This window comes from Astatotilapia calliptera, chromosome 17 (assembly GCF_900246225.1).
Source record: "Astatotilapia calliptera chromosome 17, fAstCal1.2, whole genome shotgun sequence".
Taxonomy (NCBI): domain Eukaryota; kingdom Metazoa; phylum Chordata; class Actinopteri; order Cichliformes; family Cichlidae; genus Astatotilapia; species Astatotilapia calliptera.
The window spans coordinates 3984579-4127597 of NC_039318.1; the positions used below are offsets into that span (position 1 = coordinate 3984579).

The 143019-nt window shown below is 41.1% G+C and overlaps 7 protein-coding genes and 1 long non-coding RNA gene across 14 annotated transcripts in view; 4 read left to right on the forward strand and 4 right to left on the reverse strand.

Moving 5' to 3' along the window:
* The first annotated feature begins 16068 nt into the window (after positions 1–16068).
* On the forward strand, positions 16069–28180 carry slc30a7 (solute carrier family 30 member 7). Of its 3 annotated transcripts, XM_026146808.1 has the most exons (12): positions 16069–16268; positions 16546–16647; positions 18196–18309; positions 18395–18482; positions 19783–19912; positions 20677–20808; positions 20854–20895; positions 21391–21441; positions 22754–22889; positions 26572–26662; positions 27101–27250; positions 27431–28180. In XM_026146808.1, the coding sequence occupies exons 1-12, from the start codon at positions 16189–16191 to the stop codon at positions 27476–27478; spliced, it is 1164 nt and encodes a 387-aa protein (XP_026002593.1). In that variant the 5' UTR covers positions 16069–16188; the 3' UTR covers positions 27479–28180. The 3 variants fall into 3 exon arrangements, with proteins under 3 accessions (XP_026002593.1, XP_026002592.1, XP_026002594.1); XM_026146807.1 differs by having other exon boundaries at positions 20677–20895; XM_026146809.1 differs by lacking the exon at positions 16069–16268 and having other exon boundaries at positions 16562–16647; positions 18201–18309; positions 20677–20895.
* Positions 28181–28304: 124 nt separating this feature from the next.
* Positions 28305–41659, reverse strand: dph5 (diphthamide biosynthesis 5). The gene is made up of 7 exons (XM_026146810.1): positions 41350–41659; positions 39279–39403; positions 38591–38699; positions 32750–32870; positions 30686–30725; positions 29010–29113; positions 28305–28718 (listed from the first exon to the last, which is right to left on the reverse strand). The coding sequence occupies exons 1-7, from the start codon at positions 41482–41484 to the stop codon at positions 28486–28488; spliced, it is 867 nt and encodes a 288-aa protein (XP_026002595.1). The 5' UTR covers positions 41485–41659; the 3' UTR covers positions 28305–28485.
* A 3214-nt stretch (positions 41660–44873) lies between these two features.
* LOC113009504 (uncharacterized) lies at positions 44874–49211 on the reverse strand. The gene is made up of 4 exons (XR_003270188.1): positions 48975–49211; positions 48794–48889; positions 47490–47531; positions 44874–45297 (listed from the first exon to the last, which is right to left on the reverse strand). It is a non-coding gene; the product is annotated as an uncharacterized LOC113009504 (long non-coding RNA).
* Positions 49212–63110: 13899 nt separating this feature from the next.
* s1pr1 (sphingosine-1-phosphate receptor 1) lies at positions 63111–67469 on the forward strand. Its single transcript, XM_026148329.1, has 2 exons — positions 63111–63410; positions 64941–67469. Exon 2 carries the CDS (start codon positions 65051–65053, stop codon positions 66179–66181), a length of 1131 nt encoding a protein of 376 aa, XP_026004114.1. The 5' UTR covers positions 63111–63410; positions 64941–65050; the 3' UTR covers positions 66182–67469.
* A 9947-nt stretch (positions 67470–77416) lies between these two features.
* Positions 77417–92429, forward strand: zbtb37 (zinc finger and BTB domain containing 37). 2 transcript variants are annotated; one of them, XM_026147471.1, is made up of 4 exons: positions 77417–78139; positions 85496–86434; positions 86557–86656; positions 88804–92429. In XM_026147471.1, exons 2-4 carry the CDS (start codon positions 85515–85517, stop codon positions 89323–89325), a joined length of 1542 nt encoding a protein of 513 aa, XP_026003256.1. In that variant the 5' UTR covers positions 77417–78139; positions 85496–85514; the 3' UTR covers positions 89326–92429. The 2 variants fall into 2 exon arrangements, with proteins under 2 accessions (XP_026003256.1, XP_026003257.1); XM_026147472.1 differs by lacking the exon at positions 77417–78139 and adding an exon at positions 79901–79917.
* A 4299-nt stretch (positions 92430–96728) lies between these two features.
* Positions 96729–108044, reverse strand: serpinc1 (serpin peptidase inhibitor, clade C (antithrombin), member 1). Its single transcript, XM_026146417.1, has 8 exons — positions 107920–108044; positions 105156–105516; positions 101666–101881; positions 100861–100998; positions 99772–99990; positions 99017–99191; positions 98360–98424; positions 96729–97773 (listed from the first exon to the last, which is right to left on the reverse strand). The coding sequence occupies exons 1-8, from the start codon at positions 108027–108029 to the stop codon at positions 97597–97599; spliced, it is 1461 nt and encodes a 486-aa protein (XP_026002202.1). The 5' UTR covers positions 108030–108044; the 3' UTR covers positions 96729–97596.
* A 1864-nt stretch (positions 108045–109908) lies between these two features.
* Positions 109909–120362, reverse strand: stil (STIL centriolar assembly protein). Of its 3 annotated transcripts, none has more exons than XM_026146416.1 (16): positions 119691–120362; positions 118756–118863; positions 118296–118411; positions 118005–118180; positions 117443–117690; positions 117284–117367; positions 116873–116959; positions 116660–116801; positions 116477–116580; positions 116273–116381; positions 114889–115623; positions 114564–114666; positions 114259–114478; positions 113917–113989; positions 112801–113078; positions 109909–111022 (listed from the first exon to the last, which is right to left on the reverse strand). In XM_026146416.1, the coding sequence occupies exons 1-16, from the start codon at positions 119753–119755 to the stop codon at positions 110446–110448; spliced, it is 3225 nt and encodes a 1074-aa protein (XP_026002201.1). In that variant the 5' UTR covers positions 119756–120362; the 3' UTR covers positions 109909–110445. The 3 variants fall into 3 exon arrangements, with proteins under 3 accessions (XP_026002201.1, XP_026002200.1, XP_026002199.1); XM_026146415.1 differs by having other exon boundaries at positions 113917–113992; positions 116477–116577; positions 119691–120359; XM_026146414.1 differs by having other exon boundaries at positions 113917–113992; positions 119691–120359.
* A 1240-nt stretch (positions 120363–121602) lies between these two features.
* The window catches only part of LOC113008808 (polypyrimidine tract-binding protein 1-like), a 27211-nt gene continuing 5794 nt past the window's right edge, over positions 121603–143019 (forward strand). Inside the window, exons 1-11 of one of the 2 annotated variants that reach the window (XM_026146606.1) lie at positions 121603–121709; positions 125471–125504; positions 135053–135113; positions 135615–135787; positions 136029–136175; positions 136273–136401; positions 136934–137044; positions 137125–137299; positions 137820–137897; positions 138335–138477; positions 140001–140034. In XM_026146606.1, the coding sequence (XP_026002391.1) occupies positions 121702–121709; positions 125471–125504; positions 135053–135113; positions 135615–135787; positions 136029–136175; positions 136273–136401; positions 136934–137044; positions 137125–137299; positions 137820–137897; positions 138335–138477; positions 140001–140034 (1093 nt within the window). In that variant the 5' untranslated portion in view covers positions 121603–121701. The remainder of the gene's footprint in view (positions 121710–125470; positions 125505–135052; positions 135114–135614; positions 135788–136028; positions 136176–136272; positions 136402–136933; positions 137045–137124; positions 137300–137819; positions 137898–138334; positions 138478–140000; positions 140035–143019) is intronic. The other variant, XM_026146607.1, reaches the window with a different exon arrangement.

Consider the following 143019-nt stretch of genomic DNA (forward strand, 5'->3'; position numbering starts at 1 on the left):
GGTGGGACAAAATGGCCCCAGCCAGGGAAAAATTAGGAGGTTCCCCACAGAGAGCCTTCTAAACCAGCAGGAAGGCTGTCTGGTGCGGCTCTGTCCACTGGGCCAGATCTGGGGCACCCTTACAGGTGAAAAGTTTGGCATATACCGCCGGTAATAGCCAGCCACCACATATACTCCACCCAGGTGTCACTATGGATGATAACGCCATCCAAGTAGGTGGCAGCATATGCAGCATGCGGACACAGTACCAGGTCCATGAGGAACTGGAAAGTGGCTTGGGCTCCAAACAAGCCAAATAGAAGTATGACGAATTGGTACAAATCGTATGCAGTGGAGAAAGTCGCTTTCTCTGTAGACTCTAGGGACAAGGGAATCTGCTAGTAGCCCTTGGTTAAATCCAGTGTCATGAAAAAACAAGCCGTGCCTGGCGCATGGGATAAGTGTCAAACTGTGACCCTCATTCACCTTGTGGTAGTCAACACAGAACCGTATAGACCACATCTATCTTTACCACGAGAACTATGGGGCTACACCACGCACTGCACTCTTATATTACTCACATTTTCAGCATCCCAGCCAGTTCCTTCCACACAATTTGTCTTTTATTTTCAAGCAATTTATAGGGGCATGAATGCAACGTCACCCAAGGCTCTATTAGAGTGGTACAACCGGGCAAGGGGGAGAACACATCTGCAATGCAAATGCAGGAACATTGAAGGATTATGTTATTTGTTATTTTCACAGTAGAGGACGTGCAAAATGATGCTGCTGGAGCGTTGGCGTTTTCTTTTCTATCCAGATGAGGGCAGTGAGTCTAATGGTTACTATGGAAACTGATCAGCAGTCCTCTCACAGCACATACTGATTTCATAACCAGCTGACTAATGTTTTATGTTTTACATTTACATGACAATTCTATCAACATAAGTGGTTTGACATGTGGTGAGCATCTTGATCTCATCTCATCTCTCAAATTTAAGAAGATAAGGTGAGAGAGACACGTTAGAGAGATTAGAGATGTGGTAACAAAGCTATCCGACACCAGGTTGGGCTTTGACCTGAAAGACTCTGCACTGGCCTGGAGTGTCTGAACTTCAGCTGTATATCAGCACCATCTGCTGCTCATAGCTGAGGCAGGGCAAGGCTTTTATTTTTAAATATCATGCTATTTTTAATTATTTCCCATAGAAATCCCATACAGCTTGTGTTGCTGAAACTTTAATATTAAGCTTCATTAAGTGGTTTTAGTAAGGTGCAACTTATGGCTTAAGTTGGTTGTATAAAAAATACTCCCCTAGTATAGAAGGTATATCACACTTATAACTTACTGTAAATAAAAGAGTTAAAACAAATAAAAGGAAATATTACTACTCTACTTAAGTACTCAAAGCGCTTTATACAACATGCCTAATTCACCCATTCACACAAGCGCATTTTTCTACACCTAAGTATCCAACATTCACACTCCAGTGAATGCATCGGAGACCAGCTTACGCTTCTGTACCTTGTCAAAGGATCCTTAGGCATGCAGACTGTCATAGCAGGGATTTTACCACAAACCTTCTGATTAGTAGATGACCTCTAACTCCTGAGCTACAGCCACTACAAATCTACATCTTCACTTGATTTTTGCAACGCCCCCCCACCCCCAACAAAAAACAAAAACCCCCCAAATCATTTGGTTGTAGTTTCTTGTAAAGATCCATCTTAATCAATGTACTCTTGAAGCCTCTATTATAATAAATGTCTCAAGCCTGAAAAGGGTTGGAGCTGGGCCTCTAGTCAAAGTAGGTCAAACTGGTGTTGAAAGGCCTTTAATCTTTGGTCTTGCCATGCTGTTTCTTTTTCTCCAGTGGAGCCTTAAGCCTTCCATTGTCCTAGGCCTGAAGAATATTGTCTGATATTGTGAACTCTGTCTTTTTTTACTATTATTGCCTGCTGCTCCTGAACTAGCTCCATACTCCTCATCTGCATTAACTGCTTGTTCCTACGTGTTTGAATGGACTGAGAGAGCAGTGAACGGTGGGCAGGCATATTGCAGGTGAGTATATCTTAGGTAATTGGTTGCTGTTTTGTGATAATGCGTTGAAGTGGGTTTGTACTCAGACCTGTCCACAGCAAAGCAACAATGACAAAAAAGAAGAGTCAAGCATTGTTTCACTGAATGAATCACTGAAGACAGATAAGAGAGCAAGGTTAAACAGGGCACAAAACAAAAACCTTCCTCTAATCTCAGAATTTAGTGAAACATCTAACAGATCATCTGCAGTTCCAGTGGTTTATTTAAAGAGTTTCAATCAGGTTTCAGAGCTCATCTCAGCACACAAACAGAATTAATGAAAGTTGAAAACAATGTTCTTTGGCCTCTAACAATGGACTTATCTCTGTGCTTATCCTGCTAGACATCAGGGCTGCGTTCAATACTGTTGATTGAGCGATTAGAGCATGCTGTAGGGATTAAAAGTACTGTGCTGCAGTGGTTTGAATTATACCTATTTAATTTTTATTGCTATGCACATGATACCCACCTTTATCTGTCCATGAAGCTAGATAAAAGACAAAGACCTGGATGGCCTCTAATCTCCTGCTTCTAAATTCAGATAAAACTGAGGTCATTGTACTCACCAATAAAAATCAGAGAAACATGGTGTCTAACTGCATACTTACTGGATGGCATTACTGATGTCCAGTAACGCTGTGAGGAATAATTTTTGACCAGGATATTGCCTTCAATGTACATATTAAACAAATATGTAGGACTGCTTTTCTCCAATTGCACAATATCAGTGATGCTGAAAAACTAGTTCATGCATTTATTACCTCTGTCCTGGACTACTGTAATTCATTATTATCAGGATGTCTTAAAAACTGCCTGAAAATTCTTCAGTTGATCCAAATTGCTGCAGTGAGAGTACTCACTGGGACCACAAAGAGAGAGCATATTTCTCCTGTATTGGCGTATCTTTGTTGGCTCCCTGTTAAATCCAGGATCAAATTTAAAATCCTTCTCCTCACATACAAGGTCTTGAATAATCAGGCCCCATCTTATCTTAAAGAGCACATAAACCCAATTAGAGCACTTCACCCACAGACTGTTGGCTTACTTACGGATCCTGGAGTATTTAAAAGTAGAGTGGGAGTAACAAACCTTCAGCTTATAGGGCCTTCTGGAAGCAGCTCCCAGTTTGAGTTGTGTCTATACACGTCTCTAAATTGAAGTTTTGCTAAGCTGGTCTTTTAGCCTTCCCGATCATGTACCCATGTTTGTCTGTTTTTCTCTCCAGTCCTTGTGTCAAGCCAATGAGTCTTAGTCTCAGTATTTGTACTTCCTGTTTCCTTTTGATCTTGTGTTTTTGGGTCCACATCTCTGCCTGCCACCCACCTACACCTGTGGATATTACAACTGCTTTACGGAAAATTTATTTTAGACCCCTGCTCTAAAATAATGCGTAGTGTCATTTTGTAGCATCGTAGCTCGTGACGTGTATACTTTTGGATGGTTATAATGTGGCTTTTAATCAAAATCTCTAAAATATGATGGGATTTTACCTCAGAAATCTCAAAGACTTCTACACAAATGTCTTTTGTCACAGGCTTAACTTAAGCCTCCTTCGCCCTTTATATGCTTCATGCTTATGTTCATGTCTTATGTTGTCAAGTTTGTATTGCCATGTCTGCGCCTCATGTTTCCTGTTTTATTCTGAAGGTCTGTGTCCTATGTCAGTGTAGTTGGCTTTGCTTCCTTTGTCTCATGTCAGATTAGTGTCAGCTGTTTCTCCATGTATTTCCACTTCCCCTAACCACCCTTGTGTGTATTTAGTCTGCAGGGGTGTCCAAATTCATAGACTGCATCCTCCTGAGGACCCATCCTTCGAGGTCTATGTGGGCCGGGTCCTTAGAAGGTCGGGTAGGCCAGAAGTAAATGGCTGTGAAATTGGACGGTCTAGCATTTAGATTTGCGTCACCGTTGTCTCGATGGAGTTTAATAAACTCAGCTGTCTCCTCCTTGCTATCGAAAATATAACAGGACACTGGTGTAAATTCTAAACCATCTTACACTTCTGTTTGTTAGGAGACCTGAGTCGTTGTCCCAGAGCTTTGAGTTTTCTTTACTATTGTACTTTGATTCTGCCATTATTTATTGTTTCTTCTGGTTTCTTTGTTGATGTTCTGGTTTCTGTCTGTGTCTCTTAGTTGCTCTGTCTCCCCTGTCTGAGGTGTCCCCTTGTCAAGTCCATGTCTCTATGTTATGTTTCCTGTTTTACTTTGAAAGTCCATGTCTCATGTTAACGTATCTGGTTTTGCTTCCCCTTATTGCTCCCTCTGTGTAGTTAAGCCTTGTGTTTCTGTGTCAGTGTCGCAATCTACCCTCATTCATGCTGTGTGTTATGCCTGCCTGCCTGAGTTATTTTTGTATTTTGAAATTTGTTACTTTGAGTTCAGCATTAAAACTGTTTTTTGAGTCCACATTTTGTCTCCAGAGACTGCACTGTGGGTCCTCCATACCTGCACACGGCCTAAAGATGACACTGTTTAATCAGTTTTCTGTTTGACATTTATTCAGCTGTGTGAAAACCAAGGAGGAACCCACCCGAGGGATTAATAAAGTTTTATTTTATATAATCTAATCTAATCTAATCTAATCTAATCTAATCTAATCTAATCTAATGACTTTAATCGCAGCCAAACTGATTTACTCTCGAACAAATAAAACACTTATTTAAGTGACTTATAAATCACGTTTAACCTGAGTAGCGAAAGACCGCGGTGATCTGAAAATGATGTGCCGGACGTTTGCCGTTCTCGTCGGCTCTAGTGACCCTCAAGCTCCTGGCTAGCTATCGAGTGGGTAACAGACGTCTGCGAAAATGTCGAAGCACTTTTGCAAATATGTGATGTCTTGATAAACTGAAATATGTTAAAAGTTTATTTTGTGACTCAGAAAGAGTAATAAGAGTAATATTAAAACTTAGTAGCGACTGCCATTGTTGGAAACTGGAATTGGCTGAGGCACGCTGTGAATTCTGGGATATGGTGGGCCAGGAAGGCAAGGCAAGGCAAGGCAAGTTTATTTGTATAGCACAATTCAACAACAAGGTGATTCAAAGTGCTTTACAGAGACATTAGAAACAAGAACAAATAAAAAGCATGATTTAAAATTGATTAAAACAAGCAAATAAACTAACTAACTAATTAACAAACAAACAAACAAACAAAACAGTATATAAAATCAAAACAGATAAAATCAGAACAGTAGATAAAATCAGTAGTTAAATGTAAGTTTTGAAATTTAAGCTTAAAGTGTGGATTTGGTGCTTTATTCAAATGCAGCTGAGAACAGGTGAGTCTTCAACCTGGATTTAAATAAACTGAGTGTTTCAGCTGATCTGAGGCTTTCTGGGAGTTTGTTCCAGATATATGGAGCATAAAAGCTGAATGCAGCTTCTCCGTGTCTGGTTCTGACTCTGGGAACTGATAAAAGACCGGATCCAGATGACCTGAGGGATCTGGAAGGTTCATACTGGGTCAGGAGGTCATTGATGTATTTTGGTCCTAAACCATTCAGAGCTTTATAGGCCAGCATCAGAACTTTAAAGTCTATCCTCTGACGGACAGGCAGCCAGTGTAAGGACCTCAGAGCTGGACTGATGTGGTCCACTTTTTTGGTCTTAGTGAGGACTCGAGCAGCAGAGTTCTGAATGAGCTGTAGTTGTCTGACTGATTTTTTAGGTAGACCTGTAAAGATGCTGTTACAGTAATCAAGCCTACTAAAGATGAATGCATGGACTAGTTTTTCCAGGTCCTGTTGAGACATCAGATCTTTTATCCTTGATATATTCTTGAGGTGATAGTAAGCTGACTTTGCTATTGTCTTAATGTGTTTTTCTAAGTTTAGGTCTGCATCCATCACTACACCCAAATTTCTCTTCTGGTTTGTGGTTTTTAGGTGTATAGATTGAAGTTCTCTGGTGACCTGTAATCGTTTTTCTTTGGCGCCAAAGACTATTACCTCAGTTTTGTTTTTGTTTAGCTGGAGAATATTGTGGCACAACCAGTCATTAATTTCCTCAATGCATTTACCAAGAGCCTGTACAGGGCCTCGGTCTCCTGGTGACATTGTGATATATATTTGTGTGTCATCTGCATAGCTGTGATAGTTTATTTTGTTGTTGTTTATAATCTGTGCCAGTGGGAGCATGTAGATGTTAAACAGAAGGGGTCCCAAGATGGAACCTTGGGGAACTCCACATGTGATACTTGTCTGCTCAGATGTGAAGTTACCTATTGATACAAAGTATTTCCTGTTTTCTACGTATGTTTTGAACCAGTTTAGTACAGTTCCTGAAAGACCTGTCCAGTTCTCCAGTCGTTTGAGTAATATGTTGTGGTCAACTGTATCAAATGCTGCACTGAGATCCAGTAAAACTAAGACTGACATTTTTCCACTGTCTGTATTCAGACATATGTCATTAAACACTTTGGTCAGAGCGGTTTCAGTGCTGTGGTTCTGTCTAAAACCTGACTGGAAGGCATCGTAGCAATTATTCTGTTTTAAGAAGTAACTGAGCTGTTGAACTGCTTTTTCAATGATCTTACTTAAAAACGGGAGATTTGAGATCGGCCTGTAGTTGTTCATTTGTGTCTTGTCAAGATTGTCCTTTTTCAGTATAGGTTTGATTACAGCAGTTTTTAGTGATTCTGGAAACACACCTGACATTAAGGAAAAGTTGACGATCTGTAACAGGTCTAACTCTAAAGTCTTTGAGACCTTTTTGAAAAAACTTGTTGGCAGGACATCTAAACAGCAGGAGGAGGAGTTCAGTTTACCTAAGATGTCCTCCAGGTCTTTGCTGTTAATAGGTTGAAACTGTTTCATGGTGTTTAAACAGTTTTTTGGTGGTACATATCCTGGATCTGCTGTTGATGTACCAATTGCTTGTCTAATTTTTTGGATTTTTTCAGTGAAGAATTTGGCAAAGTCATTGCAGGCCATGGTCGAATGAAGTTCAGCTGCCACTGACACAGGAGGGTTTGTTAGCCTGTCAACTGTAGAAAATAAGACCCGAGCATTATGGCTGTTTTTAGTGATGATGTCAGAGAAGTAGGACCTCCTTGCATTCCTCAGTTGTAAATTATAATTGTGAAGTTTCTCTTTATAAATGTCATAATGAACCTGGAGGTTTGTTTTTCTCCATCTGCGCTCAGCTTTCCTACACTCTCTTTTTTCATTTTTCACCAGTGTGGAGTTTCTCCATGGAGACTTTTTCCTTCCAGAGATAACCTTCACCTTAATGGGAGCAATAGTGTCCATTACATTTAACATGTTAGCATTGAAGCTATTGACGAGCTCATTGACTGACCCTCTGGGCAGGTCAGGTGTTAATGGGAAGACCTGGTTAAAAATTGCACTACTGTGTTCAGTTATACACCGTTTTGTGATCACTGTTGTTGATATATTTGTGTGGGCTGAGATTTTACTTTCAAAGAAAACACAGTAATGATCAGACAGGCCCACATCAGACACAGTAACCTTTGAAATGCTCAGGCCTTTGGAGATCAGTAGGTCAAGAGTGTGTCCTCTATTATGTGTGGCCTCTGTTACATGCTGAGTCAGCCCAAAGTTGCCCAGAGTGTTACTCAGGTCTTTAGTCCCTTTGTCCTGAGGGTTGTCCACATGAATGTTAAAATCCCCAGCAATAATTACACAGTCAAAATCAACACAGATCACAGACAGCAGTTCACTGAGGTCATTAAAAAAGTCTGTGCAGTATTTGGGAGGCCTGTAAACATTAAGAAACACAACTTTGGATGGGGCCTTCAGCTGTAAAGCCACATATTCAAAAGACTGAAAACTTCCAGGAGATAGCTGCTTACATTGAAATGATTCATTAAATAAGACAGCAACCCCTCCTCCTCTCCTGCTCGCCCTGACCTCACTGATAAAACTGTAGTTAGGAGGGGTCGTCTCGATGAGAACAGCTCCACTGTTACTTTGGTCCAACCAAGTTTCAGTTAAAAACATAAAATCAAGGCTGTGCTCAGTGATTAAATCATTAATTAAAAATGTTTTCCCAGCTAGAGATCTAATGTTTAATAAAGCCAACTTAAGTGTTTTAGAGGTATTACTTGTCCCCTCGTGTTTGGGAGCAGTCTGTGGCACACAAGGTATGTTTACTATGTTTAAAGATCTTTTAGAGTGCAGCTCTCTGTGTTTTGACCAGGCCACATGTCTCCTGTCACCTAAAAGTACAGAAATTTTAAAACCTTCTAGTAAACAGGGTCCCAGCTTCTCCTGGGAAAAGTCATCACTGCCATAATCCTCACAGCCCAGACCCTTCACACATCACGCATCAGACTGCGGAGACAGGGCATGAAGAGGAACTAAGGGGGGCGAGGCTGGGCAATGTGACTTCGATTGCTCTGTTGAGGGTGGGGCTCGATGGCGAACCTTTGGCCGCTCTGGTGGGGGGTTTATGGGGGACAAAAAGGGATTGGGACGGGGGGTAGATCTGAGCCCAGCATTGACCCGCTCCATCATCTCCTCAGTGAATTTCAGGTGTGGGGAGGAGGGAGAAAGGGAGGGGGAGGAGGGTGATGGCCTGTCAGGGGTTTGGGGGACTGGGGAAGGTCGTGGTCCCTTGTCCTGGTCGTTGGTGTTGTTGAGAGAGTTGGAGGCAAATAGGGACCCCTCTTCTTGCCTTAGATGTCTCTCCTTTCTGAGGCTCTTCCCGGGTGGGGGCAAATGGAGCTCCTCCTCAAGGTTTCTGCTGGGCTTTGTCTGTTCTTGGAGTACTGTTTGTTCCTCTTTATGAGATAACTCCTCGTTTATCTCAGCCTTGGCACCAAGCACGGATGGATGACGTATGGAATAAAACAAGTTGGAGGTGAACAGTTTCACCCCTGACTTGTTAAAATTAAATCCATTTGCTTTGAACAGATGCCTGCGTTCCCAAAAAATATTAAAGTTGTCGATAAAGTGCACTGAGTGGTCAGCACATGCTGACCACTCAGTGGACACACCCGACCCATCCTACAAATTCAGGGCAAAGGAGGACGCATTTGTTGGCTGCAAATGCGTCCTCAGGAGGATGCAGCCCATGAATTTGGACACCCCCTGTGTGTTTCTGTTCATTCATTGTCAGGTCATCTGTTGCCTTTTGTGCCACGTTTCCATGTTCTATTCTCCAGGTTTCAGGTATCCTTGTATCCACGTCGAGTTTTATGTTTTGGTTTTATATATTTATCTCTTGTTTCCCCAGTTTAGGTTATCGTTTAGCTTCATCTCTGCCTTTTGTTTTGTCCAGTTTTTACCAGCCTTAATAAACGGCTCGCTTTCTGTTAAAATTCAAGTTTTGTCCACGTTCCTTGGTGTCTGTGTTTTGGGTCCTCTTTGCAAATTCATACAGTGTGCTGCCGCATACTGGGACATTATTCTGGTATCTTCTGAATATAATCAGCAATAAAGCTAAAGTGATTTCCAGAGGTGTGGACTCGAGTCACATGACTTGGACTCGAGTCAGACTCGAGTCATTAATTTTATGACTTTAGACTTGACTTGAAAAAATGTTCTAAGACTTGTGACTTGACTTTTACACCAATGACTTGGGACTTGAATTGGACTTGAACCTGTTTACTTGAAAAGACTTGATATTTTACCCCAAATATAAAATTTAACATGCATATTATATCCGGTTGTTCAGTGATGACGCGACGAATCCTACTTCCGGGTCTAAAGTAGTCTGCGTTTAATATGGCTTTTGTGTTGTTAACATGTTTAATGTTATGTATTTTCTTCTATTTGATCTCAAAAAGCTCCTAAAACAGTCAGCGACCACTGTTGACCTCCCTCGGCTTTTATTACCGCTAATCATTTATTTAAGCTCAGTTTTTAAAACCTTAGGAAGTAACTACAGCCCAGCCCATGCAGCAGTATATGAATGACTAACCTCGTATTGTGGATGGATTATCTCAGTTGTTCTCCTGGCTGAAGTTTGGTCCTTTTACAGCATCCTGCCATGCGATTACATTTGTTCCTGACCACCGAGAACACTCACATTAACTTTTATCAAGTGGAAAAAAAGTTAGCTTGTTTATATTATGCTAACATAGCTGTGTCGCTAGCGGTCACGTAGCAAATCATTATATACCAGCTAGCCCAACTTCAGTAACCCTACAAACGTCACTGCTGTTTAGTTTTCTGTCTTCATTTATGCTGGAAGTGATAGCAGAGCTGTACGTTTTAATTTGTTTCCAAAACCCCGCAGTCAGGACATGCTATATTGTATTTAGATAGAAGCTAGCGAGCTAACTCCCTGCTAACTTCTAACTCCGTTAAATGTCATAAATTCCGTTTTCATGGATGCCTGGATGTTAAACTCAATTGTTACACCTGGTAGAGCAGAACGCTGATCATTTTATTAAAGATGAAAGACTTTAGACAGTTTTTCAACTCTCAGTAATGCCATAGTGATCGTTTGATATATGGACCTGCAGCGGAGTTTAGACCCAGACACGGCTAGTGACGTCAGACTGAATAACCGGATAGAGATTGAAAATGTGACGTCATTCACGGGTAGAACCGCAAAGGATTCTGGGAACTCGTGGCAAGCGGTACTAGCGCACGCAGGCTTTCAATTGAAATCAGTCACACAGCGATAAAAAGAAACACAAAAATGTCAACAAGCTGTTGTATTATTAACTGCAATAGCCGGTCGCATGACAGCCACGGGAAGCCGACGGGTAAAGAGATCGGTTGTTATCGGATTACGTCGTTGAAGAGAAATTGTTCGAGCCATGTTTCCGAAGTAACAAAGAGGCGACGGATGGCCTGGATTGCAGCCATTCAAAGACCAAATATAACGTCCCAGAACACTCCAGCTCACAGGTTAGTCTGCTCCAAGCATTTACACGAAGGTCAGTGTTTTTTAGTAGTTAATACGTCATTTTCATAACATAATTGGTGATATAGGTTACAAGCAAGTCTGGTGCTGAACAGAAATTGTCGCGCTATGCTCCTTTATTTATTGTGCATAAATAGTGAATTGTCCTGACACAATATTGCGTTTCGCTTCTGTTATTATGGTACATTAACAAAAACATATACTTTTATTCACAGGATAAAACAGTTGTTTTTCTATCACTAATTGCCCAGTACGATTACAGCATACAGTATTATTGTCACTGCTACATTTCTGTGACGCGTACCAGAAATTATTTCCACTACTAATTAATTATTGTTGAGCTCAAAGGTCCTATTAATAAACGGTTAACGAATGTGTATTTATGAGACGATTTGTGAGACTGGTAAACTTATGATACGTACGATGGTCTTTCGTTCTACACGGTGCATTTCAAGGTCCTGCACCCATCCGTCGGTAAACTGTACCTGGACTTGTTGCAGTGACCTGAAGTTACTAAACTTCATGAGTGTATGCACTCACTCCAAGAACCGTATGATTATAAATATGCATATAAATATGCTACGATGAGATAGCTGACTTCATCTAACTAGCAAATGTTTTCCAGGCTACGTTGGTGATGCAGTTTTTTTTTTTTAAATGATATTTTTAAAAAATATATCATTTATTTATGTATGATATTTTTGTCATGCGATTTTAAGGCCGGTCCTACAACCGCATCCAAGAATAACATGCAGCTTATCTCAGAAATGTCGGTGAAAATTATTCTTGGAGCTAGGTTTAATTGAGCTGCATTTTAAAGAGGTGCAATTTCACAATTTGTGTATATTTTCTAAGTTCACTATTTTGTCATGTGTTGAGAAAAACACAGATTTAAAAATTACATGGTCTAATATTTACATTTAGCATATAACTGCAACATGCTTTTTTTCGGGTTTTTTTTAAAGACTCGAAAGGACTTGAAATTCAAAATTTCAGACTTGTGACTTGACTCGGACTTTTACACCAGTGACTTGAGACTCGACTCTGACTTGCCTGACATTACTTGAGACTTGACTTGAGACTTGAGGATAAAGATTTGAGACTTACTTGAGACTTGCAAAACAATGACTTGGTCCCACCTCTGGTGATTTCATTCCCTGAGTCCAGTATATCTCTGCTCCAGTCCTGGGCACCCAGAACCAGTGCCCAAGTCTTCCACACTGCTGGAGTCCAAGACTCTCCACCATCAATGCTGGCCTCATGCTGGCCTTGGCGGCCACTTCAAGCCAATCTGTGTTATTGGTCATTTGTGAATCTGTTCCGCTGCTGCCCTCACTGCTGGCCCCCTGCAAAGCCACCAGAGGTAAAATGTCGTCTCTGGCATTGTCCTCCAGGGGACTTCCTTTGTTGCCAGCCTCTGGCCATGACACCGGAGCTGGCCACTCAGTCAGCCCCCAGGCCCTGCTGTCTCTACTGCTGGTCACCGGGGAGACCCCAGAATTCTTTTGTCACAGCTGTTTGCCTTTTGAGAAGCCCTGAGCACTTTATAGGTGTCTGTCCCTGCACCTCTCCAATGGCGTACTAGCCTCATGAACCTGTTTTTATCTCCCTGGACAGCCTGGGGCAATTTGTGTGATTTTTTTTTCTGCTTAGTTTGATTTTACTTATGTGTTTGGTTCAGGCCCTCCTTTCAAACCCATTTGTCTGCCCGCTGCAGGTTAGGTTTTGTCTTTGTTTAAGGACGTCAAGAAGCTGTATAGGATAAGGGGGGCTCTGTCATGGTTCCTTGGTCATCAACTCAGTGGTTTGTGTTTTGTGGGTTCATGGTCCTGGGTTTTATCTCAGTATTTTGTGTTTAGAGTCTTGTTGTGTAAAATTTTGACCTTGGAGTCCTCCTTGTATTCTTGCCTCCCTATGTTGCCATGTCTGTCTTTGTCGCTTGTCCGAAGTGTCCTGAGTGAAGTTGGTCTCGTCTCTGTGTCTGTTATTGTTTGTCTCCTCACTTGTGTCCTTATATCCATCTGGTCCCTCAGTGCCCTGAAGGTTGTCTCCCCCCCCCCCCCCAGACAGTCATGTCTCCATGTTTGCTTCCCATTTTGTCTATGTCAAGTTCATGTATTATAGTCTCCATCACTATTTCCTGTTTTATTGTGATAGTCTCTTGTTCTGTGTGCATCATGGTTAGTTTTGAGTCCCCTTGTGTCATTAAGCGTATTCAGCTCAGCTGTTTCCTCCCAGGTGTCTCCACTTCACCCTGTTTGTCCCTCCTTCTCTGACTTCATCAACTGGAGTAAACCAACAGTTTTGCCTCTAAACACATCCACTACAGCCAGATAACATTAGATATTTAGGCATACATTTTTCCACCAGGCTTTCAGTATAGTTGAATCACATTCCTTTTACTAAAATGGTAGAGGTTGATCTAACATATTTGTATCACTCATGGAGAGAGTTGCTGCAATTAAAATGATGATTCTGCCTAAAATCATTTCTCACAAATTCCTAATAAACACTCAAACATCTCATTATTGTTATGGAAAAACAAACCATTATGAATAATTTTAAAAACACTGATCTGCCTTTTATTGGAACTAAGCATTATAACTTTAAAAACCTTACCATGAACACCTCCCTGACACCGTGGTGGGATTTGTTTGTTGTTTTCTTCACTTATGTCATGTAAACTAATACCCATTTGGAACAATCCAGATATCTCTAAACAGGACAAAGGAGTTCCCAAATGGGTTACACGCTCAAACATAAGAATCCACTGTACAGGAAACTCTGCTGAGAACGATATGTGAAGACTCATCCAAATAGTTTTGTTGCTCTATCTCAACCTCACCCAAACTATGCATTTAGGCAACGTACGGTAAGTGAATTATCTATGGAAGCAAACAATCACATGTAGTTCTACAGTCTTATGCATCACTAAGAAAACTATCCTCATAAATTGATATAAAAAATGTATTACTTAATATCAGTGGTGTATGGTGGCTTTTAAAGGAATTATTAACAACTTATTCACACTCCATCTTCTCTACATCATACATGTTAGGCAAGGTAGGTAGCAAGATGAGACTCATCTGTTACGATCACAAGTCACTAAGGTTATCTTTCTTGATCATGCTTGTTGTGTCCGTACAAAGTGCAGATTGTACTAACTGAGCAGTGAAAGCAGACCAGCAGCAACTTGCCTCTCATTCTGGTCTCTCTTTAGTTTACAGTCAGGCCAGAGGTTAACCTACAATGCGCATGCACAAACCAACAGAAGATAGCTGCTGGCCCTTCAGCTTGGCCAACTCCAGTCAGTGTCAACTATAGTTGGACACAACCTCAGAGACAGAGACGACTACGCTTTTCAGTGAAATGAAATATGCACAATAGTGGCAACAATAGCTAACTGCAAGCACAAGATGGCAGTAATGTAAAGGCTGGATTCAAATATTCATTGACAGGCTAGGAGCTTTATGACAGTGCAGTGCTGCCCTCTCTTCCCTTTAGCTGTTAGTGATCTGTCTGCAGCCTCACTTCTTCTCCTGTTGTGGGGTGTGTGTGGCCTCAGGCCTTTAGTATTCTGGGTTGCTGCGCATTGCTCATATTCTTCTTTTCCTTTTTCTTTATTTTCTTTATTTTTAAGTGCTGTATGTTTTTCTGTTTTTTTTCCTTACAGGTGCAGGTTAAAGACCGATTGGGTTTTTCCACTTGTGATCTGTCCTCTTATTCTTATCTTTTCATGTATTGTCTCTCTTTTCACTCTTCTTCCTGCCCGTCAACTCTGGCTTCGTCATATTACATAGTAGTAAATAGTAGGAAATGAATACATAAAAGAAAAGAAAATCACAAACAATAGGATCCTATAAACTTATCTTGGAAAAGCAAATATGTTTGACACAACAGTGTATTCAGATGATGAATCTGATTGCAAGAGCTGCCAGACATGACAGTTATTTAAAAAGAAAATATAAACTCCATACGTGATGTCTGCCTTGTCTAATAATCAACACACACGTGTATACACAGACTGAACATCTGTGATTTTGAATATAGACATGTGAAAACACAAATATTTTTGATTAATTTATTTAATTCCTATTCATGCCTCAATGAATTCTAAAGGAAAATCATCACAGCTTCAAGTATGTGAGGTGCCATTCACAGTTTAAAATACTGTGAGTTTACACATACTGGTGTGTAACAGGAAGGACTGGTTGGTTGTAAAGATATTACCTTCCAGGTAATTTCTTGATTCTTGATTTGAATTTTCATTCATCCTAAAGATGGATGAAAAAAGTTGTGTTTTAATTTTTCAATAAGTTAATTTTAGATAAACAACAGTAACATCTCTGTTTTAGCGTAAAAATCACCAGGGATTTGAGGCCATAGATTTTTGGAAGGAAGAAAATTTAAATTCTCATCTATAAAATGTTACAAAGGTAATTCTTTTACTGCTTCAGTATTGGTCAGTAGTGTGGATATGTGGAGATGGGAGTGGTACAGCTAACCCTGAGCCAAAGGTTTGATCTGTTAGATAAGTAATTTAGTATACATATGTACAAAAGTCTGCCTGCACCAAATACATGCTAAAACAACTCAAACACATTGTTTTCTATTAGAAATGAAACTAAATAATAACAGGAAAGTTAAGCAATTTCTTTCGTATGGACTTCGCTATGAGTTTAATTTCCACTTGTCCCTCTTTTCTTTTTTGAAATCCAGTCTTCCCTTTTAACTGAGCCACCAGTACGCGTGCACCTGGACCAAAATAAGAAAGGGGGAAGTGGGGTCAGACCCTGGCTGTATGCTATTCTTTGTTGCCAAACCCTTAGAATCACTTTTCTCCACTTTATAGCGCCCCTGCTCACTACTCACCTGCTCACACATTAACTGCTCTATACTATCCATTGTCTCCCACTCGTTTTAGCCAAACTATATATCACCAAATTTGTTTATTTTTAGCAACAAGCAACAAAGCAATAACAGAAATCCCATTGTGATTGTTGTGATCTCTCCAAAACTGCAGTGTAGTTGATTTATTATTATTATTATTATTATTATTATTATTACTATTCATAATGACAATAATTATAATAGTACTCTTCATCTTCATCATCATCATCATCATCATCTTCATCATCATCATTTCAACATTACTTATGGCAGGCGAGCACAAACTGTGACAGCAATGACGCCTTATTGTGAAATCTCACAAACCGGAAATTGACAGTTAGCATTCCGTAGCTAAACTATCAAGTGAGTGTGTGAGTGTGTGTCTCCAGTTGTGAAAATGTTACCATTATCTATTAAAGACGACGAGTATAAGCCGACCAAGTATAACCTGCTGCTGAAACTCTCCGGATGGTTCAGGTAATCTTCGCACTGCTAATAGCGGCTAAAAGGGAGCCATCTAATGATAAGCTGCTAGCCTATTGCTGGCCGGCTAGCCTAAATGAATCTGTGCCACTGTTAGCTTCCTCTGCATTAAATGTTTTTTATAAGATTGTCAGCCTTCAGGGTTTGTTCTTGAACGACAGTTATACGTATATATAATTTCTAGGAGTTGATGACATGGATTTGTCTGCGGTCTGTGGCTCATGCTATGATCTGTGCTGCTGGTTTTCATACTGTTGTGTGCTTTTTGTAGGTCTATCCTCGCCGATAAAACTTCCAGAAATCTGTTCTTCTTCCTATGTCTGAACCTGTCCTTCGCCTTTGTGGAGTTAACGTATGGTATCTGGAGTAACAGGTAGGCTAACATAGCGTTAGCATCAGGCAGTGTACGTGTGTGTGTAATCTGCTGTTTTCAGGATGTGCCACGTATGTGTTCGTGTTAGCATGGAGGAAGCCAGAGTGTGTTAGTGTCGGACGTCTTTAACCTGAAAGCAGAAGTTGCCATTAGCCAGCAGATACACAACCCACACTACACAAACTTTCCAAATCTTCCCAATATTTCTAAAAGTGCATCCTGAAAAATACCCCCAAAATGAATAGCAAATCATTATTATTATTATTATTATTATTATTATTATTATTATTATCATCATCGTTGTTGTTGTTATTACTGTTAACAGAAGAAGAAAAGGGGAATAAATATTTGTCTGTCTATACCTAAGAATGATTCGTTTTGACTATTTCAGGATTTACAGAGAGAAAATACTGTGACCTGATGGAAAATGAACAATATTAACTAGTAATAGAGTGAAAAAGTAAGGGATTAAATCATCAGTCAGCCTTTCCAAACTCAAAATATTCCAGCGCTGAAGCACAGCTGCATGGGAAAGGCTCAGATGGTTTGGACATGTGCAGGGAACAGAGCTCCCTGTTCTTGCAAAGAATATTTCCGCATGTCTTAAATATATTTTTTAAGTGGAGCTATTCTGCTCATTTCCAGCTCCATTTTATTGATTCTTGAATTTAACAAAAGCCACATTTCAAAATAGTCCTGTTTGACTTACATTGGGACTTCATCCATTGTCTGAAAAAAGCTGCTTCATTCCTCCTGCTGCTCTCCCTTTTAAACTTTTGATTGGCAAACAGAAGTTTTGAGCAGCATGTGGGTGGATCTGTGCTCACAGCCAAACCTGTGTGCCAGAAATGACCATATTAGGGGGTATCCACTAGAGGTGGGAATCACCATACATCCCTCGATACGATATTATCACAATACTTAACGTACGATACGATATTATTGCAATTTTTTAAAAATATTTTGCGATATTCAGATTCTACACATAAAGGTAAACTTTATCAATATTCATTTTATCTAATATCAAAGTCTCACATCAGGGCTTTATGGTCAAATAGCTACTAAGAAACCACTACTAAGGAAACGTAACAAGGAGAAGAGATCTCAGCCTCTCTGTGAACTCCTTCAAGACTGTTGGAAAACCATTTCAGGTGACAGGCTCATGAAACTCATCGAGGGAATGCCAAGAGTGTGCAAAGCCGTAATCAAAGAAAACTGTGGCTATTTTGAATCTAAAATGTAAAACATGTTTAGAGTTATTTCACATTTTCTTTGTTTGCTACATAATTCCAAATGTGTTCATTCATAGTTTTGATGTCTTCAGTGAGAATCTACAATTTAAAAGTCATGAAAATAAACAAAAACAATTAAATGAGAAGGTTTGTCCAAACTTTTGACTGGTAGTGTATGTGTGACAGAAAAAAAGAGGAAAAGGGTGATGGGTGTCGTAACCATTTAAAAACGTCGTTTTATCTGCGGCAGCATTAAAATCTTTTCAGATGCTCCTGTTCCTTAATGAATCTCTTTACATGTTTGTCATGTGTTCAGTTTAGGTCTGATCTCAGATTCTTTCCACATGTTTTTTGACTGCACTGCCCTGCTGGCAGGTCTGGCAGCCTCCGTCATCTCCAGGTGGAGATCCAACGATAGCTTCTCCTACGGGTGAGAACATCCACTCTGAGCTCTGTTCTGGTCTCTCACTGACAGTCAGTGTGTTTAATCCGTCTGTGTCCTGTCTGTGTCTCAGCTATGTGAGAGCAGAGGTTCTGGCAGGCTTTGTCAATGGGCTCTTCCTCATCTTCACTGCTTTCTTCATTTTCTCGGAAGGAGTTGAGGTAACACATTTGCCACTTTACCTAAGTTTAACCATCAGATCTACAAGGTGTGTCTGCTTATTATGCAGTGCCTGTTATAGCATTACAAGTAGGCCAACATAATGGATTAAAAGAACTGGTTCTTGTGGTTCTTCTTTTGTTTTTCTGTACTCGAGCACTCAAAATGCTTTATACAACATGCCTCATTCACCCATTGACACAAATGCTTTTTTCTACACCTAAGTGCTTTGTATCTAACATTCACACTACATTGAATGCATCAGAGAGCAACTTGGGATCAGTCTACTGATATGAAAATCATAAAGCTTTAACATCAGCATCAATAGTTTCATGCGGATGGAAGCCTATAGGGAGAAAGCCTTCGATTTGATGAGATTGTTTGATTGGTTGCTGTGAGAACCAGTCGAACAATCTTTCTTTGACTCTGAGTCAAATCTTTTCTGGATTAGGTTTATTCACTGTAAACGAGGTTAAATAATGGCTTAAATGACATTGACCAGCTATGGCTGCGACATCTGCACACCCTGATTCATTACTGTCAGAGAGGTACTACTTCAGTCTAGAAATAATTCTTATGTGCAATTTATTAGCACCCATGTAAGGAAAAAAGAATTTCCTGTCACTGTCCATAAAAACTGATCAAATCAATGAAATAACAAAATTTCACTACACGGTTTTTCATATTACACACATAATGGCAGGAATGATGATGGAGCTTAGTTAACCTGAAGTAAAGTCGCATCCGTCAGTCTTCAGCAGAAGAAATCCTTTTATCAGATGAGCCAAATAATATATTCAGTACCAGTACTCAAGAACAGTTATCCCCTACCCATTTCTACTAAAAGGACCATAGTCCAAAGACATGCAATTAGTTGGGTTAGTTTAATTGGTGATTCTAAATTGCCAGGGTGTACCCTTCGTCTCACTCTGTGGCAGCTGAGATGAGGCTTCATCCCCCTGTGATGCTGAATTGGATAAGTGGAAGAGAATAGATGGATTTATTATAACAACAACAACAAATCGGACAGCACAGTCAGACTTGCCTTTTGTTGAGTATATAACAAGAGTATATACAGTAGATCACCCAGTTGATTAAACAAGGTAAGAACAATGAGTCCCTTGTGTAGGTTTTTGCATCTGATCATGTGTGCTGTATCAGTTCTCCTAATACTGCAAAAGTTGGGGTAGAAACAAATCATTTTTACTCTTGTAGTTACATAACCTTAAGCTTTAACAGGGCATGCTGAAATTTAGTGAAAATACGCCTGCCAGCATGTGACCATCTGTCTCTGTTTGTCAGAGAGCTCTAGAGCCTCCAGATGTTCACCATGAGCGGCTGCTTCCTGTCTCTGTAGCCGGTCTGCTGGTGAACCTGGTCGGGATCTTTGCGTTCCAGCATGGAGGACATGGGCACTCACATGGAGAGGGAGGTAATACACCTGAAGGATTGAGCCTAGAGTGTCTCTGCCGCTCTTGAAGTGCTTTGAGTCGATTCCGCAGTTTGGATCCAGTGAAAATGATGTTGTTTTCAGCATTCATAGCTGTGCGGGCTGCACTGATGCCAGTGTGTAGTTACATTTCTAGAGCGCAGATACGACATGGGGTGTTAGAAAGGTTTGCGGTTACGCTGTACCTTCACCAGCCATTTTCCACAGAAAGTTTTAGTCATACCTCAGCCAAATTAGAATATGGCATCTTTAGTGTCAACTACCCAGCATTATATCCTACATTTTTCATGGATTCCTGGGCTTTACACATAAAAGCCTCATTGTAATGGAGTTGGGAATAAATAAATGACATTATTGGAGTGGAACCCTCATAGCTTCTTTTGTTCAATCAAGTAGAGCCTGTACAGATCAGGCATCTGAGTGCAACTATACAACATGTAACCACACGTCTCATTTTTACATTATTGTTGCAACTCTCTAAAATGTGTTCTGCAGACCCAAACACTAAAGCAGGTCTCTGAAACTTTGATATTGTAAACCTGGTAGATGTTCGAAGCTTTTTATAGGGACTCTGCAACTCTGTAGACCCTCTGTAAATCAAGTGAACTAAACTCAGGCTCAGTTAAACGTTGCTGCATGCCACTAGAACATTGATACATCTGTGCAGAACCTCACAGGTCGAGTGCAGCCTTGTACAACTTCACTGCAGATCTTTGCTTGTCTGACGTCTTCTTCTCCATCCTCAGACCACGGACACAGTCACTCTCTGTTTAATGGTAGCACAAGTCACGGTCACGGTCATGGAGGACATCACCATCACGACAAACATGCAGATTGCCACAGTCATGGAGGACATCACCACCACGACAAACACGCAGATTGCCACAGTCATGGAGGACATCACCACCACGACAAACACGCAGATTGGCACAGTCATGGAGGACACGAGGAACCACACTATAATGGTGAGAGTCTGACAAAGGAAAATGCTGCATGAGAATGCCACAAACACAATTTAGACACTTCTAGCCCTTTTCCCTTAGTACCTACTTAGATTGGCTTGGCTCAGTTCGACTCAGCTAATTTTCTATTACAATTGAGGACCACCTCGTGAGGGTCATTATAGCAATGTGGCCGCACGTCCCGTGATGTCATTTTTATACAACATGAACATGATTGTTGGTTTGATCTCTGGCTGCCTCGGCCTGCATGCCAAAGGTGCTGCCCGTGTCGTCATCAGTGTGTGAATGTTAGAAAGCTTTCTATCTAGCACAGGCATGGTATGTGAATTTGTGAATACGGTATATTGTAAAAAAATGTTTGAATGCTCATGTAGATTTAATAAACTGCCATCAGAATCTCACGGTTTTTCATTTAGTAGTAAAACAAACCTGCGTGGTACAGACTTCCTCCAACCTCACTTTTTGCGTTTATTTATTTATTTATTTTTTGCTTTTTAGACGAACTGCAACACCTGCCGGGAAAAGGCTCCAGCAAACAGATCCTGCAGGGTGAGAAATGAACACACACACACACACAGTGCTACACTAAACTACTGGGGTGGAGGGGTGTTCCCAAAGTGCTCCCAAAGCGCTGTGTCTTCTGAGCATGCAGTACATAGCATCCTCATCATCTTAGCATTTGGTACCCTGTACATTTGTCCTCTGATCCCCGAGAAAATTATGTGGTCACATGTGCTCCAAGACAGTAAGAACACTAATACATATAATAGCAATAGTACCAATATTAAATAATACAATATATTATAGAATATCTCTAATAAATTAAAATGGCTCTAATATATAACTATCACAGTATGTTACACAAAGTTGAAATTATGGTGCCCCCTTTCATACCGACTTTATTTTCTCTGTAGAGGATGTGATAGGAAGTGTGTGCTATTGCAGTGTTTATTTGTACTTTAGATGTAGGAATTGTACAGCAAGAGGATCACAAGCAGGAATGATTTCCTGTGTCGTTTAGTGGTGCATTTTGGGTAATCTCAGTTTCTTACCGAACGTGCTCCTGTGACTGGCCAGCATGTCATAAAGTGGGTGGGAGATATTGTCCAGCATTGTCCTTATCTTGGACAACATCCACCTCGCCGACACCATCTTAAGAGAGCCCACCTCCACCCCACAACACTACTGGTCTTGTGGATCGGTTTGTTGAGTCCGTTGGCATCTGCAAGTGTCAGCCTGCTGCCCCAGCATGCAACAGAATAGAGGATGGCACTGGTCACAGCACAATTCTGGAAACTGCTTAGCATTGTCCGACAGATGTTAAGACCTCAGCTGCCTCAGAAAAGACTGCTCTGGCCCTTCTTGTGGAAATAAATAGTGATCAGGACTTAAACCAGAGTGCTTTCAAACTTTTGCACTGCTCCTTTTACTTAAGTAAAGAGCTAAAGTACCTCCTCCTCCTGAGCAGTCACATTTGTGAAAGTAATTCTGTCAGATTTAACAGTGGTGTACAGTAACTACAGTTATTACTAGCTAGCTCTGAAGGAGTATAATTATAAATTTCCTCCAGTGTAAGTCTTTGAGAACTTCACGCTACATGTTAGATTCCATAACTGTACATGCAGCAGTTTGTTCTATTTTTTATTTAGCTTAATTTCGTAACTATACTTACAGTTGGATTTGTAGTATTTTAGAAGAATTTAATTTATGCCAACCATTTAGAATTATTAGTTTCTGCACTTATTTTTTAACCTATTTTAGTATCTTTTTCATTGTCTTACATAAACTAGTCTGAACTTGTTGTATTCTGATGACTATGTATCAAAACTGTATCGATGTGTGTTGTATCTTTGTGTTCCAGGAGTCCTGTTGCATATTATTGCAGACACTTTGGGCAGTGTCGGTGTGATCATCTCCGCTCTGCTGATGCAGAAATATGATCTAATGATTGCCGATCCCATCTGCTCCATGCTGATCGCCATCCTCATTGGAGTCAGGTGATACTTCCTTATCACTTCTTACTGTTTAATGTCTGATTTAGCCTTGGCCAGGGAATTTACGTAGAGCTATGATGTAACCTACAGAAATGGCTGCCGTCGTTGCTGCCATTTCTGCGTGTGCTAGTGCATATGGGTTAAGTATGTGCTGGTGTTTTACACATGCTGCCAGCTGATAGAAACAAATAAAATGCTGGACTTTTTTCAACTTCTATGTGCATGCCCCTCACGTCATTGTGGTCAGCGATTTGCTGACATATGTGAGTCCTTATATTGATGCTATTATTATTATTTCTTATACTGAAGTGATGATTTTTTTGTGTTACTGAGAATAAAAAAACTGTGGCCTAGACTTAACGCTACAGCAGAAATTGCCAGTAATTCGTAAAGTGATTTGATCAGCCAGTATTGGTCTGGACAGTAATACTGTGCCTTTTTTTTACTCTGGTATTTTATATTCAGTTTCATTTACATAGTGTCACAACAGTTGCCTCAAAGTGCTTTATATTGCAAGTTAAAGACCCTACAGTAGTAGAGGGAAAACCAGAACAATCAGATGACAGTGAGAAGGATAAGCTCCCTTTTAACAGGAAAGACCTCTGGCAGAAATGGACTCAGGGAGAGGCAGCGACCTGCTGCGACCACTTGGGGACAGTAACAGGGCAAAATACGCACAGTAGAAGACACCCGAATACATGTGTGTACATGCCCATGATCGGATGATTTAGTGCACAGTGCAGTGAAATAAACATTTTAATTCTAGTTAATTATTTTATCACGGAGTTTTCTCTCAGTGCTGCTGTTGATTTCTAAGATGATGGCTGCACATTTGAGCTGTGAAACTTACTGTCCCAGTATCATCCCAGTAGTATCCCAGCCTGATAAATTAGATGTGAAAATTCCCTCAGTTTGATGCATATCAAAGTGAAATTAATTTTGAACAATTTAATTTGATTAACTTGATGTGTGTCCTGTGTTTCAGCAGATTAGAATCACATATAACAACATTTATACATTTTCAAATTCACCAAATGAATAAACAGACCTTCCTTTAACAGTGCGGCACACAGTTTGAGCTTCACCCAACGGTTTTAGAAAGGAACAGCTTAAGAAGCTGCACATATAAAACATATTCCCCTAGCAGAGAATCTATAATAAGCTTAAAACCTGCCGTAAATAAAAGAAACAGTGAAAATGTGGCACTCCCAGCTGATTTTTAAACTAAAACTCTGAACACAACCTGCTCCTGACAATTTCAGTTTAGATCCTTTGCTGCAGACTCAGAGCTGTTTTGAGATTAAATATCAAACAAATATCAAACAAAAGCTTTATTCTACGTGCAAATTTGATGTGGGGTCAGGAAGCACAGTGTAGGTGTTCCGTTTTAAGATCAGTACATGGACTGTAAAGTTTATTTGTCAAGAAATTCATGAAGTCATTGCTAGTCAACGTCAAGGGACTGGCTGACTCAACAGAGCTCTGACTTTTTGTCAGCCTGACTTCAGTGCTGAGGAGAAACCTAGGGTCGTTCTTATTTTCTTCAATCAATCAATCAAGCTGTTCTAGCTTTACGGAGGGTTTTTTATAAAGCGGCAAACTATTCCTCCAGGCTAAATGATCATCTTCTAAATTTGTGATATGCCATTTTCTCTCCAGCTTTTGAGTTGTCTACTTTAAGGTGCGCTTTTGAGGGTTATACCAGGGAGTCAAATACTAGTCAGGCTGTCTTTTTCACAGGAGCTACAGCATCCAGAGTCATACGTAGTGAAGGGGTAAAATTATTAACGAGATAATCGACCTCTGTTGGAGTAGTGTTAGTGCAGCTGCTCTGCTCTGTGTTGGTACAAGGAATTGAAGAAGATAACTGTGGATGATTATATCCTTAAACTTAGTTACAGCACTTTAAGAAAGACATCTACTGTGACTAAAACTACTCTGCACTGCTGTGTAATTATTTATTGTAAATTTAAATGTTATCATGAAGTGATAAGACGAGGGTTTTCAGGAAACACTGTTAAATGCTCAGTTTCTATGAACATTTAACAGCAAGTAATATTCCCTTCCATGAGTTTTATATAGTGCTTTTGAGCCTTTATAAAGGACTCTTCTAGTCTTGCTGACCACTCGGAGTGCTTTAAATTAAAGTTATTAACCATTGTATTCTCTATATCATAAGCACTTGACCTCATATCCATGACCAATTTAAAATCACAAATTAAGCTAACATTACTCATAGGAAAGCCTAAGCAAAGATTCAAGCCAGGAACCTTCTTCCTGTGAAACAGCAACGCTAACCACTGTTCCACCTTACCACCCAGTAATCTATATTACTTAATTTCCATCAGTTAAAGGCAAATACTTGGTCTTTAAAACTTTTAGGCAGTAACTGTATCCACCCGAAGATCTAAGGGAGCTGATGGGTCAGTAGGTGATTACTTCACATTTTCCTATCTGGAACATGAACTGTTCTTGGGTCGGATCTGGTCTGTGGCATAACAGTGATGTACGCCAAAAAGAAGTGAACCACTCTCTAATAATGAAAACCCAGATTCAGGCCTGAAGTCACTGCAGGACTGTGAGAACCTTTTTTTTTTGGTTTCTCTTTTAATGATCTCTTGAGTATTTTACATTCTTTAGTAGTGCTCATGATGTGTAACTTTGTCTTATCAGAAACATATGTTAGAGAAGCTCATTTCCTTCAGATGATAGCAGACATTCCTTAACATCTTACAGATCCTCCTCATTGACTACTAGAGCTTATGGATTATCAATCAGGTTTCAGCTCTAAAGTCGAATTCCAGAGAAAAACAAGCTGGAAACAACATCTGCCTGGAAGAAAGAAAATCAATCAAAAACTGACAGACTCTTTGGAAAATGGTTTCCACTAATGTAAAGAATGTCCAATTAGTATTTAATGGAAGCCAACATGCCAAACCACTGGTATTGTCCTTTATACAGTCCTGGAGTCTGTTCTCGAATCGCTGGTCTTCTGAATGTGAATGCAGTGGTCAGATTTCCCAGAAATCCAAGATAAATGGAGTTCATGTGTGCTGATGTGGTTTGATATGCTGGAAGTGAGCACAGCTGCCAATTTAAAGAGTCAGCAGAGTGGTGCTGTGGTTAGCTGAGAGGCCTTCACATAACTGCAGGTATCAGGTTTCTGCAGCTGGAAAGTCAAACTCATCATGGAGCTGAACTTCAGTTGTAAATCTACAGATTCTGCAAATGAGTTAAACTCGGACCCATCTTAAGAATCTCTACAATTTTGAACTGTGGTTCATGGTACATGCACCACAACTTGGACTTGGACTATGATTTCAAAATTAGTTGACTAGTGGCATGGATGTTTGCACGAGTGTATTCTTGCACAGCAGTGGAACAGTATTGCAAGTTTTTTTTTTTTTTTGTCCTCCCTTGTTTTCCTGTTATGTTACATCTTTGACTTTTGTCTCCTGATCCTGGTTCTGCTGGAGTTTTCCTTGTGTTAAAGGGGAGTTCTTCCTTGATTCTGTCACTGCTTACTCATAGTCTGACTGCTGGAATGTTTTTCTCCAAAATTGTGGGGTCTTACAATGCAGAGTGCCGTGAGGTGGCTGTTGTTAGGAACTGGCACAATGTAACTAAAAAAAAAACAAGACTCTCTACTTTCTAAACTTTCTCTCTTCTATCATTTGATCCTCAGTGTGGTACCGTTACTGAAGGAGTCTATTGGGATTCTGATGCAGAGAACTCCATTTTCACTAGACCATGCCCTACCAGAGTGCTACCAGAGGGTGAGTAGTGACCATACTCAATGTTCAAAGAAGAGGTAGGAACTGAGCAAACATCAGTATTTAGCATAAAGTTAGATTTTGATGTACTTTGTCAGTTACTTGACAAATTAATAATTTAAAAGTGTATGCAGCTGCATTTCCTGGAAGTCTGATTTTGCACAGATCGTCTTAGGATGCAGTTAGTGGAATAAGAACCAGTTCTTTACTTGTTGCAGGTTCTGGCAGTTCATGACAATAGAAACCAAAGGTGCCACTGAATAGATTCTGTAAATATGTATTTTAGCGTATAAACTGTACATTTCTTGATACTATCATTAGTAAAGTAATCATTTGTTGTAGTAGTAGTAGTAACAATTGTAGCACTAATTTAAGAAGGTAATTGTACCTCAAGCCCTTGAATGGAGTGGACAAGTCTGATGTTTGTTTTGTTGTGGCCAGGTGCAGCAACTGCAGGGAGTGTATAATCTGCAGGAGCCTCACTTCTGGACTCTGTGTACTGATGTTTATATCGGAACATTAAAGCTGCTGGTCGCCCCTGACGCTGACACCCGTTGGATCCTTAGCCAGACACACCACATCTTCACGCAGGTACCTAAACACAGCTTCATTCAAGTACACTGTACCTGGTGGCAGTTGAAGTTGTAGATGTAGGGTTGTGTCAGCAGCACCATTCTTACAAACTTTACTTTCAGTAGCAGTATTGATGGTTTGATGGTAGTAGGATGTCAACATAGTATTCAGCCACGATGAATGGTTTTGTCTCCACAGGCAGGAGTTCGGCAGCTGTATGTTCAGATCGACACAGCTGCCATGTAGAAGCTGCTAATATTCCACTACACTTGGGACCAATCGCATTCAGTCTACTTCTGCAGGTGACTTCTGACCCCGACAGTCACCACAGCACAGACTGGAATAGGGGGAGGGCTCTCAGAACTGATGAACTAAAACAGCCCCACCCACTTTCTTAAAAATAAAAATAATAATAATAATCCTGCTCACAGTGGAAATTCTGCCCCTCCCACAAAGAATTATGGGTAAGTGCCTTTGACATGAGACAATCTGAGCCCCTTCCAGCACCTCTGACATCACTGCTCAGACTTGATTGGTTGACAGTGCGTGTGAAGTCACTCTGTATGTGCCAAACCATGTGACCGACCAGTGGATTTAAGCCTTTTTTTTTTTTTTCTTTTAAAAAAATAAATATTTATTACAGCTGTAATAAATAAATCTGGTTCTCTAAGAATGATTATTCATAATCACATCTGTAGTACTGATTATAGAACTGAGTTAATTAAACAGCTGCAGGAGGACTGGAGCCCTATGGAAAGAAAAGCTCTCACTTCACGTGCAGTAATATTTGTACTTGGTTTTAATATCAGAATTGTAAACAGCGGTGCCTCTGCACGAGTGGAAACATGCAGGTTTAACATGAAATGATCACAAGTTGGAGCTGAGTTCAAACATATTTCCTGCCTCCTTCAAATGTTTTTTTTAAATATATTACTTTAATTCATTTTTTCTGCATCTGTGTTTGTGACTTCTTTGTGGGGATTACTTTAAATCCATCACAGTTAGGGAACATTTTTGGCCCCAAAAAGATTCAGAGTTTGGGAATTAGGGAAATGCTTAATGCCACTGAATCCTGACTAATGACTCAGCCTTGTATAGCTGTTTTTATCACATAACAACAACAACAACAACAAAAAAGTTAATTGGGAAGGCTCAAGGTCTGCCTCAGGGTGCAGTTTAAGTTACCATTTGGGGCCTGGGATTATATAGTGTGTCACTAATGGTAGTTGTAGACAAGCAGGTGAACAAGTGTGTCAAGAGGTGTAGGTTGAGCTGTCAATCATGTGCAGGTTTTCCAGTGCGTTTGGTTCTGCATTTACTCGCAGCATGTCCACCTCCAACGGGTGGAGTCGACCGGTGATGACCAGCGAATGGAGTGGAGCACCGAGGTCACATGACACCAGCTGATTTAATGTTCCTACACGGATCTTTTGTTCGTCAGAGCCGAGTCGGGCCACGCCAACGCACACTGTGTCCTCCGTCATGCCTGGAAAAGGGGGGCAAAGACTCATGAGTTTGAGAGCTGCAGCGAACACAGCTGACTGGCTCTTTAAGGAAAGATGGAGTGGTCCAATCAGACACATGACTTTCAAGACTGTTAGCATGCTACTGGTTCTCCTAAGTCGTGGTTCAGAATATCCTAAAGATAAAACACAGTACTACAATATTTTTTGTAAACTTGATTATCGTTTTCCTTCTACCTGATGACTGTACCAGAACTTCAATCTGAACAAATATGGGATTGATAGAAAGTACTCGCATGTCAGGTACGACTCACCCAACTCCTCGCCCTCCTCCTTCCTCCTTTGGATGACCTGTATTAGCTGATCTGCAGCCTGGTTGACTGTCATGAAGCGAGGAGGCTCGTAGATCTTCTTCCCTCTAAAATCAGTAACCAAAGATTCACTTTAACCACATGTCATTCTCCTTTAATTCAAACCTTCACATCTGTGCAAGAAAACTTTGAAACTATGCTATATTACCAAAAGTATTCAGTCGCACATCTAAAATCATTGAGTTCAGGTGTTCATGGGCACAGGTTTATAAAATCAAACACCTACAAACATTTGTGAAAGAATGGGTCACAGGAGCTCTGTGAATCCCAGAGTGTACCGTGATAGGATGGCACCTTTCCAACAAGTCCAGTGGTGAAAATTCCTTGTTACTAAATGTTACACGATCAGCTGTTAGTGCTATTATAACAAAATAATGGATACTGAGATACATACTGCACAGAGGTCACCAACTTCCTGCAGAGTTGCTACTGACCTCCAAACTTTATGTGGTCTCCTGATCACCTTGAAAAGCCACTGAACTTCTTTAAATATCCCAAAGATGCTTCACCTCTAATCTGAGGAGCTTTTTCAGTTCTAAGGCCAAGTGGTGGAGAGTCACAGATTTAAGCCAATTGATCAGTTCACAAATAATTAGTCATTCAATTCAATTTTATTTATACAGCGCCAAATCACAGCCGCAGTCGCCTCAAGACGCTTAATATATTAAGGTAGACCCTACAATAATAAGAAAGATCCAACAATCATATGATCCCCCCCCCCATGAGCAAGCACTTTGGCAACAGTGGGAAGGAAAAGCTAACAGGAAGAAACTTCCAGTAGAACCGAGCTCAGGGGAGGAAGACGGAACAAACAAGAGCCAGAGATTAATAATAAGTAATGATTCAATGCAGAGAGGTCTATTAACACATACTGAGCCAGAAAGGTGACTGAAGAAGAAATACTCAATGCATCATGGGAATCCCCCAGCAGGCTACACCTGTTGCAGCATAACTAAGGGAGGATTTAGGGTCACTGATCCAGCCCTAACTATGTTCTTAATCAAAAAGGAACATTTTAAGCCTAATTTTAAAAGTAGAGATAGTGTCTGTCCCCTGAATCCAAGTGGGGTTGAGTTAATTGGTGAATCTAAATGGCAAGTAGTTGTTTCTGTGTTAGCCCTACGGGTTTTTTCCGAGTGTGCAAAGCCGGGTCTGCCATTCAGTGATCCTGGAGCTGCAAACAGGCTATAGTCATTACAAGTATCGTTATTACTAAAGGAGGCTGAGGAGTAACTAAACATCTAACATGATGAACAGGAAAGTGCAGGAGGTGAAGAGGCCATGCTGCTAGCGAGTCGGTAACGAGCTGAGCTAAGATAGCGAATCCCTAAAGACACAGTAAGTGAATACTGTGAATGTAATTAGTGGGTGAATCAGCAGAGAATGTGCTTTTGATAGAGCACGTGAAGAATACACTATGAAATAAGATGTCATCTATAATCTTTTTGATTAAGTTGCTACGCAGATAAGCCAGGCAAAAACGTCATGTGGACATGGTCTGGGTTTCTGGTTCTGACAAATGCTGACTGAGGGTTAAGTCAAAAAATAACAGACCTCACATGGTGAGATCTCTAACACTCCAGAGGTGGTTGTGGATGTGATCTGGATCTGATTCTTACCTCATCATGTTCTCGATGCTCTGCTCTTTGACTTTAATATCTAACAATAAAAACAAAAGAAGAAGAAAACTGTATTAAACACATCTCGCACTGTTTTTACTTTTAATCTCAGAACTAAAACGTGCACTTACATCCCAACAGTCCCAAGAAACCATTTGATTTAAAAAACAAAAAACAAAAAAAAATCTACCGTTTGTATTTTTCTAATATCCTTTTAAATTACCAATGTAATATCCAATGTAAAATATCGCACAGAAATGTGTCAGTTTTATTTTAAATAAAAATTCTCACCCGTTAAAAATGGATGCGGCTCAGGGAACAGAGTGGGTTGGGAAGTTGGTAGTTCAATCCCTGGCTCGTCGATTTGCATGTCAAACCCAAGTTGCCACGGATGCACACATTACTGTGAGTGTGTTAATGTTAGATAGAAAGCACTTAGGCAGAAAAAAGTGTTTGTGTGTGTGTTGGGTAAATGAGGCTTGTGGTAAAAAAAAAAATGCTTTGAGTGGTCAAACTAGAAAAGCACCATGCAAGCACAGTACAGAATTTACAAAACATTTCCAAACCATGCTTTTATTTTTACTAGAATCAAGCACAGGAAATTAATTAAGCAGAAGAGAATGGATGGATAAGAATGTAAGTAAGTATTCTGGTAAATGGACTGGTTTTTATAGAGCGTTTTAATACTCTGGTTGAGCACTAAGAGCACTTCAAGTACAACCCTCATTCACCGAGTCATACAAGAACTTTTTCTGTGCCTAAGTGCTTTCTATCTAACATTCTCACTCTAATGAGTGCATCCATGGACAGTAGTAGTACTGCTCTACCTCCTGAGCCACAGCTACCCAGTTACCAATTTACAAATAAACAATTTCTGTCATATTGCAGACTGAAGGTTCTTGAGGTTTCGACAACAAACCACATAACATTACAAAAAAACATTATATAAAAAAATGCTGTCGACCGCCAGTGCCATCCCTCACACACCCATAGTACAAATTTCTAAAATATGTCACCTTGTTCCCGAGTTATCTCACTCACACAATTTTAAGAAAACCTCTGACCTTGAGGTCAAGGTCACTGATTATTTAAATAAATACACCTATGGTATCAATTTGAAGCTCCTGTGTCGCCCTATTCTTGATTCATCGCATTCACAAACTTGGGTTTCCATGAAACCTGCCCTTCTGGCCAACTAAAAATCTAAAGTAGGGTGAAACATTTCAGCAAAATCTTATTATTTTCTGTCAGCTAAAGAGAAATCTCACCGATCACGTAACAGTATGGCTGTTATTTTCGTAATATTTTATTTAATGCTCTATTTTAAGATGTGCAGTGTCTGTAAATAATCTCTTTTAATTATGACGCAGATTTTTTCATCACTGTTGCTGTTTTACTTACTTATGAATAATTCCCTATTATGTTAAAAATGTCCAAAATCATAGTGAATTCTTGAAATAAATAAATGGCTCATCTGGGTGTCCTGCCGTGTTTGTGAAGTCAAAAAACATGGCCGTGCTCTTTTGTAAATGTGTGTGTGGCGAAGTAATAGATGAGGTACGGACACCAGCATCAATCATCCCAGGGACCCCAAATGCCCCAAACGCCCATAAATTAGGAGTCCAGTGGGAGGTGGATGACCTGCTGGTGAGTGGGTGTGTTTTAAATATTCATTACAGAAAAAAATAAAAGAGCCTCAGATGGCCATCAGCATTATTTCAGATTAATTCACAATGACTGTGTTTTGATTCAGACCTTTTGTTTGCATATTTTCAATAATGTTTTACATTTTTAATACGTTTTATGTTAAAATGCCTTCTTTCATCATTATTTTTTACTAAATTGTACTACTTTTCTTGGATATATATATTTTTCTACTTTGTTAATGAAATGATTTCAATTCAGTTTAGAAAATAACATGAAATTTCAGTGGTATCGGTTTTTGTTTCAAATATAAATAATTGTATTCTATTATCCTATTTTTTTGTTTTACATTATAATTTTATCTTGGATATTGTGGATTTTATTTTAGGAGATTTGTCTGTGTTTGTGTGCAAGCCTCACCCAGCAGACAGAGTGTGTGCAGTCCAGCTGTTCGGTTTTTACAAATTTTGTCGTAGAAGCTCTCTGGTCTCCACGTCTCTGTCCAAAACACTACAGACACCGTTTCTCCAAAATTATACAACTGAAACACACACAGACAAACACATGTTTCCATCACATCAAAGGGCTTTTTCCCCAACAGCTATTTCCAGGAGAATCACAGTTTCTTGTCCCTCAAAAGGAAGCGAGCCCTCACAATGTGATAATGTAAGCAAGTGTATAGTCAAATATGAGACTGTAAAATGGTTGATTGACATTTTTGTATTTCGCTGGTTAAAAAACATAAACATACTCCTGGAGGTAGCGATATCAATGTCTTGAATGGAAAAACAGAGAAACAGATTAGACTTTGCAGAAAACATCTAAAAGAGCCAGTGAAGTTCAGAAAAAATGAAACCAAGATGAACTCATACCAGAAGGACGGGAACAGAAAAGCATGGAGGTGGCAGTGTTATTTAATGGGCATGTACAGCTACCAGTGGAACCAGTTAACTGTTTTGGAAGTGGTAGGATGAATTGTGAAGTGTACAGGACTTTCTGTACGATCGGCTTGGATACAACTAAAACTACAAACTGATTGCACAGAACTTCACATAACAAATGGACAATGAACCAAAGTAAACTGCAAAAGTAACAAGAGTTTCTAAAGCCAAAGAAACTGGATGCCTCTGTCAGCGCGCCCCAGGGTGGCTGTGGCTACAATGTAGCTGCCATCACCAGTGTGTGAATGTGTGTGTGAATGGGTGGATGACTGGTTGTGTAAAGTGCTTTGGGGTCCTTAGGGACTAGTAAAGCGCTATACAAATACAGGCCATTTACCATTTTTACCATTTAAAATTGTGTTAGTTTGTCCAAATACTTTTGAGACTGAAAAATGGGGCACTATGCAGTCATGCGCAGAAGTCTTGGGTTATTTCTTTATAATTAAATTATCCTCAACGCACTTATACTGTGCTAGGACACCGGGAAACAAGTGCAGTTGTTTCTTCAAAGGTGCAAACATAAGTAGAAATATAGTATATACGCTAACGTTTTGTTTCAAGTCTCAAAGCTTGAAAGTCAATATTTGGTATGACCACCTTTATTCTTCAACAGACTGAACTGTTAGACAACATTTCTTCTAATTTTGTTAAGTAGTCTTCATGAATAGTTCACCATAGTTCTTTGGATGTTGGCCGACTTTTTGTTCAATTCTCGGTCAAGATAATCCTGCACTGCTCAAAAATGGTTGATGATAAATAAATAAAATTTAATTCAGTTATTTATAGCCCTGTGTCAGACTGGCAACCTGTCTAGGGTGTACCCTGCCTCTCGCCTTATGGTAGCTGGGATAGACTCGAACAGCTCCAGGTTCAGGGAGAGGACCCATCTGCCATGACCGGTTGGGAGCAAATCCAAGCAAATCCAAACTAGGAGCTGGTTCCACAGAAGAGGGGTCTGAAAGCTGGAGGCTCTGCCTCCCTTTCATGTTTTTCTACCTAGAAATCTCTTGCACTCCAAGAGGGAAGTGTTCTACTGGGGTGATAATATATGAGGAGAAGGATTATAAATTTGATTTGGGTTTAACACAGAATCAATGAAGAGAAGCCAATATAGGCGCTCTCTTTCTTATCCCTGTCAGTGCTGCAGCACTTTGGATCAACTGAAGACTTTTCTGGAAGTTTTAATATGCACACTGAAGTACATTTCCTCAAAAATGACTCCATGAGTCCTCACATTGTTACTGGAGGCCAAAGTAATGCCATCCAGAGCAGGTGTCTGGTTAGACATCACGTTTTTGGATTTTTAGGGCTGAGTACAATAACCTCATATTTGTCTGGTTTTAGAAGCAGGAAATTGGAAGCCATCCATGTCTTTATATCTTTAAGATATTAATGCAGTTTAACTAATTACTGTGTGCCACCTGGTTTTATGGACAGATAAAGCATGTTGTGCTGCCTTCTTCTAATACTGCCTTACATGTAAAATGTAAATAGAATTGGTTCTAGCACTTTTGCGCCACGCTGCTAGTAACAAAGTTCCTAAAGATGCAATTAAAAAGTGGTTCTTTGCCAAGTTGTCTCTTATGTGTAGACACAACACTGGCTCTTAAGTGTGGAACTCCAAACTAAGTTTAATGTGAGATACTTCCCATTTATATGACCCCTTTGTTAAATCATGAATTAACTGCAATTAGCTACATTTTTTGGAAAGTTGAGCTCAACTTCACCCATTCTGAAATACTGCCAGACTTTTTGAATCTGGAAATCATTTAAATGTCTAACAAAGTGAAATAGGCTTGATGGTCTCAAAAGGGAAAACATCATACAAAAGGGAACATAAGAATAGGACAAATAAAATCATTGACATCTATCAGTATGGAAAGGATTATAAAGCCATTCATAAGGCTTGTGGACTCCAGAGAACCAAAGTGAGACTTATTATCCACAAATGGAGAAAAGTGGTAAACCTTCATAAAAAACCCAGAACAACATCTAAAGAACTGCAGGCCTCACTCCTCTCAGTTAAGGTTAGAGTTCATGATTTAACAATAAGAATGAGACTGGGCAAGAATGGCATTCATGGGAGAGTTCCAAGAAGAAAACCACTGCTGACCAAAAAGCACACAAAGGCTTGTGTTTGCCAAAAACATCTTGAAGATCCCCAAGACTTTTGGGAAAATAAGCCTCATCAAGATGGCAGCCCCTCCAAGGATATTACATATGACATCTATACGACAGTGCTTTTTTTGGTTCTGTCAAGTCTTTTTTTTCCTTTGTAGATTCAACTAGATTCGAGAAATGAGAGCAAATGATGTGCTTTTGCGACACACTGCTAGTAACAAAGTTCCTAAAGATGCAATTAAAAAGTGGTTCTTTGGTAAGTTGTTTCTTATGTGTAGACACAACACTGGCTCTTAAGTGCTTTACATTTTTGAATGATTGGGTGGCGTAACAACAAAAAACCATTTGAAAATGGTTTAGGTACAAGAACTGGACTGAAAATTAATAATAATAATAAAAAGAAGCAGCTAATGCCCAGAGAAACACTCTGAATGACCTTTAGAAAGACTGGAAAACTTGGTTTACAATCCTCCGTGGTGGGTTACAGAAGCAAAATTGCAATTCTTTTTTTACCTTTCTATAAACGTGCCTGGACCTGACTGAACACACATCAAGATACTAGCCAATGCTTAATAACAGAGGGCGTTGTTAATCAGTTTTACATAGATAGAATACCCAACAGTCAAACAATGTCCCATGAACAGCACTTGGTAGAGGTGGGAAAGAAGAACTCTTTTTTTTTTCTTCTTTTTTTAAAATCGAGAAGAGAACTCCGGCAGAACCAATCAGCAGGGGGCACCATCTGCCACTAGCAACTCAAGATGCAAAAAAGAGACAGAGTCCTAATGTGCATGTGCTAATGTGACTGAATGCAAATTAACACAAAAGAGCTCATGTCTGAAAGGTGCTGAACAGTGAAATTCTGAAGAGCTGTTCTTGGATAAATGTTTTTTGCTGATTATTATTAGTTTTATCTATAAATAAAACACCATCAAGAAAATTAATGTACTGTTTGTTTTATAGAGAAAAGCCCTGAAGGACTCCAGTTGTGAGTGTGAGTGCATAGCACCTAGAGGAAGGAATAGAGCTCATTTGCATGTGTCCTTTCTCATTAGCATATTAACTACTCCCACTGGAAATGCTGTCTTTACATTAATGCTAATCTTTGCATGTTTGCAGGAGGAGGAGCTGCAGCTGGGTTCTGCTCTATGATTGGCTGCTCTGACAGTTCAGTTATTGATGAGATGGAATTATTGAGAGGTGTTTACTGTGACAAAAAGGTTCGTCATGAGCTGCAGCTGCACTCATGACACAAATACAAACACAGATTGTGCAAAAAAATGGAAGTGGTTTCCAACTCCTTCAGTTGCATAAAAACCAGCTCTCCTGATCTGTCACCGCAGTAAACACTATTCTGGTGACTCAATGGGCTTAATCCCTTTTGGAAATGATGGTCATTAGTAGGCTTAGAAAGGATGACAGATTCTTGACTTTACAGTCAAACCCATGCTTTGCTTGTCAATCATGAACAACTCCTCCAGGGGAAGCACCATGGGGGCTGCCACGATGAGCCCGCACCCTCCACAAGCAGCCAGCTACGCCAGAGCAGACCGAGCTCTTGGCCCAGAGACTTGAGACCCAAGGACATCCCACCCCCCAGCGGGGGCCAGACAGAGCCAGGGGCCCAAGCCCTGCAAGCAGGTGCCAGGAGCAAGCCAGTACACACCCGAGCTACCAGGCTCGGACACTACACCAGACTACATAAGACAGCTGACAATGTATCTGTAACATGCAACTTCTGTCGGTGCTGTGTTACTGGAAACTGAATTTCCCAGAGGAACCCACCTGAGGGATTTTTAAAGTTTCATCTAATCTAATCTCTAATCTAGATACCCAGGTTGATTCCCCCCCCCTCTCTGCCTGCAGCGTGGTCTCCTCAAAAGTAGAGAGCACCTTCAAAAAGATGGCAAAAACACTCCCTGCCAGCTAAAGAGGCCCCCAGTTCCACCAATGCACCAAAGGGCCACGGCCAGGCCCCAGTGCATGCAGCAACCCAAAACCCCGTCAAAACACCAGCTAGGACCCAAGCCCCCGGGGCCTAGCCAGAACCAGAGCATGGAGGTGGTACACCCCCAGAACTCCAAGTCACCAAGCCCACCCCGCACTCACCCAGGAGCAGCACAGCTACCAGACCGGTCACCCACACCAGGTCTCTTTTGTGCCACGGACCGGTTTATGTCCGACAATATTTTCACGGACTGCCCTTTAAGGTTTCGCGGATAAATACAACAAAATAAAACCAGTACCGGTACCCCCCAAAAAAGATTTATTCATAACACACAGGAAAAGACCAGGAAGGCCCTGCACTACAGGGGAGCTGCCACCAAGGACTATTTAACTGTCTCATTAACCTTGCTGCTAGTGATGACCAGGTCATCTCTCTCATTCCCAGACTCTGCTTCCAATACAGAATACTATGTCCACAGTTGAAGTCAGCTACACCCCACCCCCACTAAACAGAATGTAAGTGGAGCACCACCTTCCCTTTCTGAGTTGGGCTGACAGTTTGCTAGAATCACTTGGAAGCAGACTCAAAGTCTTTTTCGGTTGCTTTACCTGGCCGGGCCCCAGAGGCTAAGGCCTGGCCACCAGGCACTCTCTGGCCAGCTCTGGTTGAGCAGTTTAGACAGAAGGTTTGAGCAACATGGCTAAGAAGGTTTGGACATGCACAGAGGAGCGATAGTGAAGAGAATACAGTTCATTTATTTTTTAAACCCGCCTTTTCATTTTCATTATGTCTTCAAGTTAGGGAAAGGTGTTTTGATTGACAACTGTGAAAACATTAGCTGACAACTCTCCACCCTGCATCCAAATATGGTCACTTCTGCACCCCCCCCCCCCCCCCCCCCCAAAAAAAAAAAAAAAAAAAAACCCCGAAAGCAGCCAAAAGCCACTGAGGACTCCCAGCACTGGAGTCACAGTGACTCTATTCCTTCTATTATCAGCACTGACTCCTATGCAGTGAACAGAGTAGAAACCATCAGGCTACACACATAAACAGCAGCTTTTCTTCCTGCATTTTCAAACCAGTTTCATCTCTGGACTTTAGTCCCCCGTGGAATCATTACATTATTGTTGTTGCTTGCCACTAGGTGGAAAAATATAAAGAAGTTTAAAAAAATGCAGAAAAAGAAAGTGGATGTGTTTGAGCCTGTGTTTGGAAGTTCTGCTTCACAGACTCAGTTCAGGAAATAATTACCTGCAAACCACAGCAGCCCACTGCATTCATGACGGAGGCATTGTGAATGACTTTGTATGGTATCCCAGCATTCACTGCTCTCAGCACTAGGTCACTGTGTGTGGTGGCTCTGCAGAAAGACACAGAAAACAAGGGCAGCCTTTTCTTATAAAATACACAAAATCTATTCAGCTGCTATATGCCTGGTGCCTATGTAACAGCAAACTAGCTGACAATGAGTTGACTCATTATTATTACAGTAAACTAACCTATGAAGATAACAGGTTTTCCCCAGTGTTGTGTTGGACAGACTGAATGACAGAGTAATGTATAGATGCTGAGGTCACGGACAGGTCAAACCTCAGTGTGATGAAAAAAAGCTTCATTATAGTTTTCAGTGGGCCAAAAAAGAACCCGTGTTTTTTTTGATGAAAAACCGAGTCTGAAATTCCCACGGACAAGACTATAGAGCTTGTATATTCCATTCAGCAGGCGAGCTGCTCAGCACTCTGTTATTATGTCTGAGAGGAATAATGTGGCTTTGGGCAGAAATCTGCTGAAATGTAAAAACTCTGCTCTGACACAAACTCTGTGGTTTTATCTTCCTCTGCTGCTCCCCACTACAGTGCGTGTGCTGACAGAGCATACTTCAGATCTGTGGGATCAATTGGAGCTGTTGCTTACACAGTCCAGAAACACTGTGACTCACCCAAATGGGTCGCCCACCACCAGAAATGCCACATCAGTGACATCTGCATCCTCCAGGATTTGATCAGCTCCTTGTTCAACTAGATCTCTGTCTGCCAGGATCAGCTGCTTCCCATAGTACTCCTCCTGAAGCAAAGGAATATACTGTTAGGATATTTTAACAAGAATACTAAGAGCAGACACGTACTATTCAAGTAGATGTTCATTTTCTATTTAGTTCTCACTCTCCTGAGACCCTGCATTGAATAAGCAAAAGATGGATGGACTGGTGATTACAAAGTACTAATTGAAGCGTTCAGATCACTTTCTACAAGTCTCATTTACCCAATCACACAGGCCCACATTCATACTCAACTTTAGTCTATACCTAAACACTTTCTTTTAGTCATATGCACCCACTCACACTCCGATGATAATTGGAGGGCAACTCGCTCTTTAGTATCATGCCCAAGAATACTTTGACATGTGGACTGGAGCAGCTGGGGATCAATTGAGTAACCTGCTGACTGCACCTTGGGCTGTGCTCTGAAGGACATGTCGTTGTCAAATACAACTCCAAGATTCCTCACAGTGTTACTGGAGGCTAAGGCAATGACATCCAGAGTAAGCATATGGTTACATATTTCGAAGGTTTTAGGGCCGCATACAATAACTTTATCTGAATTCAGAACAGGAAATTAGAGGTCATCCAGGTCTTTATGTCTTGAAGACATTCCTGCAGCTTAACTAACTGGTGTGTGTTATCTGGCTTTAAGGACTGATAAAGTTGGGTGTCATCTGCATAGAGAGACATCAGCCCATACACCGTGCTGCCCTGGCAGCATGAGTGGGTGCTCAGGAACCTGAATGTGAGCTGGGAGCTGATGCTGCACACTCATGGGGGTCAGAAGGTCGTGCTGGAGCAGAGCCGAGCCTACTTCTTAGAGTCCTCCGCGATCGTCCGCTGGAGCGCAGGGTGCTTCCCGTCCTACCATCACATCAGCAGCACGGAGTCAGCCAAGAAGCTGGCCTGGCGCTCTAGGATTTTAAACCTATATATGCAGACTCATCCATAGAAGTTCATCGGCAAAGACAGACAGATCAGGCATCGGCATCTGGAGGGGTCGGAGTATTGTGGCCTTCATCATGAACAGCCTGCACTTCCACAGGCTGGTGGAGAAGATTCTGCCGGGATCTCCAGTCTGCCCATACTCCGGATCTTTGGACCCGCCCCCCCCGTGGACGAATCAGACCCTGAATTTGGTCTCCACGACTACACTCTGCACTTCCTCCAGCATGCAGATCATGTAGGGACACTTTTGGCAGCTCTCCTGCAGCACAATTCAGCAGGGACTTTCTGAGTCAGCAGGACCGACATGTCCCAGCAAAAAAACACAGTTTTCCAAATAATTTCTTAGATTAGAAAATATTATGTCTATAAATATTAATAACCAGTGGGTCTAAGTTATTATTCTTGAGAATCGGAGTAATTAAAGTATATTTAATAGAAACAATGAAAATGCTAGTCTGTAGAGAACTGCTTATAATACGTACTACATCATTTGTAAAACAGTGAGATACAGATTTGAACAATTTGTTGTGGATGGGATCAAGTAAAGAGATGCAAGATTTAACTGATGAATAATTTCTTCCAGATTGTTAGCATTTACAGGTGAGAATGAGGACATTGAGCTTGTGGTATTAATTTGATCAAAATGTGAGGAAGTCCTAGATAAATTAATATGAGAGACATTAGACATCTCTAATCGTACACCGATCGTCTGAAGAAAGCAAGAAATTACATTTATTTGTTGAAATTAATTCAGTGAATTATCCAATTCAGGACCCAGGTCTGAATATGCAGTTAAAAAACCCGACGGGATTCATCCTTTTGATTTACTATAATTACTCATTGTAAATCATATGATGTCTTCGAGTAACACGTACTGAAACCCAGTTCTTATGTAAAAAGTAAGACATTTCTTCCTAGTTCTGAATCAGTCCTACAGCCAAAACAAGCAGCTCCTCTCCTGGGACGAGCTTTCATTTCAGCTCTGGTCCAAATCCTCCGGGTCGTAATGCTCCGGACTCACCAGCGCCTCTTTGCCCACGGTGAGAATGGATGTGTAGGCCTCCAGGTAAACTCTGGAGCAGCTCTTCACCGCCTGTAAACCCTTCACTGTAATGTCTGTGGCGTCTCCGAGCCCCAGACCGATCAGATACAGCATCCTGCCGGTCCCGCCTTCCGTACAGGGTCCGTGTTACTGCCGCAGCACTTAACGGAGCTAAAACTTCTTAAAAAGAAGCACCCAGACGTGAAACTTTCCCGTATTCACGTGGGGACTCGCTGCGCTACTTGGAATACGGCTTGTCGTGAACTGTTTACAGTTGCGACAGCCACAGCCGCGATACGGTTAAGTCTTCAGCCGACGGCAAGCCCTGATACATGGCTCGCATATGTTTACAACTTGATCTAGTTTCTTGTTAAGCGGGAGCTTTGAGTAGTTTTACTAGAGCTTGATTTACAAGCGGGTCTGCATGTGTCCATCATGGCAGCCGTCTTTCTGTTGGAAATAACCGTAAAACTTGTGTATATCTTACTTCTGAATTACAAGCAGCTCAATGAACTTCATTTTTGTGTCAGGAGAAGCAGAAATGGCTAAAAGTAGAAAGTATCAGTGTGACAATGAACTTCCTCCTTCAAGGAGACAGAGCAGCAGAGAGGCATGTAAGCATGTAAGACTGCATTATTATGATTATTCCGGTTGGGGGGCTTTTCAGATTTCCACAAATGACAGCTGCTCCATCCATCCAAAGTGGGATGGATGCCGTTGTTTTTGATCCAGAAAATCTCCTAATTATCTGTAAAAACTCACATCGTTTTGTACACAGCAGTACAAAATGATGTGATTGGGGAGGGAACCCGAGAGAAAACAGTCCAACATAGCAGTTTTCTAATCTCCCTGCGCACTCAAAGCACCTCATTCACACCAGCACTTTTTCTATTCAAGTTCTTTTTATACAACACTCACATCCATACTCTGATGAATACATCAGAGAACAACTTGTGGTTAGTATCTTGTCCACAAACATTTTTGCATGCAGACTGGAAGCAGCCAGAGATCAAACCATCGACCTTCCAATTAGTAGATGACCTGCTGTACCTCCTTCTCTACCTCCCAAGCAACTCCTAAGTAGCTTGGGGTGAGTGCAGCTCGAGTGGAGTGCAGGATTTCTCCAGTGGAGAGCTACATTATTACAAATTGGAATCTGTTTGGAACGGCTGGTCTCTAAGTTTGAGTAAAAGAACATTATTTATCATTAGATCACAAGCTGTCCGAATTACGACATTGATGTCCCATGTCGCTTTAAAAAAAAGAAGTTTTATAGCATACCTATCGTTGTACATGTACAGTGACAATAAAGGGCTATTCTATTCTAAGTTTGAAAAAAAAAGTTGACCAATTTTTCCAAGAAGCCATGTCTCAGTCTAGGAGGATGATATATAGTGAGGACTAATACAGGCAGAAATACAGAGTTATTACTAAACTTTTTTTTAAATATATAGAACAGTAATCCCACCACCCCTCCGAGATGTCAAGGAGAGTAACAAAGAGTTGTATAACAGACAAATTAGTCGTATTTCACTAAAATCTGGAGGTTTTCTGCGAACTGTGAGGGATGGGTGGACAACAGATGACTGGCTACTGAAAAATGCATCTGTCCTTCAGTTGAATGAACTAAAAATAAGATACAAACCTTTATTAGTCCCACACATGGGAAATATTTTTGATATTATGGTAACAGCAAGATCCTTTTTGGGCTTTCCACCCAGCAGACATACTATTTAAATGAACTTTAATGGTCACATAAAAACTGCATGCATATAATTACCATTCATATCTGATTAAAGCCAAACAAACATGCAAAAAATTGAAATAAAACAGAAAGCATTCAGAAAGTCTTATGAACTTTATCCTAAAATAAGTCTGTCACAGTTGAGAGGCAAGAGAAGAGAGACTATGAATAGCAAACAGAATAAAACAGATTACAGAAAATTACACAGAACTGAATTGAATTTCATTTCCCCTTTCCATCCACAGAGTAGCTACACCAGGGGTGGGCAATCTCAGTCCACGAGGGCCGGTGTCCCTGCAGGTTTTAGATGTGTCCTCGAACCAACAGAGCTGATTTAAATGGCTAAATGAGCTCCTCAACATGTCCTGAAGTTCTCCAGAGGCCTGGTAACGAACTAATCACGTGATTCAGGGGTGTTGACCCAAGGTGAGATCTAAAACCTGCAGGACACTGGCCCTCGTGGACTGAGATTGCCCCCCCCCCCCCGGCTACACTGTGGTGCACAGAAAGGACGTTCAGGTGTCTTTAGAGTTTTAATCGTGTAGTTTTCATGAAGTGGACAAACAGATGGACTAATGTGAAACTGTTTCTGCTCCCATTCCCATTCCTTCACCCTCCCACCCCTTGCTGCTTTTTAATTTTAAATAACTTTTCTGCACAAAGAAAATCTTGAATTGGCACCATCAAATCTTAAAGGTCTCATAGTACATTATCATACTAACAGAGCACTTTGCTTGCAGACTGGGCAGGGCCAGCTGCAAGCAAAGTGGGCCTTGCTTTTTAGCCATTTTAACTTTGTTATAACCTAACCTACCTATTGCTACGATATTACAAGTGCCAAAAACTACAGTTTGGTACATCCTGAGAAACAAAGAAAGCCCTGGTGAACTCAGTAATACAAAAAGACCTGGACGACCATGGTGTGTGAGGGATGGGTGGACAACAGATGACTGGCTACTGAAAAATGCATCTGTCCTTCAGTTGAATGAACTAAAAATAAGATACAAACCTTTATTAGTCCCACACATGGGAAATATTTTGATATTATGGTAACAGCAAGATCCTTTTTGGGCTTTCCACCCAGCAGACATACTATTTAAATGAACTTTAATGGTCACATAAAAACTGCATGCATATAATTACCATTCATATCTGATTAAAGCCAAACAAACATGCAAAAAATTGAAATAAAACAGAAAGCATTCAGAAAGTCTATGAACTTTATCCTAAAATAAGTCTGTCACAGTTGAGAGGCAAGAGAAGAGAGACTATGAATAGCAAACAGATTAAAACAGACTACAGAAAATTAAACAGAAATGAATTGAATTTCATTTCCCCTTTCCATCCACAGAGTAGCTACACCCACCAGGGGTGGGCAATCTCAGTCCACGAGGGCCGGTGTCCCTGCAGGTTTTAGATGTGTCCTCGAACCAACACAGCTGATTTAAATGGCTAAATGAGCTCCTCAACATGTCCTGAAGTTCTCCAGAGGCCTGGTAACGAACTAATCACGTGATTCAGGGGTGTTGACCCAAGGTGAGATCTAAAACCTGCAGGACACCGGCCCTTGTGGACTGAGATTGCCCCCCTCGGGCTACACTGTGGTGCACAGAAAGGACGTTCAGGTGTCTTTAGAATTTTAATCGTGTAGTTTTCATGAAGTGGACAAACACATGGACAGATGTGAAACTGTTGCTGCTCCCACTCCCATTCCTTCACCCTCCCACCCCTTGCTGCTTTTGCTTGAGCAGTCGTTTCCATGGTGACGGCGGTCAGCAGCACAGCGACTGAAAGCATTTGAGTTGTGAATGAGTTGGTGGGAAAAGCTGCTTCGCCTCTTCTTTTTTAACTCCCTTTCTTACTTTTTTTCTTCACAGTCTGTTTCTCCCTCGTTCAACCCTTGTTTTGGTAAACAAGCCCCTGCACCACGTGATCCTTCCCATCCCCTTCACTCTTTTAACTGGGAACCAGTTAATGAGTGAGATGGTTGGTGGGTTACATAATGGGATCCTTTTTTTTTTTTCTGCGATGGGGTGAAGAGGAGGGTGGTTGGAGAGGCAGATTGTGGTCTTTTGTTGCTGTGTTTCAGGGTTTGTTGGAGTCCAGTCATCCAGAGAATTGACACTCTGTTTCTGTTAACTGTTTCTCTTCAGGTTCAAATCCTGACAAACTCTGATCTGGATCTGCCCCTCAAAGGAAAAGGCAAAGCAAACAAATTTACAGTTACAAACAATTAAAATAATTTCCAGCCCTGTGATTCATAATTCAATTTAGCAGATTTCATTTATCATGTCCTTCTTTTAAAGATCAAAGTAGATTTTATGAGTCAGTAGCTCAGGTGTTTTTGCCCCATTCGATTTTAATTTGTGCAGTTTATAAAAGCTCAGAAAAACATCAAACTATGTCCTGTGGTACATTAACAACACAGTAAACCAAAGCGCAAGACAGAAACACAGAGTGAAACTCTATGGGATGTCCTTTTCGTTAAGACATGTGAGTTGTTTAACTATTGCCCACAAACAGCCAATCATCAGCTGAACTTGAAATCATGTGAGACAATCATTTAGGTGTCCTCTAACATGGGGTGGACAGGTGAAGACAGATCCAGCAAAGGTCAAAGCAGTGCAGGGATGGCCCGTTCCTAAGCCATGAAGGGAACTCCCCTGCTTCCTTGGGTTTGCTAACTTTTACAGACACTTCATCAGAAACTACAGTCAAGTTGCTGCTCCCTTCACTCGTCTCACCTCCTCTAAGATACCATCCACCTGGCCCTGGGAGGCCCACACTGTCTTCACTAAATGAAAGCAGCTATTTGCCTCTGCCCCCATTCTAATTCACCCAGGTACTAATAAGCAGTTCATCGTGTACGTCGATGCATCAGACGTAGCAGTAGGGGCAGTGCTATCCCACAGATACGAACCTCAAGGTAAACGCCAGCTGTATTTATGTCACCTCACCCCCACCAAGCAAAACTATAACGTGGGGGATAGAGAGCTTCTGGAAATTATAAATTAACCCTGGAATGATGGCATCCCTGGCTGGAGGGAGCCATACAGCTGTTTCTCATATGGACAGATTAAAAAAATGGCCTGTATTTGTATAGCGCTTTACTACTCCCTAAGGAACCTAAAGCACTTTACACACTCAGTCATCCACCCATTCACACACTGGTGATGGCAAGCTACGTTGTAGCCACAGCTGCCCTGGGGCACGCTGACAGAGGCGAGGCTGCCGGACACTGGCGCCACCGGGCCCTCTGATCACCACCAGTATAGGCAACGGGTGAAGTGTCTTACCCAAGGAAACAACGACCGAGACTGTCGGAGCCAGGGCTCGAACCGGCAACCTTCCAATTACAAGGCGAACTGCCAACTCCTGAGCCACGATTGCCCATATCTCCGAAATGCTAAAGGACTTAATTTCCAGCAAGCTCGCTGGTCTCTGTCTTTCATCCAAGTTAATCTCTCTCTCTCCTGTCACCCAGGCTCTCAGAATACCAAGCCAGAAGCACTTTCCCACCAGTATTCCTCAGATAATGAACAATTCTTCCCAGCTCCCATTCTACCTGCCACCTGCAGGGTGGGTGCTCTCACCTGGGATATTGAAAGCTTTTATCAGCGTATGTGGCCTATATCAGAAATATTTCTTAGTATTCCTGTGTTTCTGTATTTCAGTAATTAGCTTTTTTTGTTACCTTGTATTTAGGTTTCTGTTTGTGTACTAAATGTCTTCATGTTTTCTTGTTTATTTTCTCCCTTTACTCTGCTTCTAGTATTTGTTAGTTATTTAGATTGTAATGTACATGGCTCAATTATTTGTTGAAAAACAATTAAAACATAAGAGATAGGGATTAAGAAAGAACGAGGGCCCAGAGAGTCTGTTTATCATAGGGCATAGAGCTCCGCGCTGCTCAAAGTATTAAAACGTTTGCAAAATGATCCATAAAGTCCAATTTTTTCTTCCAATTTTTAAATTGGCAGACAAATAAGAAGTAATCTGAATTTTTTTTAATGTCTTGGTCTGAAGATTTTCTGCAAGTTCTCGTTAACATTGGGAAAACTTGTGGCCTGTGCAAAATATTTTAACCTTTTTTCATAAAACACATTATGAAGATGGAGCATTTAAGTTTTACTAATAATACTTTAGACCTATATTAGTATAATATTTATCTTAGTCTTAGATCATGAGCTTAGTTGCAATTCTAAAAATGTAAGTGACAGTTGTGCTCTGTGTTTGTAAAGTGCTCACAGCTTCAGAAACTACCAGCGATGCAATCTGATGTCAGACTGTCTCTGTTTGACAGAAACAGGCTCAAACAGATAAAGACTTAGGGCAGGATTAAAGCTGTTTAATGTTTGGTGAAGGTCAATCATACCTTAGATCATTTCACTGTGTCAAGAACCGCAAGTGCAGACTCCTGAGGCAAAGAGAATAAACCGTTATTATGAAGATGAAGATTCAAAACAAGGTTATTAACGCCATAGAAAGACTAAGGTGAAGGAAGGGAACCCGCAAACCTAACTGTGACTAGAAAAAGAGACATATCCCCTATAATGACATCTTTTCATTGGCTCCTTGTTAAATCCAGAATTAAATTTAAATAACTTTTCTGCACAAATAAAATCTTGAATGGGCACCATCAAATCTTAAAGGCCTCATAGTACATTATCATACTAACAGAGCAGTGCAAGCAAAGTGGGCCTTGCTTTTTAGCCATTTTAACTTTGTTATAACCTAACCTACCTATTGCTACAATATTACAAGTGGCAAAAACTACAGTTTGGTACATCCTGAGAAACAAAGAAATCCCTGGTGAACTCAGTAACACAAAAAGACCTGGACGACCATGGAAAACAATAGAGGTGGATGATCGCAGAATCATTTTCATGATGAAGAGAAACCCCTTCACAACAGCCATCCAAGTGAACAACACTCCCCAGGGAGTATGTGTATCCATATCCAAATCTACCATAAAGAGAAGACTGCATGAAAGTAAATACAGAAAGTTCACTGCAAGGTGCAAACAACTCATAACCCTCAAATCAGAGTAGCTGGAGAGAACCCACGCAAACAGAAAGGCCCTGGCCAGATGATGGGGTCAAACTGAAGACCTTCGTCCTGTGAGACAACAGCGTTAATCACTGTGTCACCATTGTTATATACACTGCTATATAGACCCTGTTAAAACTAATCCTGTAGCACGGGTGTTCTGCAAGAAACTGATCTGAAAGTGTTTATTGCAAAATTATCTGCTTTTGCAACTTTTTTCATCCATTGACCCAAAAGAACGAAAGCATTAGCAGATACTCAGATCAGCAAATACACTGGCCACTGACTACTTGTTGGAATTTTGAAAACATGCCATTTGTGAATGCTGTTTGGGAGAAATGTGTGGATGTCAAAGACTGTCTGCATAAAACAGTCTTTGAGAGCCACGTGTCTGGACCAAAATGGGATGGGAACATATTACTATACATAAATCTTAAGGCCTTTCCATGTATCTGGATGGATAATAAATTTGTATAGTGTTGTAGTTTTGATCTAATGCCAGTGGTTGGTAAAGCAGATGCAATAGCACATAAGAAGACTGGAAAAAACAATAGTGTAGCTGCAATGAAGGAGACTGGATGTGCAATCAAAATTTGGCCAGGTGCAAATAAAGGTAAACTAGAAACGAACCTGCGGATTGGGCCCGGTATCAAGTCTCTATTGTAGTGAGAGCTTGGTTCGAGTTTCCCCAGAATTCCTCTCTCTCTCTTCTGATGGATATCCAACCTGTGGGGCATACACACTGACCACATTTCATCACATATTCAATTTTCAGCTTCAAACTCGTGATCCTGTCTGACACTTGCTTTACCTCCACAATACTATTCACATCCTCTTCTTAAAGATGACCCCTAATCTATTTTTTTCCTATCTACACCATGATAGAATAATTTGAATCAGCATTCAATACTCCTGGCCCTGCTTTCATTACATCTTGTCTCTTGCACATACAATATTCCTACCTTCTTTCTCTCCATCAACCAGCTGTCTCTCTTTACCAGTCATAGTTTCTACTTTCAAAGTCCCTACACTACTCCACCTCCACACTACACCCACTGCCTTTCCTTCTCTCTCACTGCCTCCAAACTTTTGTCTTTGCCCAGCAGTAGCACACTTTCCACTGGAACCATGTTGACCAGTTAACCTAGGCCCCAACCAGTTCCGTGTGGAAATCTTGATGATTTACGTTTGATTTAGTAAAGATCTTCTTGGCACTAGGAATAGATGGGCTTGTGGCCCAGCAAAAACCTCCTGGTGTGTGTTTTGTTCTGGTTTTGTACCCACAAAAATAATCCATAAAGCAGAGTGGTCTTATATGCTCTGAAGCCTCTTATTGCTGTTTTTTACTATGCTGCTGTCGGCAAAAACTATGAACTTCAAATAAAGAAGTTCAGAGTTTAAGTATATAACTACACTGTTTTCAAGAATTTGACACATTTTTAATGAAATTAATATGTAAAATATTTTCAGTTTCATGCTTTGATCCTCAGACAAAGGTCTGATAACAATACAAATCTCACTTCCACTTAGCAGCGTTTGTCCATACACGTACATTGCATAGGAATTAATATCAGAATGAATGAATTTTGTTCAAAATGAATGCTCATTTGTGCTGTTAAAAAGATGTGGTGTCTGCCATCTGCAGGTTAACAGGTGAGAACGTCAGAGTTACTTTAAATATCACAGACTTGACCTGTGATGCTTGGTTGCTTCTCTACTTTTGAGATTTTACTTGGATAATTTCCTGGAAACTGAATCTTTGTGCCACAAGTTACACAACAAAGTGAGGAGGAAGGACAGGATGGATCAGAGAAAAGTGGAATGGGTGAGGAGGGTGAGGAGGCCCTGCTCTCTTTGTGGCTCCCACAGAACCATCTCCAATTACAGGACAAAGGCAACTCATTCAGGCTTCAAGCGCCAACTCTGCAGCTTTGCATGTCTAATGAGTGTTTTGCTGAATACTAAGCGGACCCCTGGGTGCTGCAGAGGCCTCACCCTCCCTCCCCCATGCAGCACCTACATCACAAAGTTGCTCCTGTACCGCTCTGCATCGGGACATCTAAGCTTCACCTCCTCTCTCTGAAGACAACAGTCCCAGTCCTTTCCATAACAGAGTCAAAACACAGGCAAACAAAACTATGAGATGCAAAATAGGGTTGCAGTACAAAGACTAAGGAATAGTGGACGCTAATGTTGCTTGCTAATTTTAACTGGACAGAAACAAGATGGACTAGAGACTTGAATATCAGTCGAATTCAAAAAGACTGATATAGCTGGGGATGAGTTTTTTAGGTTCTGACTTGAGAGGAGTGTGCTTTGTGGACAGCCAGACCTTCTGGCCAGGGTAATAGCAGGGCACAGAGGTACAACAAAGGTCAGCGAGGTGCTTATTTTGTTCCTTCATCCGTAAAAAGGCTGCCTGGGTGACCCTCCAGATCCTGCGACAACGGCAGACAAATGGAACAGAAATCTCACCTTCCAATGCTGGAAGATGAAAAAAAGAACAGTGCAAAAACAAACAATTGAGACTGAAGTCAACAATTTGATGAGTTGATGATGAGTTTGCTATGCATGCAAACTCCTTAAACACAGACTAGTGCAGTTTGTTACAAGAGATGTAGTTGAATGACAAACCCAGATAGATCTGGAAACATATGATGTCGATACACATGGGAAGAGATTAGAATCCTTTATGGTAAAGACTGATCAGGTTGATGAAAATCCAGGGAAGATAAAAGGGCTTCAAATTGAGACACCGGTGAGTGACATTCTGGCAGGACAGGAAGAAAACTGTCAAAGCATACGCCATCCCCAGAGAGACCGAAAAAGCCCACAGTAGCTGAAGGACTATGAGTGCAAAGTGACTTGTGGGGATGATACAGCAATACACGCTGACCACAGCTACAGGGCAAATTTTAAGATGAAAGGCTTTGGAAGACTTAAACATTTCCTAGCCATTGACTTTAGACAGAGAACGAGAAGTGAGAATGAACCAAGGAGAGGTTTGAAATGTCTGACTGCAAGGGTAGATCAACTCCATGTGAACAAAAACCAAACTGTGATGGTGATTGAGAACCTGCTAACCCAAAGAAATATTGGGAGATGATAGGCAGCTTGATTTATGCAATGACATGTACAAGACCTGATTTCAGTTGGGTTGTCAGGAAACTATCACAATACCTATCAGGACCAAGGTACTTAAACGGAAATATGAAACAAGAGTTGTGTCATAAGAAAAGGGAAGAAAAACGTGCATATAGTGATGCTGATCTGGTCACAGACCTAAATGACAGCCGAAGCACAACAGGATACTGTTTTAGTCTGACTGAAAGTGGTCCTATCATTTCATGGATGTTTGAAAAGCAGCCAACCGTAGCTTTATCTACATATGAAGCAGAGTATATGGCATTGGCTGCCAATACACGAGAAAATTTATATCTTTCACAGTTACTGACTGAGATGTACAGTCAGTCTTTGAAGACAAGCAAAATGCAATTGCTTTGTCAAAGAAGTTGTTGTCAGACATGTAAACATGTCAACATCAGATATCATTATATAAGCTCTGCTGTCAGTGACAGAAAGGTAGTCATTGAATATTGTCCAACAGCAGATATGGATGCAGAGGTTTTGACTAAGCCTGTGAAATAGTTGAAAAATTTGCAGCTTATCCAAAAGATGTATGTTTAATGACACTCTGAAATTAATGCACGGATGAAGGGACTCGTCCTTCTTCTCAACCAGAAAAGAACCCTGCACCCAGAGGAGAGGAGGATGGACGAATGATGTCTGCAGAGAGAGATTCGGAAATCTATTTTTACATGGTATCGAGTTCAGGTTTGAGTACCACCTCATTGTGCTTGGGGTTATTATGGCAAATTGATTAAAAAGCCCCATGAGATCATTTGTATGCCACACAAACAACACAACAATGGATGACATCAAGGCAATGGTACAGTATACCTGCTGCTAGAGTGATGGGTCTGCACCTCACTGTTGGACCAAGGTGTTGGTTTGTGTACAGCTCTTTCGGTTGTTGCCAGGTTTCAAATATGTGTTAGACTTTTGTGAAGGAGCTGCTGTAATTATTATTCATCAATTAACACCAGTGACTGGCCAGTTGGCAGCAAGAAGGTACATATAACACATCATGGCATAGAAACTACTTGGCTGAAGTTAGAAAAAGATGGTCTTAGTCCACACACCCTGTCCTCCTGGTGTCAACATGTTCCTTAATTCTCCTCCACAGTGTGCATATGAGTATAGCCCTACCTTTCTTATCTATCTACACTCATTGTTTAAGTCTTGGTCCCACCCCCATCTTTTGTGTGTGTCTGTTTCCCTGTTTTCAGTTATTGTTATTTCTTCCTGTTTTTTGTACGTACTTATTTGACTCTTGAGCACTGCGTTTAATTAACTCCTTTTGTCTTAATCTTTTATAGCTGTATCTCATCACCCTGCTGTGGTCATTACATGAATATCTAAACGATGAAATCATGACTGACGCAATGAAAAAAAAGTTAGATTTAATATCATTAGTCATATAAACTGTGGTTTTTTTTTGTTTTTAATTTCTTTATTTTGAAAGCAGGACATGGTTTTACAGCAGGATATTAGTGTGTATGGAAGCAAACTCTGTTTATTGTCAGCATTAGAAACTGATGATAGGATCAAAAGATCCCGAATGGCAGATGGTTTTGGAGCATTTCCTCTGTGGTGTTTGTTGTGAACACAAGATTTTTTGAAAAGATCACACAGATCAACCACATAGATTTTATTTCGTGTTGAAGGACATGGGAGTCTGAAAGAACAGCAACAACTATACAACACTCTATGGGCAAGCACTTTGCAATGGTTTTAAAGAAAACCTTTCTCTCACAGGAAGAGATGTCCCTTTTTTGTAATCTTGTCCTTCCTGGAAACTTTTGCAATCAGAATTGTGATCTGAATGCAAGGTGGTGCCGAACACATTGTGCTTTGCAACAACTGCTATGTAAAGTTTCTACAGGCTCATCTTGTATATGTCAATCTTTTATCTGTTGACTTATTAATTTCTTTTGTGTTATTTCAGATATGACATTATATGTCATATCTGAAATAACTTGCTTGCTTAGACATCATATTACACGATGATGTCTAAGGTAAGACAGACAAGAGAAAAAAAAAAGAGCAGGTGGGTAGAAATGGGGTGATAGAAACAAACAGAAATACACAATGTATCACCAAGTCTTGCATCTGTAAGAGACAAAAAACACAAAAACAAAGCAAAACAAACATATCGCACCTGGAACGCAAAAAATGAGAAAATACACAGATGTATAAATCAACTTCCTATAGTGTGTGTGAGAGACAGAGAGAGAGAGTGAGTTTGAGTGTCTTGTGGGGTAAAGATTTATTTGCAGTTCTGAGGTCAACCAAATCCTTAAATTTAAGAATATTAACTCCTCAGCCTCCCTGGGAAAGTCTATACCAGGGTGCTGGAAAGGAGGGTCCATCCATTATTTGAACCTCGGATACAGGAGGAACAATGTGGTTTTCGTCCTGGTCGTGAAACACTGGGCCAGGTCTTTATCCTCTCAAGGATACTTGAGGGTGCATGGCAGTTTGCCCAACCAGTCTATATGTGTCTTGTGGCCTTGGAGAAGGCATTCAACCGTGTCCTGTCGGAGGTGCATAGGGAGTATGGGGTGTCCAGCCCATTGCTACAGGCCATTTGATCCATATACAACATGAGCTTGGCCTGCAAGAAGTCAGACTCATTTTCAGTGGGTAATAGACTCCACCAGGGCTGCCCTTTATCATAGATTCTGTTCGTAATCTTTATGAACAGAATTTCTAGGCATGGCCATGTGGCGGAAGGCTTTCACTTGGGTAGTCTCAGAATCTCATCTCTGTTTTTCGCAGATGACGTGGTTATGTTAGATTCATCGGGTGATGGCCTCCAGCTTGCACTGGAATGGTTCGGAGCCGAGTGTGAAGCAGTGGGAATGAGAATCAGCACCTCCAAATCTGAGGCCATGGTCCTCAGCTGGAAAAGGGTGGAGTGCTCACCCATGGTCAGGGACGAGTGGAGGGGTTTAAGTATCTTGGGGTCTTGTTCACTAGTGATGGGAGAAGGGAGCATCAGATCGACAGACGGATTGGTGCTGCCGCTGCAGTGATGCGGATGCTGTACCGGTCCATCATGGTGAAGAGAGAGCTGAGTGTAAAAGCGAAGCTCTCAATTTACCGGTCAATATATGTCTCTACCCTCACCTATGGTCACGAGCTGTGGGTAGTGACCGAAAGAACGAGATCGCGGATTCAAGCGGAAGAAATGAGCTTCGTCAGAAGGATGGCTTATCTCTCCTTTAGAGATAGGGGGAAAAGTTCCGCCACCTGGGAGGGGCTCAGAGTAGATAAGGATGCCTGTTGGGCGCCTCCTGGTTGAGGTGTTCCGGGCATGTCCCATCGGGAGGAGGCCCCGGGGCAGAGCCAGGACATGCTAGAGAGAGAGATTATATTTCTCAGCTTGCCTGGGATCGTCTTGGTGTTCACCCTGACAAGCTGGAGGAGCTGGCTGAGGAGAGGGAGGTCTGGGCTTCTCTGCTTAGGCTGCTGCCCCAGTGACCCGGCCCTGGATAAGTGGAAGAAGATGCATGAATGGATGGATAAATTTAATAAAAAGTGGATTCTCCTGAAGTGGCTTTATTTATGATCCTTATTGATTTTTTTTTTTTTTTTTGCAGAATGTATAATGGATAGGTGTGTCTACATGTTTCCCCACACTTCCACACAATATATCATTTAAGGGAGTATAATAGAACAATACAGAGAATTTGCTATTTTGCTATTTATTTAATTCATTTTCTGGTTCATTCAGAAGTTATTCCAAGTTACTTCCACAGCACAGTAAGTTTGCATCGTCTGCAAATAATATTATTTTCAAAGACTTGAAATTGCACATACCGTATGTGTCATGATCCTGGGTCCTTTTGACCCAGCGTTTTGTGTTTTTCTCTTCACGATTTTGGTTCTGCTCTTCCTCTGATTAGTGTTTACCCTGTTCCCCCCGTGTGTTCCTGTATCTAGTCCGCGTTTCTTAGTTTGTGTCCTTTCATGTGTAAGTTCCTGTTTTATTGTGAAGGTCTGCGTCTTATGTGAGTGTTTTCAGTTTGCCTCCCTAGTCTCGTCATGTTAATCACTCCCAGCTGTGTTTCCCACCTGTGTGTAATCTCCCTGTGTTCTCTGAGTGTATTTAAGTTGTATTTTCTGTCTTAGTAATTGCTGGTTCGTCTGTGTTGTTTCCCCTCGGTCTCCCTGCGTCTCTCCGTATGTATTTCCCCGGACCTCCCTGCATCTTCGTTTCTGGTTTGTTTTGTTAGTTTTACCCAGTTTAGGTTTTCCTGTTTCACCTTCACCCACGCCTTTGCTGTTTGTATTTTCTTTTGTTAAATAAATACTCATCTGCACCAGAGCTGCCGCATTTTGGGTCCTTTCTCCAATTCCACACGTCTGCCAGCGCGGTCGTGACAGTATGTCATTAATGTACAATATGAAAAACACTGGTCCCAAAACGGATCCTTGGGGAACCCCACAAACAACAGGTTTCAATTGTGACTTCATGGCATTTATTTTGATAAATTGTTTCTGGTTTTCAAGGTAACTGTTAACCAGTAATAACTCCACTCCTCTGACCCCATATGTGTATGGTTTGTTAAGTAAAAGGTTGTGCTTGATTGTAGTTAATGCTTTTTTTTTTTTTACCTAAAAAAAACTTTGACATCCATGTGTGGTTGTTCTTTTTGGGTCTAAATCCATACTGATGTCCATGTAGTACATTATTTTTTGTGATAAAGTCATACAATCTTTTATAACGATTTTTTTCCAGTATCTTAGAGAACTGCAGTAAAGAGATGGGCAGATAGTTTGTGGGAAGATGTTTATCTCCAGTGTTATATATTGGAACTACCTTTGCAATTTTCATCTTGTCAGGGACTAAACCATTTTGTAATGACAGATTCCACATCTAGGTAAATGGTTTCACAACACATCCAATAATATTTTAAATTAAATCCATATCAATGCCATTACAGTAGGTAGATTCTTTGGACTTAAAGGATGTAACTACAACAATATTTTCCTCTTCATCTACTCCCATCATAAACACTGAGTTTGCTACATTAATATTTTTAGTTTTAGGAGGGTGTGCAGTTTTTACAATTTCTTTCAGGGTCCTGGGTCTCGTGACACAGTCTTTTGAGTTTTCTGGTATTTTGATATTCTTTGTTTATGTTTCACTGTCATTTAGTTGTCCAAAGTGCATTCGAGGTTTCCATGTTAGTTCTTTTGTTGATGAGGTTCCCCTTGTGTTTTCACCCCTGTGTTAAGTGTCCCTCACCCTTCAGGTGCTTAGTTATGTCCTTGCCTGATTTCCAGTTTCCCTTTTCCCTTCTGTATGTGTGTCTGAGCAGTGTTCGTGCTCCTCGTCAGACCACCATGTTAAGTCCACGTCATTGCCTGTCTTGTGTTTCATGTTGTCTCATGTCATGTCTGTGTCTTATTATGGTTCCAGTTTTACTTTGAAGGGGTTCCATCTTCATTGTTTTAGTTCCACTTTCACTGTGGCTTCATTATGTTCATTCTAGTCAGCTGTTCCCTCATGTGTTTCCAGTTCTCCTGATCACTCCTTGTGTGAATTTACTCTGCGTGTTTCCATTTGGTCATCCTCAGGTCATCCGTTGTACTTCCCCTATGTCATGTCATTGTTTCTAGCATTTTTCACATGATTGTGTTCAGGGCACGTTCATGTCTTAAGTTTTGGTTTTTCCTCACAGTTTTTATCACGCTCCTGCTCACTATCATGTTCAGGTCAGGCATCATTGTTGTCACACTTTTGGCATAGTTAATTCATGGTTAGGTTAAACAAATCTATATTGAAATCACCATAAATAAATGTCATTTTCTTGTTGTTAACAGGATTATACATCTTCAGCATTTCCTCAGTGAACATTTTTATACATGATCCAGGGCTCCGATAAATGCAGCTGATTTGCAGATTCTTTGACTTTTCAGCTTCTGTTTCAATAGTTATGCACTCCATTATATTATCCTCTGCTAGTGACAGTTCACTGATGATTCTACTTTTTTAATTATTGTCAGTATACAAGTCAACCCCTCCTTTTTTTTTATTTCTGTTGATGCAAAATGTGTCATAGCCATCAAGCTTTACAAATTTTTTTGATCCCCATCTAACCAATCTCTGAAACTGCAATGACAGTGAATTTCTTTGAAAGCTATGCTAGATAGCCTAGGATTTTTAAATGATTTCAATTGAGGTTTCTACTATTAAAATGTATGATCGATATTACATTATCCATTATTATATTTTGATTAAACTGCTCATTTGATCATGTTTATGGGTATAAAAATTATTTTCAGGGTCTATATCGTTTTCCAAGCCCCAGGGTCTGTCCGTATACTCAAAGGGTTTTAGCCCTACATCCATTGATTTTCTATTCACAAAGCGTATGATTATAGATGGTTTTCCATTATTATTTTTTCGAGGCAGAGAATGGCAAGCCTTAACATCTTTACTATTAATAGTAATTCCCTTGCCTCTGAAGAAATTTACAATTTGTTGCTCCAAAGAGTCGATATACTGCTCTAGCTCTGCCACTCATGACTCAAGTAGAGCAATTTTTTTGTCCTTTCCTCATTTACCTTTTGCAGTTCTTTAATCTGTCCCATCATATCCAATAGCAACTTCTGTTGTTTGGAGATATTAGAAAGCTCTCCTGACATTTAATTTAGAGGTTTCTCAGTTTCCTTAGAGACTTTGGTGGCATTTTGTATGTAGCCCGATTAACATGTAAAAGAGTTAACCTTTTTAGTTGTTGGTGGCCGTTGGAGCCTGGTCGTGGTGTCTGCTGGAGGATCCTGGGCCTAGAGAAAGATCCCACCCAACATTAAAGTGGTGGGTGGGTTCTTTTACATTTTGAAAGAAGCCCTTTTTCTCAAAATTCTGACTTTTTCCCTCAGAATTCTCACTTTCTGTCAGAATTCTGATTTTAACCTCATAATTCTTTATTTCTCGGAATTCTGACTGTCTTTTTTCTCAGAATGCTCACATTTTCACAGAATTCTGAGATTAAAGTAAGAATTCTGACTTTTTCCTCATACTTTTGGCCTTAATCTCAGAAAGAAAATTGGGGGGGGGGGGATTGAGGGCTGCACCATTCAAAGTCTTTTTTTGGACACCACTCAAACAGCCAGCAATTTAAGGTGAACATGCAGCTAAACCACAGAATTCAGCAAGCTAAACAGCATACACACTACCCCCAAAACTCTAAAACCAAGTCCAGCCAAGAAGGCAGAAATGGAAATGGGCTTTTAGACTACTATGACCTGGAGGACTGAGAACCTACAGTAAATGCAACACTGACTACTGACTATTAAAATTCCTTAAATACCAACAGGCAGAGTAAGATCATGTTAGACCATAGCGAAGAAAAGAAAAGAAAAGATGGACAAGCAGTACTGAAGAAACAGCGGGACAAAAAAGGACAAGGTGCAGGGCTTACACAATAAAGAAAATAGAGAAAAACGCAAACAAGAGAACCAGTAGAACAAGGTGTAAAACGGACCTAAAGGGGCCCAAGACCACAACCAAAATCAGGAGGAGTATTTTGCTGTTAATGTTTCAGAACTAAGCCCACTCACAGATAACAAATTGGCTAACCTAATGTTAACTCAATTCTTCAATCTAGCTCTAATTGTCCTTACAAAAGGTAGTGTGGTCTCTCTCTGTTAAACAGGCAGGCAGGCAGACAGGCAGGCAGGCAGGCAGGCAGGCAGACAGACAGACAGGCACGCACGCACGCATGCACACACACACACACACACACACCAGAAGGTCAGTCTGTCAAAACCATAATTACAGGCTGTAGATGAAGACCAGTTAAAATTTCACTGGAGCAGAATGTTAGAGCCCTAACAGGGCCAGCACACTGGTAAGAGCACTCAGTTTTTCATTACTCATCAAAAATTTGAAATCCGTTTAAAAGAAAAATGTCCATATCCAACAAAAGGATCACGATTTGCTGTAAAATCTCAAATTTCATGTTCAGCCCCTTTGATCCACTGCATTTGAAATTAATTCATTTTGTTTGGACTGTATTTTATTTTATTTTTGTCTGTGGGCTTGTTGGTGATTTCTCTTCCACAGTTTCAGAGTGCTCCTTCTCAGTTCTCTAGCTGTCGTCATGGTGATGCTCAGCTATGCAGAGCCTGAATACAGTTAGCAGCTTTGAGGAAAGAGGCCTTTGTTACCCTCAACCCCCATTACCTCCTATTCTGTCCTCCCCTTTTCTCACCCTTGAACACTTTCTGTTAATGTCAGCTTCGTCTTCAGCAAAATAAAATCGAACCTCGGTCATATGCCCAGCAGCAGCATTTACCAAATACACCAATATAGCCCCAGTATGGTCCAAAAACATATATGCAGTAACATTTCTCTTTTCATGAGATATGTAGTATGATTTCTTAGGTTCAACATTCAATTTGATGTTTTTGGACTATTTTGTATTAAATGAAATGAAGGCTTTAAATTATTTCCAAATTATTGCATTCTGGTTTTTCTGTACATTTTTTATACATTTCTTGTTTGGCAACAAACAAGAAATGCGCTGAAGCCATACTGGAATTTAATTTGTAATAAACAGTCATTAGAAAGGAGTCCAATCTAATTTTAAAGCCAGAGAGCTGGATTTACTGTAAATTCTCAGAAGCTCATCCTTTACATGTACTCAGTTTTCTAGGACATCAATCAAGCGTCTTACAAAAGTGCTAAGTTGGGTCGAGATCTGGTACCTGTGAAGGCAACACCATTTCATTCACATCATTTTCAGTTCAGTGAGAAGTACACTACACACTGCCTCAAGATAGAAATTCTTTATCATATGATAAAGTCTAAATTCTGTTTCAACATGCTGTGCTCCTTCATTCTAGTACAAAATGTATGCTATCAAGATTTTGTGAGTTTATCTATGGAGAGGGTTTTCAGCCATGCTGCTCCCATGGAGTACTCCAAAATCCTAACTGCAAATTGCTTAATGTGTAAGACACTGTGCATTGGTCAAGGGAAGCAACAGTGCAGGTCACCAGGAAATAATGTCAAAAATAAAAAAATATGGCATGAAAAGCACAGATAATCTCTGCAGTGGTCATTGTTTTTAACACTCATTTTTCATGTCTGCTCTTCATAAGTACTTTATGTTTCCCCACAGCTGACTGACGTTCCAATAACAGCACAAATAAGAGCACAGTCTGCCTGTACCACATATTTTAGACACTGTCTGAAAAGAGATGTTCTCTGCAGGGAGACAGACAGTCTGCCGTCTACCTGGAGTTAACACGGTACCACTGCTGTCCCTTTAAGGGGGCACCTGGAACCAAAGCTTGCTAGCAAAATGCATCATTCAGCATAACAGCCACTAGATAGACCTACTGGAGGGTCCCAAGGTTTCATGCATTTTATATAATTTGTCATTATCTCAATATTCTTATCAACAGTTTCTGTATAACCGGTTGACCTGCAGATCTCAAACAATGGCAGTGCCTGGACAGGAAGTAAGGTCATCATGCAGGCATCTCACAGAAATGATCCCAATGATGGCGCCTTTCAGAGCTATTGTCAGTGTCTTTCTTGGTAAAAAAGATAAAATCTTCACTATTCTTAAGAGGGGTAATGTTTTTGATGTCATCGTGTCCTTTTGTGATGTAACTTTGTGTTCTGAATCATCAAGGTTTCTTAAAAATATCTATAGTCCCAAGAACATGAACAATCAGATAATCCCCCTATGACCAAGTACTTAGTCACGGTGAGAAGGAAAAAAATCCCTTTTAAAAAGAAAAAACCTCCAATAGAACCAGGATCAGGAAGGGGAAGTCATTTGGTGTGACTCATTGGGGACTGGAAAAAGACCACCCATCCATCCATCCATCCATCCTGCTTATCCAGGGCCAGGGGGCAGCAGCCTAAGCAGAGAAGCCCAGACCTCTCTCTCTCTCGGCCATCTCCAGCTTATCTAGGGAAACACCAAGGTGTATCATTGGCTGTGCAAAAACTGAAACACTAGATACAGAAAAACACAACCTGAAACTAGAAACTTAGAACAGACTAGAAATAACAAAGAAACCGAGGGGCACAAGGAAACACACAGCAACAACAACGACATCAAGCAGAGGAAGACAGAGGACTAAATACACCCAAGAAAACGAAGGGATGAGAAACAGGAGGGAAACGCTGCTGGAATCAATCAGACTAACAAGAAAGGGAAACAAAACTGAACATAATGCACACAGGCCAGGAGATTTTCAAAATAAAACAGGAAACATGAAACACACAGTAAGACACAAGAGAGACACGACTAGGAAACAGATGAATAAACATGGAGACTTGGCACACATGATAGACATGACAGACTACACAGGGAAGCAGAAATGGGAACAGACTAAAATGAACAAAAGCCTAAGAACTAGAAACTAAACTGAAACTAAATGCCACATGAGAGAATAAGAAACATAGAAACACTGAGCCATGAACCCAGTACAATGACACTTCTGCCAGCTGGCTACACCTAGAAATTATGTCCATGAAAATACTGAACAGAATCAATGACAAAGGGCAAGTCTGGCAGAGTCCAACACTGACCAGGAATGAGTCCGGACCAAGCTCTTACAACGATTGTATAAGGATCGAATGGCTGAATGGAGAAAGATAGGAAGAAAAAAAAATGTAAGAAGCCGTCACTTGACCCAGCTGTCTTACCCTTACTCCCAAACTGAGATTATTGTACTCGGAACAAAAAAATGTAAAAATATAGTGTCCAACCAGATGCTTACTTTAGATGGCATTACCCATCTCCCCAAGATATGTTCGGTGATCATATTAAACAAATCTCTAAAACTAGAAACATCCTGTTCATGCATTTATTATTTCTAGGATGGACTATTGTAATTCTGTATTATGTGCTATGATCCACTTTAAATCCTGACTAAAACTCTTCAAATAAACCATTCTTTTGCAAGTGATCATATAACTGCTTGACATCTACTCTAAGAATTTTTGAAATAAAAGGAAAACAAATTAGGATGATGAAGAGAGATCTTTCCACAAACCCAGCGACAGACAGAAGACAAGATATACATAATGTCTCAGGAAATATCTAACAACAAAATGTTTAATACAATTGGTTAGACAGATATAAAATCTACTCACTCAGTTAAGCGTGTCAGTGTGTCATATACAGTATATGCTATATAAAATTTTTAAAGTATGACACAATACAAGCACAATATCAAAATAAGGCGTCAATAAGAGATCTTGCACCCACATCCGGTTACTATGTTATGTGTAAGAAAACTTCTAAAAGTGCTATGCTAGCGCTAAGTGCTAAAAAAGTGTCTTCATTGTTAGATGCAGGAAACATAATTAATAATAATTTGACAGTTAGCTGAAAGTGTATGAACCCATGATGAATCCATGACAGCCCCCCCCCCACACACACACACCATGACATGAAAGATATGATGTAGGTCACAGAGGCTACAGACTCATTATGGGGCAAACCAAGTCTGGATTGAGGGGGGACATGGTATAGGGAGTGCATATGGTTGATTCCCACAAACAAACTAAATGACATACTGTATGATAACTAAAATGCTATTATATTTTTTAGAATGTTGTTTCTGCATCTAATTAATTTTTACTCTTTTATTTAATATAAACTTTGTTTACTTAAATTACATCTCAGGTCAATTTTTGTTTTGTGTTCACTCTAATGTTTTTTACTCTCAGGTCTCTGTTAATAATAATCTTTATAAGAGTTTTATTCATTTATTTGTTTGATTAACGATAATAAGAAGGCAGAAAAACGGCAAAAAAAGACGCGTGGATCCGAAGGAGGGAAGTATCGTCATCATACCATCCTCATCTTCAGTGTGTGTTTCGGATAGAGTGTGCGTGTGTTTCATTGTGTTTGTGCGTCTCTGGTGTCTTTCACTCCGACGCGGGCTGTTTTCCTTGGGACTCTGACTGAAGATGTAAAAAGAAAAAGGGGAAAAAGTGTCTGTGTTATCAACCTTGTCTTCAAGCAATAGAAACTTTGTTTAGCTGTTTTAGCTGAAATTAAACCGAAGCGGATCGTCGTGAAGTCGTTTTGCGTTCATTTGGTGTGAAGAGGAGAACTCCGCGTTCATCTGAACTCAGGTCAGTTTGATCAAATAAATGGAATTTTAGAGATTTAAAAAAAATCGCAGACAGTTTTTATAAAAATCCTCAAAAGGCAGTCGTGCAGTAACTTAAGTACTTTATAATATGAACAAGGACTAACCAACCGATTTCACCGAACAGGGAATCACCGAGAAAATATTTCATTAATAATTTGAAACCTTTTCTATAAGTAGTCTTGTAAGGCGCGACCGTTAGAAATGCGAGGACTTCTCTTTAAGACTGATAAAACACATCTGAGAGACGAGTTTCTGAACCCAAATCAATTTCTGGGCTTTAAAGTTTTTTTAAAGGATGTTTGTTCGCTTTTGAGCTACAAGACACCAACATTTTTTCCATTTCCTTTATAAAAGCTATGCGTTCAGTTTGCAAGAAAAATCACCGTTTGCAAATAAATTATCCGTCTAAACAAAATCCTCAGTTAGTTTATGATTCTGAACAAAAAATAGGAAAAAGATATCACCATACCTCAGTGCATTTAGAGCGTTCAAATCACCAGAATGCTAGTTAGGTTACAGTTATAATTCCAATAATTAAACAACACACACACACACACACACACACACATATATATATATATATATATATATATATATATATATATATATATATATATATATATATATATATATATATATATATATATATATAGTCATATGTTGTGATATGCTGCTGTTTGTTTGTTTGTTTTTAAGCTTTTTTTTGGGGGGGGGGGGTGATGACAAATAGGTAAAGGATTAGTTATAAAGTAAGTTGTAAACAAAAAAGATTCTTTTGACACATCAGGAATGACAGATTAATCATTTGGTGGTTTCTTTTATTTGGTGTTCCATATATTTTTGGTTAAATTAAATCAAATCCCAGACTCAAGAAAGCAAAGTTTATACAGCTGCACAATTCAACATTTCTTTTTTATTTAATGATTAAAAGGTAAATATAACAAAATATACTGCAATGTTGTGTTGTACTGTGTTTTAGGCATTCTAAAGCTTCTATCCTTCTCTTAATACATCAGATTGAAGACAGACTTGAGATTTGCTTTTCATTTTTGTTTTCATTTGTTGCATTTTTTTAACTCTAAAATGAAAGATTTTCTTACAATATAGATTAAAAGTAGTTTAGTTTTTTTCTGATCTTTGCTTTCAAACCAGCTGATTAGGAGCAGCTAGGTTGATGAAGCAAGCTTTGAATGTCATCTGAGGTTTCATTATCTTATGATTCTAAAGGATACTTTTAGTTGAGTATTCGTATGGACTTACAGTTTAAATGACTTGAATTTAAGTTGCTTACTTAAGATTAGTCTCTTTTTTGCTGGATCATTGTTTCATCACAAATTGAAGTGACATTTTTTGTTTGTTCTGGCTCTCAGTGAATAGTTTCTAATCAAAGTGCATGAGAAGGGTTCTGTAGAAGAATATTTCTGTAGTGTAGACTCTGATTTAAGACTATTTGTTGTCTAATATGCTGATGTGAGACCAGTTATTAATGTTTTTTTCTTTCTCTCTGTAGGGCCATGTCACCATTCAGCTGGACTCTCTCTGCTGTTCTTCACAGTTACTACCAAACATGAAGGACTGAAGTCTGAGGACACGGTGCCCCCTGCTGGACTAGTGCTGCAGATGGAGGCCATGGCTGAGCCCAGCTACTCTGATCTGATTGCCAAACACTACAATTACACCGGCAAGTTCCGGAAGACGGAGCAGGACTCAGGTCTGAAGGCTGATTCTGTGATCTTCATCATTGTGTGCTGCTTCATCATCCTAGAGAACATCCTGGTCCTGACTACAATCTGGAGGACCAAGAAGTTCCACAAGCCCATGTATTACTTCATTGGGAACCTCGCACTGTCTGATCTTCTGGCTGGTGTCGTCTACACTGCCAACATCCTACTGTCAGGTGCCAATACCTACAAGTTGACACCCACCCAGTGGTTCTTCAGGGAAGGCAGCATGTTTGTGGCGCTGGCGGCCTCTGTCTTCAGCCTACTTGCCATTGCCATTGAGCGCCACCTCACCATGCTGAAGATGAAGCTGCACAACAATGGGAACACCTTCCGCGTCTTTCTACTCATCAGCACTGTGTGGATGATCGCAGCCATTCTAGGTGGTCTGCCGGTGATGGGCTGGAACTGCATCCAGAGTATGACACAGTGCTCCACCGTGCTACCACTCTACCACAAAGCCTACATCCTGTTCTGCACCACTGTCTTCAGTATCATTCTTATGGCCATTGTGGTGCTCTATGCCAGGATCTATGCATTGGTGCGCACTCGTAGCCGCAAACTGGTCTTCCGCAAAGTGTCCAATGGTCGCAGCAATGCCAGTGCAAACAGTAAGAGTTCAGAGAAGTCAATGGCACTCCTGAAGACAGTCATCATCGTTCTCAGCTGCTTCATTGCCTGCTGGGCACCACTCTTTATCCTCCTGCTGCTAGATGTGGCCTGTGAGACGCTAAGCTGCCCAATCCTCTACAAGGCAGAGTGGTTCCTGGCACTTGCAGTCCTGAACTCTGCCATGAACCCACTCATCTACACGCTGACCAGCAACGAGATGCGGCGTGCATTCCTAAAGACACTGTTGTGCTGTACTGCCTTCATTCGACCACGCACCAAGCTCACAGGACCAATAATGGGGGCGGAGTTTAGCCGCAGCAAGTCTGATAACTCCTCTCATCCCAACAAGGAGGAAGTGGAGTACTCACCGAGGGAGACAACCGTAGTGTCCTCGGGGAATGTCACCTCATCATCTTAAACATGCAGGACAAACAAGCAGATGTACAGGGTCAGATGAGGAGTACGTGTTTGTACACAAAATACATGTGAACTCTGCCATGTAGCCAAGTCACGAAACCTCCAGCTGACCAGGACTCACAGACTTTCAAACTGATTGGAAAGTAAAAGAGGTCCAGACACTGTTTGTAGTTCCAAACCGTCATGTCGCAGCACCTACTGGAGAGTCAGTGGCTGTAACTCCTGTAGGCTGGGATGGATTGTGTTTCATCTCATCTGCTTAATGTGGATCATTGTGGTCCTGCGTCATTCAAGACCTGGTCAGAACATAAAGTGCTTCTTCAGATTTTATACAGATATCCAAACATGCTGATACACAGCATTTCTCTGCAAAATACACTTTACCAGACAGTCAAAGCATGATAAAATAGTGACTTATTGATGTGTTTTGATGCATCAAGGTTAATTTTACTGAATAACACTTACGACATACATAGAAAGTGATCCACATAGAGGAATCAGACTTTATACTCACCCTCTAAGAACAACTAGAACATGTAGCACTTACTATCAGATGTTTAAAATATGAAAATGAATTAAAGAAAACTGTCCTCTATCCCCTTTTACCTTCCCATACAGGGACGCACTTATGAATGCAGAGCTCAGCTGCTTTAAACAACAGTTCATTTTTCTTTAATCGTCATGAATAAATCTTTTACCAATGCTTTATTATTGTTCTACATATGAAGTCTACTCTGCTCAAAAAGAAAAATAATATTGAGGCAAACTTTACTTACCTATTAAAAAAATCACATAAGTCATGATTATAAATAAAATCAGTTTGTTATTTAAACAAACTATTTTTAACCCCAATTTTCAATTAAACTGTAATTGTATTTTCCTGTTAATCATAAGTAACTTGCCTTCCATGTATTTTAAATTAAATTTTAAAAACCTCAATAAGGTGGAAATGTTCAGATAAAGGGTCAAATATAATTCATTTGTCAACTCTTTGTATTTATTTACTTTTTTTAAAAAAACATTTTGATCATTTTTGATCTTGTCAAATTTTCTTTTCCCAAAATGATGCGATTCTGTCAGAATTTTGTTTCTATTTTTAGAATTTTGCTTAATTTTAATATTGTTATAGAAATGAAATGGTCTTAAAACCACAATAGAGCCTTACCAAAAGTGGCTTGAAAAATAAATAACTAAATAAACAAATAATCAAATAAAGAAGTCAGAAGTCCAAATTTGTTCAATCTATAATAACAATAATAAGAAATAATAAAGACAAAGCACAGAAACGTTAAACGTTTTTTGTCTTGTTTTGTCTTGGTCATCATAAAAAATGTTTCTTTAAACCATCACCAATATTGTTATTTAGACTATTGAGTTTATTGTAGTATAAAACAAACAAAACATTTGGAACGTTAAATATTTGACAAAATATTGATATAAAAAATTATATTCAAAATACTAGCCTCATCTAAAACCCTTCAATAAACACTATCTATTAAAAAAACCCAAATAAGATAAAAAACTATTTTTTGTCCAAGAAGCAACTGAACTCTGAATTCATGAATGTTTTTGATGTGACAAGAATTAACTGTGCAAAAGTTGTAGAAAAGTTTGGGTCAGAATGTATTTTCTGCTTTCCGTCAGTGTTCCCATTGTTATTAGTAGTGATGTCAGTGTATTTTAATTATTTTAAAGCCGAAAGGAAAAAATGTAATTTCCACATTTCCTGTAAATTTGTTAATTTGGTAACTATCTTCAAAAGAACAAATAATCTTATTGAAAGCTATGAGTAGGATGCAAACTGGTCTCTGTGATGAAACGATTTTTGCAATTTTAGGATTTTTCTTTTAAATTTGCTGCTGAAATGCTTACAGAGAAATGTGCCATTTTTATCGTAATGATTGTGTTTAGTCATTGACAGGAAAGGGCGTTCATGCCAGTTGTTCTCTGTTACCAAGATCAACGGTCCCTTTCAACTTCTCTCATCCTTTATCAGGAGCAGATCAATTAATTAATTAATTAAATTGTGTGTTATCAAGAACATTGACACAGTCCAAGCTGACCTGTGCATTCTTTAACTCCCAAATGTTCGGTTGATGGGTTTTTTTGTTTTGTTTTGTTTTGTTTTGTTTTTTAGCAATTAATAAAGACAGAAATAGAAACACGCTGTTTTTGTTCTTCACAAATAACATCTGAAAGGCTGCAAACTGATGTTACAATTTCCAAAAGAAATTCATATACAGACAATACAAAGATTAGGGGTTAGGGGAGGAAGACAGGACAAAAATATGATGTAGAAGAAAGCCAGAGATGATCAATAACTAATAATTAAATGCAGTGAGTGAAAAGAGGTGAGAGAAGAAGGAATGCTCACTGCAACAACCCCCAGCAGCTTAACTCCCATTCTACTTTTAAACATCCTGGGAACCACAAGTAAGCCAGCAGTTTGAGGGTTAATTGGGGTGATATGGTACTATGAGGTCTTTCAGATGAGATGGGGCCTGATTATTCAAGACCTTTTATGTGATGAGAACAATGAAAGAAAGGAGAAGGAAGAATTATTTACACGAAAGTGATTGAAATTTTAACCAGATGTTCAGTGATAGCTTACAGCTGTACTATGCTTTAAACTACGTATTTCACGTGTTGTCAATGTAGCCACTACTCTCTCTTTTTTTGAATCATTCATTTTAGAATGAAAAGGGTATTCCTAATTTATCAGTTTCTTTTTTTATCATGAAACACCAACATTTCCACTTTTCTTGAGCCATTAATTTGAGGTTGTTAATTAGTTTTTCCCAGTTAACAGCTATCCTTATTTTAGCAAACAGTTACAACCCTTTGTCCAAGCACCAGTTTTAGTCATGTAAACCATTTATAATTAAACTTTGAATTGTTGTTTCATCCATGATTGTTACAGTCCTCTTGCCTGAGAAGTCTAGGGGAGCTATGGAGTGTAAAACAGTGTCAGTAACACAGTAACAGTAAGTGTTAACAGACCAAACCATAGACTTAGCCTCCAAACAAATTAGCCATTGTGTCAAAAGGTTTTTTTTTAATTTTATTATTATTATTATTATTAAAAAACTTTTTCAATTTTTCAATTAACTATTTAAAATTAACATTTTCATTTACACAATGAAAATGAATAGGAGAAGAAAAGGGAAGCAAATTAACACCAGGGTCTCCTAGACCACAAAACCCTCCAACTGTTAATAGAAAGTACACAAACACTATTCTCAAGATTGAAACCAAAGATATATCGCCTGAAGTCCTTGGGTGGCCTCAAAACAGGAGAAAAAAGTACATAAATAATAATGTCAGACAGCCCCTAACAAGCTTCCACTAATAAATAAATTAACCACTTTACCAAACCAGCTGAACAAACAGGTCCCACAAATTTGCTGCTTTTATCTTGTAATATCACTTTAAGAAAAAGCAGAACTACAACAACTACTATTACTACTACATGCACGTAGTGGCGGACAAGCAGAGGAAGATAGCCGTAGTGGTAGACGTAGTGATACCGAATGACAGCAACATCAGGAAGAAGGAAGACGAGAAGCTGGAGAAGTACCAAGGCCTCAGACAAGAGCTCGAGACGAGAAGATAACAGGTAACATGGGTGCCAGTGGTAACTGAAGTGCTATATATGTGTGTATGTATATACATAAAAAAAAAAAAAAAAAAAAAAAAAATATATATATATATATATATATATATATATATATATATATATATATATATGCAAAAGATGGATTGATAGATTTTCGATCCCTTTCTCTCTGTCTTTCTAGACAGAGAGAAAGAGAGAAAGGGAGGTAGAGAGACGGATAAAAATCAATTACACTTGATGTATAGTGTGGTTCTCAGCTTGTCTTTTGCTTCAGAGTGTCATTGTTAATGAGATTCACTGACTATCCCAGCTGCTGATCCCTGACTTCTAAGAAGGGGGTTGTCTCTGTGAGCCCACAGGGAGAGATAAATATAACTAAAACCTTTTCCTCTGAATGAGGCCCAGTCGATGGTCAGCTGATGCCCTGCATCTAATCCAGACTGATCGGAAGTCTGTTAGGTCAACACTTAATGTTATTTTTCATTCATAAAAGCAATCATGACACAGAACATTACAAAGCATTTATTTCCTCAATCACCTGGCAATGGGCCAAATAAGGTTTCACAAACATCTAAGATTAGGGTATATTATGGGCTGGAATGATATTGAGGAAGTGCTTTGCTAGTCTCTAAAAAAAGAAGTTTTACCTCCACCATGGAACCACAAACCATCACATTTCATCATCATGTTAGCACATCTATAGAAATTTGACAGTATTATTGAACCTAAAAAGGTTAATGGCCCAGAAACTAAAACATGTTAATATTTCTTAAGCAGAAAAACACTTTTTGAAGCCAGACCTATTTCAGTGATAAGCTATCATTAATTCTTTCAAGAATAAGTCTAAAACTATTTAAAGCAGATGTAGGCCTTATAACACTAACCCTGATTAAAAATTACAACCACTATCTGAAAAACCTTTCATTTTAAATTGTGACTTCATTCATCTTTTCTACATCCAAATGTAAGTAATTCTCTGAGTGTAACCCTCATTACAAAATCACTCACATGGTATTTGGGTCTTCTAACTAAAATAGGAGAATAGGAACATAAATGCCATCATTGCCACACCTGGCCAACATCTGGCTGACATACACCCTGCCATGACACCAGTCAGTCAGCAGTGCCAGTATGATGCCGGATCTGGGCCAGACCTGTTTTCTGTGAGCCTGGGCCACATAAACCAAACCACAATCGGGCCAGATGTGGCATGCCATCACATAAACACTGCCATCTATGGCAGGCCTGACCCATATCTGGATGACATACCACTTACCATGCCAGCAGTCAGCCAGCAGTGCCGGCTTGACACCAGATCGGCACAGACCTGTCTGCTATGCGGGTTACCTCTCATTACATCTGAGAAAAGGTAAAAAGACTTAACATCCAGCCTTTTATGTTTAAAGCGATACAGAGTGCTAAACAGAGTTTATCTAAATGTGCTTTTGCTAATAGTAAATCATTTCTATTCTTAATAAAATATATAATCAAAGTATAGTTTGAATTAATATTATGAATGAGAAATGCAGTTTAAGTGACGAAAACGTCTGTTCTAATGTCTTGATTTTGTTTGCGTAGACCTGATTCATAGACCGCGGAAGATTAGTGTCTGTGTGTGGCTGCAGGAACGTGAAAAGATAAGAAATGTGTCTGCGGGCCGTCATTATACACGATTCTGAATGAGAGAAATGGTATTAACTGTGTTGTAATTGTTAAACACAGAACCATAAGTTGCATGTCATTTTGCTGATAGTTAGTCATGTCCAGAATCAAGGACTGACTGACCCAATATAGACAATATCTGCACTATCCAATGTCCAGTGTTTAGTGGGTGAGTATCAAACCCTTGCACTATTTAACTCACCAGATCAAAGTCAGAAAGTTTTATTGTCTGGATGCTTTAAGATGATTAAAAGGGGAGGGGGGTATTTCTGTTATCTGTTACATCATTCATCACTTCTGACAGTAATTTTGAGTCTTAGCAAGGTCAGATGACTTTGAATGAATTCATCTGTCGTCAGAGGAAAATATGTTGCTTATTATATTCAGTTGAATCTCCCTTTATTTCCAAAAACAAAGAAGAAGAAGAAGAAGAAGAAGAAGAACTAAAAGACAAAACAAATTTTTTGTGACCTCTCATGTCCAAATACATGAACTACATGGTGGGTACTGGATGTGCGTGGGGGGCTGAAAGCACTCAAGGGGCCAACCACCCCTACATGAAGGCAAATAAGCAGAGACTCTGCCTGATACCCTGTCACAAAATTCTCCTCTCTAAACACAATGTAGCTCACATTCTTCTCTTGCATAAGAACACAAAGCCTTAATCTGGTTTTCCCATCGTATCCTGATTATGAAGACTATATGCCGTTTTGCACCTCCATATCTTTATGTGTTCAATACTTTTTCCCTGTGTCATTTCACATTATTATGCATAGTTAAATTTATGGACATCTATGGTTTCATTTGTTTGTATGTTTGTATTTGAAAGTCTGATAAGAAGGACCCAACACACAGGCATTTTTCTGCTCATGCAGCTTTCCAGTTGCACACTACACTGCTCTCCCACTAGGCTCTAGGGTCCTACTCGAAAGGGAAGGCATGATCAGATGATGGAGGTCAGCTTTGTAGGTCAGCCTCCCCTGACACCACACCCTGAATCACTGCTCCACCAATCACCTGCAGCTGAGGCACAAACTACACCTGCCACAGAAGAGTCGTTACCTATGGATGATCATGCCCTTCAGATAGCCATCAGCATATGGAGCATGCAGACCCAGCACCCAGTCCAAGAGGCCCAGGAAAGTGGCTGGCTCTAGACATGCTGAACTGAAGTGTCACAGACTGCTACAAACCATACCCCACATAGCAGACAGGTCTGGCCCAGATAAGGTGTCAAGCCGACACTGCTGGCTGACTTCTGGCATGGTAACTGCTATGTCATCCAGATATGGGTCAGCCCTGGTGTAGATGGCTCTATTTGGGGCGACCGTGGCTCAGGGGGTTGGGAAGCGTATATGTAACCGCAAGGTCGCTGGTTCGATCCCCGGGCTCTCTGTCCTGGCTCTCGGTCGCTGTGTCCTTGGGCAAGACACTTTACCCTACTGGTGTTGGCCAGAGGGGCCGATGGCGCGATATGGCAGCCTCGCCTCTGTCAGTCTGCCCCAGGGCAGCTGTGGCTACAACCGTAGCTGCCTCCACCAGTGTGTGAATGCGAGAGTGAATGAATAGTGGCATTGTAAAGCGCTTTGGGTGCCTTGAAAAGCGCTATATAAATCCAATCCATTATTATTATTATTTATGTGATGGCATACCACATCTGGCCTGATTATGGTTTGGTTTATGTGGCCCAGGCTCATAGAAAACAGGTCTGGCCTGGATCCGGCATCAAGCTGGCACGTCTGACTGACTGGTGTCATGGCAGGGTGTATGCCAACCAGGTGTGGTCCAGGTGTGGCAATGATGGCACTTTTTATGTTCCTATTTTAGTTAGAAGACCCAAATACCATGTTGCAATACTATACTGCTATGGTAGCCAATGTTTCTGTGATGGACCGAGTTGAAAAACAGGAGGAGCCTAGGAATTATTAGAAAAACATAGTTTCCATTTATTTAACCCCCACAAAATTATATTTACAAGACTAACAAATGTTGAGCTCATAAAAGAGGTCAAAGAAACAAAGCTGAACTTAGGCAAAGACTGCAACCTTAACCAACCAAATGACTGCCCAAACATACATAATTGCCCTAAAACTGAAATGACATACTAGGGTATATATAATGGCTGATCAGACCATTGTGACACATGAGGGGTAACAAACAAAACACAATCATAAATCACAACAATGCAGTACAATCTAGTTTGTTAATAAACTAAACACTAAAGAAGAAAATCAAAAAACCCCATTAAACCCTAAACTCAAAGATTTAATTAAATACAAATACTTTGTTTTTAAGGTAAAGAAAACACACATTCCCCCCTTCAGCAGGAAGTGGTGGTGTGGTCCAATTATCTTCCTTCATATTTAATGGTTTCAAACCCTGGCTACCATCTTTTGTCCAGCAACTCCCAGGGATGATGGCAGGTAAGAAATAAAAAGACAAAAGTTAGTCAGAAAGCAAAGAAATGAAGAAGTATGAATACATAAATAAACTAAATGTGCGCGCTTACAAATAGAACAAATGTATCCAAACCAATCAATGAAGTTATTGGCAACTAAAATGTATTACTATGTTCAAATGAAGAATGAAAATACAAAAGTTACCGACTTTAGAGTGTGGCCATGGGTTTGGCCATCACAGTTTCAAATGCAGGTTTGACAGGTTAGTGAGTGTACACTTATTTGTGAGAGTTTACTCATGTTTGTGTTTGTTAGTGGTTTGATTCCTGGCTCTTCCAGTCTGCATGTCAAGTATCTTTGGGCACGATACTAACCCAAACTGCTCTCCAATGCATCATTGGAGTGTGAATGTGTCTGAACGTAGTACTCAGCACTCAGTTTAGAGAAAGTGATTGGGCGACTGTTGATGTTGCTTTGAGAGTAGAAACGCCGTTATATAAGAATCAGTCCATTCACTGTCCGAACAGTTCCAGCAGCAGTATTAATTGATATATTGTTAATTATAAATTATCAAAATTATTCAATTCAAAATAAATTTGCTGCATTACCTTTGTTGAGACATTTTTAATCTGTGCTAAATATGGTACATGTTGTTATTACATGGCTTGATTAAGGTACACATTAGACTGACATCTGGAGCCACAGCTGAAACTGTTCTGGGCCAGTACAGGACCACCAGTGTGTCTGCAACTGACCTTGCGCTGGCCCACCTCTGGCAAACCTGATCTGGGCCACCAAAAGGCCGTCATTCTTTGCGGTATGTGGGCCATGTGTAAGCACATTGTGTGGGCCAGATCCGGGCCATACCAATTTTGCTATGTGGGACAGAGTGGAGAAGGCCATTTTTCCCCTTTTTTTCTGCCAGTAGCCTTTGGTTTATCCAACTTATCACTAGCGCCAGAATGGTTTTTGTGACGTTTGTTTTCAACATCTGTAACTCCTGTAACTTCTGAACCATTTGCTCAGTTGAAAAGATTCCAGCGGTTCCTGAAAGCACCAGCTCTACGCTTTTCTGTGATATTAGGGTCATTACGGTAAATTCAAGTCTCGCAGCAGCCCAACGAAGGCAAAGGTCACTTGAGAGAAGAGAGAGTGAGTGTGATGAAAGGAGAAAACGGACATTTTATCAGGCATTTGTCTGTTTTAAGTTGTTTTTGTTTTGTTTTGTTTTTGCTGTTTGCTGTGTTGTCTTGTTTTATTTGCAGATATTTGGATGTTGCACCCCGCCTAGGATTACTGTAATGACCCTAACATCACTGAAAAAGGATGGAGTTGATGCCTTAAGGAGCAATTGGAATTTTTTTAAATTGTGCCAGTGGTTCAAGAGTCACGATAATTTGACATACAAAGCCAGCACTCCCATCGGGTTTTAATGAGTTAAATCCAGTACTGTGAAAAAACCAGCCTATCCAGTCCAGGAGCTCGTCAACCTGGGGCATGTAATAAGTGTCAAACTCTGAGACTTCATTCACCTTGCAGTAGTCAACACAAAACCGTATAGACGCATCTTTCTTTACCACAAAATCTATTGGGCTACACCACGCACTGTCTGACTCTTATAATATTTATAACATTAGTTTAATTAATATTACTATATTTTTAGCATTTCAGCCAATTCCTTCTGTACAATTTTTCTCTTATGTTCAGGTAACCTGTAGGGTCCTGAACACCTCTGGCCTTCAGCCTCTCTCCATGCTTTTGTCAGGTTGAGGTGAAATATCTCTGTGACTCCTCCCCTGTCCAAAAAATCATCGCACAAAGTGTCCTTGCCACTTGGCGAATAACTTTGAGCTAGAAGAAGGAAGTAATACAAGTACTATGTCTCTCAGTGAAAATTGCCTGAGCCTAGTGACTCTATTGTACAGGTGCTGCTAACATTTCCTCCTGATATAATCTGCTCAATGTGTGCAGCTTTGCTCTCAGGTCCAGAACATATTGAATCTCATGTTTAGGTGTTGATCGATGCTGGCGGCTGCAGCCCGCAATGCGGATGCTCAGCAGTCGGCCTTCTCTTCCTCAGGGCCAGGGTGCAAGCCATAGAAGAAGGGACAGTCTTCTGGTCCCATCTGCCCCTCCCTGAAGAGGCAGTGATGGTCCTCCATGGAGAGGCCCAGCCTGTCCAACATTGTTCACCCTACATCAGGGCCATCACCTTTTACACTCACTATGTGAGTGCATTTAATTATTTGTTATTATTATAAGTCTTTCTCCCCTCACTCCAACCTGTCATGGCTCGAGGTTTCTTCCTGTTAAAAAGGACTTTTTCCTTCACACTGTCGCCAAAGCTCTTGCTCATAGGCAGTCATATGATTGTTGGGGTTTTCCCTGTTCTCTTTGTATTATTGCAGGGTCTTTACCTTACAATATAAAGCACCTTGATGCAACTGTTGTTGTGATTTGGCCCTATATACATAAAATGTAATTGAAATGAACTGAATGACATGGTTGCTGCTGCAGGGAGGCTGAGGTCCTCCTCTGATAATAATGGCAGCAACCTCAGGACCCATTCTTCAACTGGATTGGAATGGCTAGGGGTCGACCTCTTCCCCCATCCGATGGAGTGTCACTGCCAGGGCAGGGGTTAGTAGAGGGGTGTCGGCGATGAGCCAGACTGAGCGACCAGGTCCTCCAGCACATTTGTCCGGTGCTCAGCCTGGTTCTACAGCCAGACTGTCCAGTCTGCTACATCTGACTGACTGTTTAGATCCTGCCTTTTCCTCTTTTCCAGATAGTGGTGGGTTCTGTTTTATCTACCAGTTCCACTTACAGGTTTCACTAACTGAGTACTCTGCTTTGCCCTCCTATGTTCACACCTGCTCCTCCCATTCCTTATGCTCAGTCATTCTCATTGCCCATTTTCTCAATTATTAAGCCAAAAATAAAGATAAAATGACCTGGTTATGATCGCTCACCAACCTCATATTTTACTGATACTACAGTTTAACCTATCACTGTAATAATGGGCACAAAATTAATAGTCTTATTTTTTTTTAAACCAAATTTCTAAATCCAGAATTAATCATATAATTTATGTGCTCTGTGAAACTGCCAAAGCCTGACAGTTCAGCAGTTATTTCCCTTCTTAGCTTCAGGTCCTTTACCAGTATATTACCTTTTTACCTCTCAGAAATCAGACATTTTTGTACCATTGATACTTGGCTTTAACCAGGGCACCGCTGCCCCTTGTGCCCCCCTTAACTGCTCCACACTCTTATTTTGAAACCACGGGAGATCGCGCTTTCACTTTGTAATGGCCAAACGTCAAAACTACCTTCATCAGCCATCAGGTGTGCTAAATCTGTGGTTCGTTTCAAAAAAACCAATTTCTGTAGGTTAGCTTTTCTTAAATCTGTGGCCCATTATCTGTGCTTTTTGTTCTCTTTTAATTCCTGCATGCAGGGATGAATATTATATTATTTATTTATTATTATTATATTATTGTAGACTCACTACGGGTGTCAACAAAAATGTAAAAATAACTTTCGAGTCTTCATACCTTGCCATAATACATTTTCATTATAATGATCTGGTGTTTATAAGTTGTACATTTGACTTCCCGTGTCTGAAAAAGTTGTTGAAATGTACAAATGTAGAACTTTGAATACCTAAAAGGCTTTTTGCCACATGCCGGGGTTTATGAAGTTTCATATCTTATGAAAGGAGAAACAGCTTTTCTGAATCCAGCTGTGAGGATGTCCGGTTGTTTTACTTTAGGTCTGCTGAAGTCAAACTCCAAATACCAGGAGATGGTCTCTGGGCGAATGCACGCAGGGAACCGTAGTGTTTAGGCTGTGCTGAAAACAGCGCTCTGCCCTGCCAGGACTACATTTCCCATCGCGCCGCGCGCTTTTTCTTCCCCCTTTCCTTCCTTCCTGCAGTCTCGGCCCTTCTGCCGTGAAAAGGAGGCTGTGAAGTCTGGGCTGTCCGCCGTCACTGAGCCGATCCTGAACCAGCTCGCAGGTACAGTGGAATGGCAGCAGAGCGCCTGCTGACGGACCGGAGCCCGCGCTCAGCTGTCGTTCCGGGGTCTTGAACAGCTCGCTACCGCCGCTGGAGCCTCGGAGCCTGGAGGAGCCGCGGGTGGAGCTGCAGCCTGTCAGGCCGAGCCGAGCCGAGCTGCTGTCATCTCCCGTCCGTTAATGATGCTCAGCAAGCTGCAGAACTGAAGTATCGGCAACCCGAAAGCAGACCAGAGCATTTTTCACTGCTCCCTCCCCCTCAGGTGAGAATCCGGCTGCACACCTGGAGGTTCACCTGCCCCCCCCGAGACACAGCGACTCGCATCGGTTTGGTAGTTGTCCTGTGAGCAGGCTGGACCTGATCAGAGTACAGGTGATCTACCCTGTGACCTGTCATTTCAACGCGACTCCTCCATTTTGATCGGTTAATCAGGTCTTGATGTAACTTGAGGTCCTTGGTGTCTGTCAGCCTTTTGTACAGGCAGGTTTGGGTGGGACTGTGGTGCAACATGACCCTGACTGAAGCACACTTTGTGTGATTTTGGCGCCTGGTCTAAATTTTCCCTGCACATCGCAATGAGCCAGTGCAATGAGTGTCAACACACTGTACAGATTCATACAAATTAAAAGTGTGTGAAGCTGCTTTATGCAAAGCCTGGCAGCAGATAGAGTACTTGAGTTTCTATTGAGGAGGTGGCGTAAATAGACTTCTTACTGAAAGTGCTCCTGATCACAGAAAGTGCTGAACAGCGGGGTCACACCAAACTGAACATCCTGTACAAACAAAACTCATTTTCCAAAAAAAAAGAAATATGAAGAATGACTGCAAAACAACTCCAGAGAGGCAAAACTACAGACGGAGGATGAACCTCAAACCCAAACTTAAAACCACACAGACATGCAATAACAACCATGCAGACACAACACTACACAAAAACACAAAGCAGCCACCAAGGATCTGGGTCCCCTGTGTGGTAGAGGTAGGCCTTTCACGTGTCTGTACCTACGAGCATGTTTGTCTATGGCCCTTCATACCTACAAAACACATCATCACTGAATGTGACAGGAAACCGAGAAAAACTGCAGTTATTTAGTGAATAGTAATTGTTGATTAGTGTAATATGTGTAAAGTAGGGCTGGGCCATATTATACCGTTCACGGTAATACCGGTATAATGTTAGGCAACGATAGGAAAATGAAATATCGCGATAGAATGGGAGTAAAACGCGCATGCGCAGTGCCTTTGTTTTCATACGCACATGGCCGATTGTTGAGTGAAACAGATGATCCAGAATTGGTTTGTAAAAATGGTGTAACTTCCGTGATGTGGAACTGGTTTGGTGTTTGTCCGTCAGATACACAACAAAGCACATTTTTTTTGCAGAATATGCAAGCGGCCGTTGTTATTGTCGTATTTGTCGGACTAAGATGCTCTTAAATCTGGGAGTAATCTGGGTCCTAAACTCCGTATGCTTCAGGTCAAACAACACTGCAGCATCACTTAGAGTTAAAAACTGTCTAAATTCTTTCATCTTTAATAAAACGATCAGCATTGCTGCTTTACCAGGTGTAACTATAAAGTTTAACTTCCAGGCATCCATGAAAACAAAAGTTATTACATTTAACGGAGTTAGAAGTTAGCAGGAAGCTAGCGGAAGTTAGCTCGCTAGTTTCGCTAGTTACCTAAGCATGATAATGCATGTTCTGACTGAGAGATTTCTGAAAAAAATCAAACGTACAGCTCTGCTATCACTTGCAACATAAATGAAGACAGGAAACTAAACAGCAGTGACGTTTGTAGGGTTACTGAAGTTGGGCTAGCTGGTATATAATGATGTGCTACGTGATCGCTAGCGACACAGCTATGTTAGCATAACATAAACAGTGAAGCTGGAGGACGAACACTAACACTTTTCCACTTATAAAAGTTAACGTGAAGGTTCTTCATGGTTAGAGACAAATGCAATCGCATGGCAGGATGCTGTAAACGGACCAAACTTCAGTCAGGAGAACAACTGAGATAATCCATCCACAATACGAGGTTAGTCATTAATATACTGCAACAACATGGGAATAGAGCAGCTGCCAGAGAATTCAACATTAAGGAATCAATGGTACAGAAGTGGAGGAAGCAAGAAGAATGAGTTTAATAAAGTTTGATTTATCTGACTGCTTTGTTTCGCTTAATGTGCCTTATAATCCCGTGCACCTTATGGTCCAAAAAATGCGTACTGCACACTGCAGTTTAATGTTGCAAAGCACCTCTTTTTAACTTCAGTGGATATTATACATGGTTATGCTCAGGATATGTCAGCCCATTTCTAGTGGAAAAGCCTTTTGGTTAAACTTTCAGCAAGCAATTTGCATTTGCACTGTTACATTTTTATAAAGCTTTAATGTACATAAAAACCAGCTTCTTGTTTAAGTGAATATAAATGGAAGGTTGTCTTTTTGCGCTAGTAATGTTGTGGAGTTGTATTTTGTCTCGCATCAATTATATCGTCGGTTATATCGTTATCGCAAATTTTCAAATATATATCGTGATAAATATTTTTGGCCATATCGCCCTGCTCTAGTGTAAAGTATAACTAACATGAGAAAACTTTGATGGGATAACTCGATAGTTAACTGAGTGCTACGGGGCAGTTTAACACAGCCAAGCCTTCTTTCTTTCTCTGCATTAGCTCGACTAACAAAACCTAAAAGCCCAGCCAGCGATAATGGTTATCAGCATCCTTTGTTATCCAGGGCTTTCAGGTCCAAGCTCTGTGCATGCTCACAGAAAACAGGGAAAAGAAAATGTATCTTTTGACTCTTCTTCCTCAGCAGCTGAGCATTGCTTATTCCAATAGGTTTCATCAGCAGACAAACAGGTAATAAAGGTTACAAGAAATATATTAAAATATATAACAATGAGCTGCAACACTGGTGCTGCAAATAAGAGAGAAATGTTTAGGAGGACTGTTAATTTTGTGAACTAAAACTTGCCATGTGTTTTTGTTGACAGCTGCACATTAGAGCTCTGAAACATTGAATGTTAGTGTGTTCACGTCTGACGCTCCTCCATCGCCTATTGTACAGGAGACATGGAAATCACTTTAGTTTATCACCAGATCAGAGCAAAATTAATCTTACTAATTGGAAAGTATTGGCCTACAAATGTAGATGATGACTTTTTTAGCCTTAGCCCTGTTGGCTGTAATTCCAGCAGCGTAAAAACCACTAAACATGTATACGTTTGCACATCACTAACTGAATGCATTCAGATTCCAGTGACCGTTTGTGCTGCTGTAACTTCACAGTTGGGCTTCATTTGATGATGTTAGTAAGGCATGGCTATTCCCTACTCTCCAACAGAGAATCGCTGAAAAGATGCTGTAAGTAAAAGAATAAAACTGTGGAGGGCCCGGCTGATTTTAAATCGAAAGTTGGAACATAACCTGCTCATAACCAGGTTTTGTGTTCAGCAGAAGTTGCCATGGTAAAAAGAGACCTCTTGATGACACTAAGAACTCTGACTTTAAACTCCGGACCTGATTCAGCAGACAACACTCCAGTGCACCATAAAATAAACCAGAGGGTTCTTATTCTGCTGCTCATGAATAAAATCAGTTTTGTCCAATCAGCATGTCATTATCCTCATGAAGATTGAAAATCATCTGATGAATTGGAATCGTCATAGATTAGACTTGCTGGAGGAACTCTGCTGTTTCCATTACTTCTGGCTGTATCTGATTAAACCCTTCCCTGACCATTAGGTAGCCACGGGCATACTAGGCAAAGACAAACACAAGACTGCTCAGAGACAAAAGTGAGAGACTTGGCACTCAGAGAATCGTGAAATAGAAATCTTTGGGAATAGCAAATACGAAGCAGAATGCCGTTAATAGATGCAGTGCCTGGTGACTATAATCTAGTCCTACTGACACCATAGTATGTTCCTGTTTTTACAGTGGGGCAAAAAAGTATTTAGTCAGCCACCGATTGTGCAAGTTCCCCCACCTAAAATGATGACAGAGGTCAGTAATTTGCACCAGAGGTACACTTCAACTGTGAGAGACAGAATGTGAAAGAAAAATCCATGAATCCACATGGTAGGATTTGTAAAGAATTTATTCGTAAATTAGGGTGGAAAATAAGTATTTGGTCAATAACAAAAATACAACTCAATACTTTGTAACATAACCTTTGTTGGCAATAACAGAGGTCAAACGTTTACTATAGGTCTTTACCAGGTTTGCACACACAGTAGCTGGTATTTTGGCCCATTCCTCCATGCAGATCTTCTCGAGAGCAGTGATGTTTTGGGGCTGTCGCCGAGCAACACGGACTTTCAACTCCCGCCACAGATTTTCTATGGGGTTGAGGTCTGGAGACTGGCTAGGCCACTCCAGGACTTTCAAATGCTTCTTACGGAGCCACTCCTTTGTTGCCCGGGCGGTGTGTCTTGGATCGTTGTCATGTTGGAAGACCCAGCCTCGTTTCATCTTCAAAGTTCTCACTGATGGAAGGAGGTTTTGGCACAAAATCTCACGATACATGGCCCCATTCATTCTGTCCTTAACACTGATCAGTCGTCCTGTCCCCTTGGCAGAAAAACAGCCCCATAGCATGATGTTTCCACCCCCATGCTTCACAGTAGGTATGGTGTTCTTGGGATGCAACTCAGTATTCTTCTTCCTCCAAACACGACGAGTTGAGTTTATACCAAAAAGTTCTACTTTGGTTTCATCTGACCACATGACATTCTCCCAATCCTCTGCTGTATCATCCATGTGCTCTCTGGCAAACTTCAGACGGGCCTGGACATGCACTGGCTTCAGCAGCGGAACACGTCTGGCACTGCGGGATTTGATTCCCTGCCGTTGTAGTGTGTTACTGATGGTGACCTTTGTTACTTTGGTCCCAGCTCTCTGCAGGTCATTCACCAGGTCCCCCCGTGTGGTTCTGGGATCTTTGCTCACCATTCTCATGATCATTTTGACCCCACGGGATGAGATCTTGCGTGGAGCCCCAGATCGAGGGAGATTATCAGTGGTCTTGTATGTCTTCCATTTTCTGATGATTGCTCCCACAGTTGATTTTTTCACACCAAGCTGCTTGCCTATTGTAGATTCACTCTTCCCAGTCTGGTGCAGGTCTACAATACTTTTCCTGGTGTCCTTCGAAAGCTCTTTGGTCTTGGCCATGGCGGAGTTTGGAGTCTGACTGTTTGAGGCTGTGGACAGGTGTCTTTTATACAGATGATGAGTTCAAACAGGTGCCATTCATACAGGTAACGAGTGGGGGACAGAAAAGCTTCTTACAGAAGACGTTACAGGTCTGTGAGAGCCAGAGATTTTCCTTGTTTGAGGTGACCAAATACTTATTTTCCACCCTGATTTACGAATAAATTCTTTACAAATCCTACCATGTGGATTCATGGATTTTTTTTTTCACATTCTGTCTCTCACAGTTGAAGTGTACCTCTGGTGCAAATTACTGACCTCTGTCATCATTTTAAGTGGGGGAACTTGCACAATCGGTGGCTGACTAAATACTTTTTTGCCCCACTGTAAATTAAACCTGTGTCTATGGGAGTTGTCAGAAGGTGGATGGATGAGGCTGTGGAGGCATAGGAAGATGGGTTTTAAAAGTTTGACTGGCTAAAGAATAGAATATGTCCAATTTTGTGAACACACCATCAGACCAGCCAGCACTGTATGCTTTGTGAACAATAAGCCTTTGATCAGTAGTAACCTGAAAGAACAAAGAGACGAAAAGGTCCAGGAACAAAAGAGCTGAGGAGAGTGCCGCACGATCTAAGGGTGAAGCTAAGGATATGCAAGAGCTCGTACGGGAGGAAGCTGGAGACCAAATTCAAGAAGAACAACACAAGGGATGGGTAGAGGGAGGAGGAGCTGAGGTTTAGGTTCTGAGAGATGATGGTTCTCGGCAAGTAGAAGGATTTCAAGTAGGGATGTTCCTGGCGACTGATTTAATAGTCCACTAATGGTGGAAGAAAATTAGACTAACCCATTAGCCTAAAACTAAGAAATACTCGCGTATTAAGGTAGATTTGAGAACCGTTTAATTGAAAATGTCAAACTCTTATAACATTTATATTCTTCAATAATGAATCATGCCTTAAACGTGCAGCACCTCGACACTATGAACCTCTCCTGATTGACTGAACTCCTCACTCTATCGCTAAGGGAAAGCCCATCTACCTTTCGGAGAAAGCCCTTGTCCGCCACTTGTATCTACTATCATTCACAAAAGATGAGACCAAGATTAACAGATTTATGGTATTTCTCCACAACAATGCGCCAACTGGTGACAGATGGGTGCAAACATTTAGGACACAATAATTTACCTTCATTGGGTAATTAACATTTTAACAATTGGATTAAATGACTAATCTGTATCGACCAGTGAGAAGACATCAGCAATTAGTCGGCTAAGTCCCTACTTTGAAGTATTCACTGGGCAGGATGATGGGGTCTGTGCGCTCTACTACAAAGTGAGTGTAACATATCCAGGGTATATTTCCATTTTCTGGATTCACTTACCCTAACATCGGTTGGTGATCAGGTTACACAAAGCTGGTTATGAATTCGATAAGTTAACCCAGAGTTTCCACAGAGACATTACCAAAGCATTAATGGAAGAACTTCTTTGAGCAGTCTTGTTAGAATGGGGCGTAATCGACACTTTGGAGGAAGTGATTGTTGAAGTTACCTCAGAGAAATTAATTGGAGAGGAAAAAAGTCTAATTGAATATCAATGAAAGTAGCTGTAAATAGTAATACATCTATGACATGGTTATTATTGATTTATAATGGTAAAAATTTTATTTGTCAAGAAATTCACAAAGTCATTACAAGTTAAGGTTAAAGCGATTCTTGGCTCAGCAGAGCTCTGGCCCTTTGTCAGCCTGGCTACAGTGCTGAAGAGAAATCTTGGGCTGTTCGTCTTTTCGTCAGTCAGTGATGAATAGTCCGATGTTCTAGCTTTACATGGGGGCTTTTTTTTATAGAACTGCAAACTTTTTTTCCAGACTAATCATTGATCTTCTAAATTTCTGCCATTTTCTCTCCAACTTATGGGCTATTTACTTTAAGGTGTGCCTTTGAGAGTTACACCAGGGAGTTTAGTACTTCTGATTTGAGGCTTTCTTTTTAGAGGACCTACAGTATGTTGAGTTATACGCAGACAAGGGTGTAACACTATTAACAAGATAATCGACTCTGTAGGGGCAGAGTTTACTTGCTTTCTTTGCACTACTTTGGCACATGACATTGAAAAAGATAACAGTGGAAGAACTTGAACTGAATTATGCACTGCAAATTCCATATGGCTGTAACTTGTTTTTGCTTTTTGCGGATTTGCTTTCCATGATAAGGTAGCATTAGTCACAACACCCCCAATCAGTAATGTCACTGTTTCATTGAAGATTGATGAAAAAAACATCCTGTTTTATTAATCTGGAATCAGATTAATAAAACGGGGTGTCCTTGATGGTTTCCACGTTACTGGCATGACAAGGAGCTCCCATATTATTAATCTGGAATCATTTGCCAGTTTTAAGCAAAAAGGTCCTGGTGTGGGTCAGCACTGATGTGTTGCTGTGTTTTCAGTGTCCCTGCAGGCTGCAGCATGGAGCGTACCGGCAGCATACAGCTGGACATCCCAGACTTCAGTAACTCTGTTCTTTCTCACCTGAACCAGCTGCGTGTTCAAGGCCGTCTCTGTGACATTGTGGTCAATGTTCAGGGCCAAAGCTTTCGTGCACACAAGGTCGTACTAGCAGCCAGCTCGCCATACTTTCGGGACCACATGTCTCTGAGTCAGATGAGCACTGTGTCACTGACAGTGATCCGTAATCCATCAGTGTTCGAGCAACTGCTGTCCTTTTGCTACACGGGCCGTCTCTGCTTGCAGCTTGCAGACATCATCAGCTACCTGACAGCTGCCAGCTTCCTGCAGATGCAGCACATTATTGACCGCTGCACCCAAATTCTTGAGGGTATCCACCTTAAGATCAGTCTGGCTGACCTGGACGAAGAGTCCAGGGATGAGGAGGGGGCACGGGGCTCCAGGAATAGTAGGACATTGGAGGCTGTGGTGCGAGGAGGGGGTCACAGTGGTCTGCGGCTGCTTGGCCCACGGGGAGGTGCAGAGCCATGTGAAGCAGTCAGTCCAGCAGAAGAGCCACTTAGCCCAGTTCCAGCGGTGGAGCACAGTGGGCTAGAAGGGCCAGGGACCACCAGCGGAAGAGCAGGCAAAGAACCGATACTACGCATCAACCGAGCTGGTCAGTGGTATGTGGAGACCAGCAGTGAACCAGAACGGACCGGCAGCGCTGAGGAGAGCAGCATGGATGGGATCAGGATAAAAACAGAGAGGATGGAGGAATGGATTGGAACAGAAGAGCACCAGGAGGAGGGAGGGCCAGTGGAAGAGGGGGCCACGGTGATGATTGACACATCAGGACGCAGTACACTGGTGACTGGACCAGTAGGAACGCTGGGGGCCCGTAGTATCCAGCCATCCTCCAGCTTCAGCGAGACAGACAGGTGAGTCATAGCTAAGATATTCCTCCATGGTTCACTGACTGGTCTGCAGACACCTGATGATGATGATTTGTGTGTGGGTTTTGTTCCCCTTTCCTTTTAAATTAACTGATTTTTGATGTCAGGTTTAGTCCCACTGGCAGCGTGGTCGTCCTCACAGAACGTCAGAGAGCAAAGAGCGAGTCTCCTAGCAGGGCAGATGAGTTGCGACAGCCAAACTCACAGGTACAAACACAAACTGTCATAGTTAGTAAGCCAGTAGAGACCAACCTTTTTTTTTTTCTTCTTCTTCTTTTACAGACAACTGAAATTATTAAAACACCATGTTTCTTATCCATGGATAAGAAACATGGAGGAAGTTACCAGGAAAGAGTCAGCAATATGGAGATGTGTCACATTTGTCCCTGTCACTCTCTTTCACCTTTTCTTGCTCTCTTATGTTACGTTTGACACCTTATTGGGAATGTTTTGTTACTCTCATGGCCAAATGAGGAAGTGCGGTGTTCACACTGAAAGTGAGAGCAATGTGGACTCTTCTAGGGTGGACATAAATCACAGAGAAACACAGTAAAGAAATTTAGATATATGAAGTGAATAATAAATACTTTTTTAAAATTTATATGCATCCTGTTAGTATGTGTTATTTAATTATTAAATACAACTTCACTAAGCTTATATAGTAATATGTAATGATTTACAAAGAAACTGGAAACCCAGTGGCTCGTGGTTACTGGCTTACAAAGTGGTTCTTAAATAGATACAGAGTCTATTTAGTGATTACCAGCCTAGTCATGATAAAGGATCACTAGACTCTTCCTGTAGATATGCAACAACCTAAAGAAAAGCACTGTTTTTTTTCTGAATCCCATAACAACAAAAATTAAAGTAATGTGTGATCATTTTGTACATCATTGAAAAATGGCAAAAAGTCAGTTTTGGTCAAATTCTAACAAATTGTAGTTTTTACTGAGCTGTTTTACAGCTGATCAAAAGTTTAAGACTGCAAAAAACCAGAAAACCCCCTAAAACAGAAATCAACATTCCAAACATGAACTCAGTAATGAGTAGCTCCGCCGTTATTGTTGATCCCTTCAAAAATCTGTTGCGGCATGCTTGATGCAAACGTTTCCATGAGGTGAGTGGGAAGATTTCTCCAAGTGGTGAAGACGGCTGCACAAAGGGCATCTACTGTCTGGAACTGTTGTCCATTTTTGTAAACTTCCCCTGCCATCCATCTCCAAAGGTTCTCAGTTGGATTTAGATCAGGGGAACACGCAGGATGGTCCAACAGAGTGATGTTATTCTCCTGGAAAAAATCCCTTGCATTGTGGGTATTGTGTACTGTAGCATTGTCCTGTTGAAAAACTCAGTCGTTACCACACAGACGAGAGCCCTCAGTCATGAGGGATGCTTTCTGCAACATCTGGACATAGCCAGCGGCCGTTTGATGCCCCTACACCTCCTGAAGCTCTATTGTTCCATTTAAGGAAAAAGCACCCCAGACAGTTATGGTGCCCCCTCCACTGTGGCGCGCAGAAAACATCTCAGGTGGGATCTGCTTGCCATTCCAGTAACATTGGAAACCCTTTGTCTCTCTCCCATTTCTTCTTGTTGCATGTTGAAGCTCTACTTGGAACCTTGTTGAGATCTAACCATGCAAAATATGATTTATTTATTTTTTTGCCATTTTTCAAGTGGTCTTAAACTTTTGATTGGACCGTTCCTGCTGAATCTAACCTTTTAAAGGACTTTTAAAATCTCCTTATTGTGCAGTAATACAAAACAATCAGGGTACATTTAAATCACATATTGAATTAAATTGAGTTGAAAGTCTTTACTGATATACGTTATCATAAAAGATACAACTGTCAGTGTAAATGGAAAAACTGATCCACCCTTTGAGGGCTCGACTCACTAAAAATGAAAGATAAAAAATATCACCACAGGCTTGCGTCATAATGTGGGTTAGTAGTGTGTATGGCCTCATTGTACTCATACGCACTGCTAACAACATCTGGTCTTTATGTTGACGAGATGATTGATGTCCCAAGGAATCTATTATAGTTTGAATTCAGTTTTATTTATATAGCACCAAATCATAACAACAGTTGTTTCAAGGTGCTTTATGTTGTAACATAAAGACACTACAATAATAAGTTTTCACTTTTTTTAAAAGAGAAATCTGTTGGCAGTTTCTTACGGACATTAACATACTCAGGTAACGCAAATTTGACCGACAACAGAGTGTGATGCAGGAGGACAGTTTTGTTCAGGGCATGTTTATCTAAAATGATCTAAAGTCTTATTTGATTCATTCTGTCATGGTGTCCACTATGTTAACGTTTAATTTTGCATTTCATTCTACCCATCAGGGAGAGGAGCATACAACGTTTGATATGGGCGGTTACGAGGACTACTTGAGGGAGCAGGTAGGAGATCGCTGGTTCCGCTACAATCCACGCCTCACCTGCATCTACTGCTGCAAATCCTTCAACCAGAAAGGGAGCCTAGACCGTCACATGCGCCTACATATGGGTATAACACCATTTGTCTGCCGCATCTGTGGGAAGAAGTACACCCGTAAAGACCAGCTGGAGTACCATATCCGCAAGCACACTGGCAACAAACCTTTCCACTGCCACGTTTGTGGGAAGAGCTTCCCCTTCCAGGCCATCCTCAACCAGCATTTCCGCAAGAACCACCCAGGCTGCGCACCCCAGGAAGCCCACAGCGCCTCTCCTGAGACTACCACCGCTTCAGTTACATCCAGGGGTGGTCCCAGTGATGAGGCCTCCCCTAGTCAGGAGGAATCTGAAGGTGGAGGAGGTAATAGTGCTGGAGGGCAATATGGAGAGGGTCCCCAAGCCTCTGTTTCTACAACAGGACCAGACTGACCCCAGTGAAGGAAGGAACATGGGGTGGGGGGTGAGTGGGGCAGCATGATCCTGTTGTAACCAAAGCTAACAGGATGTTAAACCCGCTGAAGTCAAAGGACCCCTCAGAGTCTGAAATGAGATTTATCCGCTTTAAACCGCATCTACCTTCACCTACTAAACCGAACAGATTAAGCTAAAATGAAGAAATTCCACACACTCCAACAACCTCATATGCCACAAAGTTCAGTGGTTCTCGTTTGCCTCCGTCTAGTTTATGTTACAGATTTCTACTTTTATATTTACAGGTATTACTGGTCCACAATACAGCATCACAACAGTATGTCTGGTGGAGACTTTGCCAAACTACTCAGTGCCAGTTAAACAATTCAAATCCCTCATATTTGCCTTGAGACAATCTGGAGCCGTTGGATGATGATGATAATAATAATAGTAGTAGTAATAATAATCTTATGCGTTCTATAAGTGCCATAATGGCGTTAAAAGATATAGTTGCACAAAAAAGTTCAATGAGAAACTTAAAACTATTTAGCTGACGGTGCATCCCAGTGTGATTGGAGTTACTGGTCTTTCCCCATTTTCCTGCATTTGGCACGATTCAGGATAGATAAAGTTATTACACTACACACTTTGACACTACGTACATACCTCACTGTACAGCACAAAAAACTGCAGGCACAATCTTCTGTTTCACAATATGACCATCCATCAAAAATTGTAAAATGTATTGCGAGACGGTAGAAAGACGATGTAAGTGGACTGGTTCTCATGTAGCGCTTTTCTACTCTGAGCACTCAAAGCGTTTTATACGACTTGCCTCATCCACGAATTCACACAAACACTTTGCTGTGTGCTTTCTATCTAACAGTCACACACATTTGAGCGACTTGGGGTTAATATCTTGCCCGTGGATATTTGGATTGGAGATTAGAGCAGCCATGGCTCGAACCACCGACCTTCCATTTAGAGGGTGACTTGCTCTACCTCTTAAGTCATAGCCACCCGTGTGTGCCCAATGGAAGAATTTGCAGGTGTAGATGAATATATACTTGGCCGATAAAAATCTGCAAATGTTTAATGTTATTATTTTTGATCGAGAATAGTCAAAAACCCAAATACCTGCATTTTAAAAGAGAGAAGATTTGCCTTCGTCACTGTGAACTAAATTTTTCTTTGGGGAGTATTTTGGGGTTTTGAACTGCTGTATACAAAGTTTTTAACTATTAGTGCATCTCACAAAAATAGAATATGGAGAAAAAGTGTGGCTCTGCTAAGATCCTATTGAAGCTGCTCTGCCAACTTCGTGTGGATTTTTGGATCAGGTTTTCACATCTTCCTCGAAAATACTCCATAGAGTCTCTGTGGGGTTTAGGTCATGTGATTTGGCTTGACAATTAAGTAGAGTAATAGCGTTGTTGGCAACCATGTGGTAGTAGTGGTGGAGCTGTAGTCAGGTCAGTCCTGTTGGCAAAGGAAATTTGCACCGGCATCGCTAGATAGAAACATGAACTCTGTTAATGCAGCCGTCTTCCTGGAAGTTTATCCTTTGACATATAAAAACTCTCCACTCAGCCGGCCTTTTCAGCAGTGACCATCTGTGGCTTACCCTCCTTGTGGTGGATATTAATGATCGTCATGTGGAGAGCCGTCAGGTCAGCAGTCTTCCCCATGACTGTGATTGTGTACTGAGACAGATACTGTGGTTTGAATAGAAATTTTCTAAAATGATAAAGACCTCAGTGCAGTATCTCGGACAGTTTGAAATACTCCATTTCTAATTTTCTTGAGCTATAAGCAAACTCCAAAAATGCTTGAAAATATTGACTTTGTGTGTAATTAATATAGAATATATGAAAATCACCATTGTGAATGAAATTGCCAAAATAATCACTTTTTCACTGTAATTTTTGGAGATGCAGTAGTATATCCCATTGCCTTCGAATGCAACATAGGTCATGTGACTTATTTGTGTCACATGAAAACTATTACATGCTTTCATGTGACCCTGTGATAAAGTCACAAGTTTGTATGTATGTATGCACAAGTATGGCCCTGAGAATCGAATGCGGACGGCTCCATCAGCCTTCCGCTTCTCTGGATGTACACGGGATGTGTCGTAGAACAAATATTGAGAGGCATTCTCACGCTTCATGCAGGCAAAATGGATGGAAAAAGGTCTGTGGGGACTCCAGTCACACTGGGTTAATGAATTTGGCGCATGAATTGAATAGAACTTCCTTACAATAGTGTTTTTACTGTGGCAGTTGAACTCAGCTTCTACAGCAGGTTTTAGATCACACTTGACCACCAACAAACTCACAGCAGGAAAACTGGACATGGTCCAGCCTCAGATAAGCTACACAGCTCAATTACCTCTCATCACTACGCAATACAGCTGCAGCACAGCACCACCAGGAAGCGCTCTGCTCCACTCCCACAGAGATCTCAGTCACTTTTCTCAGATATTTTTATAAACAAACATGTATTTATTGTTTTTCTTCAGTTTTCTTGGACACTTTCTTGCTCTGACAACGGGTGTGATGGAAGACAGCTTGTTGTTTGAGGAGAACAAGATATTGGGAAGACCCGATCAGTATCTTGTGTGACAGTTAGTGACGCATTTAATCTACTGCACTTACCAACAAGCCTGAGGGAAAAAAATCAGACTGAAACTAAGAGTGAAGAACAGGTGAAGCACAGGCATTCAAGACACCGACACAGTAGAAAGGTCTGCTGAAGTGACTCCAATTATAGTCAGCACACCGAAGTCTAATCAAAATTTATTGCCATCGCTACTGTAAACACAGTGTACAGAGAGATGAGACAACATGGCTCCAACAGCTGTAGTGCAACAAAAAACTACAAACATGACTCGTAGATTAAAAAACAATATAAATGGGGAGAAAGCCTTATATATAAGGGGGCCAGACCCCACTGACATAGCTAAAAACATGCATTATTATAAAAAAAAAAAAACTCACCATAAAGTGTCAGGAAAAGGGAAATGATCTCTTCGGGTCTCCTTTGGGAATACCTCGCCTTAGAACAGGGGTGGGAAACTCCAGGCCTCGAGGGCCGGTGTCCTGCAGGTTTTAGATGTGTCCTTGATCCAACACAGCTGATTCAAATGGCTAAATTACCTCCTCAACATGTCCTGAAGTTTGTTTGTTTTTTACCGGATAGTAAAGATCATAAAATAATACATTAATATGCTTGCCTTATTTAACCTATTAAAAATATTAGTTTTGTGAGAGTTCAAAAATCCTTCTGTAACTTGTTGAGCACCACAGCACTGCCACAGATGACCTCACCTTCACTCCTGATGTCACAGACATGAAACTGTGACATTTCAGACACTGTTGAGGATAAATGTCTAAACATTCAGAAATGGAGTCTTCACCTAAAAAGGTAGACCACAAAATATATACATTTGAATGTATAAACAGAACACACGTTACCCGACCTTGGCTTCGTTTTTGTGTACGGAGTGCAGTAGAGGTAATGCGTCACTGACAATAGATGGTTCTGATCTGGATGAACGTTGATTGGATATTGACAAGCCAAACCCTGATAGACCAGATGGATGTAGTGGCCAGGCCATGGAGCTGAACTTCAGAAGCCTCCTGTGATCAGAGTTGACCTGTTGGCGGGCGGGAGCAGGTCGGACTATCTGGCAACCAAAGGAAAGATGGCGTGGCCGTGTGGGCCCCTCAAAACGCCAAAACAACTAAACCTCTTATCAATGAGGGAGAACGAGAAGGTCACAAAGTTTTTGTAACAAGAGAACAATAACAAATCTACACACATTATAAGACAAATGTATTTAAACTACTAAGATGTTTTTGTTTTGTTTTTTAAATATGATTAATGTAAACAAGCTAGGAGTAGGCAGGTAGCACACAGATGGACTGTTACTGTTTTCTTCTACAGAGCTGTGAAACAGATTCTCAGTGGATGGTCAATTTTTTTATGCAAGTGAAGCCAGCGGCTCTGTCCTCAATCGAGTGATTGGAGATTTTGTCCCAGATGCCACTGCAGCCACTGCCGCTAGGCTCACACTTCAGGCTAACCAGGATATCAGGTATACAAACTCTTTTCTTTTATTCAAAGAATTGGATGTTTACCTTTCCCACGTAGCAGTATGCTAACAGCTAAACCTCAGTGCAGTATGCACGCTGCAGAAATAAAACTTACCTGTAAACAAAAAAAAAAGCAGCAGGGAAGGCATCCTCATGAGTCGCCGTAGAGGTCGGCAAAACCAAGACTGGGAAATATGAAACAGAAATGAGCATGGTGACCTCAAGACCTCTTTCCACAGACTGTGTGGATGTCTCCCACAGTCTGGGTCGGTGTTTAAGTATGTGGTGATCTTGCCTCTAACAGATGTTTAAGTTTTGTCTGCTGTGTTGGGCTGGAACGTGACTTTGAGCAGGTGTTTTGAGAGAAATCGCGACTTTTAGAAGCAACCAAAAGGGGCTGAATACAATGACTCGTGCAGGAAATATTGCATAAAATTAAGCAAACATTATTCAATTAAGTTCCATTCAACAGTCACCCCAAGGTGCTGTGTATTGTACCCTACAGAATAACGGGGAAAAGCACATTTATAGAATATTTCATGTTCCATAAAGTGACAATCAAATGATTTTAGCTGCTAATTAATAATCAAATTCTTTGAACAAATTCCCCTAAATGGACATTACTTTTGGAAGGTATTTAGTATTTCAACATGGCTCCATCACATTCAAATCAGGAGCTGATTAAAAACTTTTTAAAACCTGCCGTGATTATACAGATTAAACAGTGCAACGTGCTGGGAGGTATGTGACATGACAAAGAGCAGCTCAAGTCATTTGCCTGAACCCGCATCTAGCAGCAGCCAACACGTGACTTTACAGTACATTTGTGTATTCGTGTTATTTCCTGCATCATTTTTTCAGGTCAAATGTATCCATTTTATTGTAGTCTTAACATGTTATGTTAGCAAAATAATGTTCGTCTCAATTTCAATTCAGTTTATACAGCACCGAATCGCAACAACAGTCTCCTCAAGGCGCTTTATATTGTGAGGTAGACCCAACAGTAATCCATACTCAGTAGGTATTATAGCAGTTGAGGACTTTTAAGTGTGGAACTCTTTAGTTTTGTTGATATAAGGCTAAAAAGAAGACGTTGGCAATTACCTGCTATTTCTTCTTGTGTTTAAACGTGAATTACAAATCCACAGGTACAGGGCTTTCCTGCTGCAGAGTGGGCCTTTTCAGGGTAACAACTAGACATAGGATAGACTGTTTCAGCATTGTATTGCTGTTTCTGGCCATTGACCAACAAAAATGCCTTTTATTTCTGAGAAACCCCACCCAAAAGAAAAAAAAAACTAAAAGAAATGGGTGTGCCACCATTTTCGTAAAATCCCAGATGCATATACTTGTTTTATCATATATAAAGTCCAGTACCAGAAAGCGTAGCCCGAAACACTTTTTCACCTTCAATAATATTTTCTGCACAGGTCAGGATTCAGCCCCTCTATTGATTCAATTACCGACATCATGTAGACGATTTAAGACCTGAGCGTTTCTTCATGTGTTTCATAAGAAGTCCGGTTCATTTTGGTTCACTTTGTGTTTTACATTTATCAGGAATTATCCAATGTATAGAAATTTTTTTAGAGCAGTGATCATGAGAAGTACTTCAAAGAGACATTTCTGACAAAGAACAAAAGATTCAAGTTGCACATGTTGACCTGTTCCAGCATTAAGACATTAACTTGGGGTTTCCAACCACCGTAGATCCAGGAACAAACAGATTGGCCTTCTTTTTTGTGTTTCACGTTCTGTGTCTGCTTCCTCCTCTTTGCCCTGAGTTGAAGGAAAGCAGGGAAGACTTCATGTTTTCACTGAGCAATACATCATTTCAAGTTATTGCTGGTAACAAGCTGCTCCCTTCTGGTTCAGTGTGGTCCTACTTGAGAAATCTACAGCAGGAAAAGTTGGCTTAGAGCTGCATTCAGAAACAACTGCATTTCAAACTTGATCATAAGAGAATCGCTCAACCAAGTCTTTCTCTGCTCAAACAGTTTGCCTATAAGGCACCAACAACAAGCCAATCTTCATGAATCTGTCCAGTGGAAATAGATGCGACAGATTTCAGTCTATATTCAAATTATCATTCTGTTGTACATCAGACTTGTATAGTTATACGCAAAAATATTAAGAAACACTTGGTAAAGCAAGCAAATGTGTCTCAATTCACCCAAAATGGGTTGTGAAGTGTAGCGAACACTGAACTGTAAGAGGGAAGGTGCTCAACTGAACCAACCTCGGTGAAATGGCCTCGCCTAGCATTCTTAAATGTTGTTCACTCGTTAGTTTTTGAAGTAAACTGGCCTGTATCTGCTGTTTGCCCAATCCCTTGGAGTCACAAACAGTCTGTCATTATGCTCAACAACACGAGCGACGCAGTAATGAGTCAGACATGAGTAAATGTTAAGGCTCATCGCAGTGTTCACCGTTACTTCAGCTACGTTTGCTTTAAACACAGACGGCCCAAATCAGACTTTTCCTCCTCAGTGATTTCTCATGTCCTGATCCGCTTTCATCCTCAAACTGTGAAAAACAGCAGAACCTCCTCATGATCCTCACGTCTTTGAGTCAGTCAAGGTTCCAGCTCATTTGCTTTATTCAGAATGCTAAAGTTTAATTCTCTTGTAATAGGTGCAGTCTAAATTTTCTTTTTCCTACCTGGATAAATCCAGTGTTTAGCACATGAATATCCAGTAACATTGACAACAACATGCCTAACCATGAATCTGATCATTTAACTATATTCACGTAATAACTCTTTAATGTTGATTCCTCAGAGTATATCCTAATATATCAATGCAGAAAATAAGTCAAAGTAAACAAATTTTAGATAGTAAATTAACTTTTAATACTGTCCTTTTTTTTTCTTGAAGAGGAAGTACTTAAGTTCTGTAGTAGATGAACCTGAAAGGTTTTATGTGAACATCTTTTATGTTGCATGTCTATTGCTAAATCATGTTGGTGGAGGGTGTGGGAGGGTGGGGGGATGTGAGGCCAAAGGTCAGTTAGTTTAGATAAATGTGAAGATGCTTACTTTCACTATGACCACTAGATCACTCACAGGTTGCATCTCCTTCAAAGGAAATAAAGCACTTTAAGTGACAAATGCCACCGACTCGCCTCTGTCTCCAGCAGCATTCACAAACGTGCGCGTGTGAACGTGACACACACATCTGGAATTCAGCACTACTCGCTCACCTGTTTTCCATGAACATGTTTAGAAGTGCCTCAAACTGAATACTGCAACTACTCCTACTACTACTAAAAATAAAAAAAATGTATAAAAATAAAAAAAAGTTTGTTGTTATTGCAGCAAAACGCTCAGAATTAAAGTATTTTAATGCGTTAAGATTTTCTGCTCTTTAATATTTTAAGTTATTGGATGTAAATCCTCTCGTTTCTTGGCACTCTGTCAGGTGTGGATGGGGTTTCTTTTTTTCCAGTCCTTGTGGAGAATCTGGATGGTTTTCAGTAAGCTGAGTTCGGGCTGACAGGGCAGATGCTTCTTGTCCTTCATGTGGTCTCTTTTCATGTTCAGTTCTTTTTCATCTGAAGCCACGGTGAGTATCTCAAGGCAGAGATATTCAACAACACTGTTATTTCATTTGTTTTGCATTTATTTACTTAAATCATTTACTGTGGAAACACTTTTGAAAGCTGCATCTTTTCTAAGTCACCCTGATCGCTGATTTGAGACCGGGAAGAGGAGACATGAACCCATCGTCAGGGGTGATCAGCTAGTGGATTCCCGGCGCCGGTCCCAAGCTTGGATAAATCTAACTGCTGTGACGTGTTGTTGGGAAATGAGGGAGAAGCACCAAGGCACCATACACCAGCGGGCTGGCCTGGGAACGCCTTGGTGTTCCCCCGGACAAGCTGGAGGAAGTGGCTGATGAGAGGGAGGACTGTGCTTCTCTGCTTAGGCTGCTGCCACCGCAGATGGATGGATGGAATTAAATGAAATGAAGTTGAAGTACAGAACAAACGTCTAAAACTTTGGCTAAAAATCAAAAACCCCACTCTTGAGTGTGTAGTGTATAATGTTGTAAAATGAAGTTTGCATTAGCTCCACATCATACAGCACAGTGCCGAATTGTTATGCAGTATATTTACATTTTGAAATATTTATTACTATATTTTTACGATTTGCGGCTTTTAACAAAGCAGTGATCGCTTCATGTGTAGGGTTTTATTGGTTGCAGGGATCAGCCACACGGCCGGTGAATAGCAGTGTGTTGATGATGGACTCTCTGATGAGCAGCAGAAACGGCCGGTCGGCTGTAAAAACCTCCCTGTACGGATTGAAGGAGCGTCCAACGGCCACCACAGCGGTGGCTGCTGCCGCCTCACTGCCCTCCTCATTCACCTGCAACAGCACACACAGTTGCTTATTAACTCAAATTAAAACCTGTGTCTGAGAGATGTACTTGTATAAATGCATCTCTCTGAATTTATATCAACTGTCAGGATACCAATATGGATTTAGATGTTTATGTTTTAATACCAAACGAAATGATATACAAAAAAAGGCCCAAAATAACATTTAAGGCAAAAGCATTTTTTCCAAAAAAGGTCTGGAAATTCAAGACAAATCGTTAAAAAAAATAAAATAAAAAAAACATTTAAAATGGAAACACTACCACTCAAATGTGGTCTTTCATTACAGAAGCACCCCTCACCCCTTAGTCCTGATCATAGTATGTAGAAATGTATGTAGCCATCACCCACCAGTTTGTCATGTTTTTTACCATCTCAGGACTGAAATAACCAAGAAAACCTGCAAGCTCATAGGAAAACAATTTCTTTTTATACTTCTGCATTGGCTTTGCTTCTCAGACCTGGAAGCTACGCTGATCATTCGAATACAGTCAATGGTCCCGACCCACACTTGGAAAAAAGGACTTGTATAATGTAAAACATGCTCTAAGTGATGTAGATAGTATTTGACTGACCTCCAGGAAAGCTTTATGGAAGGCATCTGAGATGTAGAGCCCAAAGTTGCTATCCTCCAGCATCCCTGAAACACAGAAGGAATTTTGTGGTTTTTCTTAACTGTTCATTTATAACTGCCATAATCAAAACCAACAACAGGTCAAGTTGACTTTTTCTGCTTCCCTTCTATATTCAGAATAAAAACGCAGACCACTTAATAGAAGCCATGAAAACACACCATGCTGCAGGGTCTCCTCCATTTATGTTTGCATCAAAACCTGATTTAAATGACATGAATCTTCAGTAAATAATATAATTTGGTCTTTGGAGAGAGTCTTCCTTTCGTCTTGATGCATGCTCAATCATCCAGGTAAGTAAATCCCCCAAAGTTGATTGTGTTCATCTGGACGTAGCGTTTTCAATGTTTTGTCACTCATCCAAGTGACTTCTTGAGTCTCCGCTGACTGCAGGTTTCCCCAAATTCCAAACATGTTCAGACTGTTAAATGTTTGGACCAAATGTATCATGTTTGACCAGATTGACCAAATATAATTGAATAACATGTATAACAATTATATTTGATTATGTAATGGTATAATCAAAAATAATACTCAAATTCACTTTTAATTCAGTTGATGTGGACTTTGGACTGAGATCCAAAGTTCAGGTTTAAGTACCTGGCAGGCTGGCCTTGTCAGAGCTGAACAGGTCAGTCAATCCCATTTCCTTAAGCTTCTCCTTCAAGCTGAAGCTGTGCTCCACTTTAAAGCGAGGGACCTCAACAGAGACAGTTGTTTCCTTCATCTGATCCAACCAACTGTTCAGTTTTGCCAGGTCCAGACTCTCCTCCACCTCAACAAACAAGTACACATAGCACAGAGGTGAAGTACAACAGCAATGAAATATGCACCAGTCAACATTTGACTCTTAAATTACTACATATCTTTAAAAAGGCATTTTTTCTGTAGCTCAAAAATAAAGAAAAAGTAGCAGGACAAAAGACCAAAAGTTTTTATTTGTTACTTACATTCTGAATTTCTGCTTAATGTAATAATGATTCCTTTTTAATTAGTATTATGGCCACTTTAAGTGTGAAATAACTAGTAGGAGTAGCAGGGGCCCTAGTTCAATTCTGACCTGAGGCCACTAATTGTGTGTCTTTCCCCATTTGCTTTCTCCCTGCTTTCCTATGTGTCTTCACTGTACTATTCAATGAAGGCAAAAGAGCCCAAAAGTTTTGTTAAAAACAATAATAAGCAGCATCAGTGTAGGTCTGATAGCAATTATAATTATCTTATCATTTTGAAACTGCTCTTTTCCATGTTGTGTGAAAGGGACAGAAAATGTTATGGTTGTATTTTTCTAAGTCGTTTATAACTGAAACATAATTATAAACAGTAGACAAGATGAGCTGAAAACACAGACGGGTTACCTGACTGAGTGTGGTGTCTCTGCTTGGCAGGATGATCACCATGGTGATGTCGTCTCCACGATATGGCATCTCCAGCAGCTGCACATGATCATCAGGGAAATACTTGTACCTGAACTTGGTCTGCTGGTACATCATGTTGACGGAGCAGGTGCGACTCTCACTGACATGAAAGTCTGTGTTGAACACCTGGTCTTTATCAAACTTGTGCTTCCACTGACCCTAAAAGGCAGAAAGTGTGCTCACTTTCTTATATTATACAAGCTCCCTGTTGGCTCACTCCAAGTCTGACAATTCTGACGTTCCCACCTGACCCCTGACCCATGTTTAATGAATGCATATCCCTTGATACTGATACTGAGACTTTAGAGAAAGCAATTATGCTGTGTGTTTCCCTCCATACCATCACCCCCAACCATTTACCGTTCTGTGCCTGTAGCTGAAAATGTATGTGGCTGTACTGAAAACATTAGGAGGGTTCAAAAACCACTTAAAAGGCTTCGTAATTTCACTAAATCAAATAAAGTACATGTCCAAAAAGAAAAAGCTGGTTCATAGACTGAACTGGAGCGTGCCTTATCCTCACTACATGAAATTTACTCACTGAGACATAAGCAGACTCAAGAAAGTGGAAGCTATAACGCGCTCATCAACCACTAATCCAAGCACTGCACCAATGTGTTGCCCAGAGATTAAATTCCTGTTATTTTACATCTTTAAAAACCTTATTTCAATCTCAGATCTTAATCTTAAAATACAAAGTTTCAATGGGTGAGGTGTTTTAGAGTGAGAAAAAAATGTAATATGGATTTTAGGAAATGCAGCGATATTTCCATTAGAATTCCATGTTTTGAGATGATGGTCCTGACTAACATATAAATATTCCCTTCTGGTTACTTTCTATAAGGATATTAGTGTAAAAACAAGGAAGAACTTTTTACATTTTGATCAAATTGCAGCATTCGTATAGCACCAAATCACAATGACAGCTGCCTCAAGGCACTTTACAGGTACAAACCCTGCAATAATGATGTATGGAGCATGCAGACAAAAATAATTTAGTTTGAGCTGCAGTATTTGGTATTCAAGTACCTTAAAGTAGATGGTGTTCACAAGCACCAGGACTGTGGTGGGATCCAGGGACCCAGCTGGCAGCGTGTCCTGTATTCGGTTCTCTGTCTTGTTGGAAATCCAGTTATTGATGGTGACCCGGGCGTTCTCTGGGTTCTCCTACACCACAGACGCAAGGTTATCAGTATAACTGGTGTAAGACAGATCAATGCCCTTTTGTGAATAATGCTAAATTTGCAATCTCAGCCTCCCTAGAGATTTAAGGAAAATGGGATTTTAATGTTAACTATTTAAAGGTGCAGTATACCTTAAACTGAGCGAGGCAGTTTCTGTTTCACACCACTCCCAATCCTAATCAGTACAAAGTTTTTTTCTAAGCCTGACTTTCCTGAATTTTAAAGTATCCAGATGTTCAAACTAAATAGTTCACATATATACTATATATTGATACAATATAAAGGTCCACCCACTATCTTTATAAGCTTACAGTGTGAATACATTTGCTACACTGGGGGATCCAGGCTTCCAGGCTTGCTGGTTCATTTAATCATCTCATCAGTATAAACTGTTTGTATTTGTGCGACTGGCTTTCTGGAAACTCGACAGCTGTCGTAAGTCGGTGTGGTTGAAGTCAAACCTCAAAGCGTTTGACCTCTCAAAAATAAACCTGAAGAAAAGACAAAGGCCATAACGACCAACCACTCTACTCTGGGCTATTGTAGGATGTCGATTCTTTGACTATTATTATTATTCATATTTGGCAGCATCATAAATTCTAGGCTCCAGAGTTCAAAGTTGTCTCAAATTGAGTTCTTTTCCTTTTTACCTTGAAGTTGAGAGGCAGCAGTTTGGCTCCGTACACTGTCTCGCTAATGTTCTGGTATGTCTCGTTGAAGGTTAATGATTTGTCTCCAAACAGTCGGTTGGCAGATATTAGTTCAGTGGTTTCATCCTTCTTTCTGTACAGACGGCAGTTGAGTTTGGCAAAGAAGAAATGGACCTGATCCGATGTCTTTTCTTTGATGGTATCAAACTCAAATACCTGCAGAAAATCAAAAGTTTATTTTGAGCTACAAAATTGGGATAGCTGTGGCTCTGGGGGTAGAGGGAGTTATAATAATGGATTGCATTTATATAGCGCTTTTCAGGACCCCTCAAAGCGCTTAACAATACCACTATTCATTCACTCTCACATTCACACACTGGTGAAGGCAAGCTACAGTTGTAGCCACAGCTGCCCTGGGGCAGACTGACAGAGGCGAGGCTGCCATATCGCGCCATCGGCCCCTCTGGCCACCACCAGTAGGCGGTAGGTGAAGTGTCTTGCCCAAGGACACAACGACCGAGACTGTCCGAGCCGGGGCTCGAACCAGCAACCTTGCGATTACAAGACAAACACCCAACTCTTGAGCCACGATCGCCCCGTTTCTTGTTAGTTATCTACTAACAAGAAAGGGATTTGATCCCTGGCTCCTCCAGCCTGCATGGCTAAATATCCTTGGGCATGACACTGAACCTCGAGTGGCCCCCAGTGCATCCATCAGAGTGTAAGTGTGTGAATGTTGGGTTAAAAGTGCTTAGGTATAGAAAAAGGTAATTGCATGAATGTATGTGAGTGTGCACTGGGAGCATCAGAAGCCCTAGGATAAGCAGAGGCTGAGGATGAGTGTGATTACTGGGGATGAAGTCACAGTTGCAGGTCCCTGGTGTGGTTGAGCTATATAAATAAAATTTACTAACTTAACTGAAAGTTTTTCTCACAGTCTTGAGATGCTGGAGCAGCTTGTTATCCTTTTAAGAATATTCGAAAATGCATGAAAAACCCATTTTCATGTGCTTTGTGGAGTCGGAGGAGACCTTCGACTGTGTCTCATGGGATCCTGTGGGAGGTGCCACAGAAAGTCCTCATTGCTGTCAGTAAGATGGTCTTGTTCCTGATGAGTGTTGAACTTTTTCCAGCTTTGTCTTTGTCACAACTTCTGTTCATTTTTTTATGGACAGAACTTCTAAGTATTACCAAATGGTGAAAGGCTTTGGCGGTCTCAGAATATAGTCTCTGGCTTTCAGGATTGACGTAGATATATAACACCTCCCATGTCTTAGGGCACGATTCTCAGCTGGAAAAGGGTGAAACTCTCACTCCAGATCAGGAACAAATTGCCACCTCAAGTATCTAAGCAAGTATCTTTCGGGTCTTGTTCAAAAGTGAGTGGAGAGGGGAGATTGGGGATGGTTTGTGGCTGCTTCTGCACTGATGCTGAAGCTGTACAGGTATGTTGTGGTGTGTGAGAGTAAAAGCGATTTACGTCCCCATCCTCATCTATGGTAATGAGCTCTGGATAGTGACTGAAAGAATGAGATCATGGATACAAACTGCCAAAATTAGTTTTCTCTGAAGATTGGCTGGCCTTTCTCTTATAGTTCAGAAAGTTTGGAGGGACTCCGAGTACAGCTGCTATTCTCCCACATTAAAAGGAGCTAGGTGAGGTAGTTTGGGTATCTGACTAGGATGCATCTCTTGCGTGAGGTGCTTCGTCTACCAGGCCATGTACAACCCTTTTAAATAAACAATCAAGATACGATTGTAGTGCAGGCTTTCAGCTTTAATTCAAGTAGGTCAATTAACTGTGAATTAACTGTTTGTGAATTACAACCATTTTCATGCATACTCCCTGAATTTTTACAGGCTCAAAAGTTATTGGACAGTTTAATGAAAAGCATTTTCATGGCCCAGCAAGACCTCTTCCCCTGGTATTGCATGACAAAACTAGGCAGATTGTAAAACCTGGAGTTGATACCAAGTGCTAAACTTCCATTTCATAGTTTTAAATTGAAACTTTCGATATGTGGTCTGAAAGATATCCGAAAGATAGCAAAAGCTCTACAGGTTGCCAAATAAACAGTCACGTGCTTAAGAGAGCGATTGAGGACGGTCCTTTCTACGGTCCTCTCCCATAAAGGCAGACAGAAGAAACCAGGATGAACTGGTACCAGAATGATGGAAAGAAAACATTATAAAGAAGGAGAGAAACAGCTCATGATCTGAAGCAGACTGTCCCATAATGCCATGGGTATGTGGTGCCAGTGGTAAATGGACTGGTACTTATATTGCTCCTTTCTACTCAATTGTGACCCCTCAAAGGATATTCTAATACAAGTCTCATTCACTCAATCACATACACACATTCATGCAGTGCTTTTATCTATACTTAAGCACTTTTATCTAAAATTCAGAGACACACTCCAATGAATAGGGGAACTGAGGGGTATCTTGCCCAAGGACACTTCAACACGTGGACTGTAGAATAAAGGACTGATTCACCGACGTTCCGATTGATAGACAACCCACCTGAACCACTCCAAACAGACACTGCTATCACTGGTAAGATTTTAGTTTCTATTCAAAAACTGAATTCAGGCAAATATAGCGGCTCACTGAATGTGTGAGTCTGTCTGCTGCAAAGATTTCTGCTGTTTTGACTGCGTGAAACATATTGCTTCAGTCCTGTGTAAAAATGGACAGACTAACTTTCAAAACTAAAACAGGTGAAGACAGAATTATTAGTCACCCTATGAAAATGTAATTTTAAAAAAAAGTATTTCCCAAGTGTGCTTTTAACAGAGCAGATGATAGCATTTCCAACATACTAGTTTCCTTCAGAAAGCATAAATTGTTTCTATTTGCACACAATAACATCATTATCATGATGTTATCATGATCATCATCATATTGCAATGCTAAAAGTCAAACGTGTATCTTTTTTTGCTGGATAGCAGCCTGCAGTTCTTCACCAGGAGCGACGTATGTTTGGGTTGTTGTTGTTGCGTTGGAAGGCAATGCAATGACTGAGACCCAGTTTTGATATGGATTCTTTGACGTTTTCTGTCAAAATCTTCATATATCCTTTCTTCATAATTGCCCCCATCTAAATGAGATTCCCAGTTCAAAACAGAGAGAAGCATTCCCACAGCATAACACTCCCACTACTGTGCAGATGGTGTTCTTAGATTAAAGTTATGTTTTGATTTATGATTTATTTGAAATGCTTTATTTAAAAGCTCTGTTTTAGCACGCTGATCATTTTAATTCACATAAAGCTGGATGTTAAGACCTACCAATACTGGTAAATTTTGTTTTTTTCTGAAATTATTTTAATATTGTGTGCAAACAGAAATGATTTATGATTCAAAATGCTATATTGAAAATCCCTTTGTCTGTTAAAAAAGCACTTGGGAAAATTTTGACAAAAGCTTTGGGTTGGGGGTGCGGTTGTCTTCATCTACAACTAAAGGATCACAATGATGCAGCATTTCACCTTCATGATCTGCTTCAGCGTTTCATTGCAAGCTCCGAGTTTGGTCATGGCGAATGCGGTGGAGACGCTGATGGGGGACATGAAGATGTTAGACTCGGGGCTCCTGCCAAGAGCCAGCTGTTTGTACAGTGACAGACCAAAGCGTCCATTGGCCTTTGACAGTTCCCATACTCGGGGATTGGTGAAGTTAGGGACTGCCTCAGGCTCCAGCGATGGTCCGTCAGAGAACTCAGGGCTGCGATAGACACAGTATGGCTCCAGAGAGAGGTCCTTGGGTTTGGCAGAGCAGATGTCTATAGCGATGGCAACAGAGAGGAATGGCAGGAACACCAGAACCAACAGGCAATCGGCAAACCTCATCCTGGAAAAAGGACGAGCAAGAAGTGAGCTTATAATATTGCAGCTCAGTCCATTTGACTTCAGTTTTCTAAGATTTTATTGGAAGTCTGCCAATTTCAAGCACAAGTTGTATTTATTACCACATACAATTGAGTGCATTTTTCATAAGTCAGAATGAAATCAACAGTAGATAACTCTCTTGAAAGAGTGTAAAACAGCTAACTGATCATACGCATAGGAATGTTTTATTTGAAGAGTTTCAGTTCGGGAAGGTTACAGATGATCTTTTTATGGCCTCTGACAGTGGGGGTCATCTCTGTGCTTGTCCTGCTAGACCTCAGTGCAGAGTTTGATACTGTTGACCATAATATTTTATCACAGAGATTAGAACATGCTGCAGGTATTACAGGTGCTGCGTTGCAGTGGTTTGTACCATATCTATCTAATAGACTCCAATTTGTTCATGTAAATGGAGAGTCTTATTCACACACCAAGGTTAATTATGGAGTTCCACAGGGTTGAGTGCTAGGACCAATTCTGTTTACATTATACATGCTTCCCCTTAGGCAGTAACATCAAAGGCATAGCATAGCATAGCATTTTTCACTGCTATGCAGATGACAAACAACTGTATCTATCCATGAGCCCAGATAACACACACCAATTAGTTTAATTGCAAGAAAATCCTAAAGACATAAAAACCTGGATGAACTCTAATTTCCTGCTTCTAAATTAAGACAAAACCCCTAAACGTCTAACCAGTGTCTAACCAGATACTTACTTTGGATGGCATTATCTTGGCCTCCAGTAACACTCTGAGGAACCTTGGAGTTGTTTTTGACCAGGAAATGTCCTTCAATGCACATATTAAACAAATATGTAGGACTGCTTTCTTCAGTTTGCACAACATCTTTAAAATTAGAAATATCCTGTCTCAGAGTGATGCTGAAAAATTAGTTTGTGCATTTAATCCTTCTAGGCTGGACATTTGTCATTATTGTCAGGATGTCCTAAAAACTCTGTGAAAAGTCTTCGGTTGATGCATGTTGATGTTGCAGCAAGAGTCCTGACAGGGACTAGAAAGAGAGAGCATATTTCTCCCATACTGGGTTCTCTTGTTGGCTCCCTGTTAAATCCAGAATCAAATTTAAAATCCTTATCATCACATACAAGGTCTTAAATAATCATTCCCATCTTTTCTAAAAGACCTCATATTACATATAACCCCAATAGAGCATTTCACTCTCAGACTGCAGGGTTACTTGTGGTTCCTATGGGATATAAAAGTAGAATGGGAGGCAGAGCCTTCAGCTTTTAGCCCTCTCTTCTCTAAAACCAGCTCTCAGTTTGGATTCAGGAGACAGACAGCCTCTCTACTTTTAAGATTGAGTTAAAATGTTCCTTTTTTTGATAAAGCATATAGTTAGGGCTCAATCAGGTGACCCTGAATCCTCCCATAGTCAGGTTGCTGGGGGAGTGTTTCTTCTTCACTCACTATGTGTTTATACACAACTCTGCTTTTTGTCATTAGTTATTATTCATCTCTGGCTCTTTTCCACAGCATGGCTTTGTCCTGTCTCCCTCCCCTCACTCCCAATGGGTCGCAGCAGATGGCTGCCCCTCTCTGAGCCTGGTTCTGGCAGAGATTTCTTCCTGTTAAAAGGGAGTTTTTCCTTCCCAGTGTCACCAAGGGGTTGTTTATATGGGTTCATTTAATTGTTGGGATTTTCTCTTTTTTTTCCTCTATATTCTTGTAGGGTCTTCACCTTTGGTGCTATATAAACAAAATTTAATTGAACTGTAGTTTTGGACTCTGTGATTGGAATATAGTTTTTTGATGTACTGTATGTACATATATGGATGTATATATCAACTTTTCCATTGATCTATTATTTTGTATGTCTTTTATAGAATGAACATACACTATTAGAATAACAACAAGACAAATAGAAGAGTTCCTTCCATCTTTGTCATCTTCAACTGCTCATTTGTACAAAGCCGGATCTTCTATCCACCGTCAGCTTTTAGACAAACTTTTCAAACACTGCTAGCACAGAGACAAAACGCAATCTAAGAGAGAACTAAAATAATCCCAAAGCCAATAAACTAACACAAAACACCAGGAACATGTGGAGCATTAACTTTGCTAAAAACAGCAGCCAGGATCAACAAAAATACAATATACTCTTTAAACATAAATACTGAATACAAGGATAGCATAAAGTCACAAGTGTGTAAAGTTCAAAACAACCAGAAACATTTTCCCTATCATCGATCGATCATCAACATTTTTAAAATGAGACATTTCCTTCACTAAAGCATGTTTGCTGTGTGGCATCACAAACACGATATTCTACTCTAGTCTACCATATGCATATTTCACTGTTATAGCAGAAAAAGAATAAAATTAAAGATTGGGTCTTACTTGACCAGGTAGAGCCGTGAGTGTTCACACAGGCAGATTTGTGCGGTTTGAGCTGAACTCAGGTCAGTGTCCTGCAGAGCGCACAAACAACAAATCAACCTTTGAGACATTGATCCACTGTTAGTCAGAACAATCTGCAGCCATCAACAGAAAGACGCATTCGCCCACACAATGACGACTGGAGCAGTCATCCCACAACAAAACATCCTTAGAAAAACAAATTCTTTACCACTACTGGAACAAAATGTCTTCTTATGATCACAAATCACATATTTAAATATTCGATTTTATGAAATATTTTAAGAAACAATTCTTGGAAAATGTTACATTTGAATTAAAACAGGTTTGACATGGTGAGTCACCTCAGTTCATCCTGTCTGATAAACGATCTTTAAACTCAACTCCACAATCTCTTTGAAACAGCCTTCTTCTCCAAATACTTTGGGACTCTTTTAGTCTTTACCTTAACAGGAAAGCTGTGAGAGAGAGAGCAGGAGGACAACACAACAAAAGGCAACACAGGGCAGATTTAAACCCGGGCCACTTCGACAGCAAATGGGCCAACTGCTCAACCTGGTGAGTTAAACCATGGCCCCAAACCCGATTACTTCTGACTGTCTGTATGTGAAAACGGATTTCAACAGCAGGTGGTTGGACAGTCGGTGTTCAAGGTCAGAGCTGTGTACTATGAAAAGGCCATGTTAGGGCTGTCCTCTGAGCTTCAAGGATTACTTGTAAAAACATTGGCTCTCATTTCCTGTTGTGGGTGTCATTTACGAACAGTTCATAGGCACAAATGTCCGCATAAATTATGCATACAAACATTTCATGGAAAAATCAGTTATTAATCTGTTATATTTTCATACCTGGATTCATTTGAACTTAGCAAAGAAATCAGCAGCCTGGCTGCCTTAGAAATCTATACACAAGCCTTTAAATTTACCACCACTACTACAATAAGCAGTAATAATTATATTCATTATTGCCTTTCAGTCATTATTTACAGTTTTCCAAAGTACCATAAGCCACAAAATGCTCAGAATTAAAGTTAAAAACAATGAAGCCTACAAATGAAGCTAACTAACCGGGAGGGCATACAACAAGTTTTGGAAGGACATCCAGCACCATAAAGACAACTTTATTAAAAGGAGCTGGTGCCCCAAGATGAAGTGAAACTCAAAATACAACAATGCCACAGAGCTCTCAGGCCAGAGTAGTGTAGCCTCAGTCAATGGTTTGTTTGCTTTCAGGAATTTCAAACCAAAGAACGATGCTCCTCACTGCATGGAAAAAGACGGGGATACTCCGTGGTGACTGGAGGACACATTTTGAACATGATTAACCCACAGAAACTCTGGCAAAGAGAGAGCCTTAGGCACCAATAAGGAGAACGTTGTGGGAGAGGGAAAACCGCCTCCTGCCAAACTACATGTGTACAAAAGCAGGCTGGTAATGTACAGCAGCGCAAGCAAGGGAGCAGAGGATTTAAAGAAAAGGGGATCCTGATTCATCTGGAGAAACCAAATGGACCTGCTGCTCAGGATACCGCAGAGGTGAGACAGAAGAGGGGTTGGCTGCAAGCCGGGAGATGACAGCCAACAGAGTCACCAGGAGATGATCAGAGAGACTGCAAAGCTTCACGGGGCACCACTAAGTGACAAGATTGTAACTGAAGGCAGCAGGTTGAACTAAATGCATTACAGTAATGAGGAACTTTGTAAAAGATGAAGCTAGGAGTTAGAAAACTCCATATCAAGTAACGAACATGCTGACTACTATTTATGTGGAGTAATGCCATAGCTAATGTTTACTAGGTGATCGTTAGTTTAACAAAACAAAAACAAAAACCTTTTCTAGAACGATCACGTTTCCTTGGCTCCGGCACGGACAGAGTTCTGGTTCTGAAGCTCTGGTGGGTGTGGAAATACTCATTTCTAACAGAGTACATTTCCAGATGACGTCTGAAGTAAGCAACACCATCAGCTGCAGTTTTAATAGAATTTCCTGGGAAAACTTTATTTGTGGATTCATAAATACTAAAACAAATTGTTCATGAGACATTTTACAGAAGAGGAAAATATGACACAAACACACAAATCTGACCAACTCAATAGACTATTAGTTCATTAACACACTGAGCACACCATTCAAACTTTAATGGTTTTTAAAAAGAAACCAGGTTTCCAGTAAAAAAAAGAAAATAAAATCGTATTAGCAACAGTCCTGAGCTCCTTGAGCAAAGCAAATTCCACTTAAAGTTTAAGAGGTTTGTTTAGTCTGGTTTACACGGTGTCATAAGAGTTTGGGCAGCTATCTTAAATAGTTTACCCTCCAGCATTTTTCTGCATCCCAGAGAATTGCTAGGACTAAAGACGGCAAATTTCCAGTGACAGCCAGTGTCCATGGAAACCAGGACGTCTATCAGACCAGCTGAGAGTACCTAGGACACACCAGGCTTCAACTATCTATAAAAGCTTAGTGCATATTACAGTTCAATATGGGGTTGCTTTACTGGTGATGTGGGCATCAGAAGAGTTTGGGCAGCTGTCTCAGGCGGCTCAGGTCCAGGATGTTTCCCAGTGATCCCTCTGTCTGACGGAGGTTTGCCCTGACAAAAGATGGCTGCCTGTTGGAATGGTTCTTTTTGTCACTGGTATGTGGTTCAGTGTGGTTGGCTAATAGCTGCATTTTGGGGCGCAGATCCTGGATCAGCTGACTCTGTGGGAGGAACCTCGCATTCACAGCTTCTGTCAGGGGCTCACGATCTGATGTCTCCTGAACTCCCACCTCCTTTTGCTCCACCTCATCTTCGCCATCCTCTTCCTCGATCAACCCATACTTTCTCATGTACTTTCTGGTGGCCAGAGACATATTACTAGGTGATGGCAGAGAATCACTGGTGGAGGAAGGAGTGAGACTAGAATGAGGAATGTGGCCTCCCAAGGACAGCCTGCTGAGCTGAGAGTCACTCAAGTAGTGCAGGGCAATGGCGTTGGCCTCCAGGCTCAGATCCACGCTGCCTCCTGGACACAGAGCGCTGGCTGTCGGCTCAGAAACACTCAGTCTAGAAAGTACTGCTGCCGGGTTGATGCTGGCCAGAGTGCTGACAGTACACAGAGAGAAAAACAGTCATGACATCGGCTATAAACTTGTTGTGCAGATGCATTACATTCCAACACTGACAGGATAAAGTGTAGCAGCATAGTTAAGATAACGCAGACCTTTCATCTACCTTAGTGAAATGCAAATTCCTCGATAACTTGTGTCTTGTCTGATTTAGGCTGTGCATTTGAGAGTTACACAGGGGAGTAGGGCTGTTCGATATAACCATATATATCGGATGACGATATAAAAACGTCTATCGTTTCATTTTACACTATCGTTTGTTTCGTGGTGTTGCAAAATAAACTGTTTATGGCAATATTTTTTCATTGTTTTGATGGTCACTGTAGTGGCTATATTAATTTCTTAATGTTCTCTCTTTCTCTTATATTTAATATAACCACACTACGGACGGACAAGCGCCTGTTTTTATGCGTTGTCGTTAGCAACAACGACAGTAACACCATCGCGTGTCCGCTTGTTTATGTTCCACATAAACCTTTCACAATAAAGCTCAAGATCCTGTTGAGACTTTTGAAAATAAACTGAATCACATGAAAGAGCAGATTATTTAGGGATGAGAAGTAAAAAAGAGCCGCCAGGTGCTAAAAAAATAAACCTTAGACTCAAACGTTAGAACAGGCTTTTTCCCGCAGCACGCCGTGTAATAAATACTCACAAAGAAAACAGCGGCCTTTACAACTTATGTCTAAAAATGTATCGTTTCATGCATCTGTTAAAACACTCGACTACATGACGCGCAGCTGGAAACACTTCACGCAAGTCGAGCTGCCCGAGATTCTCAGAATTTACAGAAAATGTTACATTTTTGTGATTTATATCGTTATCGGGACGATAGAATTCTTATATCGGGATATGAGATTTTGGTCATATCGCACAGCCCTACAGGGGAGTCAGGCATCTCTGATTTGTTGCCTTCAATTTCAGAGTACACAGTGTGTTCAGAGTTGTATGCAGTGATGAATGTAACACTGTAAAAAAGCCAGTCAACCTCAGTGGGAGTAGAGTTTAGGTAGCTGTTCTGCACATGGCGTTTAAGAACATAACAGTAAAAAAGTAATCATATCCCTAAAATGACACAGAGCTTTCAGAAAGATATCTACTGCAATTCAATTTATCCCCCACTGCTTTGTAATGCATTACTGTAAAATTCAATTTGACTAGAAAATCTTTAGAAGAAAAATAAAACAGCGCTTTCAAGGAATATTGTTAAATGTTCAGTTTCTAGGCCATACATCAGAACAAGATGGACCATGTGATTCAAGTGGTGAGATCACTTAAATTTCGAGAGAAGCTGAGTCTAATAATAGAATAAATGCCATGCTGTGGCAGACATTTTCAACATTTACATGGATATTTAAAAAAAACAAACAAAAAAAACAAACAAAAAAAAACCTCACCTACAATAGTCATTTACTAACATGGAAAAGAGACCTAATGTTTATTAATCCACATTTCACCATTTTACTCTTTTTTTTGCAGTTGACGATGTCATATTGTTCTTTGTGATATATTTGGTTTTAATAATCAGGAGGAAAGAAGCAGCAGAGAGGCGTATAAGACTGAAACTCTGTTTGCTGGTCCCAACACTGAATAGTCACATTTTAGGGGGGGGTTTAATAAATTTAGACAGATTTCTAGAAATGAGAGCAGCTTCATCAAAGTGTGCCATCTCTCCAAACAAGATCAGGTTTTTCCTGGAAACTTCCCAATTATCTGTGAAGCAGACACATATCCGTGTGTGAGGCGTTTCAGTACCTGGCAGTTTCCACAGCTTTCCGATGGTTTTTGCCAGACTCTGTCAGAACGTCTTCGTCCACGTGGACTCCGAGCTGCTGCAGCTGCCGCAGTGTAGCACTGACCACCGGGTCTTCTACTGGACTCTGCTGCTGCTGCTTCTTGCTGGATGAAGAGGACGACATGGACTGGAAGGACTGAGAACAATCAGAAACTGCTGACAGACTCCTCGTCCTCCTGGATTCGTCCTCCACTTCCTGTTTGCTAGGTGACTCCTGAAGACGACTGGTGAGTTGAGTCTGAGACACAGAGCAAAAGTAATTATCTTTATATGACATGCACAGTTCTGTCCTTTGTACCCAGAGAACAAATGAACCCTGTGTTAATAATATTGACCAATGGAAAGGAAAAAAAAGTAGTTCAATTTGGAATTAAATGTAATGATACACAATCTTTGTGTTTTAGGTTACTTTTACTGAACAGTGATGTCCTTTGATTGATCCTTGTGGGGGGGTTTTCTGTTAATGTTTGACATATTATGTTTTCATCAGGAGGAGGAAAGAAAAAATAAAAAAAATCCAGGAATTCTGTACAATGAATCCAAAACGCTGCCCTACACCAATGACTGGCAACGCTTCCCCAGCAGTGGGCAGTGCAAAGTATATGCAGCCTAGAGCATTCGTACCTGTGCTGCTGTGTACCTGTGCATTAAAGCACACTTTAAATACATTATCTCTCCCTGCTGGTAATGAAACTTCTGCGTGCATGTCTATTTAACGTTTTAGGAAGGCAAAGGGTGAAAGTAGACACAGTCTCTATTACACGTTTTGCTGTGATATTGGTTTGAAAAATTTCTGCAACATGGCTTCTCTCTGACTCTGGAGGCTTAACCCTTTTCTGGATTCAACAGGTGAACACGTTTTTCTAAAGGGACCGGTACTTCTGTAACGCCATTCTACTCAGCTCAGCAGTTAAAGCGCTTTTTACCAAAAGTCTCATTCACCCAGTCACAAAGAGATTCATGCAGTGCTTTCTGGAAAGGAAGGGTCTATTCCTATCATTCTGACTGCAGAGTCAAACTGTTACCTTTTATTAGACCTGGCATCAAACAGGTTTGCAGATACTATTTTGTCTCACCATGAGGTTGTGGTAGAAGGTGTGCTGTTCCTCTGTTGGTTTGTACATGCTGAGACTTTCTCCCAGAACTGGACTGCTGATGTGGAAAAGAGCAAAGGCATTGGTGAGATAGCTCCACAACAGCGGTTAAAACTTTTCGCTAAACTTCAGTAGCACCACAGGTTTATTCAGTGTCACTGCAAATCAAACCATCAATTTACAAAAAGAAAACCATGAAAGCAGAAGTTAAGACCCATTAACTGAGTGGATTTATCTCAGTTGCACGAGGTTGTCAGTACTTCTGCAGTACAGAGAAATTTGAGCTGAAAATAATTTGTTTCTTTAAATGGCACCTGGTCTCACCTGTACACACCAGGTGGGGAGCAGGGAGCTGAATGACCTCTGTCACTGTCAGCACTACCCGCAGGCCTGATGAGTGATGATGAAGAGTTTGAGGGGCTAGAGGAGGAAGATGAAGGTGGAGGCTTGGGTGTAGACGGGGGCCCAGTAGAGGAGGGAGGGTGCACCTGCTCTTCCTGATGTGAGGTGGACTGTGCAGGACTCCCCCAGAACAGACTAGCACCTGGAAAAAGAGTGATGGGGAAAAATGGTGATGATGTGAGCTATAAGCCTCTTCCTGGAGATTTGACTGCTCAGTAAACACTCACCCGTCTCTACGGCGATGCTGGCCACACTCATGGGTGTGTGTATGTCGCCTGGGGACTGGTTAGAGGACTGAAGCTTCTTCTGAGCCTCCAGGAGCATCTGGACCTGCCCGATTATCAGAAAATATTAACTGCAGCAAGGATGCAGCCACGTTAAACAGTACTTGTTGAAACTAGCCAGCAATACTATCCACAGAAGCCTTTAAATACAGCCACAGTTCCAGTTTCAGGCCTCTTCCTGGTTCCCTGTGTGCCAATGATAAGTCCTTGTTCTTATTCATGACGTATATATTCTGGTTGTGTTGTGTGGAAAGAGTACATCTGTTACCTGAGCCTGCAGCAGGCGCAGCTGGTGCTCCTGATGGAGGAGGAGCTGGTAGGTGTCTGGCGGTACAACTCTACCCGCCTGATAACAGCATTGATTCATACAGGAGGGTTGGGAAAGCCAGGGCGAGGGCACAGGGTCTGCTGCTGCATAGGAGTGTGGGAAGGAGGCTGGGGGTCTGCACGGGAAAGAAGGAGTAGGAGGGCAGACAAGTGTGCAGGGAGGAGAGTGGTGGTGGGTGGAGAGGGGAGTAGAGACATCAGGGTTGAGGGGAGCTGGGTGGCTGGAGGAGTGTGGAGGTGAAACATGTTGATGAGATGGAGAGGGGGCAGGGCAAGTGAATGATGGAGGAACAGACCGAGTGGTGGGGGCAGGAGGTACAGAAAGAGATGGATGGTTGCTAGGAGGAGGAGGAGGAGGAGGAGGAGCATGGATGAGACTAGAAGGAGAAGGATCATTATGATGGGACACAGGTGAAGCAGCAGGAAGGAGACCTGGGGAGGCGATAATGGCGGTACAGTTGTAGGGATGGTTAGAGCAGCAGTTGCAGGGCTGCTGTGGGTTGGAGTTGGGGTTGGGGGTGCTTTGAAGATAAAGAGGAGTTCTAGGGGCTGAAGAGGAGTTTCCACGTGGATGAGCTGGAGGCTTGCAGGCAGAGGCAGGATTGGGCTGAGTGCAGGTGAAGCTGGAGTCAATCAGCAGAGAGAGCTCGGGAACAGATGGCTCCACCCGCCGAGCCTGAAAGGAACAACAGATTACTGCAGAGAGAGAGACACAGAGAGACAGACAGAGAGAGACAGACACACACACACACACACACACACACACACACACACACACACACACACACACACACACACACACACACACACACACACTCTCTTTTGGCTTTTAACACAACTTTATTTACACCACATTAAAAACAAAGACCACAAAAAACCCCACCTAGCACAAAGTTGCTACTACATAATCAGCAACATCAACATGCACTAACCATTTACTAACCCCAACCAGAGAGGAGGAAGAACAAGAGGAAGAATGTTGTTTTGTCAGCAAGCAGGAGTGAAGTATCATATAAAGTGTACACCCACATTTGAATCAAATGTTGTGGATTTCTATTAAAAAGGCTGGGAAAAAGGAGATGAACACGAAACACTGGATTTGCAAGTTGCGTGACGCACAAAAGTAAAATATTCCCAACATCTGAGCCTGAGACAGCCTAAGGGCTGGGAAAACTAATGTTAAATCAGCACATCCGCAGAACGGTCAGACCTCACATCTCACACACGTAACATTTTCCACATCTGAGAAAAACATCTCCACACCACCCAAACCACCCCAGAGTGTGTTAACGGAAGCGTTGACCCGAGCCCATTCTGTGACTGACCTGGTGAGCTGGAGTATGAGGGCTCGGGGACGGCCGTGGAGAAAGATCATCATCCTCAACTCCAGAGTCCTGATCAGTGACAGAAAGGGCAGCGGAGGGTGGAGGCGCTCTGAGGGCACAAACAAATCAGCACACGAGCATTATCACACTTTTTAGTCACCACTGCTAATTGTCTGACAAGTACTAACTAGTTCATTGGCCTGCCTGCTGAAGGAGATCTGAGCTTCTCTGAAGACCTCCAACTTTCTGCTGTGATCCTCTGAAGTCAGCTCCACCTGCAGAGTCTTCCCATCCACCTGCACTGCCTGCTGAGCATACACAGCACAGCTGATCATGAGTGAATGACTGAGGAGGAGGAGAAAGAGTTTAAAACAGGTGCTGTGTTACCTGGTAGAGAGTGGCTGTGTGTGAAGCCGTCAGCAGCTGGCAGTCCAGCTGTGGTCCTGAGCCTCGACAGCGGAAGAACTGAGGAGCTCTGCGAGCGCAACCGAACACAACGAGGAGGAAGAAGCCACCGTCGGACAGCACTCTGAAACACAGCACAGCCGATCAGACACGCGAACACGTCCAATCCACTCCTTTCTGCCACCGTCACCTCACCTGTCCTGGAGGGTGGAGCTGAACATGAATCTCAGACACCAGGCCCACACCTGAGGGTTGTAGATGTGTGTGACTCCACTCAGCCAGCTGTCACGAGACAGGAAGCAGAAAGAAATACCCCCACTTAAGAGAAGCAAAAACATCTGGGCTTACATCTGGACTGTTAGAATTCATCTAAAAAAAAATCTTTCACATCATGTTTTCTCGGTACTCCTACTCGGAGTAGAACATTTCATAAAAAATACAAGTGCCTCTCATTAATAATTAGAAAATTAAAATCAGAATTTCTTAAAATGTGAACAATTTTTAAAAGAACTCATACATCAGTGCTAATCACATCCCAAAAGAACTACCAGGTGATAATTTGGACTTTTCCCCCCCCAGGCTTGTCTGATGAAAGGTGAAGCTTACAGTCCGACCAGCGGCAGGCTGGAGGCTTTCGGATCAGACTCAAGCAGCAGGAGCAACTTCCTGGTCTGGTCCATGGTCAGAAACCTGAAAAGAGAACTAAGACGTCAGCAAACGTGATCAGAGGCCGAGACGTGTGGTGATGAACTCTCGCTCTCTCACCCTCTCTGTCGGCTGCTGTCACGCCCCAGTGGTCTGCTTACGTTGGTTAGACTCCTGAACAGAGCAGTCGGGATGATGGGGACACTTCTGACCGGCTCCACTTCCACGCTGACAGACGGACTGATGATTGACCAGCTGAGGGTAAACGTTGCAGCATCACTCTGCTCACAGCAGGCCACATGCCCTTTGACCTTTAGCAGCTGAGACAGATCTAGAGTCTGTCGGCTGCTCACAAACTGCTGCAACACCTAAAACACCAACACACAGTCAACACAGTTTTGTATTATTGTTGAGTCTTTACCTTACAATATAAAGTGTCTTAAGGCAACTGTTCTTGTAATTCAGCCAAATCACAAGAACAGCTGAATTGAACACCAGCAGCTGCTGTGCTCCACCTAAAACCACATCTGTGTCAGTCTAAGCATGCATATGCCAAGATCATTGTAGTAAGAAGAGTTGATCATGTGCTGCATTCACTGGGAAATGTTTTGTCTGTGTAATCTTTAGGCAGTTTCAAGTGGCCACTAGAGGAAGCGGAAGGGCTGAAGGGTAACAAACTCACCTTGAAGCAGTGATGGAGCTCGGCCTCTGATTGGACGACAGTCTCAGTCTGAGAGGAGAATAAACAGGGAACCAGGACGTCTCCAGGCAGAGGAGCAGAGGGAACCTGACCCGAGGCTCCGGCCTGATCCCGACCCGGGTCGAAGCGATCTAGGGTGATTGTGATGCCCTCCTCATCTGAACCACAGCAACACACAGAGGACAGACAGCTGGACTAAGGTGCTCGATGCCACAGACACATTTATAAAAGAGCTGAATCAGCATTCAGGATGAGCTGAAGTTAACCTCTGACCTGAATCGACAGAAACCGTTCCCAATAAGAAACAGTGGAGGTGGGGCTTGTTACTGCGACGGGCGTGACGATGCGCCAGACGAAGAGTTTTCTCTAATAGCACCAACTGAGGCTTCCTGCAGAGACACATACCTCATCTGTTGTCACTTAAGTATGACAAGATTATAGTAGGTTAAATTTGTTATTGATTCAGTGAATAAAATATAAAGTGTAAAAGTCTGTCATGTTTTTATTGCTCTACGTGGTTTAAAAGAAGCATCTTATTTTCCTTATTTTCACTCAAATGTGAAAAGTATCCATTCTTAATAACCATCTTAATAACTTAGTATGCAGTCTTTTCCTTCAGCAGACTTTTGCACACATTAGCAGACCACAAGCAGTGAGTCTAGATCTCAGCTACAATGTGCTCTCACTACAACAGTGCACAACCAGCTCTATTGATCAGCAAGGAAGCAGTTACCTGTGTGAGCTGAGGTGAAGGCGGAGCTTCTCGCCCATGGGGCTGCTGTCCCACAGAGCTGATCTGGATTTAGGGAAACTCAGTGGTGTCCGAGGGTTCACCGAGTTCCTGTACACCACAAGAGATAAGATGGGGACACTCCAAAAACAGCTTTGTTATATTTCATAACAAAATAATTCACATTTTAATCAAGTCACAAAAACCTAATCATTAAAGAATGACTAAAATACAAGGATGACAAGAAATTGTATTTTTTGTATTCAGAGTCCAAGTGTCAAAGTATATTCTGGTCATCTTCACCGATGTTGACATAAAGTTTTTAAAGAGCTTATTCAATTCACTGTTAAATCTAGGCTAGCTATAGCTCACGGAAACTCACAGACCAGTTCAGTTTATAAAGAGATATCTAGATGGTAAATTATATAGCGCTTTTCTACTCTGAGTAGCCCTCAAAGGACTTTATACAACTTGCCTCAATCACCATTTTTCTACCTAAGTGCTTTCTATTTAACAATCATACTCCTAGAGTTGCCCAAATGGGAATGGGAGAATGGCATCCATGCTGATTGAGGCTTGGGGAAAAGAGGTCCAGAGGAAACTAGAGACTGTGGGTTTTCAGCAGTGTTTTGGCCTGGAAGGAAGATTGTTTGTTTGTCGTTACCAAGCCAAGTCAAGTCAACACGAAAGTTACAACCTTCTTCCAGCTCAGAATCTGATCACCTCCTTCGCTGCTGTCATAAAGGGGAACACGCGAGGTTCACAGCCTGTGATATAATCCATAACAGATCAAACCACTGCTGAACAGACAGCTTTCATTTCTCTTGTCGTTTTTGGGAGATGGGGGTGGGTTATTAAACTATTACCTGCTGTCAAAGGAACGGGCCCTGTAACGGAGCAGCTTAACGACGACTAGCTGTGTGCTAACATTAACTCACCGTGCTCTCGCAGTCTCCTGGAACATTTCACACGGCAGTCCCTGGAGGCTTCGCGGGTAGTTCATCGCTGTTGTCGCTGAAAGAAGAGACTGTGAGCGCTAAATTGAGCCTGCTGTTACCGACTGCTGGGGTATTTGCGTTAGCCTAGCGATCGGGCCATATTAGCGCCCTTGCTACCTGCCTAAACGTAACAAAGCTGAACTCTTCGGGAAGGTCACTGAAAGATTAAAAAAGTTCCAACCGTCCTGGAACAAATTTCTTGTCTGTTACTATTTTAGTAAATCAGGCCGCAAACAATCCGCAGAAAACACAGGTCTGCTACAGTTTAATTATGGCGCTGTTTCCCGACTCGACTGGCGGGGCAACAGAATCAGCCAATAGCAAGTTCCGCTGCAGCCACTCTGGCCAATGGCGTGCCGCTTCTTCTTCTTCTAATTCTAACCCTGTCCATCCTGCTCACTCGTAATGAAGATCTGAAAGTCTTCAGCTCTTCCTCCTGTATTTGTGTCAGTGCCACCATGTCCAAACAATACATCATTGCAGGTCTCACTACCATCTTGTAAACCTTCCCTTTCTTTCTTGCTGCTATCCCTCTGTCACAGATCAACACTCGTCTCCACCCACTCCACCTGCCTGCAGTCTCTTCTTCACCTCGCTCGTGCGCTGTTTCTTTAAATGGCCAGCGCGAGGTATCCACCTTCACTACCTCTGCTCCTTCATTCACACACGTATTTTTTTCTGTCTTCCATTCCTCTGTATTAGGGCCACATAAGGAAAAAATATTATTCAACATTTCGAGGTTAAGGTCGTAACTCTATTTTGAAAAAGAAAAGAAAAGAAAGAAAGCTGAAATGTGGAGATTACAGTTCTTTACACCCGCTTTAAAATGTCTGGTGTGGATGAGTTAGTGATTTTTAAAAATGTTTTATTTCTGTCAACCTCTTTAAGTTTACCTTGACCAGCAAAAAGCATGGGCTACCAGAGAAAAGTCTGAGCCAGCCAGGTGGTCTCCGTTTAAAAACACATGATCTATGTATGAGAATCTGTTGAATTATTTGTGTGTTCAGCTGTATCATTTTCAAGCACACAAGTAGTTTCCTGGAAAGCAGCACATGGAGGAATTATTTATCAACCTGTTATATGACACCAGTTCAACAGGCTCCTGTGTGAAGCGCAGAAATAGGTTGATTAAAGTTGGATACCACCAAGTTCCTGCACTTCTGGGCTTTGTTATCATGTCTTGGGGACAGTGAAACACATTATTCCACACAATTTAAAAAGTCAAACCGGACCAAATTAAAATATATATTTCCATTACTTTGTGCTTCCTGTCTTTTATTGTTATTTTTTCTTTTAATCGTCTTGATCTTGGACTCTGGTACTTTGTAATTGATGTATTTTCAGATTTCACAGGGCAAGCACTGCTAGCCTTGCTTGCACGGAAAAGACAGGGTTACTACTATACAAAGCATCCCCCTTTTCCCCAGGTTTAAAGGTAAGAGGTTTTATTGTCGAATGAACAGAATGAACTGTGATTTACACCACACAATAAAATTCACTGTCACATACAAGCTAAATCTTCTAAATCCCCCCCCCCCCCCCCGTTTTCTGGTCAGTATACTCAAAATGTTTTTTAGTGTTTTGTCATTAATGTTGCAGATTCAAAATCAAATATAAAAGTGTTCAGGTGCCCTTTCGGACATATAATCAGTTTGTTTTGTCGGGACAACGCCCACTTTCACAGAGTAAAACGTGTATCCGTTTTTTCCCGTGAATGCGTGTATCTTACTCATAGCAAATCTTCGCTGGAATAGCGCTTCTTTGTTGTTGTATTTTGGGTCCAACCAGCCAATCAACATACGATTTTGCCCATGAACGCCCACCAGTTTTGCGAGCCGCCCAATCAGCGAGTCCTCACGACGGACGCCATCTTGTCCGTTTAAAGCGGCGGTGCTCGGGGTCCCTGTTGGCTGCTGTTGGGACCTGTTGCTCTGTAGTTCCGTGTTGTGCAATGGACGGGTGAGTTATTCCACAGTCTCACGGTGACACTCCGCTTAAATGTCGTTTCTGCTCTTTCATGGAAACCCGGGAGCACCGGGGTTTGTCGGAGGCGCTGTAGCGTGCAGGGAGCGCTCCTGCTGTCGCGGAGTAGTCGCAGAAGTGAGTTTTGTGCTGGGAGCAGGAAGCGAGGCTAGCACAGTTAGCTGTGCTGTTAGCTCACGGTGGGCCGTGCTCTGCGGGCACCTACCTCTCTTTTCCAAAGTCCCACATCACGGCCGCAGTGAAGCGCGACCCGGTTACCCGCTGAGGCTCTGCTCGGGGACGTTTTGGAAGGTTGTTGGTGATGTGTATAGGATACATGAGCGGTGAGAAGTAACCAGAGCACACAGGTTAGAGGCTCACGCCCATTCTGGTTTATCTTGCCAGGCAGTCGTTCACGTGAAACAGTAACAGTTAAAATTTAAAAAACTAATAAAAGCATAAATTAATAAAGTGGCGTCACTTGTGTCCCGAAATATGGAGCTGGCCCTCTAATCCTTTAAATGCGGAAACTGTACTTTAAAGTGTGTGTGTGAGCGAGAGAGGACTGCTGTGAAACTCCTAATTGTCATGTTTCATCTGGAGTGCATTTTTAAAAGCTGTAACACACTCGTAGAAGTCGCCATCAGGAGTGTGCGTGTGTTGTTTTCTGGGGGTGATTTTGTTTTGAGTGTGTGCTCAGGTTTAGATGTAAAGTAGATGGTGTCTTGCTTTAGTCTGCTGGATTAGGTAAAAGGGCCTAAAAGTGGCTGTTTTTCACAGAGTTCAGTTGCAGCGATGGTGAATAGGAGAAAGCAGCTTTGTTGGTGGAGGGAGGGAATGTGAGGCCTGTAAGCCTGCTGCTGTTAAACTGTGTGGACTGACGGGGAAAAATAGCAGCGTTATTAGCGTTGATCACACCGGTAGCTGTGTCCACTCATAATATAATGCGTGTCATTTCAGCTTCAGTCAGGGGGCTGTGGAGCATTCACGGCCCTGATGGAATATTTGTGTTTCGTCAGGACTCATCCCTGCCCCGAGGGCTCCTCTTCCAGCTGCTCCTCATTGAGCACAGTGGTGTGGGCCTCAGCCTGGCCAGCCGGGTTTCACTTGCTCTGGGCCATACCTTAGTGTGTAAAACGCGTTTTGTTTTTTGTTTAGTTTGTTCCAAGCTCTTTGTGTCATTTATTCATTTTCATATCGAGGCGTCTTTGGGTAGGTTTGTTCAGCAAACCTTTATTTTTGAGACTGACCCATTGTTTGTACATTTCCTCCAAAAAGCTGTGGGTGAAAAAGGGCAGGTTTCCTTTGACTTGCATCCGATAAATCAGTTCCACAATTACGTAACTCTCACCTCTGTCTACAGGCAAACATACTCTTTAAGGGGAAAGTGAGGAACTTGAGCATACTGGATGGAAGTTTGTGTGTTTGGGGGGGGGGGGGGAACAACACCAACAAGTCATGTTTGGAGTATAGCCTGCAGTCCATGTTGATAAGTCAAAGCGGCAGCAGAAAGGATGTAGATATAGTACCTGTGTGTGAGAAAGTCAAACTGCTGTTCAGTGGACTTGTGCACTGTGTGCTTATAGTAGTGCTTTTAAATTTATTTATTTATTTTTTTTACACAAAGGAATTTCTTGAATTGGAATATAATTTATCGAGTAATTCGAAAAATTCTCCAAAAAAGTCTTTGCTTCAATTAATGCACGGCTCTGTAGCGCGCCGTTGTTACCATGGAAACAAGAACACGAGCGTTTCACCCCCATCTGCGATTAAAAACAGACCTGCAATGCAAACGCATTTAAGAGCAGCGTGTGAAAATAAAGTCTGAAAACATTAAGCCTCTAGTTTTAAACAGAAACAGACACACACAAGAGGCGGAGCCGTTACCGAGACGGGAGCTCACGATGAGTAAAAGAAAACTTATTTGTAGCATCCAAAACAGCAGCGCTGTTCCTGTAACCACCATTAAAACCTTTACTGGGAAAAAGCTCGCAGGAGCCCTTCATCAAAGCACCCGATTAACAAACTCCATATGTAAAGACTGTTCGTTTTACACTGAGATAAATCTGCAGTATACCTACAGAAGTTGTATTAAAATATGCAGATGAACTATTCATTCAGTCTGATACATGTTTCAATGATACAGCCTGCTGCAGGCTGTTGTTTTACATATAGACATACCGCAGCAGACAGGGGTGAGTCTAAAGGGGGGCATGGGGTGTACTAGACCAGATTTATTTCAAGGCTTTTGTAACATGTTGTAACATTTTTCAGATTAAAAGTGAAATAGTGTAAAATATTTTATTAATTCAGTTACATTAATATTTAAAAATATATAAATAAATTTTCTTCACAAGCCAATAAATGTATTTTCTTTAAAAAATGTATTTTCTTTGCAAAGACCTCCCAGAGCCCTCTAATAGTTTGTTAGCATTGCTTGACTTTCACGGCAATATCCGTGTATTCAAATGCATTGTAGTGCAATGCTGATGTCTCCACACGGATTTGGGATAAATGTCTGTGCGTTTTATTTTGTTTTTTGTTAGGAGCAGCTGTTCTGATAACTGTGACTCTACAGACTGTGTAACAGGGGCCGTCGGGATGCCACCATGTTCCCGACAGACAGGAACTAGAATTGAAGTCAAAGCTTAGTGTTGATGGACAGAAAGACACCAGCACTCCTGTGTGTGTGTGTGTGTGTGTGTGTGTGTGTGTGTGTGTGTGACTGTGTTCACACCACGGGTCAGTACACTCTGTCAGTTCTCTACACATCCCGGCTTATCAAAGCCTGGTCATCTGATGATTTGCTGATAAGAGCTGATGGTTTGCTTTGGCAGTAAAAAAAAATTTCTTCATCTGTTCACTGTGAATCCATCACACTTTTTATTGATTTAGTTTTAGTTGAACTTGGTCTAGGATTTCAGTCCTATCCATAGTTGATAAAGCAGCTGTGGAGCACATTCGCATCCTGTATCTCCTGTACTTAGTGACCATATCCCATGTGACTGGCAAGACGCTTCAGCTGCTCAGTGTTCACAGCCGCCTTTACTGGTTGGTTGCTGGAGCTTTGTAATGATTTGGTCTGAATGAGAAATTATGATAGTGAATAAGCAATAAACACAAGTTTCGGGTCTTAAGTGCCTCAAGTGTTCTAATGTCCAACTGCAAAAATTGGTTTCAAAAACAGCAGAACTTCTCAAGCTTTTGGGTTGAGCGGCCACTCCTGTGACCTCTGACCTAAGGAAAAAGGTTGGTGATGGAAAAGAGGGTGCAGGGTTCAGTGAGGTGCAAGTGGCTCTGACTGGCTTCAAAAAGCTGCGTCTCAATAGGCAGCACCTCCACCGTCACCAAACTATTGTAGCAGTCAGAGCAGTTGGAGGCTGCGTGGAGCTAGTATCCATGTGCTGCTTGTGGAAAAGGTCTGCTTCAGACTCTGCTTCATTCTCTTATCACCGTTTGGATCTTGTATGAAAAACACTTGAGGTTGCCGTGAGGTTTTTATGGAAAAGGTGAGGTGCACACTGAGGCAAGCAGGTGCTGAATAGAGATGTCCCATCTGCAGGGCAAACCAACCCGCCGAGCTATCGGTCCCTTGCCGATCGCTGCTGCCTGCTCGGCCTCTCTCGGCTTCTGTCCACCTGCTCCCGCACAGTCTTCAACATCATCACCTTTCTTTTTCTTTTTTGATACCTCAGTGAGACTCATTCTGTGTTGGAGTTTTCCCTGGCTGCCTCTAACACGCTGTCTTTTCTTCACAGCAGTGTCCACCACGATATAACAGTTGGCACCAAGGTAGGCACCTCTGCTTCCTCCTCCTCTTCCTTTCTGTCTGGTTTCTTGCTTTGTTTGCTGCTGTGTCATCACTGAGTGTCTGAATAGATGGAGATGCTGCCATCTGGAACAGTGCAGAGCTTTCTCCTTTAATCGTTGTGGAGGTGGCTCCCTTGTCTGTCTTTTGAATGCCCAAAGCCCAGCAGTAATTTGACCTCAGGTACAGTCCAAAACTGGTCTGTGGATAATCAGTTTATTCAACAGCAACATGCACATGCATGCATGCACTCTTAAGCAGCATGCTACTGCTGTTGCACAAATCAGCCACTCAGCAAAGATCCTGTGGATGTTTGTTGTCATTCCTGTGGACTGTTGAAAAGTCCATCACATCAGAACTTTCACTTTGAAAGTAGTCTCCTGCAGTGAGTGCTTTTCAGGTTCTAGATGGGCTGCAGAGTGTTTTTGTAACTCCTAATCAAGTCTTCTCTGAGTCCACTCAGAGATGCTGTTGATTGCTAAAAAGCACTGACTAAACCAGCTGTGCTCAGAACACTCTCACAGCTGGGCAAAGGTCATGTGGTCCAGTTATGTCTAAGAAATGTGTTGATCTGGGAGTGTCTTGAACTTTACAAATCCCCTATTTAACCTATGTACAGTCTGATGGGAAAAATGGACAATGATGAAGTGTCATGTTGAAATGTCCGATATTTCCCTGTATTTCCTAACTGCTAAAAGATCTCGTCAGAGCCGTCCTCCAGCATTAGGGATAAGAACTAGGAATCCATATTAAAATAGTCCAAGTACCAAATCACTAATACACAAACAGCAGACTGTTTTTCATTCTTAATTTGATGGCAGAGGTGATTCTCACAGGTGATTTTGTGTCCACGTTCTATGCTCTGCTTCTCCGACAATGAGGTCAGACACAGTGCAAGGACTCAAAAAGTCCAGAGTTAAAATCCGTAGGAGTGTGGTGCTGCGGCAGAAATGGTGCTGTGACATACTTGCTGTACTACATTTGAAGTGCAGCCGAACTCACTGACTAAAATGGTGTGAAAGTGTAAATGAGGCAACACGAATGTTGATCTGTAAATTATTGGATGTTGTTTGAAGGGAACAGCATCATCAACATAGCCTTGAAGCTCCAGTGCAAATACCAAACTAAAAGAGTGGTTTTCTTAGATGCATAATTTAAAAAAAAAAAAAAGAGTAATGGTTTGAAGCTCTTCCTTCAGTCGTCCTTACCAATGTTTGCACAAATGACAGATTTTCTAGTAGCTAGCTGGCAGACGCCTATATCAAACTCGTACCTGCTGGCTTTCGTGTTAAGATGAAGAGTGTGTGAAAAGTGGCTACAACCACTATTTTGTCCTTACCAGTGTTTGGAGAGGGGTATCAATATAGCCACGTGTGATTGTAAGTGGTTCTTATATAGTGCTTTTCTACTTGAGCACTCAAAGCACTTTATACAACATGCCTCAGAAAGAACTTGAGCATAGAAAAAGTGCTTGTATGGCTGACTATGTAATAATTTTCACTATTAATATTGGTGTTAATAAAAAACTCCCCATATTCTTCATAACCCAGCAGTGTCAATAAGTTGCTATAAGATGATTCACAAATTTATTTAATAAGAATTTTCCTTTAGCTTATTAAAACCTAAACCTTGTCTGGGTTTAAAAATAAGTTGGTCTGAAGTGAAGTGCCTCCTTCGGCTTTAGTGATTGGCTAGTACACTATAAGCACAAATATCGTAAACAGTGACTCCCTGGTGTTCAGCAGGTCTGTATTCAGTCATTAAACTGGAATGCTGCTTGATCTCTCTGACTTTTCCGGCATTGAAGCCGCGTGTCAGATTACAACAAGTCCTCAGGTACATGACTGCTGCTTTTCATTCTTCAGGAGCACAATGAATAATAGAACATGATATTATAGCGGCATCAGAGACGTTTATTTGTAAGCAGTAGATGTGAAGTACTCATCCTTATTGTGCATAATAACAGGCAGGTTTTTATTCAGCTGCCTTGAACATGCAAACCTGGAAAATAAGTCAGTGTTGTAAGAAATGCAGATGGGGTGTGGATCTGTGACCGTGACCTGTGGGGGTTTAACATGTACTTATTAAATGGACTGGTTCTTGTATAGCGCTTTTCTATTCCTGAGCACTCAATAGCTTTATACATCTTGCTTCATTCATCGATTCATACAGGTACCACCACCTAATAGAACGCGCTTAAAAATGGAGTCGACCCGTGCCGACCCGATCCGAATAGGTACTAATGGAAAAGGCCCCCTTGACAGCATCAGCACATTCCCCTTATCAACACAAATTTTTACATAAACGCATCCTTATTCTTATTCAGGCCATTCAAGGTAGTAATCAAAACTAATCATGGTGCTAATTAAACATTGCATTAATTTTCTATTTTACACATTTTTTTAAGGCAGCAGCTGTCTATTATTTTATTGAGTAATCTACTGATTATTCCATCGATTAATCGGGTAAGAAATGCTTATCTTATTAATGAGCAATAATAAATATTCATTATTGAGAATGCATCAAGATGCCATATTAAAGTCAAAATTTTTAAAGAAACGATTTTCTTGAATGTAAAAATATATAAATGATGTCAAGTACAGTCAAATAAAAATAAGACATGAAATGTACACTAAGGCATAAAAATTAACCTTTACTCTGTGTTCTTGGAAGAGTTTCTGACATTAATAGGAGACAGGTTTTTGTGCTGCTGAAAACGGACTTTATGATAGTGTAGATGTTGATCAAAATTAATAATAATAATAATAATAATAATAATAATAATAATAATCAGTCGCTCAGTGTTTTACTAGCCAATGTACATTTTTATTGGCTTGTGAAAAAAACATTTTTCTGCATTTTTAAATATTAATGTAAATTAATTAATAAAATATTTTACACTATTTCACTTTTAATCTGAAGAATGTTTCAAAAGCCTTGAAGTAAATATGGTCTAGTACACCCCATGGCCCCCTTTAGACTCACCCCTGTTTGCTGTGGTATGGCTATATGTATAAAAGAATGGCTACTGTCAGTTGATCTGCATATTTTAATACAGCTTCTGGAGGCATACTGCCGATTTGTCTCTATGTAAAACAAATAGTCCTTATTGGATTTAAATTGGAGTTTGTTGATCGGGTGCTTTGATGAAGGGCTCCTGCGAGCTTTTTCCCAGTAAAGGTTTTAATGGTGGTTACAGGAACAGCGCTGCTGTTTTTGGGTTCCAGAAACACATTTTCTTTCACTCATCTCGAGCTCCCGTCTCGGTAACTGCTCCGCCTCTTTACTCTTCTGCATGTGTGTGTTTAAAACTTTAGGCTTAATGTTTTCAGACTTTATTTTCACACGCAGCTGTTAAATACGTTTGTATTGCAGGTCTGCTTTTAATCGCAGATCGGGGTGAAACGCTTGCATTCATGTTTCCATGGTGACAACAGAGCTACAGAGCAAAGAAATTGTGCCAAATTTTTATTTGTAATTTTTTTAATATTAGAATTACTTAATAAATCATTGCAGCCTTATTATTATTATTATTATTATTATTATTATTATTATTATCATTATCATCATCATCATTTTATAAATTCAGATTCTTTGGACCACTGTTTGCACGGTCCTACCAAAATAAAGTCGCAGCTTGAGTTGAAGCCCGGCAGTTCATGTGATTCTAGTTGTTTTATTAAGGTTTCTGTTACCGAAAAAGTATTGCTCACAGTTGTGAATGTGTGTGACATCTCAGCAGCCAATACTCACATTCCTCAGGTCACTCTTTGGCAGTCACGTTCAGTGTGTTTGTCGATACAAGCTAGAATCTAAGCCAAAATCACGTGAAGGTAACAAATAGCTGCGATCTAAGAGCAGGAGGAGATCTGAGAAGGAGGGATGTTCTTTGATGATTACAGCTCTCCTGTTTCTTTCTGTCTTCAGGCAAGTCATTTAAAACCATTCTGAGCTGGTATTGCATGTATTCCGTTAGAATACGTGCAGCACCTTCATACTGCTGAAATTGCAGCGAAGCAACTTAATCATGGTATTTATTGTCAATCAATCACATTTCTTTAATTTTGATCTGTGTCAAACAATTACAATGTCTCCTTTATTAGGCCATGAGGCATCAAGCTGTAATGTTTAAATGCATCTAGTCAGAGCTCTAATGGCTGCATTCATAGGGATCATTTTGTGCAGAGTTGCATGGTATGTGAAATACCACATTTTATATAAACACTCAGAGCCTGAAGGAGAAAACATGGCAGATGGGTTCAGCTTTCTTAATGAAGAAAGCTGAGAACCACTGTGGTAATACCTTCTATCTCCAAAGCCCTTTTTCCATTAGTGCCTACTTGGATCGACTGGTTTCCCATTACAATCTTGTACCACCGATTGTGCGTGGTCATTGTTATATCAGCATGTCTGAGTTTGATGTCATTATTTTGCAATGCGAATTTTACAACAAAGGTGGATGTCGAGGCGATGATGTACCTGCTGCTTGGCCTGTGACTTTTCATCAGACTGAGGAATACGGCATTGTTTTTTGTGGCCATTTCCCTGAGAAAAATGCAGGTACTATTTTAGTACCAGTTATTATGACCTAATGAAAGACCCTGAAAACCATGGCAGGTCGATCCGAGTAGGTACTAATGGAAAAGGGGCTCAGCTGGAGTGTTAGGTTTTATCAAGCCAGCCACCACAAAGCCAACACTGGCTGTGTTTGTGTTGAACATCCGCTACGATCAGAGGGGAATACTACATTGGGATCCTTGTTTTGGAATGCTGTAATTCTGGGACGATCAAGATCTTTCCCACATGTGGGAAACTTCCTGACATTTGGCTGATATCTGATTATCTGCATTCTGGGATGTTTGAGCACTCGTCGACTGTGAAGAAGAACACCCTTTAACACGAAGCAACTTCCTTACGAGCGCCTTGGAGAGAGAGTCAACTATTTGTCCTACCTGGTTACAGGCAGGTTCTAGTGCTTCTATGACTTTGTCATCGACTCTCGGTCCACATTCCATCATGGAGAAAAATGTACTTTTCCTAATGACTCACTGTAGAGTAATGTGCTTTACCTGAATTTGAGTGATGGATGAGTGGAAGACCTATTGCTTTAACGTTGTCTTAATGTGTTGTCTTCATCCCCTTTGTCTTTGTTGTCTGCGTTGTCTTTGTCACCTTCTTTCTTCTCTTGTACTTCATCCTCCCCTTAAAGTGTTTTTGGGGTGAGTCAGCCATTGCGTTAATCACTGGCAGGCACATAACTAAGACAAAAACAACTCCCCCTCAGTCTAAATGGATTACAGTTGGGCACATAATGATCATCCAAACTCTGGTCTGTACATTAGTGATGAGCTTTCCCTGAGTTTATTCCATTTGCAGTATGGCTCCAGAGGAAGCAGCAGGTCCTCTGTAATTACATGTGGATAAACAGAGTTGTGGTTTGACTGTAACAGTCTGTCAAAACCAGATGTCTGTGTGGATGCGCACAGCTATGGCTCTTTTGTTTTGCTCCTCAGTTATGGGGCAGGCTGGCAGTTGGCATCTGTCAGACAACAGATGGAGATGGCGATAGAGGGGCTGGATGGGGTGGCACAGGAGACAGAGCAGGGCTCAGGTTTCTGCAGCTTTTTATTATTCATCTGATCACGAAGTTGACAACAAATTTGTGAACATAAAACCTCCTGCTTGGGCTCATGTATGAGGAAAGATTCTGGCAATATCAGAAACGTATTTTGGGGGGGCGGTGGTAAATCTGCTCACATATTGACACGGAGCATGAGCAGTGTCAATGTGTGTGTGAATGATAGAAAGTGCTTGTATAAATGGATGTGAATGAGGCAAGTTGTGAAAAGCGCTATATAAGAACCAGTCCATTTAATAAGTACATGTTAAATCCCCACAGGTCATGTTCCACACCCAATCTGCATTTCTTACAACACAGACAAACTTATTTTCCAGGTTTGTGTGTTCGAGGCAGCTGAATAAAAACCTGCCTGTTATAAGCAGTCACAAAAATACAGTTTACACAGCTGTAGGCAACTGAAAAGCTCAGGAGTTCGAGTGCTTCGGATGTTTTGTGATAAAGGTAACTTGTAACTGTGCCAATGTGTTAATTGTAACTACATAAACTTTGTGCAAATTAAAGGTTCTTTAAAGAATTTAAAGTGACGACTTTAGCCTGAAGTTTGGTGCACAGTAGAATATGTAGGACATGCATGGTGGTGTTTTAGTAGTTTTGACTTTTGAAAATCTACTCTCAGTAATAACATTTAATATTGAATTAAGGTCCTGATTTGGAACAACATCTATAGCAGTGCTGTCTTTACCTCTTCTAGTTGAAACACAACTTCAGAGACAGACACACAGCTCGTCCTCACTAACAGCTAGAGTAGTTAACGTTCATAACACTGAACAGGACTTAAGGAGAAAGTTCAGAGGTCAGTAAAGGTCCTGTTTCATTAACACTGAAGTATTAAAGGGTCTTCATACATGTTAACCTGGCTGACACATATGGTAACATTAGCCGTTTACTATTAGCAATTACATGATAGCTACATTGGGGGGGACCGTGGTTTGATCCCCAGCTCTCTGTCCTGGTCGTTGTGTTCTTGGGCAAGACACTTCACCCACCACCTACTGGTGATGGCCAGAGGGGCCGATGGCGCGATATGGCAGCCTCGCTTCTGTCAGTCTGCCCCAGGGCAGCTGTGGCTACAACTGTAGCTGCCTCCACCGGTGTGTGAATGTGAGAGTGAATGAATAGTGGAAATGTAAAGCACATGGAGTGTCTAGAAAAGCGCTATATAAATTTATTATTATTATTATTATTATTATTATTATTATTAGCCATCTGTTATCATTAGTACAGTGGCTAGCAGACTGTAGTTGGATAAAAGAATCATTATTGCAGGCTGAACAGGTCACAGATGGAATATTGAGCGTTGTTGGTGGATTAGTGGATTAGATACATTTAGAGGCTGTCAGGCTGCTGACTGTACAGAGCAGTGAGAACTGTGGCTGAACTAATGAGAGAGCTCAGAGTGTGATGAACTCATCCAAGCTAATAAAGAGTGAAATTTGGAGAAGAGGTTTCAGAACTGAGCAGTGTGACCTCACGGTTGTAGCCAACTGTGGGGTCACTTTTAAATAGCTGGCAGTGAGCAGTTAAATCTGTCCCAGTGAGTGCATTTAAAAAAATAAAATAAAAAATAGATAGATAGATAGAGGCAGGCTCTATTTTAGCATAACTAATACCACACTCCACAAAGTCGGTACTTACGGATTTTGGAGCTGCAACCAGCTTTCAGTGTTGGTTTTTCTGGCTTAAAGTTCAAGTCAAGGTGACTGTATTTATATAACACGTTTTAAACAACGAAGTTGACCAAAGTGCTGCACATTAAAAAAGTATATAGGAGCTTCTAGCTGTGAGGCAACAGTGCTAACCACTGTGCTGCCCCTGATATAAAATAAGATGAAATCAAACGCATTTCACACGCAGTACTCGAGCTGACTTACCTTTGTTTGAATGATGACTTGTACGCGTTGACTCCACGGGCAAGGTACGAAAATATGTCAGACTACGTCAATAGCGGTTGGTCTTCAGGGTTTCCACGGCCGTATTTCATACGGGTCCATGTTTCCAATGCACATTATTTTCTGCAAGTACCGCTGCTTCGCCTCTGGACGCAATCGGTCTCTATACAGTCCATTCTCTTTTGAGCTGCTTTTAAGCATCTTTCTTGTAGTCGTCGTTCCAACACAGTGTGTTTGTTTTGATTCGTAGACCCCGAAAATGGCGCCGCACTCCCACAATGCATTGCGGTGTGACGTCAACTCCAAAGTCCTATTACCGTGAATGGTATGATATGGTCCAGCCCTACCCAGGTGCCAAGCTTTAAAAGTAGGCAATAAAATCTTAAAATCAATACTAAAACGTACAGGAAGTCAGTGAAGGGACGACAGGACCGGGGTAATGTGTTCATGCATTTAAACACCTGTTAAGGGCCGAGCTGCTGCATTTTGGAGTAACTGCAAGTGGTGAAAAGATCACTGTTAATACCAAAGTATAGGGAGTTGCAGTAGTCCAGGCAGCAAGTGATAATGGCATGAAAGCATTGTGTGCTGGAAAGGGCAACGATTGAGCTTAGCATGTCTTTTATTGTGTGTTAGAAAGTGTTTAGGCATAGTTAATGGTGCTGTATGATTGTGTGTGACTGGGTGAATATGACCTACAGCAGAAAGGTGCGTTTACCATTCATCTTGTTTTGCTTTCTAAGACTAAGACATGGCCGCTATAGACTGTTTCTTTATTGACATCTAGTGGCAGCAGCATTACTGTGTGCCCCTAAATTCTGCTTATTTTCTACAAGTTGTGTAGTTTTCTTCCCTTTTGCCTTTTGCTGTAAATGTTGTACCCACTGTGACCTGGGAAAGAAACAAACAAACAATCAAACTGTTAATCGATGTATCAGTTACACGGCAGGGGGACTAAACGACTTTTGGATCAGACTCTGAGCCTGTCAGCAGAGCTTAATGTCACGGTGTACAGTTGGTGCAAAGGATAAAGAAGTAGCTGTCTGATCACATTGTTTAAACCTAAAACACGAAGTCAGTGGAAGTGCAGTCCAGAACCTGCCCCGGGCTGGATGATGTCAGGTACAGCTCAGGGTTCTGCAGAGGAAAGCAGGTTTTAACAAACCTGGATGTGGACTTCACTGAGACAGCTTGGGTCACATGTTAGCAAATAGTTTTACATCCTGTGTATGTTCGTTTGTATTTAGGCAGTTTTACAAAGGGGAAACAAATATGTCATTACTTTCTATAATATGCTGTAGCCATCTGCCAAATATGATGACTATTATTTTATGATATATTTGTAATATTTTTATGTATTTTTCATTTATTTTATTATTTTTATTGCAACTGTTGTAACAAAAGTATTTTCCACCACCATAATCATCATAAAGGAGATATAAATGAAGCCCTGGTACCAGGACTCTCAGAATTTTATCCCAAAAGTCGGTGCATGGCTGTTTTGCAGAGCAGGTAGACGGAAGAGGAAGTGCATAAATTAAATGCAGCAGCTGGGGTCTGTGTGCTCTTGTGCTAACCCGCTGTTGTCCAGGAAGGCTTGGATTACATCTAAGCGATGCACCACTTAGTTTAACTTGAGATGTATGAAAATCCCAACAGTTGTAAACAGTTTGAATCCTCGAATTTTTTGGTTTGATGGCGAGATGTCTTTATAATTAAAGCCGTTGGACCTCACTTGTGTGGAACTGCAGTTTAATCACAGAACTGTTCTAAAGTTTTGCTAATGAAGAGCAAAAACAGGATCTCATGCAGGCGAGAGCTTTTCACATGTTTGGGACAGATTCATTCACTGCTCTTCATGAAATCTTCTCTCGTCTGTCCCCGTCAAAAATGCAAAGGCATCACTTCTTGTTTGGTATCCTAATTCTGTCCTGTCATGTATAAATGAGGTGCATACTGACTGAGGAGAAGAGGTCAAACTGAAGTGCTTCTGTTGTTTCAGAGAGGATCTGACGAACTTTGCTCCAGCGTCTCCAACAGCCCTTATATCATGAGCACCACAGGTCAGAACCCACTCTGCACACGCGAAGGTGTTTGTGTCAATGCACAACTTTTAATGGACAATATTAGCTTATTGAGTTTTGAGTTATATGTTTTTCCAGACATGGGATGAAGTAAGGGGTTCATAGTGTAAGATGACTTAAGATTCCTGACTATGAATGACACAAAACTCCTCTAGAGTCCAGGAGTGAAAATATGTATTTAAAATGATCAGAAAAATAATTATTATTCAGATTTTCAGACAGACTATCTGCACTCTGAAAGAACAGATTGAAATATCCATTAATCTCATATAAATACTTTTTTTTTTTTTTTTTTTTTTAATGTAAAAAATATTGGACAGAAATGGTTTCATGCCGGTTTACAGGCGGATGATAAAGACAGAATCAGCAGTGTTAACACAATAAGTTTGAAACACCACAAACTGATGGGAGTGTTCAGCACCAGGACTCCTGTCTCTGCTTTGATTCATTTAATAAAAAACGGTTTCCTCTCCTCTGTAGCCAATGGCAACGACAGCAAAAAGTTCAAAGGTGACATAAGAGGTCCCAGCGTGCCATCCAGGGTCATCCACATCCGTAAGCTTCCCAGCGACATCACAGAGGCGGAGGTGATCAGCCTCGGAGTGCCTTTTGGAGACGTCACCAACCTGCTGATGCTCAAAGCCAAGAACCAGGTACACACTACAGCGTCCTGTGAGAGTGTATTTCTTTTCCATCCACAGTTCACAGGATCCAGATAACATAACTTAGTTTGGTCGCGTCTCAAATTGAGATGTGTTTTTTTTTTTGTTTTTTTTTAAACATGTACAAAGAGACACTGATCAATACTAAGGCTCTCAGGTCTACAGATCTGTGTGTTGAGGAACTGCATCGTGAGCAGAACTTACATGTTCTGTGTCTCTTGTCTCTTCTTAGGCCTTTTTAGAGATGAACTCAGAGGAAGCAGCTCAGAACCTGGTGGGTTATTACTCCACCATGGTGCCGATCATCAGGCACCATCCAGTCTATGTACAGTTTTCCAACCACAAGGAGCTCAAGACTGACAACTCCCCAAACCAGGAGGTAACACATACTACTGTTAGCGTCTTAACAGCTCCGTCCCTCTGCTAGCACCTTGTTAACCCCCCCCCCCCCCCCCCTTTCCTCTCTTCTCTTTCAGAGGGCTCAGGCGGCTCTTCGGGCTCTGAGTTCATCTCACGTGGACACGGCGGCGGTGGCTCCGAGCACAGTACTGAGGGTGGTGGTGGAGAACCTCATCTATCCCGTTACCCTGGATGCTCTGTGCCAGGTATCCGTAGTGCACCACAGCAGTGTGCGTGCATGTATGTAGATCACTGCTTTGATCAAAGTCATGACAGATGGAGAATAACTGTGAACAGACTGTTCTAAAGTTCATCTATAATAAAACGGCAGTTAAACACGCACCTTTTCTGTGCTTCGCTCTACCTGTTTTACTCCAGCATCAGGTGTTTGCACTAATGACATGCTGTCAATTCCGCTAAGAAGTAGTTAAGTAACAAATTACTTTAGCAGGAAAAGAGAAGATAACCCGAGCAACACTCGGCACAAAACAGAGCAGCAACACAAACAAACCAGATGCAGCATAAAATGATGACCTGCAGTACAGGTTGGTTAGCAAGAGGCTTGCAGATGTGCAGCAACTCTTGGCAGGCTAAAACAACATAAATGAGATTTAGCAGTTTGGTGTGCAGACGGTATGGTGATCAGCTGATCTGTGGGGAAGAGCTGAGCGTGATGTTGTCCTGCCTGTTGGATTTGGTTTATTTAGTGACTAAACTAAGCTGCTGTTTGGTCCTCAGATCTTCTCAAAGTTTGGCACCGTGCTGAGGATCATCATCTTCACAAAGAACAATCAGTTCCAGGCTCTGCTGCAGTATCCGGACGGCGCGTCAGCCCAGGCGGCCAAACTGGTGAGCATGATGGTTCCCAGTGCTTTTGTCGCTTCTACTAAATGGTAGAAGTAACGAGTGTTACTGCTGCGCTGTTTCAGTCTCTGGACGGTCAAAACATCTATAATGGCTGCTGTACTCTGAGGATCAGCTTCTCCAAACTCACCAGTCTCAACGTCAAATACAACAACGAGAAGAGCCGAGACTTCACCAGACCAGACCTTCCCACTGGAGACGGCCAGCCCACCATGGAGCATACGGCCATGGCAGCCTTTAGTAAGATCCCACCATACTGATGTAACATCACTACAGCTGTGCTCAGCTGAGGCAGAAGAGAAAAAAAAAAGTACTACACCAGTGGAACTGAGGGACAGATTTAGTATGGAAGTTGTTCTCTGACACACACAGAGACACTGCAGACATGACATGTGAGTCAAAAGGGCATCAGAATGCTCTCAGTGCTCGTTTCAGTCAGTGAAATGAGCAGAAACTCAAAAGAAGATCAATTACCAAACTGAATCCTGCAATACTACTCTAGATGGCAAGAATAAAAATACTGAGTTGAAATTATCATTCTAGTTGTCTGTAATAACCTAAACTGATTAAAGTCCAGTAAATCAATTCAATTCAGTTTTATTTAGAGATACTGCACGAATGGGGGGAAAAAAGCAGTCCTACATATTTGTTTAATATGTGCATTGAAGGACACATCCTGGTTAAAAATTGTATGATTGATTTGTGGTGGAATCTCACTACTTTGCTGAGTTAAAATCCAGCCGGTGTTTCTTGTCTGCAGCTCCAGGCATCATCTCTGCTGCACCGTACGCTGGAGCCACTCACGCTTTCCCACCAGCCTTCACCCTGCAGCCTGCTGGTGAGTGTCAGTGCTAAGAGAGGATGTCTGTTAGATGACACACACTTTGAAAAGTGATCACCTTGTTTTTTGAGAATGACCTTTGCAGCTGCAGACAGACCCAGCAGCTGAGTTATTGTGATGAAGCCTTTAGAGGGTTTTCAGTTGCTTATCCTTAGGGAGGAGTCTACGCGTTCCTTATCAGTGTGGAAATAATGGTTAGGTTCAGGATCACTGTGCATGGGAAACCTGTTGCATTCCCTCCTTCCTCTGCACCTGAGGAAGTTAGGTCTCATGATTTAATTCAGGGATGCAAATATTTTCCATATCAGTTCATCTGCAATTATCATTTGTTCTCCACATACCAGAAGTGTTGAAGCCTTAGTGTATGACTGTGGGTTGTGTGACGCATCTCTGGCAGCTTGCAGATTTTTGTTTACTTGTCTCAACTCTCCCAGTGTCCTCCCCCTATCCAGGCCTTGCGGTCCCCGCTCTGCCCGGAGCCCTGGCCTCTCTGTCCCTCCCTGGGGCCACCAGATTGGGATTCCATCCAATCCCTGCTGGACACTCTGTCTTGCTGGTCAGCAATCTCAATCCTGAGGTTAGTGATTGTCTCCCTACAGGCTGTTAATTCATGTATGTGATTGTATCTAACCTGCACTGATGTCACCAGTCTTGCTACAGCTTTGGACTAGCCTGCATGTTTTTTTTTTTGTTTTGTTTTGTTTTTGTTTTTGTTTTTTTTAGAGGATTTTGTTTTCTAAAGCTTCAGTTGGTCTGAACATTCAGTATTTTGGACATGGAGTGAGATGTAAAGTGTTTTCAGTGCTCTGTTCCACCTGGATTTTAAAGTTCTTCATGTTTGAATCAGTTAGTGGAAGTGGAGCAGTGAGTGCACAGGAATTAAAAAAGGAAAAAAAAGGCAGCTTGGATCACAGCTCAGCTGCAACGTGCACAGCGGTGGTCCTCAGAACCGCCTCTCTCTGACACGGCTTGATGTCATCTGTGGTTTCTTCACCACTGCGGTTTATTTCTAAACGCTACCACATAATCCACAGCTGTGAGCAGCATACAGGCCCACTGTGACCAGTATGACGCTGATGGACTGTTGAGCCACAACATTAAACCTACCTGCCTAGTGCTGTACATGCACCAGTCTGCAGTGTTGGGATACCAGTTGACTAACTCATCAGGATGCTGATGGTGGGCCTGCCTCCCACTCCAGTCCATTTTTGATCAGATTAGGATTAGGATCTTGGTCATGTGGAGCCCACACCCTCTGGTTCATATGCCCAAATAGAAAACATGTGACTATTGTCAAGCAAGTTCTTAACAGTCCAACATCCCCAACAGAGTGTCACTGTTAGGGATGTTCCCAATCTAATGGAAGGGGTTAAGCATTGTCTATACAGACACTCCGTCTTTAAAATCCATTTAAAAGCATTCGTCACATTCTTAAATGTGTGTGTGGCAGCAGTCACGTGCCTGTGTACACATTGCAGTGATCCAGTAGTTATGTCCCTCTGCTGTGACTCAGCCAGCTGTTCATCTCCTACATCAAAGTACTGCAAGGAGGAATCCATGGTACTGAATAGGCCAATCACTGTCCTGACCTGACATTTAGTGGCATTGCAGGGAGCTGCAGGTCAGATACCCCCTGTGCTTACAGCATAGGAATGTTGTAGATTTGCCACTGCAGCAGAAATCCCCACTAACAGAGCGGTGCACCTCAGTCTGGTTGTTAAATGATGGGAAATCTTTCTGAATTCTCATCATTAAACGGTTTGACTTCATGTTTGTTCGTCTCCTCTGACACTGATGTTTTGCTCACAGATGGGTTTTGCCTTTGATTCGGGAATTTTTTTTTCATATTAAACTATGTCATGACCCCTCCCCTACCACACACACACACGCCTGTGCACTCATGTAAAAATGTTGTTCTCATATTGACATTATCTGTATGTGATCCCTCCTCCAAAGGTAATTAACCTTCTGATTGACCCTGCACCTGTCTTTTTTCCCCTTTAATTTGTTGCCATGGAAACACCTCGGACCCTGCACCTGTCCTGCCCTCCCACCTTTACCTGTCCTGTCCCTCCGCTGCCTTCTCTGCTGTCTTTAAAGAGAGTTACGCCCCACTGCCTCTTTATTCTCTTCGGTATGTTATTACTAGCTTCTTATTTTGAATTATCAGTACCACATGGTTGTTCTGATTTAATTTTTATTAAAATTCTGGTTTCTGTTTGGTTTTTTTCCCCCCTCTTTTTCATTATTTTTGGTTTAATGAAAAATGGTGTGTACTGGTCTTGTCAGATTTTGTGTGTTGAATTGAAATTTTCACAATATTTGCAGCTTTTCCTCAGTGGTTTTCTTGCCAAAAAAGGTCATGTTTGTACAGAACCCTTCATTTCTTACCAAGTAGAAACTAAATAGCAGTAGAGGCTTTTAAAGCCTCTTCTAATTTTCAGGAAGTGCATCCTTTGGTCAGATGAGATGAGACTACACACTGCTTGTGTTTGGAAAAAGAACGTATACAACCTGAAGAGCACTGTCCCCACGATGAAACCGTGGGGGGAGTATTATGATGTGGAGACGCTTCAGTGTATCTGGAATTGAAACAAAACATACGTCACTCTCGGTGAAGAGCCAAAGTAAAGTTTTTGACTGGCCTACACAAAGCCCTGACTTTAATCCCATTTAAAAGTTTTGGGGTAAACTGAAGACCAGCGTCGATGCAAATAGACCACCAAATGTGGAAGATCGTGAGACTCTTTGTGGTACAGCACCCTCTTTGTAACTGACTTTACCTGGCAGTAGTCTACAGCTTCTAGCAATAACTCACCAAAGCACTTTATTTCTTTGTATGAAAGGAGCTATACAAGCTATATACATACCAGTCCATTCAAAAAAATGAGTCTTCAGTGTGGCAGCTCAATCCTGGGGATTTGAATCAGGGGTGTGCAGTAGTTTTCTGTTATACATACACTACCAGTCAAAAGTTTGGACACACCTTCTCATTTAATTGTTTTTCTTTATTTCCATACATATTTATTCATGCTTTGCACACTCTTGGGATTCTCTCGATGAGCTTCATGAGGAAGTCACCTAAAATGTTTTTCCAGCAGTCTTGAAGGAGTTCACAGAGATGCCGAGCACTTGATGGCCCTTTTGTCTTCACTCTGCAGTCCATCTCAATTGGGTTTAGGTCAGGTGACTGGTGCAGCACTCCAACACTCTCCTTCTTGGTCAAATAGCCCTTACACAGCCTGGAAGTGTGTTTAAGGTCATTGTCCTGTTGAAAAATAAATGATGGTTCAACTAAACGCAAACTGGATGGGATGGCATGTCACTGCATTGAACTTCAGTTCTTAAAGTAATGATGAACTGTTGTTTCTCTTTACTTAGCCGAATGGTTCTTGCCACAATGAGTTCTAACAGTTGTCAAATAGGGCTGTCAGCTGTGTACCAACCTGATTTCTGCAGAACACAACTGATATTTCCAACCTGATTACCGTAAGAAGGCAAGAAATTCCACAAATGGATCCTGACAAGGCACACTTGTGAAGTGAAAACCATTTCAGGTGACTACATCATGAAGCTTATTGAGAGAAGGCCAAGGGTTTGCAGCACTGTCAACAAAGCAAAGGGCAGCTTCTTTGAGGAATCTAAGACATATTTAGAGTTATTTAGTATTTCTTTGCTACATAATTCCATATATTTGACATCTTCAGTATGTATCTACTATGTAGTGTCGCGAAATCGATCAATGTAGAGTAGTGTCACAAACCACGGAGGCCCCAGAAAAGTGCAATCAAACGTTGAGTTTATTAACAGCCCGGAGAAAACATCAACATATGTCTTCTGACCAAAATACATGTTGTGGACACTTATAAAGCAGTGGGGTACACGCCCCCCCCATGGCGTCAATGACAGATTAAAATAGGTTCCAGACATTAGTCACAGTTAATCGTACATTTTTAATAGCTATAAGCAGACATAGAACTTCTCTTTTCTATAACAGCTTCCATACAAGGTAATAAACTTCAAGCCCTCAGGGTCTCTGAGGCTAATTATTGACTCTGATCATCTGTTACCAAGTAGAATAAAATATAGTGAGACACCAAATGAGTTAAGGCCTCAGGCCAGACACATTCCTAGATTATATGTATTATATGTACTGTAAGCATGCATTGCAGTTATCCTTCTATGTTCTAGTTTCCATCAGCATGTATCACCTGGACAGTCACGCCAGTGAAGCTTAAGACCCTTAATGAACTCAACATCAACTCAAAATAAGCACAGATATGCAATGTGTATAAAATACTTCCAACCGTACTTGTAATAAAAGTTAACATAATGGAAGGATCCTCAAATGGACATCTTCAATAAACAACTGTAATGCAGTATCAATACTGTGAGAAATATTATTAGATGAAATAATGCTGTAAAGAATGTTATTAATGCAGGTATAATGATGCAGATTATATGGCAGCAATAAAAGAATTTCTGTATCTCCACAGTAGATAGTAGTTAAAATAAAGAAAATCATTGAATGAGAAGGTGTGTCCAAACTTTTGATGGTTAGTGTATATGTGACTAAGTTGTAGTCTGAATGCTTAAAAAAGCATTGAAATGGATATGAAGCCAATGAAAGACAGAACTGAACGCTGAAAAGAAGTCTGTGGTAATAAGAGTTGGAACATTACTAATGCAGCGCTGCATTACTGCACTATTTATCTGCAGAGAGTAGTTTTACTCTCTGCAGATAAATAATCCTTGTATTTAGCCAGAACACTCTGCAAAGAACTTTTGTCATATTTTTGAGATTTGCAACATTTTTACAGTTTCATAAGAAAATCGCTCAAGAGACAGTCATCAGCTGAGGGCACTCTTCTGTTTTCTAGGACATTTTGGCAGTAATGGGAATTTTCAACACAACAGGAAACACTTTGCGTTAATGTGTCGTGTTGTTCTCGAGTTCAGGGTCCAGCTCTTAGACGAGCGCTGCCTTTCAAACTTTGTGCTCTGAGTACACAGTTATCATTCAGTTGGAGTCAGAAAGTTTGAAAGCAAATATTTGCTTTAATTCTTTAAAAAATGTAATTTTTAGTTTGGGCCTAACACTGTGAGGAGCTGCATTTAT

Bases quoted from the DNA above. Each gene is read 5' to 3' on its own strand.
- stil (XM_026146414.1), bottom strand. From the start codon at position 119,755: ATGAACTACCCGCGAAGCCTCCAGGGACTGCCGTGTGAAATGTTCCAG. The intron at 118,864-119,690 runs GTGAGTTAATGT...TGTGGTGTACAG, and splicing joins CAGGAGACTGCGAGAGCACG to GAACTCGGTGAACCCTCGGA. The intron at 111,023-112,800 runs GTACTGAAACGC...GTGTACTGTCAG, and splicing joins AAAGCTGTGGAAACTGCCAG to CACTCTGGCCAGCATCAACC.
- dph5 (XM_026146810.1), bottom strand. From the start codon at position 41,484: ATGCTGTATCTGATCGGTCTGGGGCTCGGAGACGCCACAGACATTACA. The intron at 32,871-38,590 runs GTAATTATTTCC...TGTGTGTTTCAG, and splicing joins TGGGCTGCTGTGGTTTGCAG to TTGTATAATTTTGGAGAAAC. The intron at 28,719-29,009 runs GTGAGTCGTACC...CCCCTTTTCCAG, and splicing joins GGAGGAGGGCGAGGAGTTGG to GCATGACGGAGGACACAGTG.
- serpinc1 (XM_026146417.1), bottom strand. From the start codon at position 108,029: ATGTCTCAAAGGTTGATTTGTTGTTTGTGCGCTCTGCAGGACACTGAC. The intron at 99,991-100,860 runs GTACTTGAATAC...TCTGCCTTTTAG, and splicing joins TGAACACCATCTACTTTAAG to GGTCAGTGGAAGCACAAGTT. The intron at 99,192-99,771 runs GTAACCCGTCTG...TTGTTTGTTGAG, and splicing joins GAGACACCACACTCAGTCAG to GTGGAGGAGAGTCTGGACCT.
- slc30a7 (XM_026146807.1), top strand. From the start codon at position 16,189: ATGTTACCATTATCTATTAAAGACGACGAGTATAAGCCGACCAAGTAT. The intron at 18,310-18,394 runs GTGAGAACATCC...TCTGTGTCTCAG, and splicing joins AACGATAGCTTCTCCTACGG to CTATGTGAGAGCAGAGGTTC. The intron at 21,442-22,753 runs GTGAGAAATGAA...TTTGTGTTCCAG, and splicing joins CAGCAAACAGATCCTGCAGG to GAGTCCTGTTGCATATTATT.
- s1pr1 (XM_026148329.1), top strand. From the start codon at position 65,051: ATGGAGGCCATGGCTGAGCCCAGCTACTCTGATCTGATTGCCAAACAC.
- zbtb37 (XM_026147471.1), top strand. From the start codon at position 85,515: ATGGAGCGTACCGGCAGCATACAGCTGGACATCCCAGACTTCAGTAAC. The intron at 86,435-86,556 runs GTGAGTCATAGC...TTTTGATGTCAG, and splicing joins AGCTTCAGCGAGACAGACAG to GTTTAGTCCCACTGGCAGCG. The intron at 86,657-88,803 runs GTACAAACACAA...TCTACCCATCAG, and splicing joins TGCGACAGCCAAACTCACAG to GGAGAGGAGCATACAACGTT.